General features: G+C 29.8%; 38 protein-coding genes across 38 annotated transcripts; 19 read left to right on the top strand and 19 right to left on the bottom strand.

The window, feature by feature from the left end:
* Positions 1-3,762: 3,762 nt before the first annotated feature.
* GO595_007143 (putative alpha-actinin) lies at positions 3,763-6,495 on the bottom strand (the record flags this gene model as incomplete). Its single annotated transcript, XM_067920575.1, has 1 exon — positions 3,763-6,495. The coding sequence occupies one exon, from the start codon at positions 6,493-6,495 to the stop codon at positions 3,763-3,765; it is 2,733 nt and encodes a 910-aa protein (XP_067772662.1).
* An 11,624-nt stretch (positions 6,496-18,119) lies between these two features.
* GO595_007142 (double-strand break repair protein MRE11) lies at positions 18,120-19,850 on the bottom strand (the record flags this gene model as incomplete). Its single annotated transcript, XM_067920574.1, has 1 exon — positions 18,120-19,850. One exon carries the CDS (start codon positions 19,848-19,850, stop codon positions 18,120-18,122), a length of 1,731 nt encoding a protein of 576 aa, XP_067772661.1.
* Positions 19,851-19,924: 74 nt separating this feature from the next.
* GO595_007141 (centrosomal protein 76kDa) lies at positions 19,925-21,457 on the top strand (the record flags this gene model as incomplete). The annotated part of the gene is made up of 1 exon (XM_067920573.1): positions 19,925-21,457. The coding sequence occupies one exon, from the start codon at positions 19,925-19,927 to the stop codon at positions 21,455-21,457; it is 1,533 nt and encodes a 510-aa protein (XP_067772660.1).
* Positions 21,458-22,482: 1,025 nt separating this feature from the next.
* On the bottom strand, positions 22,483-22,935 carry GO595_007140 (OsmC family protein; the record flags this gene model as incomplete). The annotated part of the gene is made up of 1 exon (XM_067920571.1): positions 22,483-22,935. One exon carries the CDS (start codon positions 22,933-22,935, stop codon positions 22,483-22,485), a length of 453 nt encoding a protein of 150 aa, XP_067772659.1.
* A 260-nt stretch (positions 22,936-23,195) lies between these two features.
* GO595_007139 (uncharacterized protein) lies at positions 23,196-24,869 on the top strand (the record flags this gene model as incomplete). Its single annotated transcript, XM_067920570.1, has 1 exon — positions 23,196-24,869. The coding sequence occupies one exon, from the start codon at positions 23,196-23,198 to the stop codon at positions 24,867-24,869; it is 1,674 nt and encodes a 557-aa protein (XP_067772658.1).
* A 523-nt stretch (positions 24,870-25,392) lies between these two features.
* Positions 25,393-26,709, top strand: GO595_007138 (serine/threonine-protein phosphatase 6 regulatory ankyrin repeat subunit B-like; the record flags this gene model as incomplete). The annotated part of the gene is made up of 1 exon (XM_067920569.1): positions 25,393-26,709. One exon carries the CDS (start codon positions 25,393-25,395, stop codon positions 26,707-26,709), a length of 1,317 nt encoding a protein of 438 aa, XP_067772657.1.
* A 113-nt stretch (positions 26,710-26,822) lies between these two features.
* On the bottom strand, positions 26,823-28,733 carry GO595_007137 (ankyrin repeat protein; the record flags this gene model as incomplete). Its single annotated transcript, XM_067920568.1, has 1 exon — positions 26,823-28,733. One exon carries the CDS (start codon positions 28,731-28,733, stop codon positions 26,823-26,825), a length of 1,911 nt encoding a protein of 636 aa, XP_067772656.1.
* Positions 28,734-29,019: 286 nt separating this feature from the next.
* Positions 29,020-29,331, top strand: GO595_007136 (RHS repeat-associated core domain-containing protein; the record flags this gene model as incomplete). The annotated part of the gene is made up of 1 exon (XM_067920567.1): positions 29,020-29,331. One exon carries the CDS (start codon positions 29,020-29,022, stop codon positions 29,329-29,331), a length of 312 nt encoding a protein of 103 aa, XP_067772655.1.
* Positions 29,332-34,880: 5,549 nt separating this feature from the next.
* On the bottom strand, positions 34,881-35,672 carry GO595_007135 (DUF367-domain-containing protein; the record flags this gene model as incomplete). The annotated part of the gene is made up of 1 exon (XM_067920566.1): positions 34,881-35,672. The coding sequence occupies one exon, from the start codon at positions 35,670-35,672 to the stop codon at positions 34,881-34,883; it is 792 nt and encodes a 263-aa protein (XP_067772654.1).
* Positions 35,673-35,899: 227 nt separating this feature from the next.
* GO595_007134 (Maspardin) lies at positions 35,900-36,757 on the top strand (the record flags this gene model as incomplete). Its single annotated transcript, XM_067920565.1, has 1 exon — positions 35,900-36,757. The coding sequence occupies one exon, from the start codon at positions 35,900-35,902 to the stop codon at positions 36,755-36,757; it is 858 nt and encodes a 285-aa protein (XP_067772653.1).
* Positions 36,758-37,031: 274 nt separating this feature from the next.
* GO595_007133 (C2 domain containing protein) lies at positions 37,032-38,051 on the bottom strand (the record flags this gene model as incomplete). Its single annotated transcript, XM_067920564.1, has 1 exon — positions 37,032-38,051. The coding sequence occupies one exon, from the start codon at positions 38,049-38,051 to the stop codon at positions 37,032-37,034; it is 1,020 nt and encodes a 339-aa protein (XP_067772652.1).
* A 311-nt stretch (positions 38,052-38,362) lies between these two features.
* On the top strand, positions 38,363-40,303 carry GO595_007132 (RasGEF domain containing protein; the record flags this gene model as incomplete). Its single annotated transcript, XM_067920563.1, has 1 exon — positions 38,363-40,303. One exon carries the CDS (start codon positions 38,363-38,365, stop codon positions 40,301-40,303), a length of 1,941 nt encoding a protein of 646 aa, XP_067772651.1.
* Positions 40,304-40,577: 274 nt separating this feature from the next.
* Positions 40,578-40,994, bottom strand: GO595_007131 (histone H3.2; the record flags this gene model as incomplete). Its single annotated transcript, XM_067920562.1, has 1 exon — positions 40,578-40,994. The coding sequence occupies one exon, from the start codon at positions 40,992-40,994 to the stop codon at positions 40,578-40,580; it is 417 nt and encodes a 138-aa protein (XP_067772650.1).
* Positions 40,995-41,459: 465 nt separating this feature from the next.
* Positions 41,460-41,954, top strand: GO595_007130 (CAMK family protein kinase; the record flags this gene model as incomplete). Its single annotated transcript, XM_067920560.1, has 1 exon — positions 41,460-41,954. One exon carries the CDS (start codon positions 41,460-41,462, stop codon positions 41,952-41,954), a length of 495 nt encoding a protein of 164 aa, XP_067772649.1.
* A 1,397-nt stretch (positions 41,955-43,351) lies between these two features.
* On the bottom strand, positions 43,352-43,897 carry GO595_007129 (ADP-ribosylation factor; the record flags this gene model as incomplete). The annotated part of the gene is made up of 1 exon (XM_067920559.1): positions 43,352-43,897. One exon carries the CDS (start codon positions 43,895-43,897, stop codon positions 43,352-43,354), a length of 546 nt encoding a protein of 181 aa, XP_067772648.1.
* Positions 43,898-45,199: 1,302 nt separating this feature from the next.
* On the bottom strand, positions 45,200-45,982 carry GO595_007128 (putative RNA-binding protein Luc7-like 2; the record flags this gene model as incomplete). The annotated part of the gene is made up of 1 exon (XM_067920558.1): positions 45,200-45,982. One exon carries the CDS (start codon positions 45,980-45,982, stop codon positions 45,200-45,202), a length of 783 nt encoding a protein of 260 aa, XP_067772647.1.
* Positions 45,983-47,121: 1,139 nt separating this feature from the next.
* GO595_007127 (uncharacterized protein) lies at positions 47,122-48,378 on the bottom strand (the record flags this gene model as incomplete). Its single annotated transcript, XM_067920557.1, has 1 exon — positions 47,122-48,378. One exon carries the CDS (start codon positions 48,376-48,378, stop codon positions 47,122-47,124), a length of 1,257 nt encoding a protein of 418 aa, XP_067772646.1.
* Positions 48,379-51,352: 2,974 nt separating this feature from the next.
* Positions 51,353-52,675, top strand: GO595_007126 (elongation factor 1 alpha; the record flags this gene model as incomplete). The annotated part of the gene is made up of 1 exon (XM_067920556.1): positions 51,353-52,675. The coding sequence occupies one exon, from the start codon at positions 51,353-51,355 to the stop codon at positions 52,673-52,675; it is 1,323 nt and encodes a 440-aa protein (XP_067772645.1).
* Positions 52,676-62,302: 9,627 nt separating this feature from the next.
* On the top strand, positions 62,303-63,985 carry GO595_007125 (A-kinase anchor protein 13; the record flags this gene model as incomplete). The annotated part of the gene is made up of 1 exon (XM_067920555.1): positions 62,303-63,985. The coding sequence occupies one exon, from the start codon at positions 62,303-62,305 to the stop codon at positions 63,983-63,985; it is 1,683 nt and encodes a 560-aa protein (XP_067772644.1).
* Positions 63,986-64,151: 166 nt separating this feature from the next.
* Positions 64,152-68,102, top strand: GO595_007124 (coiled-coil and C2 domain-containing protein 2A; the record flags this gene model as incomplete). Its single annotated transcript, XM_067920554.1, has 1 exon — positions 64,152-68,102. One exon carries the CDS (start codon positions 64,152-64,154, stop codon positions 68,100-68,102), a length of 3,951 nt encoding a protein of 1,316 aa, XP_067772643.1.
* A 187-nt stretch (positions 68,103-68,289) lies between these two features.
* On the top strand, positions 68,290-68,877 carry GO595_007123 (GTP-binding protein ryh1; the record flags this gene model as incomplete). The annotated part of the gene is made up of 1 exon (XM_067920553.1): positions 68,290-68,877. One exon carries the CDS (start codon positions 68,290-68,292, stop codon positions 68,875-68,877), a length of 588 nt encoding a protein of 195 aa, XP_067772642.1.
* Positions 68,878-69,230: 353 nt separating this feature from the next.
* On the bottom strand, positions 69,231-70,670 carry GO595_007122 (U3 small nucleolar RNA-associated protein 15; the record flags this gene model as incomplete). Its single annotated transcript, XM_067920552.1, has 1 exon — positions 69,231-70,670. The coding sequence occupies one exon, from the start codon at positions 70,668-70,670 to the stop codon at positions 69,231-69,233; it is 1,440 nt and encodes a 479-aa protein (XP_067772641.1).
* Positions 70,671-70,804: 134 nt separating this feature from the next.
* Positions 70,805-71,812, bottom strand: GO595_007121 (phosphatidylinositol-specific phospholipase C; the record flags this gene model as incomplete). The annotated part of the gene is made up of 1 exon (XM_067920551.1): positions 70,805-71,812. The coding sequence occupies one exon, from the start codon at positions 71,810-71,812 to the stop codon at positions 70,805-70,807; it is 1,008 nt and encodes a 335-aa protein (XP_067772640.1).
* Positions 71,813-72,616: 804 nt separating this feature from the next.
* GO595_007120 (uncharacterized protein) lies at positions 72,617-74,017 on the bottom strand (the record flags this gene model as incomplete). Its single annotated transcript, XM_067920549.1, has 1 exon — positions 72,617-74,017. The coding sequence occupies one exon, from the start codon at positions 74,015-74,017 to the stop codon at positions 72,617-72,619; it is 1,401 nt and encodes a 466-aa protein (XP_067772639.1).
* Positions 74,018-75,534: 1,517 nt separating this feature from the next.
* Positions 75,535-77,550, top strand: GO595_007119 (choline transporter-like protein 2; the record flags this gene model as incomplete). The annotated part of the gene is made up of 1 exon (XM_067920548.1): positions 75,535-77,550. The coding sequence occupies one exon, from the start codon at positions 75,535-75,537 to the stop codon at positions 77,548-77,550; it is 2,016 nt and encodes a 671-aa protein (XP_067772638.1).
* An 876-nt stretch (positions 77,551-78,426) lies between these two features.
* On the top strand, positions 78,427-79,209 carry GO595_007118 (uncharacterized protein; the record flags this gene model as incomplete). Its single annotated transcript, XM_067920547.1, has 1 exon — positions 78,427-79,209. One exon carries the CDS (start codon positions 78,427-78,429, stop codon positions 79,207-79,209), a length of 783 nt encoding a protein of 260 aa, XP_067772637.1.
* Positions 79,210-79,339: 130 nt separating this feature from the next.
* On the top strand, positions 79,340-79,702 carry GO595_007117 (40S ribosomal protein S20; the record flags this gene model as incomplete). The annotated part of the gene is made up of 1 exon (XM_067920546.1): positions 79,340-79,702. The coding sequence occupies one exon, from the start codon at positions 79,340-79,342 to the stop codon at positions 79,700-79,702; it is 363 nt and encodes a 120-aa protein (XP_067772636.1).
* A 93-nt stretch (positions 79,703-79,795) lies between these two features.
* On the bottom strand, positions 79,796-80,554 carry GO595_007116 (adenylyltransferase and sulfurtransferase; the record flags this gene model as incomplete). The annotated part of the gene is made up of 1 exon (XM_067920545.1): positions 79,796-80,554. The coding sequence occupies one exon, from the start codon at positions 80,552-80,554 to the stop codon at positions 79,796-79,798; it is 759 nt and encodes a 252-aa protein (XP_067772635.1).
* Positions 80,555-84,731: 4,177 nt separating this feature from the next.
* Positions 84,732-85,470, top strand: GO595_007115 (uncharacterized protein; the record flags this gene model as incomplete). The annotated part of the gene is made up of 2 exons (XM_067920544.1): positions 84,732-85,371; positions 85,454-85,470. 2 exons carry the CDS (start codon positions 84,732-84,734, stop codon positions 85,468-85,470), a joined length of 657 nt encoding a protein of 218 aa, XP_067772634.1.
* A 14,255-nt stretch (positions 85,471-99,725) lies between these two features.
* On the top strand, positions 99,726-100,856 carry GO595_007114 (serine/threonine-protein kinase 26; the record flags this gene model as incomplete). Its single annotated transcript, XM_067920543.1, has 1 exon — positions 99,726-100,856. The coding sequence occupies one exon, from the start codon at positions 99,726-99,728 to the stop codon at positions 100,854-100,856; it is 1,131 nt and encodes a 376-aa protein (XP_067772633.1).
* Positions 100,857-101,573: 717 nt separating this feature from the next.
* Positions 101,574-102,461, bottom strand: GO595_007113 (putative dimethyladenosine transferase; the record flags this gene model as incomplete). Its single annotated transcript, XM_067920542.1, has 1 exon — positions 101,574-102,461. The coding sequence occupies one exon, from the start codon at positions 102,459-102,461 to the stop codon at positions 101,574-101,576; it is 888 nt and encodes a 295-aa protein (XP_067772632.1).
* A 1,545-nt stretch (positions 102,462-104,006) lies between these two features.
* GO595_007112 (TATA-box-binding protein) lies at positions 104,007-104,849 on the bottom strand (the record flags this gene model as incomplete). Its single annotated transcript, XM_067920541.1, has 1 exon — positions 104,007-104,849. The coding sequence occupies one exon, from the start codon at positions 104,847-104,849 to the stop codon at positions 104,007-104,009; it is 843 nt and encodes a 280-aa protein (XP_067772631.1).
* An 832-nt stretch (positions 104,850-105,681) lies between these two features.
* Positions 105,682-106,398, bottom strand: GO595_007111 (26S protease regulatory subunit 6A; the record flags this gene model as incomplete). The annotated part of the gene is made up of 1 exon (XM_067920540.1): positions 105,682-106,398. The coding sequence occupies one exon, from the start codon at positions 106,396-106,398 to the stop codon at positions 105,682-105,684; it is 717 nt and encodes a 238-aa protein (XP_067772630.1).
* Positions 106,399-107,149: 751 nt separating this feature from the next.
* GO595_007110 (uncharacterized protein) lies at positions 107,150-108,085 on the bottom strand (the record flags this gene model as incomplete). Its single annotated transcript, XM_067920538.1, has 1 exon — positions 107,150-108,085. One exon carries the CDS (start codon positions 108,083-108,085, stop codon positions 107,150-107,152), a length of 936 nt encoding a protein of 311 aa, XP_067772629.1.
* A 1,468-nt stretch (positions 108,086-109,553) lies between these two features.
* On the bottom strand, positions 109,554-110,747 carry GO595_007109 (protein pleiotropic regulatory locus 1; the record flags this gene model as incomplete). The annotated part of the gene is made up of 1 exon (XM_067920537.1): positions 109,554-110,747. One exon carries the CDS (start codon positions 110,745-110,747, stop codon positions 109,554-109,556), a length of 1,194 nt encoding a protein of 397 aa, XP_067772628.1.
* Positions 110,748-111,170: 423 nt separating this feature from the next.
* GO595_007108 (Zinc finger C2HC domain-containing protein 1C) lies at positions 111,171-111,905 on the top strand (the record flags this gene model as incomplete). Its single annotated transcript, XM_067920536.1, has 1 exon — positions 111,171-111,905. The coding sequence occupies one exon, from the start codon at positions 111,171-111,173 to the stop codon at positions 111,903-111,905; it is 735 nt and encodes a 244-aa protein (XP_067772627.1).
* A 1,314-nt stretch (positions 111,906-113,219) lies between these two features.
* GO595_007107 (essential component of the nuclear pore which mediates nuclear import and export) lies at positions 113,220-116,678 on the top strand (the record flags this gene model as incomplete). The annotated part of the gene is made up of 1 exon (XM_067920535.1): positions 113,220-116,678. One exon carries the CDS (start codon positions 113,220-113,222, stop codon positions 116,676-116,678), a length of 3,459 nt encoding a protein of 1,152 aa, XP_067772626.1.
* Positions 116,679-116,871: 193 nt separating this feature from the next.
* GO595_007106 (E3 ubiquitin-protein ligase UPL4-like) lies at positions 116,872-120,090 on the top strand (the record flags this gene model as incomplete). The annotated part of the gene is made up of 2 exons (XM_067920534.1): positions 116,872-117,814; positions 119,144-120,090. The coding sequence occupies 2 exons, from the start codon at positions 116,872-116,874 to the stop codon at positions 120,088-120,090; spliced, it is 1,890 nt and encodes a 629-aa protein (XP_067772625.1).
* Between the last annotated feature and the right edge of the window lie 1,806 nt (positions 120,091-121,896).

Raw genomic sequence — 121,896 nt, 5'->3', positions numbered from 1 at the left:
GGTAATTCAGTATCATCTATTGGAAGTTCTGCATTTTCTTCATGTTCTAATTTAGTTACGATTATAATTGGAGAAAATGTTACAACAATTGGTGATTCATCATTTTCAATGTGTTCATCGATCAAAAACATTACAATTCCAAATTCAGTTACAACAATTGGCAGTTATGCATTTGCATTATGTTCTAATTTAAGGATATTAACACTTGGCTATGGAATAAAAAATATTGAAGGTTCGGCATTTGGTAATTGTTATGCACTTGAATGTATTTATTATTATGGATATTCAGAACCAGAAATTGGTGAAGGTGCATTTTCTAATGTTTTTACAAGTATTATCACATATCCAACATACGTTGGAAGTAAATTTGGAAATTTAAATGTTGACAAAGACAACACAGAAGGAACATGCGAACCACTTCCAACGCATTCATTTAGTCAGTCGAATACATTTATTCAAACAAATACATATGCACATTCAGATTCAATAACATTATCAGAATTATACTCATTTATTCAATCGAATACATTTTCTCATTCAAATACATTTACTGCATCACTTCAAAGTGATATTTCATTATCATTTTCATATACATTAACAGTTACATTATCGATTACACATTCATTAACTATTTATGAAACACAAATGAAAACATTTTCATTATATATAAATAATTCGACATTTTCATATATTGAAACAGAATTTATTTATTACAATTATACGATTGTTATTTATTCGACTTATTATAATTATTATTCCAATTTCTTTACAATGTTTCACATAGATAATAATGATAATCAAAATAACGATAATAAAACAACGATTATCATCATTTCTGTTTGTGTAATAGTTATAGTAATAGTCATTATCATATTATTAATTATATTATTGACACATATTCGAAATAAAAAAGAAGAAATTTATGAAAATGATAAATCAGAACAAAATGAAAACGAAACGACGAATACATTTACTACTGGAATAAGTAACATAAATATTGAAGAAGATCCATTTGCTGAAGATTTTCAAGAAGAAAAATTTATTGAACAAATATAATTATAAATATTAGATATTTGTAAATTTTGTACTGATAATTATAAATATTATATGAATCTTATGAAATAAAATATAACGATGATACATACCATTAATGCATTACATTGTCTTAAAAATAACTTTAAAATTTTTGTAATGATATTAAATGGATATGATCAAATATCTTTAATACATTCAATGCGATTTAGAATGAGGTATAAATATCAAAGAACATATGGCTTATTTACATCACAGACTATAACTTTCACACTTACACTTAATTAACATGGAACTAATTAACAATCAATAAAAAAAAATAATAAGTGCCAATGGTAAAATAACATATTCAAATTTAAAAAGTAAAGCGAAAGTAATAAATCAATTTATAAATGATGAAGAAAATTAATGAGTTCAATATAAACAAAAAATTAATGCTATAAATAAAAATGAAAATAAATTTAAAATGTTTATTTACTGTAAAACTATTTTTGAAATGAGTGTTAAGAAGCATAAACCATAATGTAAATTAAACACTCCGTTTAAATAGATTTAAAAAAATTGAATAAAGTAGTTTCAAACTTTATTAATAATCAAGTAAATTGATTTAGAGTCAATGATAACAACTCTCAAAAAAATCTTTAGTTGCAATTTTTTTTTGATTTTGTCATTAGTATAATAGATAATCATTGAATATATTCATTTTTGTGTTATTGTTTACCTGTTGGTTTTATTTGTGTTGTTATTTTAATAAAAGTATATTCATTTATAAGTAGACTGAACAATATCCCTGAAAAAATACGTTATTTACGATAGAATACGATGGACATTTAATGGAAAAAATGTGATTTTTGGCAGTGTTGTGAAATTAAGTATTAGATATAACCGTTTATATTAATTTTACAATTATGTAAAATTATTAAAAAGTTACAAGCTAGGCCATTGCTCAAAAAGTCATATCGTATATCGTCAACTTGAGATGGCCTCAGAAAATTGAGAGACAGAAAAAACAAATTCAAGAAATAAAGATAAACATTTTAAATTTCACGAATGAAAAATGTTTAAGTGTATGAAAATTCTCAAAATCTAATATTCATGAAGCAGGTCTTTTTCTATAAGAAAAAGATAAAACTAATTAAAATAATTTAACTATAAAACAAAAAGAAAAGATAAAAATTAGTTCAAAAATTCTGAAAGAATTTAGTGGAAGATTAAATTTTTTTGAGATAGCAAGTTTTAATGATAAGTAGTAACAATGAAGAAGAAGCCATAAATTTCCTTCGATGATTTGATATTAATAGCCATTAAATAATAACTTTAACAAAAGTTTTTCTAATTAATTTAACTATACTTTTATTTTTTTTTTGCAAAATGTTAAATCACAAATACAAAAGTGCTAATTTTTAAAAAATAAACCAAACAATTTCCAAGATATCTGATCGTTCGGTATTTGACTAAGTCTGTCATTATATTTGAATGAAGCAGATCATCATTTACTGAAATATGGCAACCAACTTAGTCAATTAAATTGTATATCATTCAAATGTGCAACGATATCTCTCAAATATGACAACAAACTTAGTGAAATACCGTGGTCCTTCAAATGAAGAACTTATCTTCATTTATTTTCATTTTTACTACAAATTTTTAAAAATAGAAATAATATTTCTACTCATGCGGTGGAAAGAGCTTTCAAAAATAAAACGAAACATTAATTATAGTATGTTTTAAACGAAGAATGAAAAAAGTGACTTTATATGATAACAACTTTTTGTGAATATGATAATAACCGCTCCGATAGAGTTTTTGTGTAGTCACTTTTTAAAAAATGTGTTGCCGTTTTTTTGATTTCAGGTCGCAATGAAAGAATTAATTTTACTCTTTTTATGTAACCATATTCAGATGCATATATAAGTGCTGTTTCAAATAATTTAAATAATTTCCAAATATTATGTAAAAATATAAAATTATCAAAATAAATATTAAATAAAACAAATAAATATTTTTAGCATTAACATCAATTCCTTCTTGTTCAAGAAGTAATTTAACTATTTCTGTATAACCTCTTTCAGATGCATACATAAGTGTAGTATTAAATAATTTAAATAATTCCCAAATATTATTTAAAAATTTAAAATTATTAAAATAAATTTCAAATAAAACAAATAAATATCCTTAACATTAATATCAATTCCTTCTTGTTCAAGAAGTAATTTAACTATTTCTATATGACCACATTGAGATGCTATCATAAGTGCTGTATCAAATAATTTAAATAATTTCCAAATATTATTTTGAAATATAAAATATAACAAAATAATATCTTTAGCATTAATATCAATTCCTTTTTGTTTAAGTAGTAATTTAACTAATTCATTCTTACTATTTTCTATTACAAACATTAATGCTGTTCCAAAAAATTCAAAGAATTGAAAATAATATTTTGATATATCTTAATATATTAAATATCAAATCATGTTTAAACTGGAAATGGCACAAAAATTGCATTTTGATAACGAAATTTATTTTATATTACATATGCATAAAGTAACAGAATAAATTTATTAAAACAGTACTCATATCGAAAATGATATCCTTCACTTACACTAAAGATCAAATTTATACTCTTCTTAGAGTACTCTGAGAAAGTTCAGCAAATTCTGAATACGACGATTTAAGTACTTTGAAGAGAAAAAAAACAAATCAAACGATTGAATGAATGTGATCAGTTTATTGGTAGATTGAGTCAACCCATTGTTGGAAGTCATAACCTCCTTCTACTGGTGTCATAACAGATTTAAGGTATTCAGCGTCTTCTGGGCTGAAGTATCTTGCTAATTGTTCGTCGTTGATTATTGGGCTATTCTGTGCGATAGCTCTGAATGCCTCCTTAGTGGCGTCTGCTGATTCTGCCTTAGAGAATCTGTCGAGCATGTACTTGACGTAGTTATCGAAGTCGAGTTTCTCTTGTCCGCCGGTGTACTTCTTGATGATTTCCTTGCATTCATCTTCAGTAGAAGTCTCACCGAGTGATGTAAGGCACGCGTTAAGTTCGTATGGCTCGAGCGTCTTGCTCTTGTCCTTGTCGAAGTGGTCGAATGTTTCACGGAATTCGTTAAGTTGTTCTTCAGAGATTTCGAGACCTTTAGCAGCTGCAATTGCCTTGTCTGCTTCTTGGATTAATGTCTTAATGTGTGATAATGTGTTGCCGAAGAATTGTGAGATGGCTGATGGTGAGTTCTCGACTTCAATTTCGAGTGAATCCTTTTCAAGTTCTTCGTATAATGGAAGGATTTCTTCGATTTTGTCCTTTTCGGCTTCAACTTCCTTTTGCTTCTCGAAGAGTGCTGTTAACTTCTCTTCGTTAGATTCTGGAAGTCCATCGAGTGATGCTTCAAGTGCTTTAGCTGATTCGAGAATGGCATTAGCCTTCTCGTTGTATTCTGAGATCTTTGAGCTGTTTCTTGTTTCAATGATTTCACCTTCGTTGTGTTGGATCAAGTGATTGATTGTAGCAACAAGTGCATCTGCTGAAGCGCGGACATCAGTTGGTGATGCCTTAGCCTTGTAGTTGAGTTTGTATTGTGTAAGTTCTTCGAATGGTGCATCAAGTTGTTCGAGTTCTGGTGGGATTGCTTGTGCTTGGCCAAGAAGTTCTTCAAGCTTTTGCTTCTTATCTTCAAGTGAACCTTCGAGTTCTTTAGCAGATGTTTCGATTGGCTTGATGCGTTCGATGAATTCTGCTGCTTTAGCATCATAGTTTTGAACCATTGTGTTGTAGATCTCATTCAATGAGTTTGTAGCTTGTGCAAGAACACCTGCGTACATTGATGAGATAACTTGTGGTGTGTTTTCGATTTCAAGGTGAAGACTTTCTTGTTCAAGCTTATGGTAATCTTCGTTAAGGCTGTTAACACCTTCTCTCTTTTCGGTGATTTCCTTGATCTTGTTGATGAAGTGTTCACGGCGTTGTTCAAGTTCGCCTTCGATTTCGAGTGATGCCTTAAGGTCTTGTGACTCTTGGACATATACTTGTGCCTTTTCATTGTATGCATCGATCTTTGCCTTGTTCTCCTTTTCGATATCACGTGCTCTCTTTTGGTCAATGAGACGTGTTAAGAGTGAAACGAGTTGATCGATTTCGCTTTGGATGGAGTAAACTGTGTACTTGGCACGTGTGTTTAATTGGAGTTGAACAAGTTCATCATATGGTGCTTGAAGTTCTGATGCTGAAAGTCCTTTAGCTTCTTCAAGAAGATCATTAAGGATATCTTCTTGTTCGGACTTCTCACGGATTTCATTGCACTTGTTGGCAATTGCATCGCACTTCTCATTGAAGTCATCAATCTTTGACTTTTGAAGGTTATGAAGAATTTCCTTAAGTTCGGTGCTTCTGTTGCCTTGGATTTGTTCGGTTTCTTCGAGGGCCTTGGTGAGTGTTTCTGGTTCGAGGCCTTCTGGTGGTGTTGGGATTTGACGGTTGTGTGAATTGCAGTTTGATACTAATTGTGTCCATGTTCTGATGGCTGTACCACGAAGTTCAACAAGCTTTGGACGTTCATCGCGACCGAACTTAACAACTTTGACGAGCTTGTCTTTAACGCTTGGAACTGTTTGTTCATAATCATCAGCTAATAAGTTGTTCTTAGCTTCGTTAAGAGCATCCATGAAAGCCTTTGCTTGTTCAGCATAGTTGTTCTTAAGTTCGTCGATTTGCTTTTGGATTCCAACAATCTTCTTGGCCTTCTCAGCTAAGGCAAGAACCTTAGTTTCGGAAGCAAAGAAGTGGAAGAATTCGGAAACTTGTGTAACAACAGATTTGTCATCTGGTGTTGTGTCAACAAGATCTTCAACATCAAGGAAGACTGTGATACCGAGTTTCTCGCAGGCTTCGAATGCTTTCTTGCAGTTATCAGCATGGTTTTCTTTGTCGAGTGAGTTGTAGTCAAGAAGTTCTGGACGGAAGTGGTTGATTAATGCGCAGAAAGCAAGACCTGAGGACCATGATGTGGTGAAGTTAGTGATGTTAACACCATCATAGCCTTGGGTGTTCTTCTTACACCAGATAAGAAGGGCATCACGTGCTGTTGCTTCTTCAACAGAGATATCTTCGATTTGGAACTTGTTGATGCAGGACCATGTAAGACCTAATGTAAGCTTAAGGTTCTTGTCGACAATATCATCGGCTTGGATGTTTGTGAGCTTGATGCCCTTATCTTTGATGTATTGAATAGCCATGTTGACGTTTTCGATCTTGTGGTACTTGTTCTTGCATTCTCTGTGCCACTTTCCTTTTACTGGTTCCTTACCAATGATTTCGAGAAGTTGGATGAGCTTAACGCCATCTTCGAATTCTGTTGTGACATCTTCGAACTTGATACCACGTGTACGAAGGTGCTTAGCACACCATCTGGAGAAAACTTTGATTTGTGTTCTTTCCCAACCTTTATCAAGGATTGTCATGATAATGAAGTGAGGTTAAATTGTCAAAACGGTTTTGTTGTTCAAATTTTGAATTAATTTTATATCTAGACAAAATTGTCCCTTAAAAAATGAAAAAAAAGAAAGATGAAAAATGAAAATTATTTTTAATTTTTTTTAAATAAATATATTAAATCCATTATAGTGTTGAAGGTTATAAGTTTTACTCTTGGATAAGGTATTGAAAGCAAGGAATTTATTTTTGGTTTATCACTTTTTTATAAATGGCCGGACAATTTGTTTTGTCCCTCCAGAACAACATAATCATTATGGCTATGATATCAAAATTATAAATGAAATTTTTTATTGAATTAATAGTTTTGGATTTTTTTCTTTCGTATAAAGATGAAGACGTTTGTTTTGTTTTTATCTCATGAGTGGTGGTGATGTGGGAGATTGAGTGTTGGGACCAATCCAAAAACTCACAAAAAGTGATATTTTAACGTGCTCCAGCCATCCTACTTGATCGACAAATTTTTATCATTTCAACAAAATTTGTTTGTAAGAATTTTTGCAAAAACACCAACCAACCCCATTCCAAACCATATCTCATAACCTGAAAAAAATGTCTTTACATATTCAACCAAGTGTTCAAATTTTATATCATTTTGGTTTTTGCTATACGACCATGGTTACAAAGATTCTAATGATAACATTCTCATCTATAATTTTACCACACACGCTCAAGCTGTTATAAATGTTATTTCGCAGATGTATATCTGAAGATTTATGGTCAATAGACATCTTAGGCCGCGAAAAAATTCATAACCTTCTCATTCTAAACTATACGCATGATAGATTCTAGGATTTCTCATAAGAAACATGGCTTCATTGAGAGTAAAAAAGATCACTCTGACTCCTGAAGAACAATTTAAAATGACAAATCTTCAAGATGTAAATTTTAGTGTAGCCGGAGAATTCTGGCTATATTTAGAACAAGCATATCAAGATTCACTCGAACATTTAAAGCAAAATGACTTTATTCTAACCATTTAAACATATCTAATGATGGCTCAGTGTTGATGGTCAGTGTTGATGGTTATCCTATCAATCAATATAAATATTGCATCACAATTAAGCTTGAACTACTTTCTTGAATAGCAAGAACAAGAATGTCTTTCTCTGCAAGAAGTTGATATGCAACTTATAATTTTATAGGGTGTCGTGCTGATAATGATCTACGCGCAGGTTATTTGGCGGAGGATTAATAATAACAGTGAGTATGCCTCAAAACGGAAATTCAGTAAATACTTCAATATTTGAACATTAAACTGTTTGCCAAGTTTATTCTGTTATATCAACTCTTTTCTTCAATTCCGCATGTGTTGAAGGTTTTTCTGTGGTTGGAGTATCTACAAGTCGACATGGATGTAATTGGGTTCATCTTGCTGAAAATTGGTTTGCATTCGCCAGCGCTTAATATCTAGAAGGATTGTTCTTGGGGAAAATTAATGAGTCATTATATTTAGAATGATGATGAATTAGATTATGTTTTCCCAATTTCTGATATTAATACTATGAGTATAAAAATACTGTACTGACCTAATTATAAGTCATTGTTATAACAAATAGAAACAACAGATTCTTAAATGGACATTAAAAAAATACGTGATTTTGAAAACATAAAATTTGTTCCATGGATAAATTTCTTTGATGATATTACTGATCTTAGGATAGAAAAAAGTGTTAAGACTATTGTGATTATGCATAACATATTTTATATCATATTTTATTTAAGCTACTAAAATATATTTTATATGCTACTGAATTTAATTTACCACAATGATATTATATCGATATTCATCAGTATCGACAGTTAGAATATCAATGGCCAACCCTAGTCACTATCTATTAATTTTTTTTTTAATTATGTGCATAAGAATTTTGTACGTAACGCGGTAACGAATAGAAAAAATTGGAATTCATGAATTTAAAGTAATCTTATTGTAGTAATCTTTTATCTTTCATGATGATAAACGCTTGGGTCTTTTTTTATTTATTATTTTAGTCATTTTATATATTTTAAATTAATATTAATAAATTCTAAATATGATTTTGAAATATTAAATTAAAAATATAAATATTATACATAAAAAAAGAAACACATTTGTCATTATTATCAATTTTTTCATGTTTACGAAGTAATTTAACTATTTCTTTGTATCCATTGGAAGATGCATATTTAAGTCCTGTATTAAATAATATAAATAATTTCCAAACATGATTTTAAAATATTAAAATATCTAAATAAATATCATCATTAACATTAATATCAATTCCTTCTTGTTCAAGAAGTAATTTAACTATTTCAATTTTACCAAAACTGGATGCAATAATAAGAGCTGTATCAAATATTTTAAATAATTTCCAAATATTATTTTGAAATATTAAGTTATCAAAATAAATATTAAATAAAACATATAAATATTTTTAGCATTAATATCAATTCCTTTTTGTTCAAGAAGTAATTTAACTATTTCTACATAACCATTTTCAGATGCATACATAAGTGCTGTCTGATATAATTTAAATAATTTCCGAATATTATTATGAAATATAAAACTTTAAATATAAATATTAAATTAAACATATAAATATTCTTAGCATTAATATCGATTCCTTCTTTTTCAATAAGTAATTGAGCTATATCTATGTAATTGCATTGTGATGCATTCATAAGTGCTGTATTAAATATTTTGAAGAATTTCCGAATTTTATTATGAATCCCATAACGATTTGAATAAATAATAAACAAAGTATATAAACATTTTTAGCATTAAGATCAATTCCTTTATGTTCAAGAAGTAGTTTAACTATTATTGGATTATTATTCCAAGATGCAATAGCAAGTGGTGTTTTAAATGATGAAGATAATTTTCAAATATTATTTTGGATCCCAAAATGATTTAATTAAATTTTACATAAAACAATTTAATATTTTTAACATTGATATCAATTTCTTCATGTTCAAGAAGTAATTTAACTATTTCTGCTTTACTTTCATCAGTTGCTTTCATAAGTGCTGTTTTATATAATTTGAATAATTTTCAAATATTATTTTAAAATAGAAAATTATTTAAATAAATATTAAACAATACATTTGAACATCTTTGATATTAACATCAATTCCTTCTTGTTCAAGAAGAAATTTAACTGTTTTAGTATAATTTTTTTCAGATGCATAAATAAGTGCTGTTTTATATAATATGAATAATTTCCAAATATTATTTTAAAATAGAAAATTATTTAAATAAATATTAAACAATACATTTGAACATTTTTGATATTAATATCAATTCCTTGTTCTAAAATATATTTAATAAGTTCATTATTTTTTGAATCTACAGAATATTTTAAAATATCTTTTGAAAATCGATTATTTTGGTGCAAATACTTCACAATGAATATGTTGCCTGTTCTTACTGAAGCATTAATAATATCATCATTAATTTTCATTCCTTCATCTATTAAAAATGAAAAAACATCAAAATTATAATATATAATACATTTCTCCCCTAATTCTTCTAAATTATAAGTTTTTTCAAGTTTGTTTTCATAAATATATTTAAAGATATCATTTCGATGAAATTCAATTGCTGCTTCATATGCATCTTTAAAAGATGAATGATTTTGTTCACATAAATGAATGATTTCTTCATTTCCACCTGCAATTGCATATTTACCTGTGTTATTTACTTTAGCACCATTCAAAAGTAAATATTTGAAACATTTAACTGATCCAAAAAATGCTGCATAATAAATTAATGTAACATTGTTTTGATTAATAAATGAACATCTTTCATAAAGTGATGGTGCAATTGTTTGATTAAAATCAAAATTACTTTGTGATGATATTTCTTGAAGTTTTTCGATTTCATCATCTCGTATTATTTTTGCAATTTCATTTGGATTATGTCCTTCTTCAATGAATTTCTTATGAAGCTTAAAATCATTTTGTGAAAGTTTATCATAATTATCGAAGAAATAATCTTCGAATAAATCATTATAGCTTTTTTTGTTTTCTTTTTCTGTTTTATAATGAGCAAAATATTTTGATTGAATGCTTTCAGTAATACTTTTATCAACATAATTCCTTTTAATCATTTGTTCTATTAAGTAATAAGCTTCACAACTTCGAATACCAGAAATATTTTCAATAAAAATTTCAGTAATTTCAGGACTGCTTTTGTTTATTTCTTTTTCTTGCATTTGAATTTTTTTAAATAACTCTAAATATATGTCTATCTCTTTCTTTCTTGAGAAAAACACAAAATAAAGCAAATTGCTTACAAGCAAATTAAATGAATATGGGATGTTTGATTCGAATAATTGCGTTGTTTGTTGTACTGTTGAACTTAAATTATCCTCACTTAGATTAAGTATTAATTGCTCAAGTTGAAGCAATTTCTCCATATAAATAATTAACAATCAAATGTTTATATGCCACTTTTTTGAGAGAACCAAAGGCACTTTTCGTAAAGTCTGTCAGAAAAAACACCTTATAATTTCATCAAGAACGAATATATTAATGAACATTTTAAAATTGTATTGTTACGACAAAAAGAAGTAACAATTGCAGCTAAATCAGTCCGAACTAAATCACTTTTCTCATTTGATGAAGAAGTTAGCACAACGAATTTACTTAACTTTCCATTCGAGAATTACTTCTGTGACATCATTGCTAATTTCCCATCATTTGCAGTAAGTATATCATCATTTAAGCCGAAGAATGCGAAAGAGTTCTTTGAGAAAATGCGAATTGTTGCTCGGTATTTTGTCTCCGAGAAATTTTTAACACAATCGGATGCATTATTTTATTATACGATTAATAACACTAAATCAATCTCATCATTATTTCCGAAGATATATGAAATCATTAATCAGCATTACGAATACATTATCAACGTATTACATCATCATTATCTACTGTGAAGAAAATGCGTGAGAATGTACAAGGTTATATGTTATCGAATGTTGCACGATATTTAATACGTAATGACTTAAACTATTGCTTCAAAATCGTAATGTCGAAAAGTATTAACTTCTTATCAAACACTGAAATCCTTAAGCAATCATTTTTGGACTTAAAAGAAATCGCATCGAATGTATTAGAGCCTTATAAACTATTCCCACAACAATGTTCATTAATATATCGAATATTATTTTTTTTGATGACTGATCACGTATCATTTCGTAGATTCGTATTAAGTGATCAAAGCGTTTGGAAGAAGTCAGTGATCATCTCAACAATAATCGAAAATAATCACTGACTGTAGTATTGTTGTATTATCTGCGGCACAATAATTGCAGTTTTGCTGATTGTGGGAATTATCATATTCCTTGTGAAGAAATCAAAGAAAAGTAACAGCAATAAAATTCGAAACTAAAAATTCAACTGGAAGCGATATGAGATCAGATGAAGTAAATCAGGAATATAATGAACTCGTGTTGGAAGATCAGGACCAATGGATATAAAAATAATAATAATGTGTAATTTCTTTAAATAGAAAGTACTTTGATAAATGTTAAACATTAATAAATGAATTCATGAAATAATTTTCGTTTTTATGTAATTTGTATGTTTATAATTAACATTTAACTTCTTTAGTCATTTCTTGAATATTTTCGTTGATTTCTTTCATATGTTTTGAACTTGATGTCACCGAATTATTTCTCACTCTTAAACTAGTTGCATTACTATTTTTATTGCTTATAACTCAGGGGAATATCAAAACAATTTAAATTATTGTAATAGCTGAAAATCGTTGGGCATTGTATAATTCTAATGAACAAAATATAAATATATATATATATATTCATTTGCAAATGAAAGTAAATATAAATAAGTAAAATTATAAAAACTTAGTGATTGGGCATGTAATGTTAATATATTAATTAAATATATTAATGTGTATGTTATTAAAATATATTGACCTACTTGCAATGATGTTGTAAATGTATTTGATTTTATGAATATGTTGGACAGAGTAAATGAATTATATTTCGTAAATGTATTCTTGTGTGAATGCATTTGATCTGAAAAAATATTTGAATTAAAATAAATTTGATTATGTGAAAGTTTGAGTTGACCAAGTAATACATACTTCAACAGTTGTTTCTTTTGTAACATTAAAAGGACCAAATGTTATATCGTTATAATAGTATAATGACATAACATTTATTGATTCAATACATGTAAAAGCTGGTGATGCATGACAATCTGAGAAATGAATAATATGTTAAGAAGTTTATCATATATCCGCTCTCTTTATCAATTCTTCATCCAGAAAATCAAAAGAATTTCTAACACATTTACACAATTTCATTTCGAAATAAAAAATAATTTAAAAAAAAAAGTTTTGTATTAAAAAAACATATCCAATATAAAAATTGGTTTTTATATCTTTAGGAATATTTTCCTAATAGTCATTTTTTACCAATACATTAATTAATTGGTTTTTATGTTTTTTTCATATTAATTTATTTATTTTAAAGCAAAGACTCAAGTGCACTGATAACTTCATCAGCATTTGGTCTTTTGCTTGAATCCTTATCAGTCATTTTGCTGATAAGTGATTTTAATTTTTCGTCAGTATTTATGTTTGCTACGTCGTTGTCCTTAAGTTGTTTTATAGTTTTCATTTTCGACTTTTGAGTGTTAAATGACCCAAAAACTTCGAGAAAATGATTCCAAGGCTATTAATATCAAATTTGGGACTCAGCTTTTCCTTTTTTCATGTTCCGGAGAAGCTTAAAGTGGAGTCGAACTTTTTATGACATCGTCATTTATGAACATATTAAATGTTGAAATGCCAAAATCAATGATCTTTGGAAGACCACCATTTCCAGTAACAATATTGGAGGGCTTTAAGTCACAATGAGTGATGTTGTTATCGTGGAGATATTTAAGGCACTTAGAAATATAAATACATTTTTGAAGTTTGCCATAAAATAAATCTTTTTCACACGATTCAGTGATATTTAAGTTTGATCATAATTACATTTGAATGTTGTCTTTTTGTGGATTATGCTCAAATCATATGTCAAAACATTCGATAACATTGAGATGCGAAATTTGTGATAAAATCAAGATTTCATTAAAAATATTATCAAAAGAAATATTTTTAATGCGTTTTATACCATAGCATAACTTTTCCCAGAAGAATTGTTAATAACTGAGAAAACAGTTTCATCCATTCCTTTTCCAATCTTGCTTTGAATTATAAACTATGTTCAAAATCGTGAAGTTAAACTCAAATTCGAATTGTATTTATGTAATAGATGAATTTTATCTTTTGCACTTAATGTTGGGTCTGTTAAATTTCCCGTAGACATCAAAAAAAATATGAATCGATGAAACGAATGGCGGAAATTCAATCTTTGCTAAACGGTCGTGCACAAAGTGGATCATAACCGTTTTATTAAACAAAAGTGACAAATTTATCAAAAAGTGAATATTAAAATGTTTATATATGTAAACTAAAAGAATTCTATCAATTCCTTAGTTTTTTAGGATGGGTTCAGTCGTTGTTTTGTATTCAAATATTCCGCACCTAAAACAAAAATATCTTCTAAACAAATGCACGTTCTGAATAGCAAAGCAGCAAACAAAGGCAAAATTTTTTATTCATTATTATATTTCGATATCTAAAAAAAATTTACATATTTAGAACCTGCAAATTGTCAATTTCAGTTACTGTAACCAAGAAACCTGAAACTGTCGACCGCAACTCTTTATGTCATTTCAAACCAGAACGAACATTTTGAAACACACGAATAAAACATCATATCTTGCTACAAAGATATCGCTTCCCCATATTTTCTTCTTTGTTATCACTTTAAGTAAAACTATTTTCAATATTATTTGTAATTATCATTTAAATTTTCAATATCAACTACACCAAATCAAAAAAAGGCAGATCTTGCCGCCTCTTAGGAACATGCTTTTGTCATTTAATCATATTAATACTTCTAAAAAACTCAACAGTTTGATTTATGATTATCATCAATCTTTAAATTTTCATAACAAATTATATTTCCCTTTAATTTTTTTAACAAATTGTTCTTTTTATTTCAACCAAGCATATGCCCATTCATTACCTTTTCATTCTCATTTATCAAATCATAAAATTTTCAAATCTCAAATATTTGATTTTATTTTTAATATTATTTTCAAAGAAAACAATTTTTGTATCTTTAAAATCAATGTCATTTATTTGATTTTATCTTTTATCTTTTTGCTTTTATATAATTTTTGTTCAATTAAATTTTTTTTACTAAATAAATACCATAAAATATATCGAATTGAAAATTTTTGTTTGATTTTTCTTTTTACATTTTTCACAAAATGTTTCTCAACTTTTGATAATTCAACTAAAACACTTACTATTTCCAATTCAACAGATTATGAAGATAGAATGCTGTATAAAAATGAAATAATTCATCTTATTATTGGAGGTTCCATCACTGGAATTGGAGATAATTGTTTTTCTGAGTGGAATAATTTGGAAAGTATCAAAATGAATGAATCAATCATTTTAATTGGAAATTCTGCATTTTCATCATGTTCTAATTTAAAAATAGTTTTTATTGGAGAAAATGTAACAACAATTGGAAATTCTGCATTTTCATATTGCATATCATTAGTAAATATTACAATTCCAAACAAAGTAACAGAAATTGGAAATTCTGCATTTTCATCATGTTCTAATTTGAGAATAGTTTTTATTGGAGAAAATGTTGAAAGAATTGGAGTTTCTGCATTTTCATATTGCAGATCATTAGTAAATATTACAATTCCAAACAAAGTAACAGAAATTGGAAATTCTGCATTTTATTCATGTTCCAATTTGAAAATATTTTTTATTGGAGAAAATGTTGAAAGAATTGGAATTTCTGCATTTTCATATTGCATATCATTAATAAATATTACAATTCCTAATAAAGTAGCAACAATAGGGAATTATGTTTTTGCATTCTGTACGAGTATAGAAACGATTTCTATTGGAGAAAATGTAAGTGTAATTGAAATTAATGCATTTAGTTCATGTACAAAACTTAAATTCATTAATGTTTCGAATGAAAATTTATATTTTGCTAATTATCAAAGTGATGGAATTTTATATGATAAAGAAATCAATAGAATCAATATTTATCCATCAGGAAATTTAAATGTTAAGTTTGAAGTTCCATTTTCAGTAAAAGAAATTGGAAGTTATTCATTTGCTTCATGTATTAATTTAGAAACGATTTATATTGGCGAAAATGTTACTTCAATTGAAGTAAATGCATTTTCATCATGCGATAAACTCAAATGCATCTATTACTTTGGCGAAACAGATCCTACAAATTCATCAAATATATTTATAAATGTAGCAGCAGAAATTGTCATGACAACAAATTCATATAATGGATCAACATTTGGCGGATTAAATGTGGCCAAAGGAACAATAATAAATGAATGCGCCTTATTAACAAATACATTTCCTATGACAAATACATATACTAAATCGAATACATTAACGAAATCTAATGCATTTACTAATTCATATGAAATTTCATTTGTTGTTTCGAATTCATTTACTTTTTCATATTCAAATGGTATAACATTAACGAATACAATAACATTAACACAATCATTATCTATTACGCAAACAATAAGTATTTATAAATCAACTTATTCGAATTCATTTTCTGTTTCTATTTTTAATTCGGCATTAACTTATGTTTTGAGTGTATTTATTTATTACGAATATACTGTTGTTATATATTCGACTTATTACATATATTATAGTAATTTCTTTACAATTATATATCAAAATGAAAATATTAAAGATGATAATAAAAACACAATAATAATTATAAGTGTTTGCGTTGCAGTTGTCGTAATTGTAATAATTGCAATACTTATCATAGTTTTGGTGCGAATTCATAATAAGAAGCAAATAAGTAATGAACAAGAAGCAAAAAGTTTCGAAGAAAATGAAAATGAAAAAGAAAATACATTTGCAATGGGAACATCAACGAATAATATTGATGAAGATCCATTTGCTGATGATTTCAAAGAAGAAAAATTCATTAATCATATTTAACATAAAAACATTTGCTTAATTAAGTAAAAAAAAATCGGTGAAACTTAAATTTATAATTTGAATAATATTTTTATCATGAGATATGTTGTTTTTTTTATATAGCTGCATAATATCACTGCTAACCTGTTTAATATGGGCACTAATATATCAAAATTAGAACTTCAACAAAATATAAATTTTCAAGAAATTTTTGATGCAATTGCATAACACTGAACACATGTTCGATATGGATATAATTCTTATTTTGTATTCTATTTATTTATCAAAATCAGAACTTCAACAAAATTTAAATTTAAAATTACTAAAACGAATTTTCAATTTGAATATTTTCTTTATTAAAATCATTGATTCAGTTTCCCTTTGAGGTAATTCATTACCCAATTTGCATGAATTTTCTCGTTTGGCTTCAACTTCTCGTTGAGTAATAAGACATGCCTTTATCCTCCTCTTCTTCTCCTGCGCAACGGTTCCCTTGCCACAACACTTCGGATATATGCTTCCGTCCATGATGACTCGCTTAATCTTTGCAGCGAACCCATGGTCACTATTGTACATTTGCTCTGTCGTCATTAACGCAATCCCCAATGCGATTGCTTCTCCTTTCGTCGTTATGATCACAACAACTTCGTCAACTTCGATTCCGTTCTCAAATCGAAGTATACCAGGAATCATAACTTTAGCGCCGTGACACACTGCATCGACCGATGAGTCCTTCATTATATTTTATTAACATCCATTCTAATGGCTTAACGACTCGGCGAAGATACGATTCGTCGCCTTTGGTGTCTAAGAGCCATTTGACATCTAAGAGTAAAACATATTTATGGAATCACAAAGTTATTTATTTTTTTGAAACACCTTTAATATATGCAACATGGGAAGGTAATTTTGATACAGTTAAATTACTTCTTGAACGTGAAAATTGCTGAATCAAACACTAATTATAATTCAGAATCAAGAACCATTTTATCCAAAGGTTTTGTCTACAATACAACCAAAGGTTTTGATTTAGTTCAAATAATCTCATAAAAATACAATTGTCTTTCTTTCTATTCATCAAAATGTAATATACTTAGAAAAGATTTATTTAATATTTAATTTTTAATAATTTAAATAAAATAAATCGTGTAAACTAATATATATATATATATATATATTTAAATTCTTGTGTTTTTTCTATATATAATGTTTTAAACATAACGGATATTTCTATTTCCCTGTGTGTTCGATATAGTATTATATAGAAAATAGTTCAGTTATTACTTTTGAAGAAACATACTATCATAAAGAATTTGGTATGTTTTTACAATTAATACACACTTTAATATTAAAGAATAAATTTTTTTTCTGAGAAAAAGAGTGCTACGAATTAAAATCATGAAAATAATCGAACAAAAACATGTAGTTAGCTAACCAGCTGGTCATTATTCGCTATTAAATACTTCCTTAAAAAAATAAAACAGAACGGGCAACAAGTACGTTGAAAGGGATTACACAATAAAAGAAAATTCACATTTATTTTGATGTTATGAATTCCGAAGCTGGTTTCTCATTCCTATTTGCTCTTCTTCTTGGCCTTGAAGGATGTACAGGCTCTTCCACTTCGAGGACATTATTTTCGCTTTCGTTATCTTCTTTTTCTTGATCTTTTCTTTTCCTTCTCCCTCTTTTCTTGACGCTTTTTTCGCCACTATTTTCTGCTTCATTGCTAACAGTGACCACTGCGCTCGACAAGTCGATGCTTAAGTCCGGCAAATTTTGCTTTTGCGAGCTGATGTACTCTTTGGCTGTTACCGCATCGATCGCTTCAATCTCATGTTGGGTGCCCCATTCAGCGGCGTTTTCGATGAGGTAATCGACGCGGATGTTTTTCAGCTTGTTAAGATTCTCTTCAAAGATCTTTTGCGAGTTCTTTTCATTGCTGTAGATAAATGACTTTAATGACGCATTAAATGTGGCAACATTAAGAAATGATAAACTATCTTCTAAAAATCGATTTTCAATTAACGTCTCAATTTGAACTGGCCCTGATTCAGTATTTTCTTGATCATCCCTCTTTTGGCTACGCTTGCTTTGTCGTTTTCGATGAGAAAGTTTTAGGAATTTCATTGGATTTGCGACTAAACTTGAATATTCGCCCATAATCTTCTTATCTGAAATATCACTGAGATCAAAGGTTTCACTAACTACCTTTAAATAAATAATTGGATAAGGTTTTGGTTTTGACATTTCTATCATCTCTTCAATTGTTTCCTTGATTTTGGAAACAACATCTTTTGCAGTACGGTATTTGTTCCCCTTGAGTTCTAGGACTTTATATTTACATGGTCGGGAGTCTAAATGATAATAAGTGAAATTTTCTTGTTCGAACGATATTTGGAGCACCCCAACTCCGCGGTTTTCAAATTGAAAATCACCGCCAATGTCTGTTGCAACTGTAGAACCTGGTTGAAAGATATGTACTCCATTGGTAATTTCAATTTCCATCTTGCCTTGATGTTCGTGACCCCAAACTACTAAATTAATATTGATTTGATTTGCACGAAATATATTAGACAAATATTCCGAGGTTGTTAAGGGGTTAGATGAGTTACGTTCATAAATTCGGAAGTTTTGATGAAGGAGTAAAATGTTATATTGATAAACACCTTCAATTGGATCTGGTTGAACAAAAAAGACTTGGCGTTGTTTAAGTGCTACAGCAAAAGATGCCTCAGAAATGTTATGAAATCCATAGACACATACACGAATATTGTCTTTATGAATGATTACAGGATTAAGAACAATCTCATTTGGATTTATGAGCTTACTAAAATAATTAATGTAATGAATTGATGAGAATAGGTCACAGGCACTTAATGATCCAAGGCCAACAGGAGGATCATGATTTCCATGAATCATAAAAATTGGTGTTTTAATTAATATATTTGGATCATGTGTGTTTGGTTCATGAACTAATGCTTTTCCAGGTTCGGGATATTCTTCAACTTCGATTGGTTCTCTTTCTTCAATTGGATCCATGAAAATATATTTTTGAAGGATTTCAATTGCCTTGTTAAGAGATGACTTTGAAGGTGTTGGAATATCAAATAAATCTCCAGCATGAAGAATTGCGTCAACATTATTTTCATGGAATATTCTTAAAGATTGTTCAAATGCTTCAAAAGAATCATTTGCACGAATAACATCTGTTTCATTGTTACCAAGATGTGTATCAGAGAAGATACCTAACTTGATTGTTGTCATTTGGAGGTGAAGTTGCTTAAATTAAATTGTTTACACATTATTAAACGTTCATAAGTGAAGTACGTTTATTCCAAATGTCAATCCCTAATGTAAATATTTCGGATACAGATAGATCTAGGATACGAAAATTTGCAAACAATGTTGATATGAAAAAATATGTCCATGACTTTCTTGCTAAAAGAGTGCCTGTTACTTCACCAAATTCAAATGTAAGCAAACCTCTTCCAGTTACAGATGTTCCTAAACAACACACTAAAAAGCGACAAACATCATCTTCATTACATACATTAACTATAACAATTGTAAGAGCTAGTTCATTTATTGAATTAATGGATGCTGATTCTTCATTATTACAGCTTGATATTAACATTGCAGGTCATCGATTTAGAAGCAGTAAAGTCAATGCAGAAGTAGATCCATTATTTTCTGAAACATTTTCAATAGATTTATCTCAATCAATTGATGAATTAATTTCTTATGGGCCAGGTTCAATCACAGCTATTCTCATTTCTGGTAAAAACTGTTGTTCTTATGGCACAGGAACTTTTGAATGGAGAATGGCACTTAGTGGATATGTAGGATTACCAGTAACACTAAGCGGATCTCAAACAGGTGATGATAATGGAATTGTACATATTAAGCTTGAATTTGATCCAATATCTATATCACCTAATGATCTTCAAAATATTCTTAAAAACGAAGGGAGAAGAGGATCACATATTTGTAGACTTTCATCAAAATTAATTCCGACTCCATTTCACGCAAATCGATTTGCAGGTTTATTTTCTGTTAGCAAGAGAACATTTTCTGCAACTGGAAACGTTATCGCAGAAGAAGAAGACGATAACGATGAAACGGTTTTCACTCGTGGGTTCACCATCCACTCGTTATTAAGTTCTCGATGTGGTAGTAGAGGTGACATTTGTGCATTATTATGTTCGTTATTTTGTGGATTTGGATTTGAGTCTTATGTTTGTGCGAATAAAGTATTAACAATTCATGAGAAACAAAATTGGTTATGGGATCCATTCACATGTGAAAGAACAATTGCAGAAATATTACATACGACTATACTTTATGGATATAAATGTAAACTTGAGGCACTTGTTGAATGTCCATCTGCCGATGTTAATGACCCAAGAATTTGGAAAAGATATGATGTTCCTTCACCAATTTCTATTCCATCACTTTGTCCTTGTGAACAAATTGACGAAGAAGAAATTGAAAATGAAGTCAAAAGAATGATATCTGCATTAAGACATACAAAAAAGACTATTTTTAATAATCAAATTGCTTTTGCTATGAGACCTCTTTTGTATTCTTATGAATCATCAAAACTTAATGAATCTTGTGATATGTGGGCACCTCATGCAAATGATGCAATTAGACGATTATTGCCTAAAAATACATCAATTAAAGCAATACCAATCTGTGTGCATGCTAAAGATGCAAAATCTATTTTTATGGCATTACAAGCTAAATCTGATGATTTAATGACATCACCAAATGCTGAAATGTTTGTTGTATCAATTGCTACATTCCCTTATGCTGAAGATCTTTATGCAAGTTGGATAATATTTGGTGCAATACTCCCTAAAACAACATAGAAATGTGTTAATAAAAAATGTTTGTTTTGTCTCATTGGAACAAAGCTTCTCAATTCAAATTACCCTTCAAATGGGTAATTTTATTCCTTTGCAATGATCAGATTTAATGATTTGTGTCCTCAAAAAGTATCAAAAGAAATTACAAATAATAGAAATGTTATGCAGATAAATTATACTAACGATGAAGTGTTTTTAACATTGATTTCTCCTGGATATAATCAGAAATCTCCAATCGAAAATGCTATCTTTGGCTTCAATGATAATCATTATAATATTAAAATATGCAAATATGAGAATGACTATACATTAGAGTTTAAACCAAAACTTATTAATTTACCGATAAACGTAAAAATTTATCCAATTAATGATTGTCATTTTAAAATTGATTATTCAAGATTTTTCAAAGTACTTCAACAAGAAAAAATGAAAGTTAACACTGACCTTAACCTATCATTTGATTCCAAAATTCAAGAAGTCAATTTCGATACATCCCTTTACATGCAAACGCAATTCATTAATAGCACTCTTTCATTGTGCATCAAGAAAGGAGCTGGAAAAAGCAGCTTAATTCGCACAGGTCTTGTTTTAGGATATCCAATATTTAATATTGGATTTTCATTTTTGCCAAACAAAATCACAAATAAAGAATCATACAAAGCTTCTGCAAGATTATCATATCATCCATTAGAATTAGCAGCAAAATATAAAAACAACAATTTCAAAACATTTCTTAATTTCCAAAAAGGACCTATTAACCTAGACTTAGCTTTTGAAAAGAAGCAGGAAAAGTATGGCTATGCTCAATTATCATACACACAAAACTCAAAATCATATAAATTAATTGTTGATTCAGAGAAAAAATTAAAAGCTCAAATTGGATTTCCAATTGCTACAAAAACAAGTGTCGACTTCGCTGTAGCTGTTCCATCACTCAAAGAGAATCCAATTATATCCCTTTCATTAAATTTTAAAGAGTAAATAATTACACATAAAAAATTGTATAAATATCCAAATTGACATTCTTTTTATTTCTTGTTCACTAACGTGGCTTTTGCTTTTATATTTGGCTTTGAGGTTAATGTCATAGCAACAGGACACAATTTTTCTAAAACAGTATCACCAACAATTTTGATATCTTCTTCAAGTGCATTTGGTGAGTCCAAATTGAATCGTACGCGTATTTCTGATAATCGGTTTGGTGGATCTGGAGCGAATTCACCCTCGATATCAACACTTAACTTATTAACAATTCTTTCATTCTTTTCAAGCACATATTTTACATCATCTGCAGAACAAGCTCCTAGTGCCATTAAGATATGATCTACAGGTGATGGGCTTGAACCTTTTCCAGTTGTAAATAACATTGATCTATTATCTTTGCTAATACCAAACCATTCATTTCCGCCAATAGAATATACAATTGCTTTGTCAGTCCTTGCCGCTGCAAATCTACCGAATTTATTTATCGTTGAGAACATTGTCCTATTAACGGTTTCCTGAACATTAATCATGGCGAATTAAAAAACAACATAACCTATTTACTAAAAAGTTTTTTATCGATACTAACATCTTTGAAAACATCTTTAATAAATATCTTATTTAGTTTTATCTTAAAAAAATAAGTACATCTTGAGATATATTGTCACCGGTGTAGAAAAAATTTCTTAACGTTCAAGTTCAACTTTTGTGATTTTATCAATTTTGAGTTTCTTATGAAAAAGTTTCCCAGTTTAATCAAATGCCAGCACCTCCTCCTCCACCTCCTCCACCACCGCCTCCTCCACCTCCACCACCACCATCAAAGCCAGCAGCATCAACTAACAAATTCCTTCCAAAAGCAAATACGGGTGCAACATTGGCAAATGGCATGCCTAAACTTCGGAAAGTAGATCCACCACCAGAAAGACCAGCAATTCCACCAGCAGCCGCAGAACCGGCTAAACCAATGGATTTCAAAGCCAGATTAAATATGACTCTTGGTGGTGGTGCTGCTCCTGTACCTGGTGGTTTCCGTGCAATTCTAGGTAAGAGGAACCCACCACCTGCAGCTGCTCCACCAGCCGCAGCACCACCTGCATCTACCCCACCTGGTGTTCCCAAACCCGCTCCTGCATTTGGCGCAAAACCAGCACCAGCACCACCAGCCTCTCGTCCGGCACCAGCACCACCAGCCTCTCGTCCAGCACCAGCACCACCAGCCTCTCGTCCGGCACCAGCACCACCAGCCTCTCGTCCAGCACCAGCACCACCAGCCTCTCGTCCGGCACCAGCACCACCAGCAACTCGTCCACCTGGTCCTGCTCCTAAACCCGCAGCTCCACCAGCACCCGCAGCCAAACCAGCACCGCCAGCTCCTAAACCCGCAGCTCCACCAGCACCCGCAGCCAAACCAGCACCCGCAGCCAAACCAGCACCACCAGCACCAGCCACCAAACCCGCTCCACCGCCCGCCAAACCCGCAGCACCCCCAGCCAAGCCTGCGCCACCACCCACACGTCCAGCAGCTCCACCTGCCAAACCCCCAGCCCCAGAACCAAACCAAAATCTTCCATCTGCCCAACGCATTCAGCCCACCAAGAAGCCTGTTCCAGTTGCCACGCAGCCTCCACCACCACCAACACAGCCAACACCTCCACCGCATCGTCGCGTCTCTTCATCACACGACGAGTCAACTTCTGAAGAGCATTCTCAAAGCTCCGAAACTCCATCCAAGTCTGCCAAGGGCGGCAAGAAGAAGGGCGGCAAGAAGAAGTCCGCCACGCCCACCAACAAATCCAAGCGCAAGTCCGATGTCTCCAAAGTTAAGAGCACCACGACATCGTCATCCTCCTCCACAAAGATTCGCAAGGCCGACCTCAGCACCATCAATGGTTCCATGCGTAATATCTTTGAACCACTCTCCGCACTTCAGCAAGAAGCGCACACGCAAGCTGAGTCTGCTTCCAAGCAGCTGAAGAGCAACCCGAAGAACCAATTGACCGAGTACCAGTCAGTGATCACGAACTTCTTCAGATCGTTCAGCAAAGAGGTCGAGAAAGCGGGCCGGACATTAGTCGACGAGATCACATCTAAGAATGATAACGTGGATTACATATCGCAGCAACTCGAGCAGCTGCAGGAACAGTTCAACCACGAGTACCACACTGTTCTGAGCAACCACTTGGAGACAGTGTTTGAGCCGGTGCCCGAGCAGCCTGTTACATATCAGCCAATGCCTCCTTACCCAATCGACTCGCCAACGATTTATACAGTGGACCCGAAGTCAGTAATTAGACTCGGCGTGTTGCCGCAGTTCGGCGTTGGTGATGGTGAAGTTTACGCTGCTGATTTGGTCGTACAAATTTCATCTGAAGAAGAAAAGACATTTTACTTCGATGACCCGGCAGATTTCTTCGGCGCGCCAGAAAGTTAATAAACATCCATCAGAAATGCAGTAAATCAAATTGATTATTTTATTTAGTTTCAATACTGTATATTTTTTGGTTTTGCAAAGTAATTCCCAACAAAACAAAATGTGGAAAGTATAAACATTTTGGTAACACTTAAATTATTAATATGTATAAAGCCCAAAATAAAAATTCGTAAATATATCAAAAATTATCCCAAACACTTAACATTGATGTTGTATATATTTAATAAGTGAAATGCATTGTGTGATTGGAGGGTACATCGGAATTAAACATATGAACTGACCAATTTAAAAATTGAATAGTTTATTTAAAACTGCTAGTGTTAACGTGTTAACTTTGTTTTCTTGGAAGGAGCACCTTGACGACCGTGTAAACTATACTAAAATTGAACGGATATTGTTTTGGCAGGAATGCGATCGTTATAATATAGAATTTGGTTTCATTGTTACCATCGTTACGGGTGGAGTCAAAAAGTGTTATACACTAAAACAAGCAGGAAAAACCCTTTTGTGATTTCTTCATAAGATGATGTTTGCCGGTCTAAGTTTTCAGGAACAATTCAAATTTAAAGAAAATAATGCTGCAATATGTGATGCCATCCTAAATGACGATGTTGAAGCACTTGCAAATGTTGTTTTATCAGAAGATAATGCGATAAACCAGGAAATTGGGTTTAATGAGCAATATCTTCCAACATTTCTTTCAAGTGCTCCTCCTGTTATCTCCTTTGCTGCATATTTTAACGCAATAAATTGTGTAAAATTCCTCATTGATAATGGAGCAGACCTAGAAAAAAAGGATCTTATAGAGCGTCCACTAATGCATTTTGCTATTGCAAGTCGATCAATGGATATGGTCCGTCTCATAGAACGAAACGAAAATTCTTTAAAAGAAGGCGATAAAAGTGGGAACACTCCTATCCATGTAGCTTGTCAATATGGTTTTTTGGACTGCGTCAAATATATTTTTATGAAAACAAATACTGAAATATTCAATATTCGAAATGCTGCAGGTTCACTTCCAATTCTTATAGCATCATATTATGGTCATTTAGAAGTTCTTAAATATATGAAAGAAATTGGAATTAATTTTCTTGAATCAAACTCTCATGGTGCCACAGCTCTTCATTTTGCAAGTTTGGGTGGTCACCCAGATGTAGTTGAATTCCTTATTGAAGAAGGAGTTTCAGTTGATAGAACTACGCATGATGGTGAAACGGCACTTTTGTACGCGTGTCGTAACGGTTCTCTGGAGACCGTTAAACTTCTTGTCAAAAACAAAGCGGTTTTTAAACGGAAAAATGCAAAATCTCCTCCATTTCTTGAGGCAGCAAAGAATGGATTTGTTGATATAGTCGACTATTTAATTTCACAAGGTGCTGACGTTTACATGTTGGATTCACAGCAAAGAGGTATTATTGATTATGTGGTGTATAATGAATATTACAATAAAATTTCTGACGCACAAGTCAACGTAATCAAGTATTTGATATCAAAAGGTTTCAACTTCACCAGAGGAAAAATCGAAATGATTGTAAGATGTTCTCTTCAAACTGGTAATCAAAAGTTTTTAGAGTTAGTTAACACAACATGGCCACAAAGCTTCAACCCATACAATGTAGCTCCTATAATAAGAACATATCCAAACAATATGACAATTAAATCTATCGAATATCTATTGAAGATCGGATACAACTTTTCACAGGCAGACTTAAATCACCTGAGGTTAAGTTACTACCACATGTTTTCTCCAGAGGTCAAATCTGAATTTGATAAGAAATTCGGAAGTGCCGCAACAACCCGAGTAGTCACAAGATCAAGAGCTTCGAGATCTCGAAAATAGTTGTTAAATATCCAATAGTTTTAGTAAAATAAAATTATTTTTTTCTGGTAAAAAATTTTTAGTGTAACATAAAACGATCAGATTCCATTCAAATTTCGGTATCGTCTTTTTATCTAAAAAATGCCCAAACTTGCAAGTAAACCAAGCCCATTCCTATTTGGGTTAGCTTTCCTTGAAATGTATTCTGCCACTTCAAACTTCTTAAATTGTACTGCAACCATTATCGGTTTAATTCCATCAGCATCAGTTATATTGTACATAACGTTTTGGTTGTCTATCATATACTTAACAACATCCAAATTTCCATTTTGACAAGCGAAAAAGAAGGGAGTCCAACCCCATTTGTCCTTTGCTTCTTTGTCTACTGGCAATTCCATTAAATATTTTACTACGTCGAAATTACCACCAATGCATGCAAAGTGTAATGGCGTTAATTGTTCATTTGTTTTTTCTTCTTTATTAAACTTATGAACTTCGATTAAATATTTTACGTTCTCAAGATTTCCACCTAAACAAGCGAAATGTAATAAACCTTTTCCATCGATATCCTTTAAATTTAAATCACCATTACAACTTTCGATTAAATATTTCAAACAAGGAAAAGATTTTCGAGCTGAAACATGTAAAATAGTAACTTTATCATTACTTGAATAATATATATCGAATCCTTTTTCAATCAAATATTGAAGAATATTTAATTTGCCATTTTGTACAGCAAAAAATGCAGATGGATAACCTCTATCTTCAACAGCATTAATATCTGCTCCTTTATCATATAAATATTTAACTACTTCTAAATCGCCATAACCACATGAAAAATGGAATGGTATTTCATGATATTTGTTTTTAGCATTGATATTAACTTTTTGTTCTTCAACTAAATATTTAATAACTTGTAAATTACCATAATGACATGCAATATGTAATGTAGTCCAATCTTCAACATCTTTTGCTTCTTTGTTAATTTTTAATTCTTCGATAAGATATTTCATTATTTGTAAGTCGCCTTCTTTAGCTGTCATATGTAAAAGAAATTCTTTTTCATCTTGTTGAAGTGTTACATAATTGAACAAAAGTTTCACTAATGGTAAATTACCACTTTCACATGATATTTGTATAGGCGTTAAATGATTTTTATTTTCTTCATTTGGATCACTTCCATTTAATAATGAATAAAGAAATGCTTCATAATGATAAAAATATATAGTATCACATAATGGCATTTTTTGTTGGCCATATTTAGTAATGATTAAATCACTGAGTTCATAACGATGATATTGAACACTTGTGTAAAAACAATCGGAAAATGAAACTCCTTTTTCTTTAAGTATATTAATGATATCAGAATGACCGCCTGCAACAGCATATAATGAACAACGTTTAGTAATTTGAACATTTTGTTCGATTAAATATTTAAAGATTTGAAGAGAACCATAGAATGCTGATAATGAGAGTAAATCTATGGAAAGTTCAAAACAAACATAAAAAGGTGCCGTGTATTGTGGTGATGGAATCTTTTGATTTATGTTAAATGTTGGATTTTTACTGAGATAATTTTGGAAGTTTTCAAGTTCATCTTCTTTAATGTAATAACATAGGGAATCTGGTGAATATACGGTGATTATTATTGGATTTACTTTGGGCATGTTTGAAACACCTTCTCTACTTTCAACAATTCCTTGAGATGAAAGAAGTTGATAAAAAAGTACACTCCCAGTCGAAAGGTGAATAATCTCTGATGCTTGATCGGGAAATTGGGCTAATAGTGTTCGATAAACCTTTGTAATAAACTTCCATTGCTTTGGTCGAACACTCGTAAAATAGGAAAGAAGCTTAACCAGAAAACATGTTTGAGTAGGGTGTGCTTTCAGATAGTCTATAGTTTTTTGTATGACATCATCTTCGTCTTTTTCTTGAGATGAAAAAAGTAATCGAATAAACTCATCCGTTTCTTTTAGGAACTCGTATTCTTTTGTGCTCCTCACATCAGATATGAGTTTGGGCTTGAAATTGCTGTTTGCCATTTAACAAGTGAACTCATAGCAAAACGATGGGCTTTTGTATATGCGTTCTATTCAAAAACGTTTTTTCATTGAAATTTACAACACGTCACTCATTTTGGGGTGGTCTATTTTATCTCCTTTGCTTATTATGATGACAAAAATAAAAGTACACAAACGATATTAATATCGTTCAGTTAATTCAGCCATTTGGCAAATTTTACAATCCATATTTTGCCATTTTTGAACAGACTTTTAATTGAAACAAAGGTAAAATTTTCCAAAATTCTTGTTTCATTTTTTTTTAAAAATGGCAGCAGCAGCAATACCAGCATTGCCAGCAGTAGCAGCAGGTTCTGGGCCCCTTGGGTGGGTTGTTTTAGGTGGAGCAGCGGTATTAGGAGGTGTTTTTTTATTAGCTAATCAAAAGAAGAGATCTGAAAAACCAATTGCAAAGCGCGATTACTCTAATACCAGGAAAGAAGCATACGAAAAGGCAAAGAGAGCAGGAGGTGGAAAGGAACCAAGAGGTCCCGAGGATCATGGTCATGGACCACATTATCACCCTGGAACCAAACACAACGAGCACGACCATTATTATTTCCCTCAAAGGAGGTTTTGAGTAAACACTTAATGTTTCATGGGAAATTCTATCTCAGTTTCACGATTATGGAAACCGTTTATTATTTTCATGTTTACATAAATTTTAGAGAACGTTAAGGCAATGCTTTCTTTTCTTTTTCCACTATCTTGTCAACTAAATAATTTTATGTCATTAACAGAAAAAAATTTTGATGAAGAGATTAAAAAACAGAGATGCACACTAGTTCGCTTTTTTACGCACCATCAAGAGCAAAGTGTTCGTTCATATGAAGATTATAACCTTGTTGCCAAATCTTTTAGGAACATAAGTTCTATTCGTATTGCTGGTCTCGATTGTGGCAAATATAGGCGAGAGTGTTTGAAAAGAAATGTATTTGATATTCCGTGCATTCGACTTTATTGTAATAGTACGGTATATCAATATGATGGTGGTTTTTCTTTTGAAAGCATCAATAGTTGGGTGGCAAATTTAACAGGAATTACACCAAAAAAAATTGATCAACAAGCATCCACACCAAATGGTCGAACATTTAATGAAATGATCCATCAAAATAAGTGTGTTCTAACTTTCTTTCATACTCCATGGTGTAACCCTTGTAAAAGGTTTGCTCCTCGGTTTTCTCGCCTCGCTCGACTTTTCAGTGACATAGAGACCGTTAAGTTTGCATCAATAGATGCCGATAGATACAGAACATTTATTCGTGATTATGATATCAATTTTTTCCCAGATATTAGATTATTTATTAAAGATAAGAAAAAACCTCTAATATATTCTGGTAAGAGAAAAATAAATTTACTCATTAAATTTATAAATGAAAATTGTGGGACTTCTAAAGAAATTATTAATACAGAACTAAGCGAAGGTTTGATTGAACAGGCAAATCTAATCGTTGAAGAATTCTTTAAAAATGGGCAAAATCAATTATATTTAAAAAAGATGAAGGAAATTTCTAATGCTCAATACTATTTATTTGTGATGAAAAATTGTTTGGAGAAAGGTGTTTCATTCATTAAAGAAGAAAAAGATAAACTTTCATCTTTAATCAATGAAGCAGATGTGTCTCAAAAGGAGTTAGTATCAATGAGAAGGAAAATCAATGTTCTTACTTTCTTCCAAACTACTTTTGATGGAAATAAATGATTTGTTTTATACTAAATTTTTCATTGTTTCACTTTTTAATAAGAGGCTTGTGTTTTTTACTTTTAAAATTCTTTAATGTGTATTAAAATTCTAAATTAAATCAAATCAACAACCTGAAACACAACTGCTTTTGGTAATGTCGAACCGCAAATAAAATATACAATTTTTCATTTAAAATATTCTATGAGATGATTCATTACTAAATTGTATACATAGCAAGCAAACCAAATGTCTGGAAGGGAAACATATATTCACACAACAATCCAATGGCCATTTAACCTCACCAATGTACTTTCAGGCAAGTTTTATTGCAAAGCAAATAATTTGCGCGAAACATATATTTTTAACTTAAATACAACATTTGAAGTCTATCAACCATACATTCAAAATGATATTCTAAGGATAATACATATATACAGCCAACCCTTTATGTCCAAAGTTTCTTATATTTGCAAAGGACCATTATATAAAGAACAAAATTATGATATTGATACTTTTTATGCAGCGCGACCTAAAGATGTTATTAGATTTGTACACAAACCAGAGGAAAATATTTTTGTTGCTGTTGATCAAATAAAACTACCTGATTTATGTCATTCGCCAGATTTTATTTATTATTCATCAAGCACAAATATTCTTATTCTTTCATGTTGCCATGGAGGCTTTTGTGGGTTTGATGTTTCCCATTACCCTATTAATCTAATTTTTTGTGAAAAACCTTCATATATGTCTATTCAAACAATTCCCATTTCAGGCAATTTAATCGGCAGGATGGAAAGCAATGAAAAGTTATGTTTATATTCGTTATCACCATTTCAAAAAATACAAGAGGTTTTATATAAATGTGATTTTGCAGTCCCATTAAATCCAGAAGTTTTAATTTTTTTTTCCAAAGATTCATTGCAAATTCATTTTGTTTCTCTAAGGACCAATGAAACATATGATATTACATTACCACCTGAAATTATTTCGAAAGGTTTTGCGTTTACATCAACGTTATATTATACATTGCAAGATAATTCCATCATATTAATGTTTGATAGAATATTTTTACGGATATATCAAAATCAGGACAATTATTTTGGGAATTTTCGAGTTGACCAAATTCCAATTCCTCTTGCGCACATTGGTATCATTCGATTTTTTTGTATTAAAGAACCATTTTTCTTATTAGTTAATAAGTCTACATATCCAATAATTTATAATATTCAAACGAAGAAACCTATGCCTGGATTAAAGCGTACTATAGGAACACGTTCATTAGAATCATATCAAATACAAAAGAATGACCAAGAATTATTTACGAATAGATTAATCTCACATACATATTCATCTTTAATATTTGTAAATTTAGGACATTGTGCACGAGTTCTGGATCAAAAAGAATTTCGAGAATGTCCAAAAGGAATGTTTGCAACGCCTGATTTTTCATATTTTGTACTATCATTTCCTTCAGGGAATGTATTTTTCACATTTAACCATGGACGATTAGAAGAATTACCTCCAAATGTTAGTAATGCAACAGGACCAACAATCGGATTAGAACAACTAATTCATAAAGGGAAAGTTAATACAATACATATAACAAGTAATTATATGTGTGAGTTATCACAAAAACGTACATGGGAAACGAAAACTAGTTTAACAGCATCTTCCGTTAATTATTTAATTTGTGTTGAATCTGATGAAATTTCGAAATTTTTTGTAATGCAAAGTCAAGCTCAAAGTTATAACTTTTCTTTGAATCATAAAATTACTGCAGTATGTATAACAATGCCACAAAATAAATATTATGATTTAGATTGTTTAGTTTTAGGTACTGTAAATCGCCAACAATTAACTAATAATCAATTAAGTTCAGCATATTATGTACGAGTGATAACATTAACTAATGATGATGCACGTCGTGAAATGTTAATCGAAAGGGAAATGAAATCACCTGTTTATTCATTAGGCTTTATACAATGTAGACCACGTAACTCGAATGATGATACTGAAAATTTACCTTCAAGATTATTAATTGGTTTAATTGATACTTTATTAATTGCAAATATAAATACAACTACGAAATCATTTGAAATTTTACAATATTATATATTAGGGAAAGGCCCAATATTATTTAAAATCCCTACAAGAATTGATGAACAAACATTAACCCAAAAATATTTACATGCAGCAATAATAACATGTAATAAAACTTGGTTTGTTAATTATAAAAAACCTGATCGAGTATCCTTATCACAAATTAATATTGATTCAGCAGCTTTTATATTATATCCTTTTTCTATCGATAATAACCCTCATAATAACATTTATTCGAGATTTTTAGCTATTCAAGGTAACACACTTAGTATTTATGAATTTGATTTCATAAATGAAATTAATATTTCTTCTTATCCAGATATAGATGATATCTTTAGACCACATAAAAAACCTATTTCACCTATTGTTGGATTTCATTTTTTTAAACACGATGGATTAAATTCAAGTCAACGAATATTAATAGTTAAAACGCACAGTTTATCATTAGTTGATTTCTCTAAAAATCCTCCTTATGAATGTGCTTGTACTCCAGATAATGCATTTGAATCTGAACAAATCACCAATTTTTGTGTTAGTCATGATGAATTTAGTTGTGCATTAATAGTATTACGAAATCCAAATACGAAATCTCGAAGTTATGTATTAAAAGCGACAAACTTTTGTCCACGTGATCATAAAGATTTGATTCAACCATTTTCATCAGTATCAGTTTCATATCATTATCATATCTCAGCTATTTCATGTTGTACAACCAAAAAGAAAGAAGCAATCGAAGTAATTATCTTTGTAGCATGTAGTAATTTTATCTTAGTATATATCCGGACTAATAATACATTACAACTTATTAGTAAAATCGAAAATATCGGTTCATATATATCATCATTAGTCACTATCTCACAACATAATATGATTAATATATTTGTTGGTGATAAACAACGTTCGGTATCACATTTTTTTTATAATTGTAGTGATAATAATGTTATTTCTTTAGCTGAAGAAGGTTGTGTTCGAAATATTATTACAATGAAAACAATAATCGCTCCGAAGAATCAAATAAAATTAATCGCAAGTGATAACCTCGGAAATATATTTGTTTTACCTGATAATTATTATCTAAAAGATGTTAACCTCGATTCAAGGATTTTTAATTCACAACAAAAGTTAAATTTAATATGGAATTTTAATACCGGTGATATTGTTACTGGAATTACACAAGTTTTAAGTGCTTTCCCAAGTTATAGTTATATAACAATCGGCGGTGGAATCGGACAATTCTTAGATATGACCCAATATAATAACAATAATAATGGAATAATGAAATTATTAAAGGTGTTGGAAATGGAAATTTCAAATTTGTTCTTCGAACTTACAAAATGTGATCATATCGCGTTTAGAAGTCAGCAATTCCCCGTAAGTAAAATTATTGATATGGACATTATAGTGCTGTTCACAAATTTAAACCAGAAAAGAAGAGAAGATATTACAAACGTAATTAAAAGTATGTTTAGTAATTTTGATACTCCTCAAAAAATAGATAATGAAATAGCAAAGTTTTTGGATTTCTTTCATGCTTAAATAGAAAATATATTATAATAAATATGTGTTTTATTACTTATTTTTTAATGTTTTAATAGGATTGACATGAAGATAATATCTGACAAAATGTGTTAAGTTAACTATCTTATTTGATCTCAATTTGTTTTTTAGACATATGGTTGAATTGATTCTTAAATATCACCATTTTATCGAATAAAATAAGAGGTTTAAAATTCATCAAAGTAGATACTGATCTTTAAATAATATAAATTTTTGTTTGAAAGTCGTAATAAATGATGATTTTTTTCAATCATGTATTTAATTAGATATTTTGATATTGATGTAATCGAAATATGATGACATCTTTAAAATAAATAATATCATTCATAATTTTTATTTGAAATTTTAGACCTTTATTTATTCATATTATTTTTCTTAATCCTCCATTAAGCAATTAGAAAAATTTATCGAAAAAATTTCAATTCGTATTGAATAAGATTTATTTTGTGACAAGATATCTTTTATAAAATAATATTTTATAATATTGAATATCAAAATATTTAATATAAACTAAAACCTCAAACTATAACATGTTATTATCACAGTTTCATATAAGAATTAATTAATAATATTAAATTTATATATACTGTAATTTATCCATTACTATAATGGAATTTTCTAATTAAAAAACCTAAAACTCATAAGAAAGATATTTAAAGACTAAAATAGACCAAATTTTAATAATATTACTTTTAGTATCCTTTAAAAAAATTAAAATAAATAAAAAACAATTTTCATGACTTTTTTCTAGTAAATTCCAAAATTTTATTTAGCTTACATTCCAAACTTCATTCATTTGCCTCTTCTTCGGGTTTTTGTTCTTCATTTGCCTCTTCTTCAGGCTTATGCTCTTCATTTGCCTCTTCTTCTGGCTTATGCTCTTCATTTTCCTCTTCTTCGTTCTCCTCTTCTTCAACAACTCTTGGGCGGTTTGGATTCCCATCAACCAGTGGATCCCATTCGTGGTCATCCTCTTCCTCGTCCTGCTGTTTGAGTTGCTTTAATGTTTCCTCTTGAATTGCTATCATTTCTTCAGCGCTTTGACATTGCGCATATCTTTCTAAAAGGAAATCATTCATTTCGAAGAAGGAATGTCCCCATTTGAATTGGTTAAGCAACTCAGCAGCAGCATCTCTCATGCCAAAAATAGTCAAACAAGCAGCTAAAGCTTCTGCGCAGTTAAGTCTCCATGGTTTTCCATAGTTAACTGTATTTGCTGCAACCAAATATGGTAAAATTCTGTGATGTCTGGCTTTGATTTGAGCTACATCTGTGTGGTCAATTTGCTTCCAGGAACAGTCAACAACTGCAAGACCTGAAGTGAGCATAAGTTCTTTATCTTCAGGAGAAATAACTTGGGTTCCAATTGGTGAAAGAACAAGACCGTGGAATGTATCTCTAATGTTAAGAACACGAATATAACCAAGACGTTTTAGCTTGATTCCAGAGCATCTTTTTGGATCACATTGACCAAAGTCCCACATGGCAAGACGCACCGGAAAGTCCGCTTTATAGTTTCCTGAACCTTCATGATCAAACCTCTTTTTTCCTCTTCCTCTATACCGATTTCCTTTTCCCATTTGGTCGAGCGCACTTTTTGTGAACTTTTAATTGAAATTAAAAATGAAGATTTTAAGTTGCTTTTCCAACTTGTGGCTATTGAAACATTATTATTTTTTTCACTTAGAATATAACATGCCAATTCTTAAAGTCAATATGATAATGGAATATTAAATCATCTGTAAGAAGAAGAAAAGATTGAAATTGACCGTTTGTAATTAGGGTGCCCTAATGTTGCTTGCACAAAATGTCTCACGAACTAAACTTAAGTAGTTCGGAATTCATAAACTTTTCTTGCAATGCCCCAGTGCAACAATTTGTTGATACTATCAATAATGTTTCATGGGAGTTTCGACAAGGAGGACCAGTTGAAAGAGATGAAGCAGTTATAATAATATCAGGAATATATGACACAACAAATTCAATGTACATTATTGGCGATGGTTTAATCAAGTCTGGGTATCGTGTTCTAATTATCAGCATACCTCCATACGAATCAGTTTCTCAATTTCTTACAGGTTTTGATCTTCTTACTGCATCAAAAATGATTTCCAAAGTCCATCTCGTTGGGTTTGGCTTTGGTGGATTTTTAGCCTTACATCTTACATCTTTTCATTCTCTTTCAGCAGAAATTATTTCACTTACATTAATAGCTAGCTATATGGAGACCAAGTTATTCAATCATTCAGTTAGTTTCTTTACTGCTTTAACAGGAAAAGGCGATTTAATTGATGAAGTATCCAGAGGGAATTTACCAAAAGACCTTGAAGAATCCACCAAATTCATTATAAATGAAATCAAGAGTTTGCCAAGCTCTGTCGTCAGTGCTCGAATCCACATGCGTGCCAAAGCGCCCAGGGCACCCCTTCCCAAGCTATCGGCCGATAGAATTCTTATCGTTCAACCGACAGATTGGGCATTCAAATTTGAGGCTACAGCAATACCTCAGAAAATGATCAAAGGTGCAAAATATATTAAGATAGAAAAGGGCGGACACCATCCACACTTAGCCAACCCAGATGTTTTGATTCAAATAATCAAAGAACATATCTCGAATTTTCATCCAGTTTTGGCTGGAGAGCCTCTAGTCGAAGAAATTGATTAATAAATTTGAAAATTTAGTAAAAAAGAAATGGGGAAAAATGAACAATTTCCGTATAAATTTAAAAATATTTTGAAATTTTGAATTTTTTTTTTGGGAATTACGATTTTGGCAGGTAGCTTAAGGCTAAATGCAATTAAAATACAACACCAAATACAAAAAAGAAAATTTAAATCACAAAAAAAAACATTAGAAACGGTTTTGATCGGCATGTACTCTATCCAAAATTTATAATTTTTAAGTATTTTTATTATATAACATAAAATGAGTAGAATATCTAGTCGTAACCATCGTCATCATCAGAATTGTCGTCATCTACATAATTATAATCATCATCAGAAGAATCACCGTCTTCATCATCATCTTCTAATTCGGATGACTCTGTCGTTTTAAACTTAGGCTCCCCTGTTTGGAATCTTCTTGTGCTTGTTGGAGGTCTCCAACTTTGTATTTGATCGCTATCATCATCTGATTCATCTTCACTCGAAGACGACCGAGCTGGCCCTGGAGGTGGAGGGAAAGGAGCCCAGTTTGGAGAATTTGTATTTCTGACAGGATTGAAATTAAAATTAAAATTATTTGGATTCAATGTAGAATTTCTTGATGTACCTGTAAATGTTGTTCCAAAACCAGTGCCCAATCTATTAGGAGGGTTAGGAGGAAAGTTATTAAATTGAAATCGATTATTATTAAATGAAGAAGAACTAAAACCATTAAGCCCACCTCCAACAAAACCACGATTACCGTGGAAAGGAGGTGGTGGTACAAAAGAATTGTTGTTCCCATTAAAATCAAATAAGTTCCGATGTGGAAAGAAACCAAAATTCGCTGGGTCTATGGAATTTTCATGGATAAGACTGATTTCTACGTTTTGAGGCGGTTGTTCCGGTGAGCCTTCTGGTTTAAAAGGATCATGTTTAATAGGTGCATATTGTAAATCAAAATTAATCTTACTTTCTGTGCTACCTTCCTCTGTAAGATTTAATGTTAAGCTATTTTCAACAATTTCATACATTTTTAAATTTAAATCTGTTAATTCACAGTTGCCGATATCAGAATCTTCACCAAAAACATTACAGTTACGTACCCGGAAACGTAACACTTTTATTTCCTCATTAGGATCAAGACGAATAACTAAAATTTGATTCCAAAAGGGATTAATTTCGTTATCAATTACTCTTGATTGTGTAATATTTTGCTTTGAATTTAAATCAACAGCAACATAAGAATCTATTGTGTCAAGTGGATTTTTCCTTGGAAGATTGGATGCTGAGTTAATTCTTAAGCAAAGTTTCATTTGGCTAAAAATAACCGCCAACGAATTGGAGGAACTTAATAACTTTTTGATAAATCATAGAATAATTTCATCCATTTGAAAACGTTATAGTGCGATACAACTCAAAAATTGTCAAATCTACTTGGAACAAAAATATAACTTTATTGATTTATTAAAAATTAAAATTTGAAATTTTATAATCATTTGCATCTTATTATGAAACCAAATATGGGGAAAATATTATTTAAATAGTCTATAAAAAACGCGTTTTCAAGTTTCTTCTTTTTTTTTATCTATATTTCATATAACATGTCTCATATAGATTCATAAAAATGAGCACTCAGAAAAGCCATCATAAAAGTCATTCACATAAATCCAAGAAATCTGAAGTAGAAAACAGTGAAGAAATTTCAGCAGATGCTTCAAAGATACCACCATTTGTTTTTAAATCAAAAGTATTAACTCAACCACGCGAAGTAATATCCATAAGTTCTGAACCATTTCCAGTATCTACTGAGTTTGATAGTCTTAATTCCAAGCGTGCTGAATCAGAGTATGATAGATCATATTGGGAAATTGAATTGTTTCGACGTCATCCTGAAATTAGAGATATGGTTAACAGGGTTGATCCAATTACTCGGGCTGCAACCTTTTCATCGCTTTATTTACCAGATCGTCGTCTTTATCCTCAAGAAGGTATATTATCACTTATCCTTCAACACCTCGAACTTTTAGGTCTAACTCAAACAGCTTCAGCCCTTACTGACTCATTTGAATTCCCAATATATACACCTGATCATCATGAATATTCCCAACTTCTTCATCATCTTGAGCGTGGTGTTCTTAATGCCGATCGTTTCTGGAATTTACTTTTGCCATCGCCATCTTATCCCACTGAAATTGAAGCTGTTCAAAAACAGTTACGTCAACAAACCAGTGCCGTTTTAGGTGTTGTTGGTGGGCAAACGACCGAATCCCAACCATTAAATCAAGAAAAGCTCGAAGATTTAGAGTCAATTGAGTTTGATGAAGATACACAAATGCCCTCCAAAGGCACCATCAATCAGCTTGTATGGGTTGCTGCGAGTCGATTTTATCCCAAACTTAGCCCATCGTATGTTGAAATTTTCACGATGACATATCATGGATATATGTCATCATTTCAAATGTTACAAAAACTTCAAGAAGCATGGCCACTCATAGCTCAATCGAGCCGCCCTAAGAAAGACACTGACAAAGACAAAGATGAGCTACAATTTGTTGTGTTAGTGGAAAAATGGATCGAAACATCGTTCTTCGATTTCGATGCCGCTTTACTCCAAAACTTAACGCAATGGCTTTCCACCATTAATACTCGTCGACAGACATCACAAAAGCGTATGTTGAATGTTCTTCAAAAGCAAATCGAAGGAAAATCGAGCGATGACTTCTTATCGCATTCCAAATTCGACTTAAGTAATGTTAAAATTCCGGAGAAATTATTTTTGTCGCAATTCACTTTAATGTCATTAGATGTCAGTGTTCTAGCGCGACAAATCGTAATGTCCAGTGCGAAGTATTACTATTCGATCACACCAAAAGAATTATTGGATTGCGCATGGAGCAAGCCGAGCATTCGACATCGCTCACCGAATGTTGTTGCGTTAACTAATAACTTTAATGTCATTGCAGATTGGGTCCAATATAACATATTATATTCGGAAACAATTGATTCGCGTTTAGAAGCGTTTAAGTTCTTTTCGCAATTAGCTAAAGAGTTATGGCAACTACACGATTACTTGGACGGCATAGCTATAGCGACGGCAATGAACTCGAACGCGATCTTTAGGTTAAAGCATCACTTAGAGTCATTGCCAGAAAATGTGATGGAGCCAATTCACGAAATCCTCGACGCGATAAAGAGCGATGATAACTTCGCAAAGATTCGTAACATTCATGACGAAGGACAAAAGAGTGGTCCGTGTCTTCCATACATTGGCGTTTACTTGACACAATTGACTTTCTTCTATGATGGTAATAAGGATTACATCGACGATTTGGTCAACTACAATAAGTGCATAGGCATATTCAAGCTGATCGATAAGATACAAAGCTTCCAAATCAAACAATTCAACTTCGTGGTGATAGAGCAAATACAAGAAAAGTTGTCGGAAATTGTAATGCACGACGAAAGCGAACTGTACGCAAAGAGCTTGAGCGTAGAGCCCGGTAAGGTGACGGCGGAAGAATTCGAGCAAATGAGACTCAAGGAAAGAGCGGAAAAAGGACAGTAAAAAATGATTAATTTTATTTTGCGAATTGATCAAAATTTTTTGGTGTTTAGCGTTACGATAATTGTTGGAATGTTTGATGATCATCCAGATGGAAATAAAGAAAATTCAGTGGGGTTATCAATTAATATTGGTACGTACTGTTTAGAGTATATTTTTTGCGGTATGAATATGTTTTTATTCAAATATCAGGTTTTATATGGCGCATATACATTTTGAAATTTATTAAATAATGTCAATATATGTAAAAATGAATAAATAAAATATATATAAGAATTTAATTACGTTCGCCACGAATTCTTTGAGCAAGTTGAACATCACGTTCCATAATTGTAACACGATTTGCATGAATTGCACAAAGATTCGTATCTTCGAAAAGACCAACAAGGTAAGCTTCGGATGCTTCTTGGAGAGCTGCAATTGCTGATGATTGGAAACGAAGATCACCACGGAAACCAGATGCGATTTCACGAACAAGACGTTGGAATGGAAGCTTACGGATAAGAAGATCTGTGCTCTTTTGGTATTTACGAATTTCACGAAGAGCAACTGTACCTGGCCTGAAACGATGTTGCTTCTTAGCACCTTGTGAATCAACAACTGGTGTTGACTTACGAGCTGCCTTAGCACCGAGTGATTTACGTGGAGTCTTACCACCAGTAGATTTACGAGCTGTTTGTTTTGTACGAGCCATGAGAAAAATGAACAGATAAATTTTCCCGCCTTTTCGGAGAAAGAATTAATAGAAAATGACAAAATTGATATTCAATTTTTATTGGTGTAAAATGTCAGTCAATATGGCATATAATATTGGGGCCAATATTAAATTTTAAATAAAGGGATAACTGACAAATTCGAAGTGCAAAATCTCCCAAATCAAGTCGGACCTTATCACATGCAAAACACCGTTAGCGACGATGATGAAGATTCGATAATAAAAGAATGTGTTCATCAAGAAAGTAATCAGAAATATATCTGCAAAATTATGCCAAAAAAACTTGATGATAAAGAGTAAGAGAAACACATTGAACTACAAAAAGAAATCAATCAACAACTTCACCATCCAGGAATTGTGGAAATGATTGATTTTCTTTCTGATAAAAATTATTATTATTTTATTTTTGAATATTGCCCAAATGGAGATTTATTTGATTATTTAATGAATAAAGGCCATCTTGATGAAAGTGAAGCAAAACCAATTTTCCGACAGATTCTCGAAGCTGTCCAATACATCCATTCTAATAGAGTTGCACATCGTAACCTCAAAGTAGAAAGTATTTTAATTGATGAGTCATGGCAATTTAAAATCACGAATTTTATTCTCGCTAATTTTGTTGATAGGAATAACTTAGTTAAGACTCCATGTGGAAGTCCATGCTATGCATCTCCCGAATGTATTAGTGGGCAGCCTTACAATGGGTTCACTAGTGATGTATGGAGTTGTGGTGTCATATTATTCGTCATGTTAACCGGAAGTTTCCCATGGACTAAAAGAAAACAAGCGGAGCTTTTCACACAAATCCGTAATGGAAGGTTTACGATTCCCTCTAAACTCAGTCCCGAGGCGCAAAACATCATCAAAAAATTGATGACCGTAAATCCTATCGAACGATACACTATTGAAGATGCTCTTAGTGACCCATGGCTATCATAATATTTTAGTAGGTTAAAATGAATAATGAATACTTTCAACTGGTGGCAATCGTGTACATATTTTAATGATTTAAAAACATTGGTTTCTATATACCTAAATTTTGAATTGTTTTCATTTTTTGTTAAAACTTAAGTTATTGGAAAAAGAATTTTTTAGAAAAAGCACTTTGGTTTTTGTTCAATTTAATCGTGAAAAAATACATAATTTATTTAGAATCTTTTAAAAAAAAAATAAGAAATATTTAAATATACAAAACTAAATATATCTTCTCTATATAAGTGATATCAACAGAGATATCTTGTCAAGACGATTAATTATTTATCTGAAATTAGTCATACATAATGATTCCAATTACTTCTTGAACAAAAAGGAATTATTATCAATGCGAAAGATAAACATTCATTAATAATGATCAAGGCCCATATAATTGAAAATGATTCATATATGTCTTTTCGTTATCTCCCCAGTTCTGTACTACATCAAGATGCATGGAATTGAAGAGAATGTCTGTTTCCAAATCAAATGCAATTCGCCAATTCTGAATATTCATTTGGAAGATCAAAAGTATGCGTCTTGAAAACTAAATCATTTTGTAAGTAAAAAAGTAACCGAAATTGTCGAATTGTTGATGACACATGTGTAACAGAAATTGGAGAAAAAATTATATGTCGGGCTAAGCATAAAGTAATGGCTTTAAACTTGAAAATTGGAGAATTCTGCTTGCCTGTAAAAGATGGAGCAATGTTTGATGGAAGCTTTTCTTTTTTTTCGAAATATTTTAAATGGCATGAGAAAATTAAAATATTGTTTCGTTCTTGATGAATTAATATCAACAAGAGATAATGGTATAATGCTCTCTTCTCTTGTTTTTAAAGTGTTTGAACTTGATTGATTTATTAATTCATTTAATTTTTCACGAGCTAATGTTAAATTTGTCAACTCCCAGAAAACCTGCCCTATCTTTAGGGTTTCTTCTTTTACCATATTTTCTATTTCTTCACATAAAGAAGATGTACATAATAATATGGAGATCATTTCAAAATAAAAAAGTGTATCCTAAAGTGATCAAATTCGAAAATTTATCTATTTTAATGATGAACCCCAAGGATATCAAAATTTTACATAAAATTCATTTTTTGAAAAATTTTTATTTAAGGATATTTTATTACTACTAATTTTGTTTTTAAGGAAAATAATTTTTTTGCCCATCAAATAATGATTTAAAATCATATGTTTTATATTTGTGGTATATTCATTTCTTTAAATGTCTTTGTACAGATCTTATTTAAGTTGACCAATTTAGTGATGTATTTTTTGTATCCAAAGAGAAACGAAAACTTATATCTTATTAATAATAAAATTATTTTTGAATTATTTATTTACCTTTGTTTCCTGAATTATTTCATTTTATGAATTTGTTCACCAAGCCAATCTAATCCTTCATACAAACCATCTCCTGTTGTTGCACATGTTCCTTGAACTTGCCATGGACGATTTGTGATTGTGTTAAGTTTTAATCTATTTCCTAATTCCATTGGCTTAACTGCATTTGGAAGATCTTGTTTGTTAGCATAAACAAGTAAAACTGAATTACGTAATTCATCTTCTTCAAGAAGTCTATGTAAAACATCACGTGCTTCATCAATTCTTCCGATATCATTAGAATCAACAACAAAAATAAGTCCTTGTGTATTGTGGAAATAATGTCTCCAAAGTGGTCGAATTCGATCTTGACCTCCAACATCCCATACATTCATGTTAAGTCCTTTGTATTCAAATGTTTCAACATTAAAACCAATTGTTGGAATTGTTGTTACTTGTTCTCCAAGTTTAAGTTTATATAAAACTGTGGTTTTTCCTGCTGCATCAAGTCCTAACATAAGAATTCTTGTTTCTTTGTTCTTAAACCATTTGTTATATATATCACTGAAGAATAAACCCATTGTATTAATGATGTGACTGAATGCTTGATCAACACATTTCTACAACTTTCCATCTGACCAAAATCGAGATTTAACGATAGAAAAATTTAAACGTTCTATTTCACGTCACTTTTCCCTCTTTAAGCAAATTTGCTTGGCTTAAATTTAGATTTAATGACATATGCAAATTGATTTTTTTTAATATTTTCTGTGATCGTTCCCGTAGTAAATATACTGGCTGATAAAACAACACTTTCTTCAATTTTAGTTTCTTTTTACGAAAAAGAATTAATGTCACTGCTACTATTGCACAAATAACAATTGGAACACAAACCCCAATAAAAGTATTATTATTATCATTTGTTTGTTCATAATCATTTTGATAAAAAATAGTAAAGAAATAACTAATGTATTCAATATAAATGATTTAATAAGTGCAACTGTTTGTGATATTGTATATGTTAACATTTTAAAATGAATGATAAATCGTTACATTATATTGATATTTACTTGTAAAAGTATTCGATTGTAAAAATATTTTTGTTCTAAAGTATAGTAATCTTTAATCCTATACTGATGGTAAAATCACCAAATTGTCCAACTATAATCTATATGTATCAAATGTCATTACTTTACTTAAACAAACATTAAAACTAAATTTGGGATATATATATATATATATATATATTTTAAGATCCGATAAATTCCATTTGTAATTCATTTAGGATATATCATAATCATTGATATTATTATCATAAAAAATTCATCATTTTCATAATTAGATACTTTAATATGATGAAGATTTATACATAAAGAAAAAGCTTTCTGTGATATTGATGAAACTGATGATGAAATTGTTGTATTATTCAAATTATTGGAATCACTAAATACATGATCTTTAAATGCTATATAGCATTGTTCAAATAATATATTTGATTTTCTGAAGAAATGTTAATAATTTGAAAAATTCCACATGAAATAAGTATGTGATGGTAATGCTGTACTGAAGCGTGAATTTTTATGTTATTCAAGGAATAACAAATGTCAAATGCAATTTCCCCAATTTTTCTCCGAGTGTAACAATTTCCAATTTTAGCAATCATATCAAAAATGGTCATTAATTGAAAGTACTTTTAAATAAGAAGTGAGCAAATGTATAAAGAATCAATTCCTTTAAGATTTGATATATTTATAAATAACCAGAAGTATTTTTGGACAATATTTCACATTTCTTTTGCGATTTATAAATTGTTAAAAAATTTTACTTTGTTTAATTCAATCCAAACATCATAAAGAAATGAATCTTTATGAAAACATTTATTCTCAGTCATCCAATGGCTGCAAAATTCTTTCAGAAGATGCTCTTCTACTTCGATAGCCCGGACTCGATCTTCTTCTCTTACTAACGACGCCTGCGCTCTTCAGTGTCTCAAACACTTCCCTCATCTTGAGATACGCCTTGTGCTGCCTTCCTTCGACGTGTTCTGCCATTCGCCCTTCCATATCGCTTTGTTTGATAACCGCTGTACAGACTTCGCAAATCGTAATTTTGGATTCCTTTTCGGCATTGATTTTACGAAGTTCGTCTTCTTTGTTCAAATATTGTTGTTTGACAGTATCTGCATTATCATATAATGCTCGAGCTCGTGCAACATCTCCATTAACACCACACTCTCGACACTGTTCAAGTAGGGCCTTAGCCCGCTTCTCCATTTCGCGTAATTGAGGATTTTCTTGATGTTCAGATGCTTTATTATCCCGAAGATTCTTGGAAAAGGCAATGTGCTTGTCGGCTAAACGAAGAATACCTTCTAAGATATCATAAAGTTGTTGGTCATATGTAGTTTTCATTCCGTTTCTATCTTTCTGGTATTTTTCTTTGAGATGTTTGGGTGCAGGACATATTTTATAACGACATGGTTGACGAGCCATTCTGGTGTGGAGGAGTAATGTATAAGGACAGCAACCTGCAAGATCTAATTTGCATATTCTTTCATCATTATAATCAGTGATAACATCAACTGCAGAATCACCATTACGGTCAGCGCCCATCCAATCGTCAAGCATCTTTTCGAATTCTGCATATTTATAACTTGTGTATTTCATGTCGTGATTTAATTACTCGAACAAATAAACTCTGAAAAACTGGATTTTGAATGGTTCAGCATTTTTTCCTTCATTAAGCTAAAAACGAAGAATGGTTGAATATTTTAAACAAAGAGTAACATAATAAATTCATAACACTACAAAAATAAAAGGGCTAAGATTTTTTTTTCATTTAAATAAAAGTATTAATCTTAAAATTTAATAATTTCCCAAAAGAATTATAAATTGTAAGTCTAATAATGTTTGCCCTTGTTAAAAAAAAACAAAAAATGTTTTTTAATCACAGATAATTTTCATTGACGCGGTCCAAGAATTTTGAACATAGGTAAACAGGTTTTCTCTGGCTCGCCCCAGTTCTGAATTATATTTGCTTCTACTTTATCAAATACTACAACAGTTTCGAGATCAAATAGAAGCTGAGCTGAACACCCATTTGGAAAATCAATCACACTTGACTTTTTCATGAATTTGTTATGATAGTAAAAGTCAAAACGGATTTGCCTTGGAACACATTTTGAGCTTGGTGTCGGAGAAATGAGAATTTGACTGGCAACAGAATCTGTAGGAGTTTTAAATGTAAAAATTGGCGCAAACCCCTTCCCAATTATACATGGAGGAAAAGATTCAGGAATTGTATTATTTGATGAAAAAAGCCGAAAGGGTTTCATCAAACTATTATATTCATCAGTTCTTGATGAATTTATTGAAGAAAGTGAAACAGGTTTTTCTTCTAAAGATTGCATGGATTTTTTGGAAACAGTAGGGATTATGAATTTAAGTCTTGTTTTGATTACTTCGAGTTTTTTAAAAAGTTCGTCGATATTAGAAATTTTGTTCTGTAGCTTGTTGGAAATATCATCAATTGTGTCTTTATTATAGACAAATTGCAACAAAAAAAAAATCATGTTTAATTTTATGCCAAAATTAAAAATATACAATTTTTAATGTCTTTCAAAATCATTAGCCGATAGAAACACCAATATTTCTTGTTTGATTTCTTCATTAACACTTGAAACTGACATTAATCGTTTTTCCATTATGAACGGTATTAAAGAACATTGTATTTTCAGAAAAAGATTCCAACAATTAATTGGAAAAAGAAATTATTTTTTGCAATAACTTTAAATTTATATTTTTATTTATAATACCTTCCAATGAGGAAATTCTTTATTTTCTTTCTTTAATTTTTCAGCATATTGTGCAAGCATATCAATAGCATCGCCACAAGTCATCTTAAAATCGACATTTTGTAATCCGTAAATTATTGTTTTGTTAATTATTTGAGCATCTTTCAATGTCAATTCCTGCGCATTATATCTAAAGTTAGAAATCAAATCATTTCTACCATAATCATCTTCGACTGTAAATGTTAAACAAGAAGTTAAACCTAAAACTTTAGGCGCTGCAAGCGTTGCATTAATAAATACGTCGGAAAATGTGTCATTCAATTTGAATCTTCCAACATGAGAAAGTTCAACTGCAGGCCCAATATGTTTAACATTATTTTCTTTAGCTAAGCCTTCTTCAACAATTTTAAGATAACCAAAATGAAGGCCTGTATCGACTTGATTCTTAAAATCATATCGAAGTCGATTCATAAATTCACTTACAGTGGTGTTTCTATCTGCTTCAGCTCCAACAGTAAGCCATGAAAATGCATTTCCAATACCAAAATGAATTTGATCAAGATATGGTCGAAGATTAATACATGTAGAGCATGCTTTCTCATTAAATGTACCATTAAGTGCAGCAGCAGTAAGGATAAGCTGAGCCCATAAACTATCTGTAAGTCGATGAATTTCACCCTTAGAATTTGAACATTTAAGTGCTCGTAAAGGCGTTTGTAAGTAATAACTTTGTGTAAGATCAATATTACTTAAGCTAAGTGGATCTATTGTTTTAACTCGTGAAAGCCTTGGATCAGATGTAACAAATTTTGGTGGTAAAGTTGCCTCCTTAATATGCTTTTCAAAGGTTTTACCAATTGGGGTTATTGCATTTGGGACAATATCAGCAGATTCGTCTTTTAACGCATTAAATAGGCGTTGTAAAAAGGCACCATCCGCGCAAAGATGACATGAATGAAACACTATCGTGTTACCAGTTGTACCTATGGATGCAAGAGCTTGTGAAACTGGACGGGTATGCTTTTCTGACATGTAATCACATGCTTGTTTTAATCCTAACCCTGATGGGATAGAATATATTGGAACCTCTTGTTCACTAACAAGTAGTTTTTCATTGTCAATAACTCTGGTTCTTAACCCTAATGCATATTTCTTAAGTTTCTGAATTGTTGGTAGAACTTGATCAGAATTCTTTACTTTGAGCGCCATTTGTACATAGGCTTTGATGTCAATGTGATACTTCTCAAATGCTGCGAGAGGACGAATCATTGTGATCTGTTTTGCTGGACAGGTGCCAGAACACAATATTTATCGTATTTTCATTCAAATTATAATTTTCGATAAATTTTCAATTAGAGTTGAATGGCATGCCAAGCTATCGGCTAAAATTGAACACAATTTTTTGAAAGATTTTCGCTTTCATATAAAGCGCTTTTTTCAAAACGGGAATGCCACATGACATGAACGTGCAAAATATTAATGACTTACAATATTAATGACAATTGTCTAATGATTTTACATTTGTTGTAGCATATTTAATATGAAAAAATTGATCATACCATTTATAAATTCTAAATGTGAAATCCAATACCAACTTCTTCACTTTCATAAAAGTTTTATTTGTTAAATGGATATTACATTTGATAATACATAAATTTAATCAACCAATTTTTGAAGAAAACACATTGGGCACAAAAAAGTGCAAATTTGACTTTGACAAAAGTGTCAAAAAGTATTTGATGGATTTATCTGTTCTTAATGAATATGAATTACAGATAACAATATTAGCTTGTCATATTTCTTTAAAATATCTTGTAATTATTAGTTGCTACATACTGTAAGCAATAGCTAAAAAATCCCTTCATAGTGTGATAAATTTAATTACTTGAAGTTTCATCAATCGGATGTAAAATTTCGAGCTGTAAGCCTTTAGTCATGGTAGAAAAGGATAAATTTAAATCGAATTTTAGGTCATATATAAACTTTGTTTAGTATATGAATGTTTGGCAATATGCATTCTTAGAAACCTTGGGCGTTAATATAAAATCAAAATAATAACAATAAATTTTTTACCAATCAAATGATTTAATATTTAATGATTAAAAAAAGTTTAATAATAATAGCCTTTTGTTGTCTAAGCTCAGTTCATGCTAAAAAGAAGTCAGTTATTCTAATAACTTCTGATTTGTTAAATCATTAAAAATATGATACTAGAGAACATTCTTCATAACCCATGTGGCTCAATGTAAGGTTAAATCTTGCATCTTATGGTAGATAATAAAACATATTTTTCTAAATTTCATGTAATCAATTGATACAGTCAGAGGTGAAATTTCATTAGATGATCTTCAACCTTGGTAATACAGAAAATAAAGCCGAAAAATTGTTTTTAATACATGATTATCACCGGAAAACTCAAAACGCAACCTATCGTTCCGATGATTTTTTGGTGTGACATAAGTTCATTCAGGTCACTTCAAAAGAAATTTGAATGTGGAAAACGGCTACTCATTTAATTACCGAATTCTAATTGAAATTTTGAGAACTTGCATCTGACAAGCAGAAAAGTGTTTTACTTCATTTTTTAAGATGCCACCAAGAGGTCCACCACCACCACATCATCCAGGCCCACCAGGTCCACCACCACACCATCACCCACCAGGCCCACCAGGTCCACCACCTCATCATCCACCAGGTCCACCACCACATCATCCACCACCACATCATCATTAAACACTCAAATGATGAATTTATTCATTTTTAATCTGCTTTTTCAAATACGATCAATGATCTTTGACTAATTTTTGTAAATTTTTATAAATACTTTTTAGATCTTTATTGAAGTACATCGCTTCAGATATCCTTTTAATGAATCTTTTCACGTCTTTAGCTAAACATATGCATAATTTGATCACCTACTTTACTATTATCTGTGTTTGTAATTTTAATATGAAAAAATTTGATATTAATATAATTTGAACTTCAAATAAAATTAAGCTTAGCAAATGATTTCGAATTACATAAAAAAAATGTAACTCAATTAATAACTACTGATAAAAAATATTGTTTTATTTAATTTAATGAATACCAGAGGGATGCTTAATAAATGATATAATCACAAAAATTATTATCGAGTTTATTAATGAAGTAAAGGTTTTAAGCAGTATTTTTTGGACCAATCAAATGTTTCAAACATTTACTTATGAATGTGCAAAATTAGATAACACAGGTGAATATGCAATTGCAGGTGGAAATGAAGAAATAATTCATTTATGTGAACAAAATCATTCATCATTTAATAATGCTTATGTAACAGCAATTCAATTTCAGCGAAAGATATCTTTCATTATTTTTATGATAATATTAATGCTAAAGATATTTATTTGTTTTGATTAATACTTTTAATAAATTGAAAATTGAAAATATTTTTTGGAAATTATTTCAATTATTTTATACAGCACTTATTGAAGCATCTGAAAATAGCCATATCGAAATAGAGAAGGAATTGATATTAACGATAAAAATATTTATTTATAATATGTTTTAATAATTTTTTGTTTCAAAATAATATTTGAAAATTATTTCAAATATTTGAAACATCACTTATGGTATTTTATTATAACGGGCATTCGTTAATATTTTCTATTTAATAAATTAAATGAAGAAGATCTTCCAGTTTTTATATACGAGTAATTAGAAAACTTTTTATATATTTTAATACGTTTGAATGCAATATCTTTAGAAAAAAAATCAATGCTTTGCAGGTTATGTTGAATCTTTTGTATTAGTTAAAAAATCAATCTAGGTTCTAAATATATTCAATGAAATATAAAATAAAAGCAAATCCCTTCTGTCAATTTGAAACAGAATATTCTGTCTTTTTTATTCAATATAAAAAGGATAAATTTGATTTTTGAATTTTTATGTTTATAATTTTAATATTATCTGTAATTATGTTTTTTTAAATGAACGAACAACCTTTCATATGAATAACCAAATGAATTTATAAGTTTTATTTAAAAAACAAACTAAATAGAAGTTTCCAAATGACCGTTTATTATCCGAGGCTGTCCTCAAATTAAGATTCACATTGGCCATAAGTCCACTTTTTAAGATCCGGTCAAAAAGCGAAAAATACATTCAATTAATTATATGAGATCATTAAAAACTGGGCTCGTGGTCGTCAAAAAATTGAATCGTTTATTACAAGGCCAAAGATTCAGTTCACTTTGTTTATTGTCCCATGGGTAAGGAGAAAGAACATATCAATCTCGTCGTTATCGGACACGTCGATGCTGGTAAATCCACAACCACAGGTCACTTAATCTACAAGTGCGGTGGTATCGATAAGAGAAAGCTCGCCCAAATCGAAAAGGAAGCCGTCCAACTTGGTAAGGGTTCCTTCAAATATGCCTTCGTTATGGATAACCTCAAGGCCGAACGTGAACGTGGTATCACAATCGATATCTCCCTTTGGAAATTCGAATCACCAAAATACATGTTCACCATCATTGATGCTCCAGGACACAGAGACTTCATCAAGAACATGATCACAGGTACATCCCAAGCCGATGCTGCCGTCCTTGTTATTGATGCCACACGCGGTGGTTTTGAAGCCGGTATTGCCGAACAAGGCCAAACCCGTGAACACGCTCTTCTTGCCTTCACCCTTGGTATCAAGCAAGTTATTGTTGGTGTTAACAAGATGGATGACAACACAGTCAACTACTCCAAGCAACGTTATGATGAAATCGTCCAAGAAATGACACACATCCTTGGTAACATTGGTTTCAAGCCAGAACAATACAAGTTCGTTCCAATCTCCGGATTTGTCGGTGATAACATGACCGAAAAGTCACCAAACATGCCATGGTACACAGGCGGCACACTCCTTGAAACACTCGATACACTCCAACCACCAAAGCGTCCATTCGACCGCCCACTCCGTCTTCCAGTCCAAGATGTCTACAAGATCTCTGGTATCGGTACAGTTCCAGTTGGTCGTGTTGAATCCGGTATCATGAAGCCAAACATGACAGTCGTCTTCGCACCATCAACAGTCACCACCGAAGTTAAGTCCATCGAAATGCACCACACACAACTCCCAGAGGCCGTCCCAGGAGATAACATCGGTTTCAACGTCAAGAACGTCGCCGTCTCTGACATCAAGCGTGGTTACGTCGTCGGTGAAGCTAACCGTGATCCACCAATGCAATGCATCAACTTCACAGCACAAATGATCATCTCCAACCACCCAGGCAAGATCCACGCTGGATACCAACCAGTTTTCGACTGCCACACAGCTCACATCGCTTGCAAGTTCGACAAGCTCGTCCAACGTATCGACCGCCGTCACGGTAAGAAGGTCACAGAGAACCCAGAATGGATCCAAAAGGATGATGCTGCTGTCGTCGTCGTCGTACCATCAAAGCCACTCGTCGTAGAAACATTCAAAGAATACGCTGCATTAGGAAGATTCGCTGTTCGTGATATGAAGCAAACAGTCGCTGTTGGCGTTATCCGTGCTGTCGAAAAGAAGGTCGTTGAAGATAAGAAGAAGAAGTAAAGACAATAAATCCCAAACCTTAATTATTTTTTATCTATATTTTTAATTAGTTTAAATCTGTTCATTTTGCATACTTAATTACTCAGCATAAAAAGCACATGTAACCTAATGAAAAATAGTTCTTAAATTCATTTCATTATGATATGGCTATTGGTTCATATTGTACTGAATTTAGTTTTCCATAATTTTCAAATGATATATGAATTTAATGCACTTGACCTGTAAAATAAAACTATCGAAATTACGAATTTTGATTCACACTAAATTTATTTATGTTCCTGCATATAAACTTTTCATTTTAATATTTTTTATGAAGTAAATGAACTATCTTTGTATAACCTTTTTCAGATGCATACATAAGTGCTGTCTTAAATAATTTAAATAATATCCAAATTTTATTTAGAAATATAAAATTATTAAAATAAACATTAAATAAAACAAATAAATATCTTTAGCATTAACATCAATTCCTTCTTGTTTAAGAAGTAATTTGACGATTTTTATATGGTTACGATCAGATGCTTTTATTAAAATAGTTTGAAATAAATTGAATAATTTCCAAATATAATAATAAAATATCAAATTCTTAAAATAAGTTTTAAATAAAACAAATAAATATTTTTATCATTGATATCAATTCCTTCTTGTTCAAGAAGGAATTTAACTATTTCTATGTTGCCATACCAAGATGCCCACATAATTGCTGTTTCAAATAATTGAAATAATTATCATGTATTTTTTTGAAAAATAAAATTATTAAAATAAATACAAATCAAAACAAATAAATATCTTTAGCGTTAATATCAATTCCTTCTTTCTCAAGAAGTAATTTAACTGTTTCTATATAACCACGTTGAGATGCTTTAATAAGTGCTGTCTCAAATAATATAAATATATTTTATTTGTTATTATGAAATAGCAGAAAATTAAAAGTTATATTAAAACAAATTAATAAAAATTTTTAGAATTAATATCAATTCCTTCTTGTTCAAGAAGTAATTTAACTATTTCAGTATAATCATTTGAAGATCATCATCATCTGGATGCAATTGTAAGTGCTGTATCAAATAATTTAAATAATTTCCAAATATTATTTTGAAATATCAAATTATTAAAATAAATGTCAAATAAAACAAATAAATATTTTTGGCATTAATATCAACTCTTTTTTGTTCAAGAAGTAATTTAACTATTTCTGTATGACCTTTTTTAACTGCATACATAAGTGCTGTAGTAAATACTTCAAATAAATTTTGAATTTTATTTTGAAATATTAAATTATTATTAAAATAAATCCTAGAGAAAACATATGAATATTTTTAGAGTTTATATGTATTTTCTTTTTTTCAAGAAGTAATTTGACTATTTCGATATTACCTTTTGCAGAAGCAGTCATAAGTGCTGTTTCAAATATTTGAAATAATTTCCATTTATTATTTTGAAATATGAAATTATTAAAATAAGCACCAAATAAAACAAATAAATATCTTTAATATTTATATCAATTCCTTTTTTTCTCAGAAGTAATTTAACTATTTCTATGTAACCCATACTACATGCTATTATGATCGCAGTTGAAAAAAATTTAAATAGTTACCAAATATTATTTATAATCATCAAATCATTAAAACAAATATCAAATGCATCAAATAAATATCTTTACCATTTATATCAGTTCTTCTATGTCTTAAAACATATTTTACAAGTTCAATATTTCTTGAATGTGTTGAATAAGCTAAAGTGTTTTTTGGTATTTTATTTTCTTTTAAAAAATATCTAACAAGATACAAATTTCCAGTCCTTGCGGCTTCATTAATAATACAATTATCAACACTCATTCCTTCATTTTTCAAGTATGAAAATATTTCATAATTATGATATTTAATACATTTTTCTCCTAATTTCGTTATTGTTTTATAATCAAAATTTATAAAATTATTTTCACAAAGATACATAAAAACATCATTTTGATGAAATTTAATAGCTATTTCACATCCATCCATCAATGAAACATGATTTTGCTCACATAAATGAATTATCTCTAAATTTCCGCCCGCAATTGCATATTTAGCTATATTTTCTATATCAGAACCATTTAAAAGCAAATATTTAATTGATCCAAAAAATGCTGCGTAACTAATCAATGAAATGTATCGTCTAATAAATGAACATCTTTCATAAGGTGATGGTACAAGAAAATAATCAAAATCAAAATCATTTTGTGTTGTCATTTCTTGAAGTTTTTCTACATCATCATTTCGAATTATTTTTGCAAATTCATTTGGATTTTCTCCTTCTTCAACTAATTTCTTATGAAGCTCGGGATCATTCACTTTAAGATATGTATCGTCATTGTCATCTGCTTCTGTTTTACAATGTTCATCAATTAATTTCATTTCAACCATTTTATCTATTATGTAATTTGACCCATATGATTTTTTTGTGTTGATAAGAAAGTTTGAAAAAGTTTTACTTATTCTGGATTCTATATTATGTGTTATTTCATATATTTCAATTTCTTTAATAAAATTTATTATTGTACTTACTTCATTTTTTCTTGTAACATATGAAGAATATATCATTTTACTTATAATAAAATTGAAAGTGAATAGATAATTTTCATTAAATATTTGGTCAAAAATAGAACTTACTTCTTGAGGTAAATTTTCTTTGTTCAAATTAAAAATAATTTTGGATGTTAATTCGAGTGCTTTTTGTATATTTTTTTCTTGTAATTGATTTGTCTGTTTTTTCATGAGAATTTATTGATATTCTATGAAATGCAATTTATAAAACCGTAAATAAAATATACAAACAAAATATTCAAAATATTATATGAGATAATTCATTTAAAAATTTGCTTTCAATTAACCGTTAAATTCTCCGACCAATGCAAATCGGATATAAAGTCGGTAACGTGAGAAAAAGGAACAGATTTCAATTAAATGACGACTCTACAGAAATAGAAGAAGAAAATCAAGGGATCAGTCCGAATGAAATAGCTCAAATTGAACCTTTTCTCCAACAAATTGATCAAAATCCACCAAATCTCCCAATAATCTTACAGTTCTTTGAAAGGGTTACAGGATTTTGTGAGATAGGAATGAAATTGGTGGATTCATCTCTTTCTTCGTCAGTGTTATCTATTCTTTCAACATTTTCTAGTCAACAAAACAATCCCAATGAACATCCAGAAATTTTTATACCTTCCATGGGCATTCTCTACAATCTTATATTTTTCAAATACCCAAAAGATAAACTCATTACCCAAAGCTTTGATCAAATTTTTTACGGTATCGCACATGCTCTAGTTGCTAGCCCACCTAATTTTGTATGTATTAACTGTTTTTTTTCTTTTACCGAGTTATTTGCAGATTCCAAGATCCCGCCTAAAATTTTATTTGAATTTTTTGAACCCTTAATCCCGTTTATTTCACTCTTTCTTACCAATCAGACACCCAAAGACACTGTTTCTTGTGCACTTCAAGCATCTTTAACCATATCTCAACTTAATGGTCAAAAATCATTTCAAGAATTTTGCAAAATAAACATAGTGCCAATTTTGTTTCATTATTTACGTATTGATTCTGAAGCCTATGTATCCGCTTGTAAATTATTAGGATATTTATCATTAAATAATATATTTGCTAAAGAACATTTTCCTGATGATTATTTAGAAGTATTTTCAGTCAATCTTCAAGTCGACAATGAAATTCATCAATTAGAAACAATTGAAATGTTAAGTAAAATGAGTACAATTGATACTCTTGCTGAAGAATTCATATCCAGCAAAATCCTTAAAGTATTATTTGAATTAGGTGAAACTTCTTCATATGGAGTGCGTGAAAAATCGATGGAATTCATTTGCGATTTAATGCAATTTAATTCTCAACAATTTGAAAAGGCTATTGTTGAATATGGTACATTTGACTTCTTTATTCCTTTTTTGGAAACGGAAAATATCGGAGTTATTATAAATGCCACTGGTGCAATTTCCACAATATTTAATAGACTATGGTCTACTGGTAAAAAAATGGAAATGGATTCGCTAATTGAACAATCTTCGGAAACATTGAATTACATACAAAGCTATACAGAGAATAACGAAGGAGATATCGAAGAAGCAGCAAACTTGATCATGGGTTATTATCGTGTTTACTTAGACGAAAAAAATCAGGGTGAGGAGATGTAATATGTAAGTAAAGGTTATACAATGAAATTAATTTTTTTTTTTTTTTTTTGGAAAATGTTGAAAAAAATATTAAACGGATTTTCATATGAGCGAAGAAACAATTTCTCCTTTTAAAAACATGACATCTTCCGTAGAAAGCGAAATTATACTAACACAAGGAGTGCAAAATGAATTAGCAAAATACCGGAAAATAAATACAGATTTACAGCTTCAAATTAATTTTCTAAAAACAGAACTAAGCTCTGCTAAAAAACAAATAAATAAGTATGAATTAGATGTAAGAGCTAAAAATAAGTTAGAAATTGAATTAACTGATTCAAAAGAAAAAATTCAAAATTTAATCAATGAAAGAGAAAAATACAAAAAAGAAATAAGTGACCAAAAACGAACCATCGCTGATTTGAATAAGAAATTAACCAGCCATCAATCTTTACACAAACAAGAAATTGAAAAGTTAACAAATTCAAAATTATCTCTCAGGAAAAAGTGTGAAAGTTTATACACTGAATTAAATGAATCAAAAAATAAATTAGAATCAATCCAGAAACTTAACATTGAGCTTCTTGCAAAACAAAATCAATATAAACAAAAATGTAAAAACTTTGAAAAATTACTTAATGAATCCAATTTAAAGATCATGTCATTAAATAAAGAACGTAGTTCTTTTCTTGTTACCAATCAAACTCTTAAAGATGAATTACTTTCACTTCAACTCGAATTTGAATCCTTTAAAATAAATCAAAAGGAAAGCCATTCAAACAATAAAATCATTAAACAAGACAACAATGATCTTAAAAGATCAATTGAATTTTTACAATCGCAAATTAAATTACAACAAACCGAACTATCAAAATATTCACAAGAACGTGAACAACTTATTAATGCGATTGGTAATTTTAATTTAATTTTATATAAAACAGAAGAACAATTGGCCGATAAAGTCAAAGAAAACGAAAGGATCAAAAAACGATCAAATTTAAGTCAATTTGTTCTACAAGACAAATTCGACATTTCGCAAATAAAAATTCCATTTTCAAATGAAAAATTAAATAAACAATGTCATGAAATAATATTAATGAAGCAATATGAACCAATTCAACGAGTTCAAATGATAATAAATCAAACTTCAAAATTACTTGATAATTATAAATCACAAGAAAATGTCATAAATGAATTAGAACAAAAAATCACGAAAACGAAAGAAGAAAATAATAAAACAAAAGAAATATTAAATGCAATAATTTCCGGCCTTAAAAATTTATCAAAAATTAATTTGGAACTTGATAACATAAGTTTTTGTGATAAAGATGAAGAATTCCAAAATTTTATTGCTAAAAATTGTTCAAGTTACATAGAATTTAATGATCCAGAAATAATACCTGTTAACATATTAATAACAAGTTCACCTGAAACCCGGAGAAAAGTTATAAACAAACTTGTAAATGATGATAATGATTCATTTTGTTTATTTACAACTCTTTTTTTAATAAACCAACGTTTGAATGAAATGAATAAAATGTTAATGAATTCATCTGTTAAAAAGTTAGAATATGAACGAATTGCTAAACAAATTGGAGCAAAATCAATTGAAGAAATTCCAATAATAATTAAAAACTTAATGAATAAACTTAAAAAGATTAAAGAATCAAGAATTAAATTACGTGAAACTATATATAATAATCCAATAATAAAGCAAAATGAAAATAAAAAAGTAAATTATTTCGATGAAATATTAAAATTAAAAAATGAAAATGAAAAATATCGAAATGAAAATAATAATTTACAAAATGAAATCGAAAAATTAAATGAAACTATTACTAATTTAAAACTTAAAAATGTGAAACAATATGTAATTAATGATTTACAAAGTGAGGTTGAAAAGTTACAAAATAACAATAAAAAACTTCAGAATGAACTTGAAAATACAAATAAAACATTAGATAATGTAAAATCGAAATATTTTATGTTCCAAATTCATTCCAAACAAAATAAACTTAATGAAAATAATTTAAAAGAACAATTTCAACAACTTCAAAATAAATATGAAAATCTTGAAACAGAATCAAATAAAACAATAAAATATCTAAAAAGACAATTAAAGAAATATATAAATGAAAATAAAAATAATGAAACAATTGACGAAATCAGAAATAATTATGAAAAAGTTATTGATAATATGAATCAAAATTCCGAAACTTTTAAAGAAAAAATCGAATTTCTTTCCGATTCATTAAAGAACATTGAACAATTAAATGAAAAACTTAAGAAAGAAAACGAATTAATAAGAAATATATCAAATGAAAATGAACAAAAAATTTTAACATTACAAAATGTAATTGAAAGAGAAAAACAAAAATTTGGCGAAAAATTAGCAGCAAAACAAATAGAAATAGAAAATAATCAACATAACAAAGTCGAAATAATAAAAGAAAAAATGTTAAACGAAATGAATATTTGGAAAGAAACAATAATTAATGAAATTGGTCAATATTATATGTTCGATAAAAATGATATATCCGATGAAACATTTAAAAATGTTATAAATAGAATAAAAGAAGATATTCATAAACTACAAATTTTCCAAGAAAAACTCTCATTAAGTGATCCTGAATAAAATATAAAGTGTCGTTTATTTATTTTTTTTATTTGTTAAAATCAAATTTTTATATCAATGAAAAAACTTTTAAAACTAAAATTTTTAATATTTAATAATTCTTTTGTTCGATATGTATTCGTTAGTGTATCGTTATAAATTTTTCAGATAAAAAAATTTTAAATTCTTTATTATTTTGCAGTTTGATAAAAATGAGATTTTTATTTTTATCATTTAACACATTATTAATAAAAATTTGGTGAATAACTGAAAGATTTTTCATGGTTATTCTTCAATGAATGATGTTATACATAAAACAAATGAATTAGAATTAGAACACATGGAAGAAAAACAATTTAATAATGAAAATTATAAATCAGAAATTTCTAAATGGGAACAATTTAAAATATATTTTAAATTTATGATGATGATACGTATAAGGAGTGTTAGATGGTATATTTTGCTTTTTTTTAGTATAGCTTACTCAATATTAGCAGGTTTGAATTCACACAAAGGAGAAAGAAAGGAAATTGAAAATCCTGAAGTTTTATCTATTAATAACTCTTGGAAATTTCTGAATGAATTTATAAAATTCAGGGATTATCATGTATGTTATGCGCCACTGAATGAAAGTATTAAGAATTTTACAAATGATTTTATTCCTAATTATTCTTTGATTCGAGGTTTTCCAACAAGAGCAAAAATGGAAAATTTTCTTAAAGAAAAAAAATATAAAGGCTTTGGTTATACCCTTACAAAAGATTATTCTTTCGAACTAATTTCTGACGTTTCAAGTGTTAGAAGATATTTTATACATGGATTTTTTGATTATGTTTTAACGAAAATTAAAAAATTAAAAATGAATATTAAATATATGGGTTATGCAAGTATAATTACAGATAAATTCTTATCATCATCAATTTTTGAAATTTTAATAGGATTTATTTTTACTATTGCTTCGGATTCTTTAATATATTATTATCTAAGCAATGAAAAAATATTTTTTATGCTTAGAATCTATAATTTATCGGAGCTGGTTAAATTTTTAACAAATGCATTTATTTATTTTATTGAAGAATTACCATGCATTATAATAACAACATACATGACTTGTTTTAAGGCAATAGGATCACAAGGTACAGATATTTCTTTATATTTAATTGGAATTATATTACATATTATTAGTATAATATGTTTAACTTTTATAGGACAACAATTATGTTATTTTAAAGTATCATCAACTATATTTATTATCATTCTTTTATGTTTATGTCGCCTTTTCCCATTTCTTTTATCCTTTTATGATAAAATTTCAGATTCAGCTTGGATTCCTTTAATTATTTTATTCCCATTTGCAGGTTTCTCTTATTTTAATGCATTAATTTTACAGGCTAAGACAAGCGGATTTTCTCTTTCATGGAATTATATTTCGTATAAGTTAAATACTATCTCAACTTTAGAAGTATTAATTTGTATGTTTGCAAATACAATATTATATATAATTTTAACAATATTACTTACTTTAATAATATCGCCTTTATATGGAACTCCATTAATCTATTGGAGAAAATTTTTTAAAAAGGAACAATGGAAAAGATTATTTAAAAAAGAAGAAAATAATTTTCATAAATATAATGAAGTAATTCGATTTGAACATATATCTAAATATTATGGGAAAACAAAGGCTCTTGACGATGTCTCTTTATATATTAACTCAGGAGAAGTAATTGTTACAATAGGATCAAATGGTTCTGGGAAATCTACATTAATTAATTCTTTAATCGGAACATTTCCAACAACTAAAGGAACAATTTATTTTTGTAATGAGCCAATTAATAATGATTTTTCTCTCATATATAGAAATTTGGGAATTGTTTTCCAAGATAATATTATAATTAAAGAATTTACTGTTTATGAAATGTTAAAATTATTTGATTCACTTACAGGAAAAGATGAAAATGAAATTGAAAAAGATATTCAATATTATTCATCAACACTTGAATTAAATGAATGTCTTAATAATAAAGCAGATAAAATTAGTGGTGGACAAAAGAGAAAATTACAATTAATTCTTGCTTTACTTAAATCGCCTAAATTATTAATTTTTGATGAACTAACAACAGGTGTTGACGTACAATCAAAACAATTTATTCAAAAGATTTTAGATAATTTTAAAGATAGTACAATTTTAATGACAACACATTCATTCGAAGAATCTGAAATGTTAGCTTCTAGAATTGTTGTGATGCAAAAAGGTCATATATCATTTTGTGGTACTGCTGTTGATATGAGAAATGAATATAATTGTGGTTATAATATTACAATAATTGATGGAGAGCCAAATATGGAAGGTGTTCTTAATGTTATAAGAAGTATTGTTCCTGAAGCAACTTTTTCTAGAAATAATATGTTGACAATTTTTATACCAAATGATTTAAGAGTTGCTGATGTTTTGGAAAAACTAGAATCAATGAAAAATGAATTAGGGTTTGAAAATTATACAATACTAATTGAAAGCTTAGAAGAAATAATGCAAAAGATCATCGAAAAAGATGATTTAGATATAGAATTTAAAAATAATCAGAATTCTGAATAAAAAAAAGATTATTAAATACATATTTTATTCATAAGAAATTTTATAATTGATCAATTATATTAACACGAATCCTTTTGATAAGATATTATTCATTGTTAAAAATAATTTGACGACGTTCGTTTTTTGTATCGATATAAAATAAAATCATTAAAAAGTAAATTTTCAATAGTTAAAAAACGTTGAAATGGAACGGTTTGGCGGCAAAAAATTTTGAAGATTGGAGACCAAATGACTCAAGAAATGCAAATGTGCGTCGAATTCCGAGAGACATTCCAAATGTTGTCCGATTCGTTGCTGAAGTTGCAAGAAACAGATCCTTCCATATCTGAAAATGTCAAAGAGATAAAATCAAAAACAGAAGTTATTGGAAAAAGCATATTGACATCATTGAAATTTCAGGAAAAGCGTAAGGCTGTTAGCTCTTTTATCACAGATATTTCAAAAATTCTTCATCAAATCAAATCTAAGTATGAAAATGAACTTGACTATACAAAATATGACTTTCTTCAAAGAGCTCCTGATGGGCGCTTTGTTTTCGTTGTAAAACTTAAGTCATTACACAATTCTATCAATAAGGAAAATGAAGAAATACTTAGCCAAATCACAAAAGACTTAACTCGTTTATCAGATAAATCCATGGCACCAGCCGGACTTATTTCGAAGCTTCAATCGGACATTGTTAATCTTTCCAATAATTTTGGTGTATTATATCCAGATGATAAGTCATATGACATCATTAAAGAGTATGAGAACTCTATTTTCAAAGCAGAATTCATTATATCAACCAATGAGCTTGAGAAAATTGCAAAAAATTTCAACATTGAATATGAAGGATTAACAGAAACGCCAAAAGCTAAAGAAGAAGAACCAGCACCTAAACCTAAACCCAAACCAGCTGCACCTATTAGTGGCTTACCAATGGGACTACCACCATTTCAACTTGGCGGAAATCCATTATTATCACAACGAAGGGCATCAATTAACTCACCTACGACTCCATTTAACAGCTTTACGCCAAAAGTGAATGCATTTCAACTACCGAAAGCTCCATTTGAACCACATAATCAAGCAAACAATAACAATGAAAATGAAATTGCAAAAATTAATGAAGAAATCAAATCGCAACATAAACACTTTACGAAGTTAATTAATAAGATGCAAAAAGAAATCGATGAATTAAAAGTAGAAAAATCAAATTATAAATCTCTTTATGATCGTGTAGATCGACAATTTCTTGATTTCCAAGTTCAACTTGAAGATATACGATTGGTGCAACAAAACATTACATTCGAATTGGAGGAATTTAAACAAAGAACAGAAGAAAAATTACAAGAAAATATGAACATGACTTATAAAATACTTCAACAAATCGAAGCAATGCAAAAGAATACAAACACTAACAACGAAGATACAAACAAAAATAATATAAGCATCAAAAACAATGTAAACAGCAAAAACATTGAAGCATTTGAAATAAATGGAAACATCAGAAGCTTCAGAAACAATGAAAACAATGAAGATGTTGGAAGTCTTCAATGTAACGAAGATATTGGAAGTCTTCAAAGTTTCGAAGAAATTGCAAGCATTAAAAGTATTGAGGATGTTGGAAGTCTTCAAGGCAATGAAGATAATGAAAGTCTTCAAAGTCTTGAAGATGTTGGAAGTCTACAATGCAATGAAGATATGGGAAGTCTACAATGCAATGAAGATATGGGAAGTCTACAATGCAATGAAGATATGGGAAGTCTACAATGCAATGAAGATATGGGAAGCCTTCAAGGTGATGAAGATATTGGAAGTCTTCGGGGTGATGAAGATGTCGGAAGTCTGCAAAGTTATGAAGACATTATAAGCATTAAAAGTCTTGAAGAAATTCCAAAAAATGATAAAAATGATGGCAGTGAAAATTCAAATGTTGATAAAGAATAATGATGACAATAGGCTGTTGGTTGTTTGAAATTCTTTTTCAAAGAATAAACAATATTTTCTTATTTTTAATTTCGTTTCTTCGTTGAGAAAAGAAGTGAAATCAAATTCTGAGTAAAGTATTGAAAAGTGTTAATTTAAACGTACTCGAAAATACGTTTTAATTTTGATGGCTGATTCTAACGAGGTGCTTGCAAGATCAAATGAACTTTTAGCTCGTGTCAGACAGCAAATCAATGAAGGGCCAACATTCCTAAGAGAATTAGCACAACCTCAAAGAACTCCAGTATCTGTGCCATTTATGCCAAACACAATTTCACTTGATGAATCATTTCGTTCAACGCAAGATATCAATGAAAGTCGTCCACAACCATCTCAACCACAAAATGAATCTACAACAATGAATGCAGAAACTGTCAATCGACTTAAAGATTTATTCCGCCGTCAAATGTCACAACTACAATCACCATTAACCAAAAATGTAGCTGCAGAACAAGAATCCAACAAAAGTGAATCATCCAATGATCTTGATGAAGAAATATCTCAACTAGAGCTTGAAGATGAACCCAAATTTATTGAACCACAACCTATTCTTGATCAACCATTTGTTATAATTAATCGTAAAACCACAACTAATGAACCAGATCAGCCACTTTTATCTCAAGCAAATGTTGCATATCCATTACAAAACGATGATGTTCCACTTGTATCAGGTTCTGACATTGCTGAGGATGGTTTATGGGTCCCAGATTTACCATTATGCAAACCAGAAAATGTTCGTCGATTAGAATATCGACTTTTATGGGATGATCCTCGTCGAGAATTTTATTTTGGGGCCGACTATGGGATGAAAGTTGATACGCCACCATTAACGCAAATCCCACCACCATTTCCATTAGAGCCCATTACACATCGTGGGTATGAAGACATAAATTATGCTCCTGCTAGTGTCTGGGGGATAGAAGACGTCGATATCACGCGTTCATTTAAGATCGAAGTGACAAATGTTCAATTCTTTGTTCATCCTCTATCGTCCTCTGAAGACATTCTCTCAATGAAAATCCGACAGCTATACACAGCTTATGTCAAAGACCAAGAGTTATCACGAGTACATTATTACAAAGATCGAATTCAAGCAATTCGAAAAGCGCTCAACACCGAAGAGAACACCGAGAAACAATACGAATATTACAAACAACTCAAAGAAGCACGCGAAATGCGCGACATGGAAGAGCATAACTCACGCATGATTCGCGAGTCATTAATCCAAGCGTGGCAAGAGCTAAAAAAGATACGAACGAACAATTCGTTTACATCGACATCGTTATCATTAAAATGGCAAAGTCGGAAATATTCGGAAGAAGAGAAACAACTCGAAGAAAAAGCATTTGAAGAAGACTTAAAACGAAGGACACAAGAAGAAATGAAACTAGCTGAATTCGAAGGGAAAAAACTTAATTCAGATGAAGTCATGAAACAACTTCATGATCGACATGTCGAATTAGGATTACGAATGCCAGGCGATTCACAATGGAAACCAATTCTATCAAATAATGCCGAAGTTACACCATTCGAAGAATGTACTAAAGAAGAACAAGAAAGAAGACAAACGATAACAGAAGCGAAGATATATATCAAAATATTCATTAACAATGATGAGACAACAAAAACTAATGAATATCCATTAGACTCAACATTCCGTTGTGACTTTAAAGCAGGAACACAATTTAAAACAACAGTAATACCACAAAAGATATCATTACAATTATGGGAAACTGGTTATATTAAGCGTCCACGTTATATATCGACAATTGTATTACCAATAACTATAGGTACAAATCCGGAATTTAATTCATTTGAATTTACTTCCGATTTTACAAATGATGAAGGTCAACTTATAATGGGCACTATTAACGCAAGATGTTTCATCGAGCCTGATCCTAACACGGAATTATTCTTAAGATGTCCTGATGTACAAGTCCAAAAGACTAAAAGAAGATTAGCAGCAGACCCTTCATCATTTATGTCAGTACCATATTTACTTAAATATATCGATAGTCATGACCCAAATGATCCTTATACAACTGCAATGACAACATCGATATTAGCACAAAGAAATGCTGAAAGAGTTGTCGGGAAGTTTCGATTAGATTCACAGATTAATGCAACGACATTTGAATCTTTAGTACCGACAACAGTTGGAATGCAATTACAAAATCGTATTAAAAAACTCCAAGAAATGGATGAGAAACAAATGCAAAAGAAGAAAGAGAAACCAAAAGATTTCATCGAGAAATTAAAAGAAAATGAACTTGTACAAAGTACTACTGTATCAACGAATGTACAATTAAGTGACGTAGTACGTGAAGCACCAATGCCAACTGTACCAGCAGTGTTTACATTCTTTAAGAACATTATAGGTATGTATCGACCATTAAAACCAATTCGAATACAAAGAACTACTTCAACTAAAATCGAGGCTTATTCGAAATTAGTGATTAGAATAGTTCGAGCAATGAATATTCCAGAAAGAACAAAATTAGGTACTGGACCTGGTACTGTTTCTTCATTAATATATTCTTCAACAAAAGATTCAAATACAAATATATATTGTAAAGTTACATACTTAAAACAAAGTAAAAAAACGAGAGTCGTACAAGGGAAAAATGCAGAATGGAACCAAAGCTTCGAATTCCCAATATCAAATGATCAAGATCAAGTGCCAAATCTTGAAGATGTAGCAAAGCTAAATTTAAGAATAGACTTATTCGACGAAATTTCATTCCAAGTTATATCAGATGATAGAGAAGAACAAATGAAACATGAACTAATTGAGCCACGTTTCTTAGGGTCTTTAGTAATACCAATTAGTAGTATTTGGGCAACTGGTATTATCGATGGAATTGTGTCAATTAATGAGCCTTGTTTCCAATTAGGATATTCTAAGCCTGAAGATCCGTTTAGAATGTCATTATATTTGACATTAGATCCACCAATAATTATTCCAGATTTTGTGGGGGATTTAGGAAGTGGCGAAAATGAGGCTGTGATACTTAGGGCTAAAAATTGGTTGATTAAGATGAATGAAATGAAATTTAAGAAGAAAAGAAGAATTATTTTGATGGCTTATCCAAAAAATGCTAAACCTATTATAGCTTGTAGGATGGTAAGGAAACAAAACCCTCCTGATGGATTTAATACTCCTTTACAATTATTAAGATTCGTTTCGATGATTCCAAATGCTTCTGACGCGGAGGTTTTCAACACAATTAATGATGTGTGGTTTACATCAGGGCAGTTTTTATCGTTGAACGCTGGCGACGAAGAAGAACACGCGTTACTTTTATGTAATACATTCAAAAGCATCGGTTTGGATTCTTATGTTGCTTTAGGTTATGATTTAATTAATGGAAAACATGCTTTTGTTATAACAAAAGAATCAGGTAGAATTACTTTATGGGATCCTATAATGGGACGTTGTTGGAATTCAAAAGATAGATTTTGTTCATTTTATAATATCGGTATAATATTTAACGAAGAAAATGTTTGGGCTAATATACAAAGTGACGTAGAACCATATAAGGTTGATTGGAATATTCATAATAATAAGTTATGGTATCCATTCTTTTCATCAGATTTTAAAATGCCTCCTTTAGATTCTCCTCAAGAAGATCATTTAGAGTATAAACAAACCGATGACTCTTTAGCTAGAAGAACTGAAAGAGAACTTGATAATGCAATTAAAAGTGCTGTTGAAAGATGGAGAGAACATCAAAGAACAAGTTGGAATCCTCAATTTGCAGAAAAGTTAAGAAGCGCATTGGAAACTTGTGAAAGAGCTGCTTTAAATGATCCAAATACTAATTATCAAACAATTATTGATAATTTGGCATCACAATATACATCATATAGAATGAATGGAGGCCCATTTTGTATGACTTTTACAACTATTGATGACGTAATTAATGAAGTATCGCTTCAGGAAGTTTGGAAAACTGAATCACCATCTACAGATTTCGCTTTAGGTGTTTATGTCGTGCCTTATCCAAATGGAATTTTAGTTGTGTGGGTAATATTGGCGTGTTTGCAATATATCCAAGAAGCACATCCTCCTTTGTAGTTATATGTTTGTTTTGTTTTTATGTATTTTATATAAACTGAATATGTTATTAATTTTGTTCTTTAATTATTTTCAAGAAAAATTGCTAATGAATAAGTAAATTTCGCTTTTTTTTTTAAATATGAAAAATGATGGCGAACGTTTAATAGTAAACGTTCATAACCGATAGAGGAGATACACATTGGAAATGAAGCATTCTTTCCAAATTGCTGTTATAGGAGCTAGATATACAGGCAAAACATCAATCATTGGAAGATATGTCAGTGGATCTTTTTCTAATTATACATTCACTTCTCCAATCCCAACAGAATCAAAAGTTTCAATTCGTTTACCAAATAAACAAACAGTTGAACTTCAAATTTGGGATATCTCTGGATCTGAAGATGCAAAAATGATATCGATACCATGCGTTCAAAATTCAAATGCAGTAATCTTTGTTTCTTCTTATGATGTTGAAGATTCTGTTTCTTGTGTAAAATCAACATGGCTTCCTGTTGTACAAGAATCTCGTAATAATGCGGTTATGTGTGTTATTAACAAATCAGATATTAAAAATACAGAAAAAAGTAAACTTAGTGATGAAGTTGTGCAAGAACTTAAAGAAGAATTTGGAGGTTCGTTTATAGAAACATCTGCTTTAAACGGTAATGGAATTGATCAATTATTCAAATCGATCACAGAAAAATATTTCCAAGTTAAAACTGTAACAAAGAATAAAACCCCCGGTAATACAAGCGAAACTAAAGAAGAAAAGGATAAGTGTTTTATTCAATGAAAAAATTTCAATTTAAAATTGTCAAAAATAAAGAAATTAATATTTAATTGTTTTATGAATAATTTTGTAAGCATTTCATCAAAATTACATTTTCGTTTTGTCTTCATCATGTATATCGTTTCAAATTAATAATTATTTATTCATTTCTCAATTTTTATTTATTTAAATAATCATTATTGATATCAATTTCTGGCGAATAAATAATCATTCAAATAATAGTTTATAGTTAAGTACCTCATCTAAAATTAGATGGAGACCAAAACATATAAAACAAATAACATAAATTATGCAATAAGAGAAACAACTTAAATTTCTTAATGAATTCATATGCAAAGTGATGATATTTTTATAATTTATTCAAGTTTATTACTAAGAAGAACATCAATTTTCCCGACCAGTCTAGAAGCACGTTTCTGAACTTCTAACTCATTTCTTATAGTATTGACGAGTTTATCAAACAATGACCCAACTCTTGGATTATCGCTAATTACCAATCTGTAAATTTTTTCAACAGATGCAACTGTCTTTAAGATAATTTGCGACCACGCAGGATTGGTTACGTTTTCGGTAAGGAACTTTAACAAAGGCATAAGTCGTCCAGGATCTCGATTCGAAATTGCTTGATCTAATCTTCCAAGTCTGTCAAGTTCATCAAGCATACCAATAATGATTGAGGTATCGCCAATTTCTAGAACAGAGTCTAATGCAACTTCTTCATTAAATCTTTTTAATTCACGATTGTATGGCGCATCATTCCTTGGTTCGTATTGATTTAAAACTCTGAAATTTGCTGGCATTGAAAGCTCTGGATTCTTTTCTTCCACAATTTCTTCATCTTTTGCAAACTTAAGTTGAACGACCCCCCCTGATAAACCGATAGCAACCGCTGAAGCGTCACTTTTGGCATCGAAGGCGGTTATGTCGCTATGGAGTTTCATTTGGAAAAGAAGAGAAAACGAAGATGGATCAAAAACTTTGATTGTTCTGTCTCCTGATGCTGTAACAAGGTTGGAGCGAACAATTGTCATTCCAACAATTGGTCTGGTATGTGCAACAAATTTTGAAACTAATGTAGCTTTTGCTTTAATATCAACTACAATAACACATTCGCCTGAAGAAGCAAAAGCTCGGTTTCCACAAAGTGTGATATGAGTAATTGGATAATTTGGATCGACAATTTCAGATAGGCATTCTTTCTTTGAGAAGTCCCATATCTTTATGGCACCATCGTGTGAAGATGTTACCCAAATGTTTCCTGATTCAAGTGGAACCACACCCGAAACAGCATCATTGTGGGCTTGGATAACTTCAATTTCTTTCCTTTGAGAAATATCAATGATATGAACTTGACCATTTCCTGTTCCTGCAATAATTTCATTAGCAAATGGTGAAAATGATAGAGAAAAGACAACACCAGAATTTAATTTGAATCTTTTTAGAAGAGTTTGATGGTCTTCCGTTGGGTATATATCAACTGTCCCATCCTCTCTTCCTAATGCAATTAAAATCCCATCTTTTCGAAATGCGACTGAAGTAAATGGTGTTTTTGTTTTTGCAAATGAGAATTTATGTTGATGTGTCCTTCCATCAATCCAAGGACCAGATAAGCCAGAAAGGGCTACAATTGAATATGGAGCAACAGGCGAAAATTTAATTTGATTTATTGCAGAATTAAATTGAAAAATTTCGTTTTCTTTGAGCTTCTGCCAGACGGTAGACTCTTCGATTTCTGTTTTAGTTCGGATTTCTCCAACTGAAAATGGAACAGCTCCATATTTTTGGAAAACCTTCATTTTGTATGACCATTGGATTCAAACAAAGCAATTCAATTATTATAAGAAAACCGTTGGGGCACCCTGTTTGGAACAAAAATAAAAATTTCTTGTTTTACATTTCAAAGAGAATAACTTGTTAAGATGTTCATTGTTTACTTTTGTGGTTGTTCGGGTGGCTTTGGAAGATTCAATGCCCAAATTCTTTGAGCTTTATGGGATGTAACAAAGTCGAAAAGTACAATGTTGATTGGTGAAAGTTCTCCTGGCTTATCTTCGCAAATGTAACCAAGTGATCTTGGAATTTCGAAGTTGAACATACCAAATTGATCAGAATGAATGCATTGATCGAGTTGGTATGTAAGGCGCTGAACGCTATGGCCTTTATCTGTAGCCTTAAGGTATTGACCTGTAGCAGTGAAATAATGAAGATTAAATGTATTTGGTTTAAGAGCATCTTTACCTTTTTGCTTGGAAATAATACGAGCATCACGGAAGTTAGCGAGAATCTTTTGTGGGTTATCGCTGTTTGAGTAATTTCCAGAACAATATTCTCTGAATGGGAAGAATTTGTTATTACTAATTCTTGAATTAATTTTAGAATCTGCTTTTGGTACATCAATAAAGATTATGACTGGATGGCTAAGATCAATATCATTAGGATTGATTAAATGATCATAAGTTAATGTTGATATTTGGATAGGATTTTTCGGATCTTGATCAAAAATTCTTGAACCTAGCATTTGACGAGCCATAAAACAAACAGAGCTAATGAGTTCTTTTTCACATTTTATCTTGACCATAACAATTTCTCCTGGGTGACCATCAACGAACAAACGGATCATATCAAGATCTGTTTCCAAGGAATTTCCGATAACGGCAAGAACTCCTTTACCATGATGAATCATAGGAACACCATCACTTTCCATACATCTTAAATCAAAGTATCTAACACCAAGCTTCAATTGCTCAGTGATGGAAAAGTCTTGTGTTTGATACCAGTTGTGACCATCCATTTCATAAGTTCCAGAATCATGAGTTCCTGGGATTTTGATACGATTAAGAGGGGTTGCGCCAAAGGTTGGACCAAATCCAGGCATAGCACGGATTTGTTCCATCCATTTTGAAGCCTTAATGTTCCTTCTGAGTAAGGAGGTTTGCATTTGGGGAAATGACTGGTTTTAACGTAATTTGCTATCGCTTTTTCAATAGAATTTTTTGTTCTTTCTGGGTTAAAAGGCGGTTGGACTGAAATTTGAAATAAACTGCTCATATTCTAAAATAACGTTCACTGAAAAATGCTTTCCTTCGTTTTTTTATAGTGTGGAAATGATTCTAACCCTTTTCTCACTATAAATAATGAATAACAGTTTTGCATTAAATAAACCAAAAAGATCATGTTTTTTAGCATTTAAATATTGAAAAAACAAATTTTTTATTTGAGAGATCTTGTTTTTTTTTTGTGTACTCTACATAATTTTTGAATGATTTATCCAAACCATTTCAATTCAACCTTCACAAACCCAAAATATGTCCAAAAAGAAACACATCAATAAATAAACGAAACCCAATGATTAAAAATGAATGATGTGTGTGATAAGCTAAAATCGATAACATATAAATTAATTAAGAAATTATAAAAAAAAAATTTATTACGAAATATTATCATTTTATTTTCTAAATTTAAAACCTATATTCATCATGCATCAAGCATAAATGGTTAATTATATTCTCTAATCTAAAATTTTATTCATGAATTTTTGATTTCAAAAAGAATACATATAAAAATAAATCGAAAATTAAATATATCATGTAACTATAAAAAAGGTAATACAGAGATTTTCCAACTTTGTTGTTTAAGGTAAAATTAGAGTGCATGTATGTTGTTGCGCGAAATTGAATTTTAATTTAAATAGGTACCTCATGCCGGATGGCGACCGTTTGCGAGACATATAAATTATCGTTTTTCATTCAATTTTTATGATTTCGTCCTTCGACAAAACTGATCGAATTCCTTGCTCCAATTCGTCCAATGTTAAATTTGGAACACCTTTTTGATCCAAAATACTCCTAAACTCTCTAAGTGTCCATTCTTTTGGTGAGTTTGATCTTCCATTTATTTGCCATTGATTTGTTGTCCTGTTGTATTGTATATCCACAATACACTCATCCATAGAAAGAATATTTGGCTTTGCAACTCCAAACTCAACAACTTCTTTATCAGACCCATAGTTATCCACAGTACCTACACAAACCATTGTTTCTCTCGAGACTTTAAGCTTAACAGCAGGATAATAAGAGTTGCTTAGTTTGAACTCAAAGATATGAGATGGATTTTGACTTCCAATTTCTGATTTCTCATCTTTTGGATAGAACAAAATTCCTGAAATTGGATAATCTACAACTCCTTGATCCTTTTGAACAAATTTTTCAAATGAAGTTAATGGAAAACTTTTGAACACATCAATTGATATCATATTTGAAAAGATATCATTGGAATATTTCTTTGTGCAACTGACAACATGGGTTGCAACTGACAATCTTTCATATCCAGGCTTTTGGCGAATATCATTATCAAAATAAATTAATAAATCTGAGATTACAAATAACGGTTTCTGTCCTGGAATTGAAACCAAATAACCTTCAAAAAGTGACATGCTAACCGCCTTTTCAGGTGACATGTCACCATACAACTTTAATTCAATTTTTTGACATTTGTTTTTCTCTTGAATTAGATAGTTACCATCTTCTGCGATGTAAAGAAGACATCTAATTCCATGTGGCTTAGGGGTCAAGCAATATTCACTCGTCATAAGTTCAAATGATGATGGAGTAAGTCTTGAAATTGGTGTCATTGGTGTTGTTGCTCTAAATTGCTGAAACTTTACATTAAGTGACATAATAAGTTTGGAACGTAAACGTGAATCAACAGGTTCGCCAATTTCATCAAATGTTATTCTTACACCAGACTTTTCCTCTTGTGAAGAAACTATTGGAATTTTTGGACTCACTACTTGTGGAGGAGCTATTGGGGATTCTGGTTGGGAATACATTGTTGGTGAAAAAACTTTTGGCTGTGGTAAGGGAGAAACCACTGGAATCTTTGGGCGTGTATCTTTTGTTGGTGTTTGTTTGTTTGGTGATTTCTGTTGTGGTGATGTTGATGGTATTGGGATGTTTGATGTATCTTGTTCCTTAATGAAGTTTGAATTCTTGGTATAGAGATACTTTTTATTGATTTCTTCTACAATATTTGGGTTCGTTATTCCATTGGGAAATGAATTAGAAAATGCAGAAAATGCATTATTGATTGTATAAGATTGTTCTTCAACAAGCCAGCGTACAATTAAATAACCACATACATCCATGCCATTGGTAGATACAAGGATAATGGAATCATTTATATTATTTTGATGTTTAATGTAAAATTCCGCTACTTTTTCTTTGAACAAAAAAAATGTTGAGCCGGTTGGAAGCTTTGATGGTGATATTTTAAAAAATTTTATTTTAAATTCTTGCATTGCCCTTTTATCAATCGTTAGATATCTAGTGTGATAAAATATGAAAATTGTTGAATTTTTCTTATCCTCTATTGTATCAGATATAGCTTTAAAGTCAAATTCATAGCCCTGATCAAAAGCGTAAGGTATGAAGCGTAAGACTTTCTTTCCGGAAAGCAAGTGAAAAATATCAAACAAAGTCGCAAGAAATCTTTGTGAATTTCAGGGTGCCCCGTATTATTGAAAAAGTTCAAAACCTAATTTAGGAGATAAAAGTTTTATCAAAACTTGAAGTGGGAATGAAAAACAAATATATGTTTTAAATCATATAAAATATACCTAGCGTTAATGACAAATCTGAAGCAAATATAATCGTTTTGCAACATGGAACAATATCTATCCAATCACTACCGATTTGTTAATAAACATATTAATGTTCGGATTTATATAATTTGAGAAATTAAATTATATGTTGTAGAGCAGAAAAATTAGACTATCTATTATATATGTATATAATATATTTGTGTAGTCAACATATTAAAAGTAGAGTAAAAATAATGTTGTGCATAAAATTTTTTTTGTATCAAAAATTGCAGAAATTCACTTTTGCTTAGTTTACTTCCTTTTCCGTTAGAAGGTTCTCTAAATTGATAAAAACAAGTGCAAAAAAACAAAATAAATTAAATGACATACATACCAACATGATGTATAGATGAATATAAAAGATAAAATATTTTATTAAATGAATAATATTTTTTTTAAATCTTCAAATTGCGAATCACTCACATCATTTGATTTATTCATTAAATTCAATGAATATGATTAGTTTGATATGTTGTTTATTTCTTTCTTGTTTATATCTAAACTTATATTCATTATTTTGATCGAAAATCATTTCTTCATAACAATTTAATGGTTGAAAACTTTCTTTACTGATTTGTTTGTCTTTAGTTTTATCCTACTTTAAAAGAAAATGATTTCATTTGCAAATGAGCTCATTTGAAGAAAAACGATATAAAATCCCAAGATTGCCACTTCAATTCAAATGATATAACCGTTGAAACGAGCCTTTTCAATGTAATTTTCTCCGTTAATTCAAATTAAAAACCACCGGAAAAATCAACAATAAAAGTGGACATCAACTTCAATTTTGTGATTTTAAACAATATTTTTAAAAATTCTAATCCATTAATCTCTCATGTAAAAAAATTTGATGAATAACATATGGGTATTTCGAACAAAAACTTTAATGATGAAAATGTATTGGTTAAAACCTCAGTTTCCTTGTATAAAAATTCTCTCAAAATTCAAAACTTCGACCAAAATTGACTTGAATCCCAGCGGTTACATAGAAATCAAGATTTTTGAATACTCGTTTACTTAAAATGGAATACGGAAGCTCGAATCAAGGTTCTGGAGAATACGGAGAAAAATTCAAACACGACCCAAGTTTCGATGGCGTAGATCGCGAGAGAAAATGTACAGATATTTGCATGTGCATCTTCTTTTTCTTATTCATCTGCGGCATGATTGCAATCCTAGTCGTTTCAGCCGTTAAAGGTGATCCAAAGTACTTCTTTGTACCAACTGATCACAGAGGTCTTATGTGCGGATATAACAACCAATTATTGAACGTCGAAAACGCTTCTGATTTACCCGATTTAACAGATAAACCAGCACTTTTCTGGGTACGTCCTGGTGTAAAAGGTTACGCTAGAAGCTTTTGCGTTGCAGAATGTCCAAATGAAGGTCTTTATACATATGCTTTCAAAGCAAACCTACAAATGCAGTCTAAAAAATACCACGGATACAATGCAGATGATATGGGTGTTTGCGCCAAATGGAATGCTACAACAAATTCAACAACACCAATTGCCCCAGCAATTGAAAACTATTCAACAACAGATCCTGATAGATATTTCTGTGGTTATGCAACTGAAGAACATTTCAGCAGATGTCTTCCAGTTACAGCTGCCTTTGATGATATCAGAGGTGATGTTACTCAAACAATGAACTATCTTGCCAATGTTTCACAATCAATTGATTCAGTATCAGCTGTTGTACGTGCAATCCAAGATCTTTACAATACATATTGGATCATTGCAGTTTGTGTTGTTATTGCCTTAGTTCTTTCATTAGTTTGGCTCTTCTTATTGAGATGCTGCGCTGCTGTCTTTGTCTGGATCACAGTTGTTCTTACCGCTGCAGCACTTGCGTTCCTTACATACATGTGTTACCATCAATCCAAGAACAACTTCGACAATGCTCAACTTATTGCAGGCATTACACTTGGAATTTATTCCGAAGAACTCAATCGCAAAGTATTCAATGTCTTCTTCTACATCTTACTTGTTCTTGACATTATCTTTGTTCTTGTTTTACTCTTCATGATTAAGCGTATTGTATATAGCATCAATGTTATCAAGACAGTCTCACAGATGTTCTATAGTGTCCCATCATTATTCTTCTTCCCGATTGCACAATACATCATCTTATTCGTATGGTGGATTTATGTCATTGCAGTTGCTATTGTGTTATTCGGTGCAGGTACCCCAACACGTGGCATTGTTCAATTAGATTCAAGCGATCCAATCTCAACAGCCGATGTAATCTCAATGCAATATGATACAGTTATCCAAGGCTTCTCCATCTATCACTTCATTGGCTTCCTTTGGGTTTCATGCTTCATTATGGCATTAGGTGAGATGACAGTTGCAGGTGTTGTTGCAGAATATTACTTTGCTTCTGATGACGAAAGAAACAACATGCCCAAGTTCATTTGCACACGAAGCTTACTTAGGTCACTTCGTTATCACACAGGTACACTTGCAGTCGGTTCACTCATCATAACAATTTGCAAGATCATTCGTGCAATCATCCAATTCATTGAACAAAAGACAAGAGAATCACAAAACACAGCAGTTAAATGCATTGTTAAATGTCTTAAGTGCTGCTTCTGCTGCCTCGAGAAATTCTTGAAGTATCTTAATAGAAATGCATACATCATGACAGCAATGCACGGATTTAGCTTCTTCAAGGCATCCAAGGAAGCATTCTTCTTATTACTTAGAAATGCTGCACGTGCTACAGCACTTAATTGGGTTGGCGACTTCACATTATTCCTTGGCCGTATCCTCATCTCTGCACTCGTCTCTGGTATATCAATCCTCATATTCAAGGATCAAGATGACGTTACATTCTATATCGTCCCAGCAGTCATTGTTCTTATTATGTCTTACTTAGCAAGTGGCGCTTTCACTGGCGTGTTCGAAATGAGTATCGACGCAACATTCCTTTGCTTCCTTGAAGATGAAGAACGTAACGATGGCGGTCCTGGTGCTCGTCGTCATACTCCAGATGAAATGAAGCAATATCTTAATGACAATAATTTAAATGCATAAATTAAGGAATAATTCTAATTAAACTATTAATGGTTTGAAATTTGAACTTAATGTAGAAAAAGTGTCTGTTGAGTTTTTGACAGAAAAGTGGCGGCCACTTTGAGATGCATCTAACGTTCCCCGGTGAGAAATAATGAGAATGGGAACGAACTGTTACTTTTGTGCGTTTTTGGGAGTAACTCTTGTTAACTATTAAGCAGAAGCTGCAAATTAGCAAATGGGTTAAGGTGTAGAAATAATTTGAATCGCATAAATGCTGAAGGAAATTTGTTGTGTATAATATAATTGTCACTTTTTGCATACTGAAGGTTTTGGAGTCAGATGGAGAACGAGAAAGCAGAAAGTGAAAGTGTTCATTTGCGTTGGTTCAAGTTTAATTTTTTAATTTAGCGTTTGTTTGTAGGTTTTAAAACTCCATTGCAAATAGCAATATCTGAAGGAAATTATCAAAATGTTTTAAATCTTCTTGAAAATGGAGCAGATACATCACAGATATTGGATAAGAAAATTTTGCCACCAATACACTTGGCAATAAAACATAAACAGACGGATATTTTAAAATTACTACTTAATTTTAAGGCAAATCCAAATCTTCCAACATCAAATGGAGTTGTTCCTTTAATCACAGCTATCAATAGTGGAAATGATGAGGCAGTTTCGATTCTTCTTCAATATGGTGCTGATCCAAATACTGTTAATTCTATTTATTTATATAACAAAAAGTTTATATATCTAATTTGGAGTTTATTTTTATTTTTTGAAATTCCTCTTTTTCATGCGATTCATGTAAAGAATACTAAGTCGATAAATCTTCTACTTAAATCAGGATCCCAACTTACCATTGGTGAAAAGAGTGCTCTTCATTTTGCTGTTCGTATGAACGATCCAGAATGTTGTCGTCTCCTAATGTATTATGCAGATCTTAATCTAAAAGATCAAAAAGGTAGAACTGCTTTGGATATTGCTGCTTCTATGGCAGATGACCCTACCTGTGAGCTCCTCCTTGGTTGTAATCCAATCCCATCAACAACTAAAGGCGTTCAATTTGCTCAAGAAGTATCCGACCAAATAGAAAATGAAAAAGCTGCACTTTTAGCCGATTGGGAAATTAGGATCCATTCAAGTGGACAACATTATTTACAATTTTTAGATGATGTTATTCGTGTAACACGTCGTCTTAATCGTTTTTATCAACTCGTTGCTTTGAGAGTTAGAATGTATGAAAGAAGATTGAAACAATTTGAAAAGAAGATGAGTGTAAATGAAGGAGATCCTGATATTAATGCACTTTCTAAAATCCTTCTTTCAACATGGACAAAGAGAATTCAAGAGTCAAAGGATTTACAAAAGAAATTATTACCACAGATGTATTCTGCAAATGGAAATGAAGCACTACAAACCTGGAGCGATGCAACAAAGAAAAGAGAACAGTTTATGAAAGAACTCTTGCTAATGGCAAACAAAGAATCAAAAGGATTCATTGAAGTAATGGCAGAATCTGGTGACTTATCCACATTAAAGAACATGCAAGGAAAGAAGAGAGTGGAACAATTCCAACGAAAAATAGCAGAGTTGTGTGATAAAGAAATAACAGATCCAGAAGTAACAAAAAGAATAGAAGTACTTAACCAGCTCGCTGGCATAAGAGCGTCCAAATGAAATAAACAAAACGTGTAGAAAGTTCAAAAGGCCATCATTTTTGGAGTTATTAAACAATTGTCTTTAATTGTCACTTTTTAATAAGTTGGTGCTGTTTTGACAAGGTTTGTCTGGCTGTGCCTTTTCATCAATGAGCATTCCAACTGGTGACGAAAAGAAGGAAGTTCTTGCAACACAAGCACAACAGCGTATCCGCCTTACAATCACATCATCAAAGCTCCCAAATCTCCAAAAAGTTTGCAATAACCTCACTCAAAAACTTAAGGCCGAACATTTAAAGGTTCGTGGACCAATTCCAATGCCACGCCGTCGCCTTAGGATCACAACTCGTAGGGCTCCATGCGGTAATGGTACTGAAACATACGATCATTTAGAACTTCGTATTTACAAACGTGTTATTGATTTTGTTGGTACACCAGCAGCTGTTAAACAAGTAACACAAATTGGTCTCGAACCAGAAGTTCACGTCGAAGTTTCCGTAATAACAGAATAAACGAATTCTTAACAATTAAATTTAAAAACTTTTTACAAATGTACAATCTCACTCAAAGGCATTTTTTTCAACAAGTTTTGATTCTGTTTTATTTCATTGATTTGGCTTTTGACCAATTCCACAGACAGAGCAATTGACATTCTTCTCACGAAGCTTAAATCTCCTCATTTTCAACTTGAACATGTCTATGGTCAACAGCTCACGTACTAGTTTGTCGCCTACTCCGGTTATGATTGCAATTGCTTGTTGTGCTTGTAAAGTTCCAACAATTGAACATATTCCTGGAACGACTGGAGGTGGCGATGGCAATTGTTGTGGAACCTGTGGGTGAATACATGAAAAACATGGACATTCAGGATCTGATTCCAAATCACAATAAACAGAAACTTGACCTTGACCTGCTGTAATAGAGCCAAAAACCATGGGAACTGAAGCTCTGGCACATGCATGGTTAACTGCATATCTAACTTCAAAGTTATCAGTACAATCCATTACAACATTTGGATGATGTTCTTCGATTAATTGATAAGCTGTATCTTTATCAATGTGAGTAATAACTGGAACGTTATCTGATAAACAAAGAAGTGGTGATGAAGCTGCTGTTTTGGATTTTGATTTACCAATATCATTTTGTGTATATAAAAATTGACGATGAATATTAGATATAGATACTTCGTCACAATCAATAAGAATAAGATGACCAACACCAGAACGAGAAAGAATAGTTGAACATGTGCTTCCTAATCCACCACATCCTACAATCATGACTGTTGCATCTTTGAGCTTAGCTTGACCTTCAACCCCATAAACAGGGAGCTGGCGAGAAAATATTGTTTCCAAATCGCTTTCCATTTAAAAATGGAATTCGTTGATTGCAATCCGTGTGTTCGAGGTGCCCCATTTGCACGAAAAAACGTTTGTGTCCTGTTCATCTGTACATTGAGAAATCCATGTAATCAATTTCTTCATAAGTTTGTCCTTTTTTGAGTACAACGCTAAGTACATGCATTTTCGTCCTTTTCTATTTGAAAAGCTTTTAACCGAATTTATATTGAACATTATTCTTTGTATATTTAATAAATATTGTTTGGGATAAGCTTTACATAGTCTATTCCTTGCTATTACAAGAAGGGTTAACTGTATGGATCAATACTGATATATCAGTAACTATTAATATTTACAAAAATAATTATTAACTCGAATAACCAAAAATATTCAACTTATTGGAAGCAAATTACTGAAAATTCCAAACCAAATTAATTCTTTTTGTATAGAAGAAAAAGAAAAATAATTGTAATATTATTAATGACAGTATGAATAAATATATAAACAATTGCTTTTCTTGTAACATACTACATTTTTTAAATTAAAGACATTTTTTCATTTATAATTTGGTAATCATGAGCTTAAATCAGCAAAAAACGTCGAATAAAACAAAGGATCAACTTTTTGAATTTATTTTGCGGTTGTATGATTATTGCAAGAACAACCTTCATTTTGATCAAAACAACAGTTTTATGGTGAATTAGCAATTTATGGCACCACAAATTATTTTTGGTCAGTATCAAGATTCTTTAGCTTTAACCTAATAGATAGCTCAAACGATTGTTTAAAATAATTTAAAATTATTAAAACTGTATTTTCAGTTTCTTGAAATTAAACAAAAAAATTGTTCATGGTTGGTTTTTCCAAACAATATGAATCATGAATGAAAACAATGAATTTACTTTTAAAAAATATTCCTTCATAGTATAACTGTTTATTTTGTGTTATTAGATTTCGGGTTTTATTTGGTTTTACTCTTTTTCTCAAGAAATAATTTTACGATTTCTGTGTAACCATTTACAGATGCAATTGTAGGCGCTGCATAAAATAATTTAATTAATCTCCATGTATTATTTTGGAACAAAAAATAATCAAAATTTTTATCAAATCAAATCTATAAATATCTTTAACATTAATATCAATTCTTTTTTGTTCAAGAAGTAATTTAACTATTTCCGTCCGATGATTTCTAGTTGCTAAATTAAGTGCCGTTATAAATAATTTAAATAATTTCCAAATATTATTTTGAAATATTAAATTATTAAAATAAATTTTAAATAAAACAAATAAATATCTTTAGCATTAATATCAATTCCTTCTTGTTCAAGAAGTAATTTAACTATTTCTATATGACCTTTCCAAGATGCCAAAATAAGTGCTGTATTAAACAATTTAAGTAATTTCCAAATATTATTTTGAAATACCAAAATATTAAAATAAATTTTAAATAAAATAAAAAAATACCTTTAGCATTAATATCAATTCCTTTTTGTTCAAGAAATAATTTAACTATTTCTATATGTCCATTTGAAGATGCCAAAATAAGTGCTGTATTAAACAATTTAAGTAATTTCCAAATATTATTTTGAAATATCAAATTATTAAAATAAATATTAAATAAAACAAATAAATATTTTTCTCATTAACATTAATTCTTTTTCGTTCAAGAATTAATTTAACTATTTCTGTATGACCTTTTTGAGATGCATACATAAGTGGTGTATAAAATAATTTAAATAATTACCAAATTTTATTTTGAAATACCAAAATATTAAAATAAATTTTAAATAAAACAAATAAATATCTTTAGCATTAATATCAATTCCTTTTTGTTCAAGAAGTAATTTAACTATTTCTGTATGACCTTTCCAAGATGCATAAATAAGTGCTGTATCAAATAATTTGAATAATTCCAGAATATCATTTTGATATATAAAATTATTAAAATAAATTTTAAATAAAGCAAATAAAAATTTTTAGCATTAATATCAATTCCTTTTTGTTCAAGAAGTAATTTAACTGTTTCTATTTTACCATTTTCAGACGCTTTCATAAGTGGAGTTTTAAATAATTTAAATAATTTCCAAATTTTATTTTGAAATACCAAAATATTAAAATAAATTTTAAATAAAACAAATAAATATTTTTCTCATTAACATTAATTCTTTTTCGTTCAAGAATTAATTTAACTATTTCTGTATGACCTTCTGAAGATGCTTCAATAAATGATGTTTCAAATAATTTAAATAATTTCCAAATATTATTATGAAATATAAAATTATTAAAATAAATCCAAAATAAAACAAATAAATATCTTTAGCATTAATATCAATTCCTTTTTGTTCAAGAAGTAATTTAACTATTTCTGTATAACCTTTTATAGATGCTTTCACAAGTGCTGTTTTAAATAATTTGAATAATTTCCAAATATTATTTTGAAATTCTAAATTATTAAAATATATATTAAATAAAACAAATAAATATTTTTAGCATTAATATTGATTCCTTCTTGTTCAAGAAGTAATTTAACTATTTCTTTGTAACCATTTCGAGATGCATAAATAAGTGCTGTTCGAAATAATTTAAATAATTTCCAAAAAATATTTTGAAATATAAAATTATCAAAATAAATTTTAAATAAAACAAATAAATATCTTTAGCATTAACATCAATTCCTTTTTGTTCTAAAATGTATTTTATAAGTTCAATGTTTTCTGACTTTGTAGAAAAAAGAATTATATTTTTTGGGATTTGATTTTTTGATAGGAAATATTTTATCAGATATAAATTTCCAATTTTAGCTGTTTTATTCATTATTAAATCATTTATTTTCATTCCATTTTGATATAAAAATAAAAAAATTTCATAGTTGGAATATTTTAAACATATCTTTCCTAATTCTTCCAATGTTTTTATTTCTTCTAATTTATTTTCATAAAGAAATTTAAAAATGTTATTTTGATGAAATTCAATTGCTGTTTTATATGCATTTTGAAAAGATGAATGATTTTGTTCACATAAATGAATGATTTCTTCATTTCCACCTGCAACTGCATATTTACCTGTGTTATTTACTTTTGCACCATTCATAAGTAAATATTTAAAACATTTAATTGATCCAAAAAATGCTGCATAATCATTAATGTAACATTTTTATGATTAATAAATGAACATCTTTCATAAAGTGATGGTTCAATTGTTTGATCAAAATCAAAATTTGTTTGTGATGTTATTTCTTGAAGTTTTTCGATTTCATCATTTCGAATTATTTTTGAGATTTCATTTGGATTATGCCCTTCCTTAATTAACTGCTTATCAAGTCCATAATCATCTTTTGAAAAATTTTCATTTGATTTACCCATGAAATAATCAAAGAAGTGATATGTTGTCCTATATTTTGTGGTTTTACCATATTTAAGATACTTTGGATCAATTAAATTTTTTTTAATCATTTTCATCTTTAAATAACATGATTCTTGTGTATTAAATTTAACTAAATAATTTCTAAATATTTTAATAATGTTTGGGTTATATTTATTGATTTCTTCTTCTTTGAGTTTAATATTCTCTAAAAAGTTTATATAAATATAATTTAATTCTTTCTTTGAATAAAATGCATAATAAACTAAATTACAAATTATCAAATTAAATGAATATGGAAAATTTAGATCAAATAATTTCATTGTTTGTTCAATTGATATTTCAAAATTTTCTTGTGTTAAATTAAATATAATTTGTTTGAGTTTTATAAATTTTTTTACAATAACAGAAAATTTGCTTTTTCTTGTTTTCCTGTGTGATTTATGCCTTTCTTTCTGCAAGCAGGGATGAAATAATTTTTTGACATCTTTTATTAACATTACAAAAAGTGTTAAATAATTATGCTATCGTCCTCTTTTTTTCTTTAAAAAAAGCTAGCTTAACAGATCCCTTACCAAGTTTGAATTTGAAATCAATATAACAAAAATATGGAAAAAATGAATTTTCTTTGATGTTAAACGTTGTCATTTTTTTTTTGATGATTCTACAATTTTCTTATAACATAAAAAGTTTTGCATTTGAAAAAATTAATAAACCAAAAAATTAATTATTTTATAAACTATGGTAAAATCAAAAATGAATTTTATGTTTATTTTTGTACTGGTGACTTCGTTCTTTTATGAAAGAAAAAAAATATTTAAACGTATTCAAGGCCCCCTAATTAATGTCCTTACTAAAATTTTTTGCTCCTGACTCTCAAGAAACAGATGAAGAGTTTGTCAATCGATGTTTGGACAACCTAAACAACCCTAAGTTAGTTCGAGATGCACTTATAGATATTGTTCCATTTGCACGAAAATATTCTTCAATAATTGGTCTAAAGTCAAGCACGATTCTAGCTAAGCTTCTATCAGATTTTAGTAAAGATAACGAAGCAGTACAAAATATTTTACAAATCTTGAATGAACTTGTTCTTGATGATAGTCTTGATTCCAATTCTAATTCTGGTTATATTGTTGATGAAGAAACTGCACTTCCTAATATTTTTGAATGTCTTAACAATAAGTCTGCAAAAATCAGAGGATTATCTCTGAGTCTTATCAAAAATTTATTACGACTTCAACCATCAAAAGTACAATCATTCTTTTTCGAGACTGCTCGAGCACAGAAATCCCTTTGCAATCTTATTGATGATCCAGTTGATATGATTCGCTCTAATTTCATGTATCTTATTCCATCGTTAGTTCAAGGCAATAATGACATTCAACAAATGATGGCATTTTCTCTTATGGATCCACTTGCAGAACGTATTTCCACTCTTCCATCTGCTGAAGTGATTCCAGCACTTCAATCATTGCTTGATGGTAATTCTAAAGTTCAAAAATTATTTGTAGAAACGGGACATTTAACTAAACTCTTACCACTTATAAAATCACGAGATGACAGAGCAATTTCACTTTTAACAATGTTGTTTCAATCAACAGATGCAGCATCATTTCGACCGTTTATTTTGGACAGCGGTTTAATTCCACCGTTAATTAACGGTATCATGAATCATAGCACAAATTCGAAAACACTTTTAAAACTTTTAGGATATATAATTCGAGGGAGTACAGAGTTATGTTTATCCATATCAAATGAACTTGAAAAAATCATCACGTTAACAATAACAACTAAAGATAATGAAGAACAAAATTGCGGACTATTTTTCATTGAATGTTATTGTATTAAAGGATCAAAATCAGTTTCCGAAGCATTATGTAATCATAACTCATTATCAAATATATTACAGAACTTCAATGAAATGATAACAGAGAATTATGCGATTTATAACATTGCATGTTCATGTTTAATAACAAATAATGAAACGAAAAACATTTTTTATGTTAATAATTTGAACAATGACAAAAGTTTCTTTATGTATTCAATTGAAACATTATCAAAGATTACTAACAATAATTCGATTGTATTACCCGTAATATTAAAATTCATTTCTGCGATAATTTGGGAATCTTCAACAGCTACAAAATTGTTCATATCAACGATTTCATCATTACAAAGGAAAGATAAACAATCAACGATTATATTTTTAATATCTTTATGTATTGATGAAACTAAAGAACCTTTGCTAAAGAGTATTACAAGTTTAATATTACTTGAATCATTATTATTTAAGACTAATGATGAAGTATTTATACAATTAATCGAATTAATTAAAGCACGTATAGGAATATCAGTTTTGATTACATCGATAAATAATTATGTCGATTCTTTAGAAGAACAATCAATTTGGTATGATTTTGTTCAAGATGTTGTTCGAGTTGTCCGTAAAAACAGAGAAAATCTTTTAGATATTAAATCCGAAATACAAAACGATTCAACTTTTCAAGCACAAATATTAAACTTAACTGAAAAAAATGACGAATTAACAAAACAAAATATTGAACTTAATAAGAAAATCGAAGAAAATAAAGTGACAATTGAATCACTTGAACAACAAATTGAAGAAATTCAAACTGTTATACCGACATATGAAAAATGTTTAAATGATCAACAACAAACTATAGCTCAAACGAATGAAGAAAAAGAACTTTTAAATCAAGAAATCGAAAAATTAAAATCAAAACTTTATAATACTAATAATATATTATTAGGCAATGATGATGATGATTTACAAGTTAAATATAATGATTTATTAAAACAATTTAATGAAACAAAAGAAAATTTATTAAATCAAATAAAAAACTTAAAAGAAGAAAATCAACAATTAAAAGATAAATTACTTTCATCAAATGTAACTAATCAATTAGTTAAAGAAAATGATGACTTAAGACAACAAATTGATAAAGCTAAAAAGCATATTAAAGATTTAGAACAAGTTGATCAAGAATTACAAAACTCTAAAAAAGAAATAGAAAAATTATTAAAAGATAAAATTGAACTTGAACAAAAATTAAATAACAGTAATCAATCAAATGATAATGAAAAAGTTTCAGATTTATTATTACAAATACAAAACAACAAAAAAGTTATTGAAAATTTACAAAATGAACTTTCAAATAAAAACAAAAATAATTCGACAAATGAATTAATCGAAAAGGAATTAAATGAAATTAAAATTAGAAATCAAGAAAAAGAATTAGATTTAAATAATGAAATAAATAAATTAAAACAAGAATTAAATGAAATTAAAAAGTCAAAAGAATTCGATTCTGAAAATTTCACAAATGAATTAACTCGAATTCAACAAATGAATACAGAAACAGAAAATGAACTTGTTAATGCTATGGATGAAAATGAAAAACTTATAAATAAATTAAAATCAAAAAAGGAAAAAATTCAAAAACTTAAATGTAATATTAAAAATATTTCATCAAATGAAAATACTTTTAATGAAAATGAAACATTAAATAAGTTAAAAGAACAATTAATAGAATATCAATTACAAAATAAAAATTATATTAAAGAAAATGAAACATTAAATTTCGAAGTTAATAAAACACAAAAAGAAATCAAAGATTTAATTGATCAAAACAAGAAATTGAATTCCGAAATAAAGAATTTCGATGAAGAAAAAGAGAAAATTATAAAGGAAAAAAATGAACAAATTATTAAATTACAAGAAATATCTGAAAATCAACAAAATAATATCGAAAAGTTGACTAAAATGATCGATAATTCAAACAATGAATTACAAAAAAGTAAAAACTTAATTCATGAGTTACAACAAAATGATAATAAAAAAGAAGATTTAAATAATCAAATAAATTCATCAAAAGATTTAATTAAAAAACTCGAGTTAAAAATTAATGAACAAAAAGAAGAAATTAAAAATTTACAAAATAAAGTTTCAAATGATAATAAAAATGAAAAAATATCAAAACTTGAAGCACAAATAAAGCAACAAAATAAAGAAATAGAAATACAGAAAGAACTTTTAAATAAAACAAAGCAAAAGAATCAAAAACTAAAAACAGAAATATTAAATCTTCAAGTAAATTCAAATAAAGACAACGATTTCGACAAAATAATTAAAGAAAAAGATAATCAAATTAACAAATTGGAACAGAAGTGCCAAAAACTAAAAGCAAAAACATTAAATATTTTATCAGTTGAAGCGAATTCTAACAAAGACAACAACAAATCAGAAATACAAATGAAATCAATCAAAACTGATAACGGAATAAAATCGAATTTAATTATTCTCGAGCAACAAATAGCAAAAATCAAAGGTTCGATTAACAACATCAATTCTTTAAATGATGCCGAACTTGTCGAACTGATATCGACGCAAATTAATTCGATTTTATCGGAATTTTCATCAACCAAACAAGAAATGAACGAAATAAAAAGTAAATACAACAAAAACAAAGAAGTTTCACGCGAACTAAAACAAAACGTGAACAAAGTAATTGTTAATATGTCGCAATTAAAAGAGAAATTAAATCTTTCGGATAAAAGAAATAAAGAATTACGAGAAAAATTAAAAGAAATGAATCAGAAATTTGACGAATCAGAAAGAAATCAGGCGGAACTTAGAGAGAAACATCAGTCTGCATTGAGATTGATCGGGGAATTATGGACTAAGAACCAAACATTGACTCGAAATGCTAAAAAATGATCTTAAATTATCAATAAATACTTACTGTAGAACATTTTACTTTTAATAAATTTGCGTTTTCATTTCCAAATGGAAACAAAAGTTTCAGAATTAAATTGGATCTTCATGATACAAAATGAACGAGATAGAAAAATTAAGTAAAAATATTTTATAAATAACAATAAATGATTTGTGAATTTTCATATCGAAAGTTTTTTGAACTTTGATATCCAATGCTTTGTTAAATTTATATATTTCATTGGATCGCCATATTCGCTCCAAATATCTTTATTATATTTGAATTTACCATGTTCGATTGCTGGTTCAATCATTGTTCCTTGAAGCCAATTATTAAAAGAGTTTATTAACACAGCGGGTGGATTTGCTTCAATTGCAGCTTTCCACATTCGATTGTAATATTCGCCATTTTCACGACTACGTTGCAAAATTGGAGAACTCCATCTCCTTGTTTGTGTATCGTTGAAACCAGGTGATACTGTGGGAATAAAGAACATGTTTCTTTCGGCTGAAATAGAACTAATCAATTTCCAATTCGAAATTGTGGATGCATAAATATGACCTTCTGAAGCATCTAGTGTGAAAATACCATCATATCCCTCTTCCATTGACGCGCCAACATCACTTGAATAAGTGATTGTATTTATAAAGAAAAGATTTGGAAATTTAGATATCAAAGTTGGAAATGAATTGATGAAATTTGACTCTGAAAATAATATAACAGGTTTGTTATCAATAGAGAATACGGATGGATTCTCTTTATAGTTTTGATAAAAATAATTGATATCTGATTCTAAAGAATAATAATTTTGTGAATTGTAAAAAGGTATAAAAATTCCTACTTTAATGTTATAATCAGGAACAATTTTTAGTAAAAGATCAAGTGTTTGAATTGAAAACTTTTCAAAACCATCATTAAAGAAATCAGAATGGTTGGTTCCAAAATAATATAAAAATATAGCATCAATTCCAATTGATGATAGGATAGAACAGTGATGTCTTAGGATAGATTCATTATGTGACGAATATATTCCTAATTTAGGATATAAAGTTGATGGTATATCTGGTGGAACAATTCTTTCTGGTGAAGAAGAGCGAATTTGATAAGACCAAGATACTAAAGCTTTATCATTTTCTATTGTGCCCCAACATCCAAAGTATAATGCAAAAACTTTTTTTGAATATTTTTTATATTTTGTGTCTTTTTCAATTCTTGAGGGATTGTGTCGTGAAATAAATAATATAATTAGAGATAATGTATTAATAATGAAGAAAAGAACAGTTTTTTCCTTTGCATTCATAAAGACGTTTATTGGCAGGTTACTTTACCTTCAAATTTTGATGACAATTTGGAATTGAATTATGCACGTTTATAATTGCTAAAATGGAAAAATCAGAAGAAAATAAAGCAGCAAAAGCTATTGAAGAATTACAAAATCGAATCAAAGGGCTCGAAAATGAAATTAAGAAAAAACGAAATGAAGTAATTGTAACAAAGGAAAAATTAATCAATTATCAAATTGAAAAAAGTGAAAGTCATCAAATATCACTAAATGAAGCAATCAAAGCACAAAAAATGCTCGAATGTTCGTCACAAAATTTAATTGAACTCAGACAAATTCGAAAAGAAAATCAAATTTTGAAGTTACAAATTCATCAAGTTCAATCAGAAATCATTTCTATTTCTCAAAAGCCATCACACAAAAAAATAGAAGAAACTGAAGAACGTAAACATAATGAAAAACTTCTCTTAGAATTTGAGAATCTTCTATCATTGCTTTTATTTCCACCTAACTTTGAGTTAAATGTAAGCCTCCAAAATATTTCTAACAGAACTAATTTTTTTACATCAGTCTCAGATAAAACCTATTCGATAACAGCTTCAGTACATACTGTTATCCAAAAGATTCACAATCTTCCATCTCCTCTTTCACATCAAAATTTTCATAAAAAGCAAGAAATTGTTATTATATTACTAAACTCAAAGTTTTTATACTGCAAACTACTTGAAGAAATATGGAATTTACAGAAATCAAAAATAAATTCGAAATTTAAAACAAGAGTTCAAGATAAAATCGAACAGAAGCAAGTGTATTTATATAAATTAAAAAGGGCAATAGATAAATATCAATTTAATAAATAATTTAATTAAATATTATCAACATTCTTGGCTCAATTTTATTATATTGCAAAGTGTAATCATTCCGAATTCATTTAAGTAAACTAAATATTGATTTTTTATGAATCATAAATTTTGAAATGAATTAAAATATCTAAAAACAAATATTTATTTACAATATTACCTGAAGCTCATTATTTTCATTAAGTAGCTGCTCATTAACTTCGTCGCTTCCATCCCTTTCTTCTGCTCCTTCTTCTGTTTTCCCTTTGATGCCACTTTTCCACATTTCGCTCAATTCGTTATTGCACGCAGCGGCCGAAAGGGTCAGAATTAACACCGAAGGAAATATCCATAGCAACGCTGGCTGTCCATGATTCATTACATGTACCATAATCCATGAAATAATCACTCCTAAAAAATATCCTAAAAATGATATTTCGAAATATCGAGTACCTCTTTTCAGGTCATATCGCATGAAAAAGTCTAAAACAAGACCAGGAATAACAATGTCACCTGCTCCAATTAATGAATTATGGTTGCCATTTGGAATAGAAAAAGTTGCAGGTATATGTGCTGAGGCACTAGTTGCGGCAACAACCATAACGCTCTTCCCAAACACTAATGGTGATAAGAAAACCCACCAAACGTCATATATAACAAAACATATGGATACAATTACACATATTTTTAGTGAATTAATCTTAAGAAATGTAATGCCTGTAACACATATGCAAAATGTTATAAGGTTGGTTATAAGCCAATGTTCTGTAATAAACCAAATTAATGGAATAATTATTGAAAAGATTATTGTGACAATTAGATTTATCAACCTATGTCTAAATATCATCCAAAACCAGTCCCATGAAGTAAAAAGAGAAGAAACAAAACATGGGAAAAGAATGATTATTTTCAAAAATTGTAAAAATGATTCAGCAAAGAAAAATATAATTAAAAGAACTCCAGAACTTAAAACAAGCATTAAAACAAGAAATTTTGGTGTAATTTCTGATTGTTCATCTGGAGTTGGCCTAATGTAATCAGGTCTACTTTGTTGATGCTGTGGTTCGAACAGCAATCCTGCTGATGCCGTACATCCGTAAAGGATAGTGGATGATGAAATTAATAGAAGAGCAATGGATGCGAAATCCATTTTCTGTGATTTGTGAGCGATTTAATCGTTTTCATCATAAAAATTTCAAAAATTCGACCAGATATAAAATTTTTGCTGAAACACATTACACAATATATTCTTTTTTGCTTTTTTTTTTTTTAAATACATAATATATTTTAAAGTATATAAGGTGAAAATAAAAGTATTGTATTTCTGATTTTTTTAATTTCATATCATCACACAAGATTTCATAAAGAGAATTAAAGTGATTGTAGAAAGATTTCCCAATGATAGCATCCAAAGAATCCATCGGATTCATATTCAAAAAACGCACAACTCCTCGAAAAAACCAAAATCAGAAATATTTTAAAACCTAAAATTAATAAAATATTAAGTCAACACATTTATTATTTTCACACATGAAATCATTATCTTTTTGAAAATTATTGATGGATTACAAAAAAGTTTGAGCTGTTCGATGTATTGCAATCATTTCAAACCCCTTAAAAATCATATTGATTTCCAATGCATTTTTTGTTTAAACGCCATTAAACGAAAATTTACGTTAAAATTTTTATTTATTTATAGTGTCAAATCTCTGAATTGGGGATATTTTTGGTAAAAGTTCTCGAGCTCCTGCTGGTTCACTTCTTTTCTCATGCAATACTTTATGTAGTCGGGCGGGTGGTCACTGAAGTTACCGTGCTCTTTCATCAGATGTCTGTAACAGTCGTCTTCCACTTCGAAAGGGCCTGCGCCGCAATAGTAACAGAAGTGTTTTCCGCATGTGCATTCGATGTGATTACAGAACTGAGTCTTTTCGATTATTTTATGGCAATTCGGGCAAATTCTAAAACCTTTTGGCACGTGGACTTTATTATTACATTTACCTATTTCATGCCATTGATTACATTCATTACAAAGAATGAAATTACATCCATTTACATTACATCTCAGTAATGTATGTGACTGTGGAGTTCTATATAATATTGACATATGATTTGGACAATATGTAATTTTCGGTGATGCTTTTAATGCTTTAACAGCTATAGATGTTACATAAGCTTTGGTTACATTTGTTAATTCTTTTTCATGAATAAACGCCCATATTAATTGTCCAAATGGTATTATCGGCCATTTTCCTAATTGATTAATATTCGTCTCAAAGATTTCTATTGGTCGAATTAAGTCATTGTTTTCATATATTTTATCTATACGAACAGTTTCAGAATTTTCATCATACATTTTACCTAATGCTGCAATTAATAAACTTTTAATACAAACACAACAATAATTTAAGTTTTGCGTTGTACGATTTTGATAATAAATACTAATAAGTTTCTTCGATAATATTAATTCTTCTTCACAACAATTTACATAATTACCTAAAATTTCTTGTGAATTATTTTGATCATTATTTATATTAAATTGATTAATAAATGTTATCACAATATTATCATCAATAGAATTCGGTACTATAATAATTCGTTTCGATGGATTAATTAACCATTTCTTTTCACTCGGATAATCCTTGTTTTGAATTGCATTAGTTAAGATTTGAATATTAATTCCACCAGGTATAGTAATATGTTTATATGGAAATGTTGGTGGTTCTTTAAGTAATAATTCATTAACTTTATTAATTTGATCGATTTTTCCATACCAAACATTGTTATTATAATTCAATTCGATTTGATGCTGTTTAAGATATTCATTAAAGATATTAATACATTTCTTCTTAGTTAATAATGTCGGATCAATTATATTCGTTGGAATATATAATACATTAATATCTTTACCTAAGATTTCATCAATGAACATTGAAGCTAAAGGTGTAATAAATTCGATTGTATACATATAAGCTTTAATGATACCTTTTAAGTTATTATTATTAACTTCAATATATTCATTAACTTTATATATTATAAATCCAAAGTTTTGTATTACATTTTGTACTTTTTGGATAAATTGTTCTTTTGTATAATTCGAATTCTTTGAATGTTTAAATTCTACTTCATAAATTGGCATTTGAATAATATTTGTATTATCATATTTAATAATTGATGTAATTGAACTTATAAATGATTGGATGAATTTATTAGTTTTATCTATATTATTATTATTATCATTTATTATATCAAGTGTAATTTCATTATTATCATTTAATTTTATTAGATTATATTTATCTTTAATTTTATCATCAATTCTATTAAAAACATTTCCAGTAGGATTTATTGTTAATGTTTTTATTGGAATTTCTTTTTCTAAATGATTATTTTTAATATTGTTTAATATTAAATCATTAAATAATTTTTGTATTTTATTTTTTATATTATTATTATTACAAAAGAATATTCGTTTTCCATAATTCTTAAATGTAAATAAATTAGGACATATAGTATTAGCAAAATTATTCATATTAAAATTATTTTGTTGATTATTATTTTTGAACCAAATCATTTCTTTTTGATTTGGAATTTTTTTATCAGATAAAATTATTAAATGTGAAAAATTATTTATATCAAAAACATAATTTAAATTACGATTAATTATCGGCTTTTTAATGTTATCATAAGAATATTGATTATTATCTAATGATAATGATAACATTTCACCAGTCATAGCTATAGTTAATTTATTAGTAACATCATTAAGTCGACTAATATAAGTTAATAAATAATTTAATGTATCCTTATTAATTTGATATGGATATAATACTTTTTCATTAAAGAAAATTATATTCGAATCTTGTTTTTCTGAGCCAATAACTTTAAGAGATATACAACATTGAAGATTAAAGTGAGGAATTAATATAGATGAAGGTGTATAAGGTAAAAGTAATGAAACATTTTTAATAGCTTCATTAAATATATTTTCGGCATTTGTATTTTTAGGTGAATAAGTTATTACACTTTGATTTTTATGTATTGAGATACAAAATAATGTTTTTTCATTATCATTATCATTTAATTTCTTTGTATTAAATTTACAAAATTCATTTTCATTAGGCTTTAAATATTCTTCAAGTAAAATAGATGAAAATTCTTCTTGTGCTTTAAATACATAATCTGTTGTTAATGATATCGGTTTATATAATATATAATTGTTTTGTATTGACAAGTTTCGTTCATGATTAAAATCACGATGAATATATGTACCAACATTAGTTTCTGTAGATTTATTATGTACAATATTTAATATATAAACACAACTTGGTGATGTATAACCTATAGATCCTGGCCTCATTTTAACTATAACTTTTGATTCTTTTTGATTATTATTATTATTAAATGTTAAGTTTTCATTACCTTTATAAACTATTAATGGATCTTTTTCAACATTTTCTATTGTTTCAAACATAACTTTTCGACATAATGACCATTCTTCTTTAGAAGATATTGTAGAATCAATAATATTTTGTATAAATTTCATTAAATCAATTCTCTTAATTAATTTATTTAATTGTTTAAATATATCTTTTTGATGAATATTTAAATTCCTTGATATTGTTAATATTGTTGAATAAATTTGATATGCTAAATTATAATTTAAGCCATAATCATTTGTTAAACATTTCCATTTTCTAATATCTATTTTTGTTAAATCCAAAAATGTTTTAAGAATTGTTATAATATCAGAATCATTACAAAAATTATGTTGTAATACTTTTGCATATACATCAGTTATTAAATTATTAGTAGAAAATATTAATACTATTAATGAACCTAATAATTCAACTAATGAAGTATCTTTATCTACATTCTTAGATGCATTAATAATAGAATTAGCTAAAAATGGTGGAATTGTTTGAAACATTGAAATCTTTGATCCATATTTTGTAATTTCACCTGTTTCTGGATTAATAGCATTAAATTTATATAATTCATTCATAAATTGTTCAAGTAATTTAGGCTCAATTTTATCCGGTAAATTTGTAAGTTTTTCAAGTTTAATATCCATTTTTCGTAATGATAATATATTAGAACTAATATCAGTAGTTAATAAATCAGGTAATAATGAATCTTTCATTGGCATATCTTTGATAACTATTTGTATTGATATTCCTGGACATACTCTACCTACACGACCTTTACGTTGTGTTTGATTTTGTGTTGATATTAATTCTTCATTTATTATTGTTAATCCACATGTTGGATCATATATAGATTGTTTATATAAACTTGTATCAATTACTACTTTTAATTGATCAATTGTTACTGATGATTCTATAGCATTTGTAGCTAAAATGATTTTGATAATATTATCATGATCTTTTATCGGTCTCTTAGCTATATCTTTTTGATTTTGTGTTACATAACCTGTAAATTTGATAGGTAATATAAATAATGTTTCTTTATCATTATTAATAATTTTATTAATGTTCTTATTAAATAATTCGATGTTATTAAATGATATATTATTAATAACTTGTATATTACGTTTTTCATTATTTAAAGTTTTAATCAGACCTAAAATATCATGATTAATTTCATTAATTCGTGAATTACCTGATGAAAATATAATAATATGACCAATTTCTAATTCATTATTAGCCATTCTTTTAATAATGTTTATAGTTTCTGTTGCTGCTACTTTTGTTACTTTATTTTTATCTTGGATTTCTATTTTAATATTTTCTACAGGGAAAAGTTGTGAATCTTCAATTGTTATAGTCTTAACATCTTTAAAACATTTATTTATTGAATAATCAGGTGTAGCAGACATCATTAATATATGTAAAGGAAATGTGTTTTTGAAATTGATTTTTCTTGATAATAAAGAAATTAATACATCAGTTTCTACTGTTCTTTTATGAATTTCATCAAGACAAAATCGAGTTTTAGATATAATATCAATACCTTCTTTCTCTGTTTCTGTTATTAATCTTATTAAGTTATGAGGTGAAAATAAACCAATGATAGGTTTATTAATTTCATTTCTTGAAATCTTATAATAATTAATCATTGTTTTAATATCATTAGTTAAAATGACTGTATCTTGCATAATATCTTTAAAATCATTAATTTTATCTGTAATTATATTTGCACTTGGTTGTGTCATTATAAAATATGGATGTTTGAAATTTTCCATTAATATTTTAAGTGCAAATATAAATGGTGAACATCGAGTTTTACCACTACCTGTAGAACTTTTTAACATAATAACAGAATCATGTTTTTTTAATAATTCATAATGTATTAAATATACTGGATAAATCCTTGTAAATAATGAATTTTCATCAGATGGCTTGAAACTTAAATCAAAGAATAAATCTGCAATTTGTTTAATCGTAGATTTATTACTTAAGAATTTAAAATATATAGAAACAGCTTTAAATGTTTTTAATGTATTTTCAAGATATAAATCATTTTGTTCATTTGTATTTTCTTCTTTTTCATAATAATGTAGTAAGTTACAAAATGATTGTTGAATTAATAATATTTGACCTGGTAATTTCTTATTAGTTTTGAAATATGTCGATATTTCTTTGATATATTGTAATATTTTACTTTGTTTATCTTTATCGTTAACATCCATTTTTTCAATTATTTCTTTAATATTTATAAGAAATTGTTGTAATGATTGTTCACTGATATCAAATTGTGATAAGAAATTTATTAATTTTGGTTTTATATTTGATGGTGGTACTATACATGTAAAAAGTTGATTAATTAATGAGTTTGCTTGTTCCCATTGAGATTTATCTAAATTATATCTTCCTATAATTCTAAGGATTTGATTAATGTTTTTATTTCTTAAGTTAAAAATATGATTAAATGCATTTAATAATGATCGAATTTCTTTCTCTGTAAATGAATCGAAATTTAATGATAATATAACTTTGTTAATAATTTCTTCATCTTGTGCTTGTACTTTAATAGATAATAATAATTCAACTAATTCTTCATATTTAATTTTAGGAAATGATGAAATTATTTCTTCGATATTATCCATAACTTCTGTTATGCCTATAATCATTCTCGAATATATTTGTTCAATGTTAATATTTTTTACTTGTTCTATAATAAAACCTGATTCTTGTAATTGAAGAATTTCTTCAAATACATCTTTAGCAAAATATTGATATAAACTAGTGGGAATAGGTAATGAAATAATCGTAAATTTAGAGATTACTAATTGGGCACGTTTAACTCCATCAGGTAAATCAAATTTAACTGTTTCAAATTTTGTCCATTTTGGTGCTTCTACAATTTCTTTAATAGGATCACTTTCTCTTTTAATATATTTAAGATTAATTACGATTTTAATTGCTAATATAAAAATGGTTTTATATATATCATTGTTTTGTGTAATTTCATTCATTCTTTGAACTTTAATTTCATTTTCATGTTGTTTATAAATAGCATTCGAAAGTTTTGTTGTAACACTATTAATGTTTCTAATTGGATGTTGTGTAATTAATATACCATTAGATGTACCATATCCATAAAAATTCTTAAGATTTCCTATGACATATGAATAACCATCATATAATGAAGCAAATTTCGATTTAATTAGACTTTCATCATTATTCATATTAGGTATATATGTAATCTTTGTTAGATCCGAACTTGAATTAATAAATTTATATGGAATTTCAGTAAGTTCTTCAAATTTTTGATTGGTAGAAAAACTCTTCTTAATTACAATGGGCGCTGACATAATAATTGGTATAAGCATAAAATCAGATACAGCTTTATACGAATAATAAAGAATTTGACTACATGAAATAGATTGATTGTTTCGAATTTTTGGATTAAAATTCTTTGAATTAATATTAGGCTCACCTAAAAATCTTCTTGACAATGAAAATGTGTTTTTCGAGAGATTTTTTAAATTTAATATTTGGCTCAAGTTGATATATGAAAAATTACTTGAGTAATACATTTGTAATATTTCAATGTCTTTTTGATCTTTGATATAAAATTGCGTTGACATAAGGAAACTATAAATAGTTGGATTAGGAACATTATCTACATAATGAATACATAAAATACCTTTTTTGGAACATATTAAAAATAAAGAAATTTGATTGTGATCGATTTGTTGGAGTTCAATTAATAGAGGTGGGGTTTGATAGTGTATTTGAAGATAGTAAAAAAGTTCTTTATCAGTTGATTCAATATATGTTACTGGAACTTTGGCTCTTGGATAAAAATCAACTATGACTTCCTTCTTATTTGGCCAGCTATGCTTAGAAAATTTATCTGATATGAGTGTTTGATTTTTTGAAAAGCGTAGAAAATATGGTAATTTGTCAAATGTTAACGATGGTTGAATCCCTTGATTATAAGTAATTGTAATAATGGGGTTTATGTTATTTGGGCTATTAAAAGGCTGGTTTGTATATGGCTGATTGTAATTTATTGGATTAATATTTGGTGGATAAATAATAAGCTGGTCTGGTCCTTGGTTAAAATTTGTGGGGAACCCATTTATTTGATCAGAGGTGGAGTAACCTGCGTAGTTAGTCATTTTTTTGAAAGTATGCCACAACTTACACCCCTCATTCTGATTTTATTATCGGCGACGGTTTTATACGCAATTCCCAAACAAAACTTGTCAAAATATGATAGAAAAAACGAAAAACACTTTTTAATTGCATTTTGATCGGAGATTCTTCAAATATTGGATTTGAACTAAAAATGATCGTTTTGCATTTTAATTTTTGACTACAAAAGTTTTTGGTTAAAATCTTTATTCTTATCTTCTTTTTCATTATATCGACAGAATAATTTAACTACTTTGTTTATGTATTGGGTACTTCGTGTAAAATAATATTTATTTTATTAAATTAAAGAATTTTCCTTTTCGCTTTTTTGAAGAAAAGACTATCAACCGTTTATAGCCGCCAGGAATTCATACAATGTCTTCAGGAAGTGGGATTTCTGCAAGCGACTACATTCGTCAAGGCGTCATTGGACGCGGTAATTTTGGTGTTGTTTTTAAAGCAATTTGTAAGAAAACAAATGAAATTGTAGCAATCAAAGAAATTGATCTTGAAGAAAGTGATGACGATTTAATTGAAATACAAAGGGAAATCGACATGCTTCGTTCATGTGAATCAGAGTATGTCGTTCATTATTATGGTTGTACACTTGTTGGCACTAAATTATGGATTGTGATGGAAATGATGGGTGGTGGTTCTGTTCGTGAACTCATTCAAATCAAAGTCATGCCTGAACCTCAAATTGCCATTGTTCTTTCTCAAGTTCTACATGCTCTTGATTTTCTTCATCGCCGTAGAAAAATTCATAGAGACATTAAAGCAGCCAATATTCTTCTTAATAACAAAGGCGATGTCAAGCTAGCTGATTTTGGTGTAGCTTCATCACTTGAAGCACGTAACAAAGCATTTACATTTGTTGGTACACCATTTTGGATGGCACCAGAAGTTATAATGGAAAGTGGGCATGATGAAAAATGTGACATATGGTCACTTGGCATTACTGCCATTGAGATGGCCACAGGCCTTCCACCATATGCTGATATGCATCCACAACGTGTTCTTATGCTTATTCCACAGAATGCCCCACCCACACTTGAAGGTGATTTCTCGCCCCAGTTCAAAGACTTTGTCTCCAAATGCCTCACGAAAGACCCTAAACTTCGTCCAAGTGCCAGCACACTTTTGGGGCACCCCTTTATAAAAAGTGCCAAGCGTAAAGATCTTATCGTCGAGTACATTGAACAAGTGAAACCATATTCTTCACAAGTAAACAATGAAGAAGAAGAGTACGAAGAAGAAGAAGAGGAAGAAGATCAAAATGATTTCTGGGTATTTGATACAGTCCATGTGGAATCTAAGCCGAAAACGAATCAAAGTAATACAAATAAATATCTTGAAGCACTTGAGTCAGCTATATTAAGTACTTCAAGAGATCAAAGATTCGCACAAGTTAATGAGCCGCTGACTAAATTGGGCGGATTGTTTGTGTTGTGCGATTCACGTTGTCCTGGATTTGCGGAGGACTTCGTGAAGGCATTATTGGAATAATGGATGAAGGAAGTGTTTATGTGTGGATGTTCCTGCTCATTGTTCCTAATGAAAGAACACAAAATTATATTTGAAACAGAATTTAATATGTTGTCAATGAATTTATTTGATTTTGTTGAATTTATAAAGAAATATATTATAATAAAAATGAGTTAAGTTGAAGGTTATCAATGTATATTTACATAAAAGTTGTTTAATAGTTTCATTTTGATCTCGTGTGTATTGGTTCAAAAAGAGTTAATTTGAATTATTTTTTAATTTATTTCTTTTTATAGCAATAAGAGATATTTTTTGAGAAATTTCCTACTCCCCAGTTCAGTTTTTGGTAATAAATCATTTAACTTTAGAAGGAGCTTGGTATAATAGTATCTGGTTTACTTTAGTTTATGTATGCATCAGGTTCAAAGGCACAAAATTTCTCAATAAATGTTGGATCAATCACAAATCTTAGAATTTCAAAATATGATTTGGAAATTAAAATATTTTAATGGACAGCACTTACTTTAGCATCTAAAATTATTGCATGTTTCAAAGAAATAGCTAAATTGCACCAAGATACCTATGGCATTAACCAAATTTCTATCTCGTTCTTTTTTGTAGATTAAAAAAAAAATTGGGTATTTTTTTTAAAGTAATACTTTTAGTAAAGCTCTTTACAAAATATATAAACGAGAAAAAAAAATTGTTTCCATTAACTTGAAAAATTTGATAAAATATTTATTGAAAATGAAGTCCGCCTTCGTTAAACTTTTGTAATAATGACATGAAATCCTCAATATCTAACTGCATTGGGCGCGAGTCCATAATTAAAAGATCTTCTAGACACTTTTGAACAAACACATCAATCGGAACGTCAGTTGTCAAATTGTGCGCAATCAAAAACTGATTTCGATTCTCGTTAAGTAAGTTAAGTATCTTCTTCTTCTTGAAGGTCGCTTGGAGTGTTCTGTTTGGACGGTTAAAACAAATTTTAATTAATCCATCCCATTCATTAAAATCGATGTTTGGTTGATTCTGTCTTGGTTGGATAGTAATAACAGCACTGTCGACTTTTGGAGCAGGTACAAAGTTCTTTCTGTTGACTGACATTACTAATTTGACATTTGCAAATAACTGTGTATTTATCGCAAGACGTCCCCAACCACCAGATCCTGGACGTGCAACAATACGCTCTGCAAACTCTTTCTGAACCATAAGAACAGCCCTTCGGAATGTAGGCCGTGAAAGAAGTTTAAAAACAATTGCTGATGAAATATTATAAGGTATGTTTGATATACATAAATCAAATTGAGGAAGATCTACTGTTAAAACATCTGCATGAACAATTCTAAGTTGTGTTTGAAGTTGTCTTTGAAATCTTTTTTGTAATTCTACAACCATACGTGGATCCTTTTCAACAGCAATAACATTGCATCCACGAGAAAGCATTTCTTGTGTCATGTTACCATTACCTGGACCGATTTCAAGAATAACATCTCCTGGATGTGTTTCTCCGAAATCAACTATATTTTTTACGACAACTTTGCTTTTTAATAAATTTTGACCAAGACTGTGATCCATTTGGAAAAGTCCTGATTTCTTTGGTGCCCTTCTGACTTGCGCCATATGGAATTTTTACCAAATTTAACGACCAAAGCTAAAATCAGTTATGTGATGTGAAAATTCAAAATCGAACAAACATCGTTAAAATTGATAACAACACTGATCAAAAAATGCCAATTGAATCAGAATCCGAAAGTAACATGATTTAAAACACAAGCTTCAATTTTCTGGAGTAAAAAAAGTGAGACCAACATATATTGTGTCTGAGAAAAGTATTATTAATTTCATTGAAATTGTAATTGGTTGGTATAGAGTTGAGTGTGTATTTGCTTGATATGGCGAAGATCAAATTGTAATATTGAAAAATAATTTGTATTATATAGTGTATTTGGTTTTTCCTTAGGATTTGATAAGACCTTATTTTACTATACTTGCTAAAAAAGATTTTATGAACAAAGACAGGAGAAGAAATGCCAACATATAAACCAGAACAAATAGACTTACGTATTTTGCTTTGATTCGAGTATCCTTTTTATAAATGGATACTTAACGCACTTTTTCAATAAACTATTGACTTAAACCATGGCATATAGTATTTGGGAGAACATGCGAAAACGCAAAACAAATTCAAGTAAAAAAGAAAAAAATATATCCCCAAAACATAGAACTAGAATTATCATCTGAGCTTGAATAAATCATAATGAATCTAACAGAAGAAAATATAAATTTGTTAGCTAAACATACAACAAAAATATTTGATTTTAATTTACCATATTCATTTAATCTTGTTATAATGTATACATTAAATAATTTAATTTATTATGCATTTTTATCACAAAGAAATAAGTGTACTACGTATTATAAATTTTAAGAAATAATTCAAAAAAAAAAAAAGAAGAGGAAAAAAATTAATTCTAAATACAATATTAATGAAATATTTCAGAATCTATTATAATATTATAGATCTTATTTTATATATATAATATATATGAAATTTCAAAACCGTCAAAAATTGAATGCGATTTCACGTATCTCGAAAAATAGATTATCTTGAAAATAATGAATGATTTAAAAACACTTAATAACTAAAATTTATATCATAATTTAAAAAAATATTTGATTTAATGATAATAAATAAAGATATTTGAATTTAAAAATTATTAAAACCGTTTTGTTTCAATGAAATTATTTCTGTCATCTTATTTCAATGAAAACAGATTCCTCCCCAGTAACGAAAAAATTGAAAAAATTTTTATTAAAAACATTTGGTTCGCAGTGAGTCGTTATTAGATAGTTTCATAAATGGGCATCGGCTAGCCGATAAAAGTCGTCACAAAGTATAATTTACAATTGTTTATTAATGTATAGATTTGTATTATTTCAAAAATGTTTTTAACATTGATAGCAATTTCTTTTTATTTCGGAAACAATTGTTTTTAACAGCAATCTCTGTCCTACAGAACATAGTTGCAGATTCAAGCGCTGTTTTAAATATTTTAAATGATTTCCAAGAATTATTTTTAAAGCCAAAATTATCAAAATAAACATTATATATAACACAAAAAATGTCTTTGACATTAAAACCAATTCTTATCTATATTTTTATACTCAACTTCGCGGAGGCTTAACAAATGGATTACTTGGCTTCCTCCTTTTCTTTTTGTGGAACAAATCTTCTTCTTCATTTTTCTCTGGAACAGGTTCTGGTGGTTTAATCTCTGCTACAGGTGGAGGAAGAGGAGGAGCTGGTGCTGGTGGCGGTACAACTTGTGTTTTCTTGAACAACGTCAAAATTGGCTGAATCCAATTTGATGCTCTTTGGAGATCTTCATATGATTTTGCACCAGTCATTATTATTTTACCTGATTCGAAGATAAGAAGTGTTACCTTTGGATCAGGGATGCGATATATTATGCCTGGAAACGTTTCTGGATTATATCTGGCAAGTTGACGATGACCCGGATGATTTGCAATTTCTTGTAAACGAATACGAAAGTTACAAGCAATTGTGGCAACAAGATTCGTAACATTAAATTCCTCAATGCGACAATTGTAACCAACTTTTCGAAGAATTCGACAAAATTTTTTGGCTGCTTGGTATGCAACTTCTTTTTCTCTTGTTCCAACTATGTTAACTTTACCTACTTGAAACACCATAGCTGTAGCTTTAGGTGTTGTAATACGTAATATAACTGCTTGGAAACGTCGTGGATTAAATTCTGCATTTTTTATATGTTCTGATATTTTTAATAGATCAAAGCTATTACACATCTTAACAGAAGCAACTAAATTGACAATGTTTGGTTTCATTGAATCAATATGTTCAAGAAAATCGTCTGCATCTTCAGCCAAATTGTCATCAGCAAGTGCACTATATCCCTCTAATGTCTTAAGGTCTTGAAGATTTAAATCACCATCATCATTAACACCAATGAATTCATAAGATTCCATGGGTTAATAATAGTTAATCTTGGATGAAATGTTTAGTAAAAAAAATTCCCTGACCAAGAAACCGTTTAATACTCTTTGATCCAAACAGAAAAAAGCATGACTTCACACTTCCCACTTTTTGATAGAATTCATAGAATTTATTGTGTATGGTATATCAAAAAGTGAGTTTTACAACAAGTAGATTAAATACCTAAATTTCTGAATAGGAGTTTTTATCTATCACGGATAAAACTGTGGGGGAAAATTATAATAATATAATAATATAATAATATAATAATATAATAATATAATAATATAATAATATAATAATATAATAATATAATAATATAATAATATAATAATATAATAATATAATAATATAATAATATAATAATATAATAATATAATAATATAATAATATAATAATATAATAATATAATAATATAATAATATAATAATATAATAATATAATAATATAATAATATAATAATATAATAATATAATAATACAAATATAAGCTCAGCATTGAGTGCAGGTAACCCAAATAATATCTTTCTCGAAACGAAAATTATATTAATGATTCAATTCCCTATTCCACCATTACATATCAAACATTTCAAACATTTATAAATATATCTCTAAACTATGCGAAGTAATCCAACACAGCCTTTTTCTTTGCCTGCACCTGTGCTATTCCTTCTACGTAATCATTATGTACGATTTCGTCTGCGTTTCTTCTTAATGCCACCATTCCCGCCTCGACGCACACAGCCTTTAGCATTGCTCCATTAAAGTCTTCTGTCGATCTCGCCAACTCCCTAAAGTTAACGTCGTTGCCCGTCTTCATTTTGCGCTAATGGATTTCCAATATTTGCACCCGCGCGTCTTCATTCGGTAGCGGCAGCTCTATTTTCCTGTCCAATCTCCCGGACCTCATCAGTGCGGGGTCAAGTGTGTCGGGCCGTCCTTTCGGTGGTTGGATTCCAAGCTTCTTAATACGCTCTTTGGAGGGAGATATAAGAGGTAAAACTACTGCTTCTTTAAGTTCTTGGATTTGTTTTTCTAATCCACCAACTTGATCATACGTTTCAGTCGGCTTGGAATCAACTTCCATGGCTTTCACTCGTGAATCAAAATGTTGGGGAAGCTTCTCAAATATGAGATATGAATCTTTGGAAAGTCCAACCATATCAGATGGCTGAAGATCTGATGCATCAACTAATCCAGGAACAGGGAGAAAAACTGTCTCACGAGTAGTGGTTTTGACAACGGCGGACTTGGAGTCAAGTCCACGATAAACACTATCAGAAGATTCATCAGAATCAAGTGAAAGTACTTCAACAACATGAGCAACAAGAAATGGAAGTGTACGGTTAAGACGTATCTTTTCATTATTGGAACGAATATCTTCTTCCATATGAGTCTTTTGATTTTGGTATTGACGTACCATGTTACGATATGCATTGATTTTGTTTTCGAGTATCATGTTTTGTTGTTCAATTTCTTTCGCTGATTTTTGTTCCATTTTTTTTATTTGATCATCTATGATCCAGTTTGTGAAATCATCCATTTTGAAAAATTGACTATCTTTGTTTGTTTTCACATGAAATTTCTTTGTTTTAAATTTGACATCAGCAAAATTTTTGGAATGTTTTGAACAATGAATAAAATATATTTGAAGATTATTATTGAGTGCATATAAGATATTTTTATTTAAATTTTTTACATGGAATGAATATATAATCATGCATGATATCTTAAAAGTAAATTTATTTAAAATTAGAATTTAAAATAAAATTAATATTAATTTATCTATTCTATAATTATGCATTATTAATGATATATTTAAAAATTATTTATTTTTGAATTTGTTGAAAACTAAGAGAAAATGTTAGCGCTGTCTTTCTATAGAAAGAAGAGGTATACATCATGAATCATTTCATTATGAAAAAATTGCTAATAAAATGCTGTAAAAATATTTAGAATTTTAAAATTAATTTTTCATAGTTGTTTGAAAGTAGACATTTTTTCAAGGCGACTTTATATATAATATATATTGTATATACATTATTATTTAGTTTGAATATTTTTATCCAAACTATATTATGTATATAATCCATATTGTATATGCATACATAGACTAAAGTAAACAAATACCAAGTTCCATTTCACTGTTAAAGTTTAACAATGGTTGTAATCATTTTATTGATTTGTTCAGTTGGGTACGTATGAAACCCCTCAAAAATTTTGCTATTAAAAAATTAGAAACATTAATTTATACTGATTTATTATTGTAAAAATTTTATATAATATGAAAATCATTATCTTTTTGTGGTAGAAGTATTGCTACCAGTACCACCAAAACCAGAACCAAAACCAGTACTACCAGTACCAGAACCAGTACTACCAAAACCAGTACTACCAGTACCAAAACCACCAGAACCAAATCCAAATCCAAATCCAAAACCTGTGCCCTGCGTTTGAACAGGTTTAGTAGAATTTCCAAGCAAATCTGATTCTTCGTTCCGCTTTGTAACTTTTCGCTTCCTATCATTAAGAAACTGTTTATACTTTACTTGAATGTTTTGTTGGTAAGAACTTTCAAACTGATAATCACTGAAATCTAATTGAGAATGTGATACGTTTAATTTAGATTCAAGTTCTGATCTTACCGACGTAAGTTTTGCTTGTACTTGGGAAACACGTGCTGAGCATCTAACAATTGCTTCGTGTTCTTGTGATAAAAGATCGACCATGACCTGCGATGAATTTGTGGTTATCTTTTGTTGTGGCTGAAGATATCTTCCAGCAGAAGCTAACATGTTCTCTAGATCAATGGCCATCTTGTTGATTTTTGCAACATATCTCCTAATGAAAGGAGTTGGAGGATCTCCAATATGTGAAGAATTTGTAAGGTCTGATTTTGCTATGTTTAACTCACTTTGGAGTTCTTCTAATTCTGCTTTTCCGTGGTCAATGTTGTTTGCAACTGATGTTAATTTTGTAAGAAGTTCATTCACTGTTTCTTTTTTAATGCTTTCTACTAAACTTTCAATATTTTTTGATGAATATGTAGTTGACTTTGCAGCTGGTTCTTTATGTGCTTGAATTGTTTTGTATACATCAAGAAAATCTTTCTTTAAATCATTTGGTAATTCTGTTAGGAGCATATGTTCTGACATCTGGAATGGTGGTTTTTCTTCTTTTGGTTGCTGATTAAAAGATCCCCAATTAAATGTAAATCCACCAAAGGACATTTCAAAAAGTGTCAGGAATAGGGGCACCCCAATTTCCTGGGAAAAAATCGAAATTTTCAAAAATCAAAAATCGCTTTTGCTAAATTCTGCATAAAAAACACTTTAACACATCTCTTAAATAACGAAGAAAAAATTAAAAATTATTTAATAACACAAAAGGTTTCCTTAACGCAATATGCCTCCATGGAGAAGGTGAACGACCTGAACTCGATGTAACTACAACTGTGGTACCACAGTAATCCCACAGTGGAGAACAAAAAAGTCTTGTTAGCACAAATGGGTATGACAATGTTTTTGCTTTCCAAAGAAAGCCAAGCTCCGAGAGTTATAGCGCGAAGCCAAAACATATGATGTAGTTTCAGAAATGCGAGCGATTGTAGATGAAATGGTTGAAATTGCGAGATTCGATTGGAGCAACAATTCCTAAGATTGATTTATCCACGATCAGATAATAATCTGAATAACTCGTGGTTAGTCTTATGCGGCTCATCAACTGATAATGCATACATAGCATATGCGCCTGTTACAAATTCAGCATTTAAAATGGGCTTTAGCTATGGACAACCATCCAGTTGTCCAAGTTCATGATGCATTAGCTTATCGTAATTGGAAGTACAACATTTACATACTCAGTCGCATCCACTAGTTCTAGTACAGTAAGTAACGTAATGGAAACGTATTCTATTGATTCGGATGCTGCCGAAATTTAAGTAAATGAAAATAATAACCATAAAAATGTATAAGTTTTTGTTTAAATGTTAATTCGTTATGCACAACATTTTATGTATTATTTCATTCAGTGTGATGTTTTTAATTTAATTCACATAAAAAATATATTGGAATTCCAAGCAAAGATGAATAAATTGATCAAGAATTCACTCAACTTTTTGGTAATGATGTTGATGATCAATGATAAGAAAATACTATTCAGATGAAAATATATATGAATCCTTTTATCGAAAAACATTTAATTATTAATTCCACAATGATTCATATATTTTTTCTATTTAATTGATTCTGAGTAGTTTCATTCTGTATTATTTTCTTTTATCTCATACTGTGCGATATTAATATTTAATTTTTTGTTTATATTGTTTCTGATTTGATTTTATATACAGTAATATTAAAATTTGATGTATACCTTATAATATTTTAATTTGATTCATCATATTTTCTGTTTATTGATTTTAAAAAGATGTATATACTAAGTTTAATCATTTTCTGTTTTAACTTTTGAGTTTGATATATATATATATATATATATATAATTAAATTTTTTTTTCTTTCCAGCAAATTCAAAAGATCACAGCAACAAAGTAAGTTTATCCGATTTTAATTTGATAATCTTATATAATTCATTCTGTGTATTTTTTTTTCTTTTGATTCACTTTCGAAACATTTTATAACAAAATCGGCTCTTACAAACTTTAATAAATTTTACATTAATTACATTTTACTTTCACGTTACTCAGTAAGGGTTACCATTTTCATCGAATTCCCTCCACAACTTAATTGTTTTATCTGCCTCGCATGTAATTAATCTTGTACCAGTCATATCGAACGCGCAGTCGAAAATACCATTTTCGCAATCGAGTGATCCCGGATGTGGAATCGAAGTGACTTCTTGGAAACATTGTCCGCTTCCCCAATCCCAAAACTTTATAGTACCGTCATCGCCAGCGCTTACGAACACGTCATCTTGGTTAATTGCGAGCGCGTTTTTGATGCTTTTATGGTACTTGAACTCTTTAAATAGTTTCGATTCTTCGCCATTCCAATGGAAGATGGCGTCCTGACTTGCGGATGCAAAACTCCACTCTTTAGGATGTAACGCAAGTGCACGAACGGTCTTTTTATGGCGCGTGAGTGTGTAAAGACATTTACTGCCGTTGCGAAGGTCCCACGCGCGAATGGTTGCATCGGCGGAACTCGTAAGAACATTGGGTTGAAAGTCTTGCATCTTGACGTCAAAGACAGTAAGGTCATGGCCCTCGAGAACAAAAACTGAGTCCCGCGTTCGAATGTCCCAGATGCGACATGTCGCATCACGCGAACCAGTGGCAAAGATATCAATGGTTGGATGGAGGGAAAGACAGTAAACGCCAGAAAGATGCCCATGGAAGTCACGGACAATGGAATTTTGATTAAGATCCCAGCAATAAACACATTTGGCGTCGCAACAACTAAAAAGATATGGAGAGCGGTTGGAGATTTCAAGGTCTTGAATGGCACCAATATGGCCTGTAAGTGTCATACGAAGTTCTGCTTTGGCAAGATCCCAGATTTTAAGCATACGATCAATGGAACCTGTAATAAAGAATTCATTGGAAGGATCAACAGTAACAGCTTTGACCCAGGCATTATGACCAGTAAGTGTTGTATAATTATACCATTGACGATGAGGTTTAGCAGCTGGTAGAAAGGTTTCACCATGCTCTTTACCACGCTCAGGACGAAGATCAATAACTTGAGTAGGTTGAATAGTTTCAACTTTTTGTGGTTTTGAAACAGACGGAAGGAAATTTGAAACACGATTAGAATGAAAAGAATCTTTACCAAGACGAATTTCACGTGTATCTGTCTTTGGAAGTTGAAATTCAGATGCTTCAAATAATAAATTTGTCTTGGCTTTATTTTTTAATATAAGTTGTTCCCAATCCATTGTGGTCAAATTGTCACTTTTTTGGTGATATTTTTTAACAAGAAAATAAAATTATATTATTTCATTATTCGAACTAAGAGTCATAACCCAGCAATAATTCAGTTGCACGAAGACATTTTGCTGAATGTATTAATTTGATCATCAAATTATCAAATCACATTTTTTATGTTCAAATAAAATATATGCAGTTTTTAACATACACAGTGGAACCTACTTATAATCAGATAAGAAAAAGGAAACATTATGATCACATTTATTGTTACCTCCAAAAAAATATTTGAAGGCATATTGATCAAAATTAACAGAATTATCTATCGTTTAATAATAACGAACTAACAATGAAAAAGTGAATTTCATACTCATTATTTTGATTGAAAACATATTTATGTCATTAAAATTCTATGAATTTTTTTTTGACATAAAATGATGGATAAAAACTTCATGTCATGGGATGCACATGATGTTTCAAACAATCTATCATCAAACGGGTATGATTATGCATCCGACATATTTCTTGATAATGATATAACAGGAGATCTTTTACCGATGATAAAAGAAGAACATTTGAAAGACATGGGTATTTTATCAATTGGAAAACGTCTACTTCTACTACAGTATATACAAAATTTAACAAATCAATCAACACAGAAACCAAAATTCTCCCAAATTGAACAATCTCCAGCAAGAAGTCGCCCCACTCCATTAGAGCAAACTACACCAAGAAATCGCTCAAGCCAAGAGCAATCCACCACAAAAGCTCGTTCCGCTCAGCTAGAACAATCAACACCTCGAAGTCGTTCAAGTCAACAAGAACAATCATTTGATAGAACAAAATCAGTTTCATCACGATCATCAACAAAACGTGTGCAAACAGCTTCAAGCCAAAAATCTACAGATGATGTACCAAAATGGCAAAAAGATCATGACAAAATGGTTGAAAGCATTAGAGCTGCTCGTAAGTACGCAGCATACCAAAAAGCAGTTGAAGAAGGAAGAAATGTTGGGCCACCACCAGAATTACCACCAATCGAAGAACCACCAGGATTGGTTGCATGTCCACATTGTGGTCGTAAAATGAGTGAAGATGCTCTTAAGCATCATGTAACAGGTTGCGAGAGAATGAATAGTCGAAAAAACGCAACAAGAAGAGGTCGTTAATATATCCGTAAAAAATATTATTTATTATTCATTGTTAATTAACATCATTAATCCATCATTGATTCAGCTTCAAACAATATTTGATCAATTTCTGGTGTATTTAATGATTCTTTTCTTCTTTCTTTAATTATAATTTCTTTATTGTTTTGATTTGGAGAAAACCGTTTCTGTATAGCGGTTTTGACAATGTTACGATACGTATCGTCCACGTCACTTTTCGTTTGGGAATGTGTCACTTTTGAATGCGAAATCTTTGGATGGAAACTACATTCCTCCATTTCTTGCATTTCTATGAACTGCTTATGTAATTGACTTGCCTCATATCGATTTTTCATAAGCTGAACAGATTGTTTAAATAGCTCACATGATCGATCTCTATTATTATCGTATTTTTTCTGTTTATTTTTTTTCTTTGGTGTTTCATCGATTTGATTTTCTTTTCTTTTTTTCATTAATTCGACAGATTCATCTGCAAGTCTATTTATCACAGAATAATCAGCATATTTCTTTGGTTTAAGTTCATCTTCGTCATTATCATCTGAAATTTGTTTCTTTGGAGTTGATAATCTTCGAAATGTTTTCGTAAGTTCTTCTTCGGAATATCTATGTGATTTCTTCCTTTCGATTATCGGTGGCTGATATACTTCTGTTGAATATAAACTATGCTTTTTAGTGGAATGGGAAATAATCTTCTCTGAAACTTTGTTTATGTATTTTTTTTGTTTTTGTGGTTGCGCTGAATGAGCTTGCTTTGTCTCCCTTTGTGGAATTGATTTGGTTGGAGTTTGATACTGTGATACAATAACTGGCTTAAATGTACATTCTTTCTTGAATTTTTCCTCTTGTTCTTCTTTAGACTTCTGAATGAAATCATTTCGTTTACTTTGTGTTTCTTGAATTCTTTGTGAAAGTGGCTTGTAGTTTAAAATTTTAATTTTGTTCTGAGGTGGCTTATTTATTAGATTGTTTAAGCCATCACTTTCTGTAGAACTATTATTAGATAATGAATTATCGTCAGCATTAATATGTTTACTTGCTTTTTTACTAATTTTATTTTTTGGTGGTTGACGTTTCTCTTTTGTTGGATTTTTATTTGATACAGTTTCTAATTGATCTAGATTATTATCTAATTCTTGTGATATGTTCTGAATCTCTTTGTCCAAATTTGTAATATCTTTAGATACTTTGTCGATCCTTGGGGAATTTATTTGCTTGGATTCCATCGTAGGATCTTTTGTTGGGAATTTTATTTAACGTTCTCAAAATTTTAAACGGTTTCTTTTAAGATTTAACTGATTTTTGTGGTCGAGTGCAATGAGAAAAATTCCTCTTCTTACAAATAAAGAAAAAATTGATTGGGGGTTTAAACAGCTTCCTTTAAAGTCAGGTACAGATGATTTGGAAGGAATTAATGAACCAGAAATTCTACCACACGATTTTAAAAAGAATTTCACAAATAAAAATAAATCCGAAGTTAAAGATACAGAAATCAATTCGGTGCCAACAACAAAAGAAAAAACAGAAACATCAGGTTTCAAATTCATTAATCAGACAATTTCTTCAAGTGAAAAGAAAGAAACATCATCAGCACCAGTATCAGAATTTAAATTTGGAGGCCAAACAATTTTTTCAAGTGAAAAGAAAGAAACATCAGCAGCACCAGTTTCAGAATTTAAATTTGGAGGCCAAACAATTTCTTCAGCAACAGAAAAGAAAGAAGCATCAGCAGCACCAGTTTCAGAATTTAAATTTGGTAGTCAAACAATTTCTTCAGCAACAGAAAAGAAAGAAACATCAGCAGCACCAGTATCAGAATTTAAATTCGGAGGCCAAACAATATCTTCAAGTGAAAAGAAAGAAGCATCAGCAACATCAGCAGCACCAGTATCAGAATTTAAATTCGGAGGCCAAACAATATCTTCAAGTGAAAAGAAAGAAGCATCAGCAACATCAGCAGCACCAGTATCAGAATTTAAATTTGGTAGTCAAACAATTTCTTCAGCAACAGAAAAGAAAGAAACATCAGCAGCACCAGTATCAGAATTTAAATTCGGAGGCCAAACAATATCTTCAAGTGAAAAGAAAGAAGCATCAGCAACATCAGCAGCACCAGTATCAGAATTTAAATTTGGTAGTCAAACAACTTCTTCAGCTACTGAAAAGAAAGAAGCATCAGCAGCACCAGGTCTTGTATTTCTAAATAAAACAACAGAAGTTAAAGCAGAAACAAGCGAAAAGAAAGATGCATCGTTTTCAGGATTTACATTTGGAAACACACCAATAGAAACAAATGAAAAGAAAGACACAACATTTTCAGGGTTTACATTTTTAAATCAAACAGCAGAAACAAAACCTGTAACAAATGAGAAGAAAGACGCAACATCCACTGGATTTACATTTGGAAACAAACCAATAGAAACAAATGAAAAGAAAGACACAACAACTTCAAGTTTCACATTTGGAAACAAACCAATAGAAACAAATGAGAAGAAGGATGCAACATCCACTGGATTTACATTTGGAAACAAGCCAATAGAAACAAATGAGAAGAAGGATGCGACATTTTCAGGATTTACATTTGGAAACAAGCCAATAGAAACAAATGAAAAGAAGGATACAACATCCACTGGATTTACATTTGGAAACAAGCCAATAGAAACAAATGAGAAGAAGGATACAACATCCACTGGATTTACATTTGGAAACAAGCCAATAGAAACAAATGAAAAGAAAGACACAACAACTTCAAGTTTCACATTTGGGAACAAACCAATAGAAACAAATGAAAAGAAGGATACAACATCCACTGGATTTACATTTGGAAACAAGCCAATAGAAACAAATGAGAAGAAGGATACAACATCCACTGGATTTACATTTGGAAACAAGCCAATAGAAACAAATGAAAAGAAAGACACAACAACTTCAAGTTTCACATTTGGGAACAAACCAATAGAAACAAATGAAAAGAAAGACACAACAACTTCAAGTTTCACATTTGGAAACAAGCCAATAGAAACAAATGAAAAGAAAGACACAACAACTTCAAGTTTCACATTTGGGAACAAACCAATAGAAACAAATGAAAAGAAGGATACAACATCCACTGGATTTACATTTGGAAACAAGCCAATAGAAACAAATGAAAAGAAGGATACAACATCCACTGGATTTACATTTGGAAACAAGCCAATAGAAACAAATGAAAAGAAGGATACAACAACTTCAAGTTTCACATTTGGAAACAAGCCAATAGAAACAAATGAAAAGAAAGACACAACAACTTCAAGCTTCACATTTGGAAACAAACCAATAGAAACAAATGAAAAGAAAGACACAACAACTTCAAGTTTCACATTTGGGAACAAACCAATAGAAACAAATGAAAAGAAGGATACAACATCCACTGGATTTACATTTGGAAACAAGCCAATAGAAACAAATGAAAAGAAGGATGCGACATTTTCAGGATTTACATTTGGAAACAAGCCAATAGAAACAAATGAAAAGAAGGATACAACATCCACTGGATTTACATTTGGAAACAAGCCAATAGAAACAAATGAAAAGAAAGACACAACAACTTCAAGTTTCACATTTGGAAACAAGCCAATAGAAACAAATGAAAAGAAAGACACAACAACTTCAAGTTTCACATTTGGAAACAAGCCAATAGAAACAAATGAAAAGAAAGACACAACAACTTCAAGCTTCACATTTGGAAACAAACCAATAGAAACAAATGAAAAGAAAGACACAACAACTTCAAGTTTCACATTTGGGAACAAACCAATAGAAACAAATGAAAAGAAGGATACAACATCCACTGGATTTACATTTGGAAACAAGCCAATAGAAACAAATGAAAAGAAGGATACAACATCCACTGGATTTACATTTGGAAACAAGCCAATAGAAACAAATGAAAAGAAGGATGCGACATTTTCAGGATTTACATTTGGAAACAAGCCAATAGAAACAAATGAAAAGAAGGATGCGACATTTTCAGGATTTACATTTGGAAACAAGCCAATAGAAACAAATGAAAAGAAGGATACAACATCCACTGGATTTACATTTGGAAACAAGCCAATAGAAACAAATGAGAAGAAGGATACAACATCCACTGGATTTACATTTGGAAACAAGCCAATAGAAACAAATGAAAAGAAAGACACAACAACTTCAAGTTTCACATTTGGGAACAAACCAATAGAAACAAATGAAAAGAAGGATACAACATCCACTGGATTTACATTTGGAAACAAGCCAATAGAAACAAATGAAAAGAAGGATACAACATCCACTGGATTTACATTTGGAAACAAGCCAATAGAAACAAATGAAAAGAAGGATACAACATCCACTGGATTTACATTTGGAAACAAGCCAATAGAAACAAATGAAAAGAAGGATACAACATCCACTGGATTTACATTTGGGAACAAACCAATAGAAACAAATGAAAAGAAGGATACAACATCCACTGGATTTACATTTGGAAACAAGCCAATAGAAACAAATGAAAAGAAGGATACAACATCCACTGGATTTACATTTGGAAACAAGCCAATAGAAACAAATGAAAAGAAGGATACAACATCCACTGGATTTACATTTGGAAACAAGCCAATAGAAACAAATGAAAAGAAGGATACAACAACTTCAAGTTTCACATTTGGGAACAAACCAATAGAAACAAATGAGAAGAAGGATGCAACATCTTCAAGTTTTACATTTGGAAACAAACCAATCTATTTGAATGGTAAATGAATAACAGAACAATTTTTGCAGATAATTTTTCGAATTCATAAAAAAAATTACAACTTTTTTGTTAAAATGTTTTTTTACAACAATGTGTCATGCTCATTCATTCTGTTTTCTTTCAGAGGTGTTTGACCATTTTGAACTATAAAAATTTTAAGTAAACCTATGAAAAAGTGTGAAATTCTCTCCAAACTTGTGTATGGATTTTGGTGATTTCAGAAACTATTCTATTGAAGCATACAATAACATTATCCAACAAATAAGAGGAAATGAGAGCAGTCAAATAGAAGGTTTAACAACTCTTTCAACAACTTTAACTTATGGTGATAGAGAACTTCTTTCATCATTTCCAATTGAAATCATCTGTGCCGAAATTGTTCGTATCCTTTCTACCACAGATAATGAGGTTATTGGGAATTTAGCTTCTTCTTGTATATATGCTGTTTTGGAAGCACATCATCGTTCTACAGCAAATCTTATGCAAGCCAATGTTCTCCAAGTTCTTAAAGATAAGCTTACCGATATCCAATGGCATGAAACTGCCGAAAATTGCATTTTAGCGCTTGATATTATTTCCAAATTTCGAGCGCCCGAAGTAGGTATGCAAATTGGAATTGGCCCATTACTTGACAACATCGGTGCTTTTTCATTGCCCACACAACGTAAAGCCATTGAAGCGTCATTACGAATTACAAATACTTTTGTTTCTGATGAATTTTCCAAGTATATTGAGCCATTAATCACGATATCTGAAACGACCAACAACACCGCCATGAAGGATAGTGCCATTAAGGTAATTAACAACATTGGCTCTCATGTCTCTCCAGGATCGATTGATGAAAAAGTCATTAGCAGTTTATGTAAAAGCACCAAATTCTTAACCACGTTAATTAATTTATCCACAAAAGAACAATTTTCTGAAAAAATCATATCATCCAATGTTGACTTCGAATCATTATTTAACGAATCGAAAACATTCGAAGCACAAGAACGAGTCTTAAAGTTTGCACTCAACATGTTACCATTAATAACCAATGTTTCATCATATGATTTTCCAAGACATAAACGACCAAAGAACTCAACCACATTTGCGAATACTATTCAGCCAATATTAATCAAAGTTTTATTAGAAAACCCATTGTGTCCTCGGTATTTGTTAATGTGCATTGCTTCGACTTTAAAGGTAAAAAAATTCGAATTAACAGACGAAATAATTTCCGCGTTAAAAGGGTTCTGTGAACGTGAAAGTCATTTTGTTTTAATGATATTATTACATTATGATAAAGATCCATTAGTTTATGAGTCATTAATTTTGGATGACTTAAGGAATACAGAATGCAATTCAAGAGATAAATCTTGGTACACAAAAAATTTTAACAAATTAAAAAATACTGAAAAGTCATACTCAAGTAAATCAACAAATGATTTCGCAAATATGGGTACAGATGAAATTATAGAAGCTATAAAAAAAGGAGAAATTTCAAAATTCAAACTTTACAATAACTGCACTGAAATTTTCAATGAAAACTTCGATTTTGAACACTTGAACGATGAACAGATTCAAATTTTGGCTCAATTTCTTAACGATTTCTTATCGTTCGTGCCGATACCTTCAAAAAGAAATGCAGACATTGATAACTTTGTTGACAAGTTTACGCGCAACACATTTGTTACATTTAAAATCCCAAATGGTGATACAATCCAAAGATCAGTAAAGTTGTGTCAATCAATTTCTACCATTGAAGGGTTATATAATTTAAAAGTTAATGATGAAGGAGTTGAAAATTTACTTAATGCAATTCAAAATAATATACAAATGCAACATTTTATAACAATGGAAGATTACCGAAACCTAACAGTAACACAATTATCAATATTGGATCGAGCATTTAATGAGAATTATCAAAAAATTTACGTAAAAGAACAAAACGGTTTATTTTACACAGTGAATTCACCTTTGCTCAGAATTGGAACATTCAAAGAAATTGAGAACGAGGTTGGATTCACCCAATATTTGATAGTACTAAAAGAAGAAGATGAAAATTTTAGACCACCACAAACAATGATTCAACAAAGTGTTTTGTATCCATCACAATTACAAAACATATTAAACCTATTACAAAAACTTTCTCAAAAAATTCGACTTCCAGAAAATATCCACTTTTCGCGTAAAGTTCATGATTTGTTATTTAATCCTTTTGAAATATTTCTGAACAAATCGTTAGGTTTGGATATAATCTATTCAAATCCATATTTATTCCCATTCAAAATCCGACTTTTTGCATTCAAATTATTGACTTTAGAACCGAAAAATGCATTCAAAAAGTTACTTAAAGAATTCAATATCGATCATAAACTATTTAATTTACCTTCAACAGAACAATTAAAGATACATGTAAGTCGAGACTCATTATTTACAGACGGGTGTAGGCTCTTCGAAAGATTTAGTCAAAATTTATCTAAACTTGAAGTAATTTTTAATGATGAGCCAGGAATTGGGTTAGGTCCTACACGTGAATTTTTCACTTTGTTTTCACATGAGCTTTGTAAGACAGAACGAAGGTTATTCAGAAGTGACACGAATGAGCCGGGAATGGCATCGTGCAAGAGCGGAATGTTCTTTTCACCGCTCATGCCGATAAAAGCCGCTAAAATCTTTGGCACTTTTTTGGCAAAATCAATTCAAACAGAGTACTTAATTGACATCAACATTAATCCTTGCTTGTTTAAATTTATTAGAGGCGAGAATGTAAATGTAGAAGATGTTGACCCTATGCTGGCTCAGTCTTTATCTCGTCCTGAGGGTTTAGTCGGTTTAACATTTATTTATCCAGGATTAGAATTTCCATTAATAGAAGGAGGTGAAGACATAATTGTCGAAGAAAGTAACCTTAACGAGTTTGTTTCACTGATTAGGGATTATACTTGCGGTGACAAATTAAATGATCTTCGAGATGCATTTTTAGAAGGATTTTCGGAAATATTCCCATTCGAATATTTGAAGATCTTTGATGAAAATGAAATATGTAAAATATTAAGAGGCGATAATTCCAAATTCACATATGAAGATTTAGAACAGAATGTTGATGTTCTTCATGGATATCAAAAGAACTCACCACAGATTAGAATGTTGTTCGAAATAATGGTTGAAATGACAGAAGAAGAACAACGTTTGCTTATTCAATTTATTACGGGATATTCACAATTACCAATTGGAGGGCTTGCAGCACTTGAACCGAAGTTAACCATTGCGAAGAGGTCATTTGATGATGAAAAAATCGATCCAAATGCGCAATTACCATCTGTGATGACATGTACAAATTACTTTAAAGTCCCGTCATATACAACCAAGGAAATAATGAAGGAAAAGATTATGCTGGCAATACACGAGGGGTTAAACTCCTTCCAATTATCATAATAAACGTTAATAGATATACAAATGTAAAACTTTATCACAGGCGGTTATGTGAAGTGTTGTGATTCAAAAAATTGAATGAATATATCGTTTTGGATTCAATTGAATGTCAAATTTCAATTTGTTGGTGTGCAAAATTTGTTTCAATTGCTGCTTTTGTTCTATGAAATGGAAGTAGAAAATATGATTTTTGAAATAAAGAATTCATTTTTTCCTGATATATATCAAATTATTAATTACCAATCATTTTTTGATAATCATATTGATTTGCACAATTCATTTTGACACAGGCAGAAAAAAAAATACCTGTATTATGATATCATTTTATCCTAACGATATTTTAAATATAATTAGTTTTGAAAGCACTAATATCAAGATGATTTTTCTTTATCGACAAAAAAAAATTTTTTTCTGTCAAGAAAGTCAGCAAAAACGAGGATTTTGATATAATTTAACAGAAATTTTCAAAACACAACTCAATTATTTATCATAGATCCTCAAAACTTGCCCACAATTTAATGATGAAAATCAGAATGTGTCAGCTTGAACAAACATCGATAATTGTACGTGTAATTTTATACTTTATCATGTACAGGTATATATTCCTTCCTGATAAAATACAACACTATTACGCACTTTATAGTGATAAATTTTGTATAAATATCAAAAAAATTAATCATTATATTCATGATCACTATCAATTGAAAAATGTAATCAAAACATTCAACCAAAAATGTTGTTCATCAATGATCCATTTCTATAATCAAAAAACATTATGTGTTTCTTCTGGTGTATGCAAAAATACATATAAATCATTATGTTCAAAAACATCATTAATTCCGAATTATGCTTGTTATATAGAGGTCAATAGATATTCAAAAAATATTAAAAACAAATATTTTTATCCATTTTATTATCAAAAAATTTCATGTTCTCATTTTTTAGATTTAAAAACTAATTTTAAATGTTTTTTATATTTATTAGTTGTACTTAATATAATGATAAAATTTTTACTTAAGATATTTTCTAATAATAGAGAAAGAACCAAAGCAGGAATATCTTATGCTTATATTTTTATTATCTTATTTTTCTTTCATTCTCTTCAATCATATGATTCTGATACAAAAACACTTACGATAATTGATAGTAGTGATTTTGAAGATGAAAACATAAACTATGCAATAAATGTTATAATTGAAGGAGAAATAACTGAGATACCTCGCTCAGCATTTTTTCAATGCGAACAATTAATTTCGGTTGAAATTGGTGATTTAGTTTGCTCAATTGGTGACTATGCATTTCGTTTATGTTCTAAATTACGAACAATTTCAATAGGGGGAAATTTAAATACAATAGGGAAGAATGCATTTATGTCATGTACTTCTTTATGCAATATTATTATTCCAAATTCGGTTAATTCGATTGGTTCAAATGCTTTTTATGATTGCACAAGCCTTCAGTCCATTGAAGTGTCTTCTGAAAATGTATATTATTCTAATTTCGAAGGGGATGGAATACTTTATACCAAGGATCTCACAAGAATTGTATGTTATCCAGCAGGAAACGAAAATAAATTTTATGAAAATCCAAATACAGTAAATATTATTGGATCATATTCATTCCAATATTGTCGTTTAGAAAATCTTATAATTTCATCATCTGTTACTTCGATTGAAGAATATGCATTTCGCCATTGTAAATTATTAGTATCAATAATAATTCCAAATTCTGTAACAACAATAGAAAGATATGGTTTATCTTATATATCTCCTATAAAACATATTGATATTCCGAATTCTATAAAAACTC

Source organism: Histomonas meleagridis (assembly GCF_020186115.1).
Source record: "Histomonas meleagridis strain 2922-C6/04-10x chromosome Unknown contig_51, whole genome shotgun sequence".
NCBI lineage: Eukaryota > Parabasalia > Tritrichomonadida > Dientamoebidae > Histomonas > Histomonas meleagridis.
The sequence above is the reverse complement of the archived record's forward strand: the minus strand, read 5'-3'. Positions and strand labels throughout refer to the sequence as shown.